The sequence below is a fragment of the Myotis daubentonii genome, chromosome 10 (genome assembly GCF_963259705.1).
Source record: "Myotis daubentonii chromosome 10, mMyoDau2.1, whole genome shotgun sequence".
Lineage (NCBI taxonomy): Eukaryota > Metazoa > Chordata > Mammalia > Chiroptera > Vespertilionidae > Myotis > Myotis daubentonii.
Genome location: NC_081849.1, coordinates 85880958 through 86009916, shown reverse-complemented (window position 1 = coordinate 86009916; position 128959 = coordinate 85880958). Strand labels below are relative to the sequence as shown.

General features: G+C 65.5%; 10 protein-coding genes, 2 non-coding genes and 1 pseudogene across 19 annotated transcripts in view; 4 read left to right on the top strand and 9 right to left on the bottom strand.

Moving 5' to 3' along the window:
• Positions 1-8496: 8496 nt before the first annotated feature.
• Positions 8497-22010, bottom strand: MYO1G (myosin IG). Its single transcript, XM_059655973.1, has 22 exons — positions 21728-22010; positions 20374-20582; positions 20195-20288; positions 19613-19778; positions 18687-18740; positions 18315-18410; positions 18087-18206; positions 17418-17627; positions 17177-17322; positions 16387-16501; positions 16127-16297; positions 15918-15988; positions 15116-15190; positions 14897-15029; positions 14620-14786; positions 14094-14301; positions 12096-12319; positions 11390-11534; positions 9707-9811; positions 9486-9599; positions 8852-9006; positions 8497-8728 (listed from the first exon to the last, which is right to left on the bottom strand). The coding sequence occupies exons 1-22, from the start codon at positions 21820-21822 to the stop codon at positions 8572-8574; spliced, it is 3030 nt and encodes a 1009-aa protein (XP_059511956.1). The 5' UTR covers positions 21823-22010; the 3' UTR covers positions 8497-8571.
• A 1313-nt stretch (positions 22011-23323) lies between these two features.
• LOC132211232 (uncharacterized) lies at positions 23324-29952 on the bottom strand. Of its 4 annotated transcripts, XR_009447443.1 has the most exons (4): positions 28957-29946; positions 28662-28740; positions 24259-24433; positions 23828-24045 (listed from the first exon to the last, which is right to left on the bottom strand). XR_009447443.1 is itself a non-coding variant. In XM_059655982.1 (3 exons), exons 1-3 carry the CDS (start codon positions 29025-29027, stop codon positions 23566-23568), a joined length of 699 nt encoding a protein of 232 aa, XP_059511965.1. In that variant the 5' UTR covers positions 29028-29952; the 3' UTR covers positions 23324-23565. The 4 variants fall into 4 exon arrangements, 2 of the variants coding, with proteins under 2 accessions (XP_059511965.1, XP_059511966.1); XM_059655982.1 differs by lacking the exon at positions 24259-24433 and having other exon boundaries at positions 23324-24045; positions 28662-28809; positions 28957-29952; XM_059655983.1 differs by lacking the exon at positions 24259-24433 and having other exon boundaries at positions 23324-24045; positions 28957-29947.
• LOC132211231 (testis-specific serine/threonine-protein kinase 1-like) lies at positions 25949-27682 on the top strand. Its single transcript, XM_059655981.1, has one exon. It carries the CDS (start codon positions 26274-26276, stop codon positions 27528-27530), a length of 1257 nt encoding a protein of 418 aa, XP_059511964.1. The 5' UTR covers positions 25949-26273; the 3' UTR covers positions 27531-27682.
• LOC132211607 (small nucleolar RNA SNORA9) lies at positions 28410-28541 on the bottom strand. The gene has a single exon (XR_009447513.1). It is a non-coding gene; the product is annotated as a small nucleolar RNA SNORA9 (small nucleolar RNA).
• Positions 29953-30417: 465 nt separating the features above from the next.
• On the top strand, positions 30418-46158 carry CCM2 (CCM2 scaffold protein). The gene is made up of 10 exons (XM_059655964.1): positions 30418-30617; positions 39601-39774; positions 40851-40934; positions 41664-41847; positions 42738-42874; positions 43519-43654; positions 44854-44911; positions 45021-45123; positions 45221-45359; positions 45698-46158. Exons 1-10 carry the CDS (start codon positions 30588-30590, stop codon positions 45976-45978), a joined length of 1326 nt encoding a protein of 441 aa, XP_059511947.1. The 5' UTR covers positions 30418-30587; the 3' UTR covers positions 45979-46158.
• A 982-nt stretch (positions 46159-47140) lies between these two features.
• On the bottom strand, positions 47141-53508 carry NACAD (NAC alpha domain containing). The gene is made up of 8 exons (XM_059655963.1): positions 53004-53508; positions 48630-51803; positions 48410-48516; positions 48263-48334; positions 47909-48055; positions 47531-47683; positions 47330-47452; positions 47141-47251 (listed from the first exon to the last, which is right to left on the bottom strand). The coding sequence occupies exons 1-8, from the start codon at positions 53068-53070 to the stop codon at positions 47237-47239; spliced, it is 3858 nt and encodes a 1285-aa protein (XP_059511946.1). The 5' UTR covers positions 53071-53508; the 3' UTR covers positions 47141-47236.
• Positions 53509-55568: 2060 nt separating this feature from the next.
• TBRG4 (transforming growth factor beta regulator 4) lies at positions 55569-63202 on the bottom strand. 4 transcript variants are annotated; one of them, XM_059655979.1, is made up of 12 exons: positions 61752-62112; positions 61168-61631; positions 59080-59403; positions 58589-58760; positions 58186-58343; positions 57716-57826; positions 57070-57214; positions 56634-56879; positions 56425-56536; positions 56187-56301; positions 55714-55829; positions 55569-55679 (listed from the first exon to the last, which is right to left on the bottom strand). In XM_059655979.1, exons 2-11 carry the CDS (start codon positions 61579-61581, stop codon positions 55728-55730), a joined length of 1899 nt encoding a protein of 632 aa, XP_059511962.1. In that variant the 5' UTR covers positions 61582-61631; positions 61752-62112; the 3' UTR covers positions 55569-55679; positions 55714-55727. The 4 variants fall into 4 exon arrangements, with proteins under 4 accessions (XP_059511962.1, XP_059511960.1, XP_059511961.1 ...); XM_059655977.1 differs by lacking the exon at positions 61752-62112 and adding an exon at positions 63102-63202 and having other exon boundaries at positions 55569-55829; XM_059655978.1 differs by lacking the exon at positions 61752-62112 and adding an exon at positions 63132-63150 and having other exon boundaries at positions 55569-55829.
• On the bottom strand, positions 58421-58554 carry LOC132211599 (small nucleolar RNA SNORA5). Its single transcript, XR_009447507.1, has one exon. It is a non-coding gene; the product is annotated as a small nucleolar RNA SNORA5 (small nucleolar RNA).
• LOC132211600 (small nucleolar RNA SNORA5) lies at positions 58849-58974 on the bottom strand (annotated as a pseudogene).
• Positions 63203-75538: 12336 nt separating the features above from the next.
• On the top strand, positions 75539-108579 carry ADCY1 (adenylate cyclase 1). The gene is made up of 20 exons (XM_059655985.1): positions 75539-76282; positions 80024-80173; positions 82287-82405; positions 83748-83859; positions 89178-89305; positions 90507-90665; positions 91087-91228; positions 92109-92264; positions 94258-94452; positions 95153-95250; positions 96613-96697; positions 97655-97744; positions 97921-98177; positions 98454-98577; positions 102308-102424; positions 103030-103176; positions 103612-103710; positions 104922-105036; positions 105490-105614; positions 107106-108579. The coding sequence occupies exons 1-20, from the start codon at positions 75638-75640 to the stop codon at positions 107436-107438; spliced, it is 3396 nt and encodes a 1131-aa protein (XP_059511968.1). The 5' UTR covers positions 75539-75637; the 3' UTR covers positions 107439-108579.
• A 4599-nt stretch (positions 108580-113178) lies between these two features.
• On the bottom strand, positions 113179-114739 carry CCDC201 (coiled-coil domain containing 201). Its single transcript, XM_059711292.1, has 3 exons — positions 114712-114739; positions 113881-114437; positions 113179-113369 (listed from the first exon to the last, which is right to left on the bottom strand). The coding sequence occupies exons 1-3, from the start codon at positions 114737-114739 to the stop codon at positions 113283-113285; spliced, it is 672 nt and encodes a 223-aa protein (XP_059567275.1). The 3' UTR covers positions 113179-113282.
• Positions 114740-123837: 9098 nt separating this feature from the next.
• IGFBP1 (insulin like growth factor binding protein 1) lies at positions 123838-126528 on the top strand. The gene is made up of 4 exons (XM_059656187.1): positions 123838-124247; positions 124639-124742; positions 125521-125649; positions 125992-126528. Exons 1-4 carry the CDS (start codon positions 123881-123883, stop codon positions 126127-126129), a joined length of 738 nt encoding a protein of 245 aa, XP_059512170.1. The 5' UTR covers positions 123838-123880; the 3' UTR covers positions 126130-126528.
• A 1648-nt stretch (positions 126529-128176) lies between these two features.
• IGFBP3 (insulin like growth factor binding protein 3) overlaps positions 128177-128959 on the bottom strand; it is a 6924-nt gene continuing 6141 nt past the window's right edge. For both annotated transcript variants that reach the window (XM_059655961.1, XM_059655962.1), the window contains exon 5: positions 128177-128959. This exon is cut by the window's right edge and continues 376 nt beyond it. The gene's annotated coding sequence lies outside the window, so the exon portion shown is untranslated.

The window sequence follows — 128959 nt, the reverse complement described above, 5'->3', positions numbered from 1 at the left end:
TTGATTAGCCGCCTCCTGCACACCCGCCACTGGGGATCGAGTCCACAGCACAGGCCTGTGCCCTGACCGAGAATCGAACTGTGACCTCCGCATTCGTAGGCCAACATTCAACCACAGAGCCGTGCTGGTCGGGCAAGTGTGAGTTCTTGTTGGAGATGGCAGGGAACGCTGAATTGAGACCTTAGGGGGCCCGATGCTGCAAATGTGAGGTGCCCCCTCCCACACAGTCCCAATAAACTACGCTACAGAATGAGCTGCTGCTTTGATGCATTTTTGGAATATTAAACATTTTCCCCGGAAGTATATTCCTTCTCGGTGGCCTTAAGCACCTGTTGTGGCCGCCTGATGGCAAATCCAGCATGAATGAGGGCCTCTCAGTGCCGGCACATTAAACCTGAGGAGCTGGATGGGTGCCCGGGGGAGGCGTCCACGCAGCTGTGGACCCAGACAAGCGGAGTGAAGAACAGAGATGCGGGCTTGGGAGCTGCCGGTGGACGGGGTGGGCTTGACGTCAGCTCCCAAGAGCTGCATAGAGAAGCCGGGGACAGGCAAACGAGATCGGGGGAGGGAAAGGCCGAGGGGTCCAAGGTTCGGAGCCGGCATCTTCCCTTCCCACTCGCCCCGGAACGGTGGTGGGAGGACCCAATCCTGAGGAGAGGAGCGGAGACTGCAGCCCAAGGCTCCCATTCTTTTCGTGAGGAGAGGAAGGGAGAGGGAGAGAGAGAGAGACAGAAATATCAATGAGAGGAGAGAATCATGGATCGGCTGCCTTGGGCATCGGCCGTCTCCTCGCAACCCAGGCCTGTGCCCTGACCAGGAACTGAACCCGTGACCTCCTGGTTCATAGGTCGACACTCAACCACTGGGCCTCGCTGGCCGGGCTCCAGTCTCCCTTTCTAACTCCTGTCTCTGACTCTGCCACTGTGCCGGGAATGTGGAAGGCAGATGCCACAGTGCCAACGAGAGGATACCTGGGCCGGAGTGTGGGCTGGAGGCTGCCAGGTGACAGGGTGGAGGGGGACTGTAGGTGGCAGAAGGAAGCAGGAGGCTGCCTCAGGGAAGGGGCCAGACCCTGGGAGGCCAAGGAGAGAGGAGGAGGCAACCAATCCATGTGTCTCTCACATCGACGTTTCTCTCTCTGTCTCTCCCCCTGCCTCCCTTCCACTCTCTCTCAATGGAAAAAAGTATCATCAGGTGAGGATTTGAAAAAATCCTATCTAATAAAACAGAAACATGGTAATTGGCGTACGACCGCTACCCTTCCCATTGGCTAATCAGGGAGATATGCAAATTAACTGACAGCCAAGATGGCGGCCGGCAGCCAGGCAGCTTCAAGCGAACATGAGGCTTGCTTGCCTCAGTGACGGAGGAAACCAACGTTCCCCCCGCCTGCCTTGCCAGCCTCTGAGCTGCACTCTAAGCAACTATGTTACAAAAATAGAAGCTAAACAAAACCCCAGGCTTCAGCCAGCAGGACCGCAACATTGTTTCAAATACAGAAGGGTAAACAAAGGCCAGAAACCTGCTTTCAGCAGTGGAAGTCTCATAGCTGGAGCCGAGCCTCAGAGCTAAAGCTGGCCCAGAATGAAAAAAAAAAGGAAAAAAGGACAGGTTGGGAGCTTCAGTCACCCATCAGCCTGAAAATGGCCCTCAGCCCCTCACCCAGACTGGCCAGGCACCCCAGTGGGGACCCCCACCCTGATCCAGGACACCCTTCAGGGCAAACCAGCCGGCTGCCACCCATGCACCAGGCCTCTATCCTATATAGTAAAAGGGTAATATGCCTCCCAGCACCGGGATCAGCGGAGTAGCGAGGCCTCCTGGCACCGGGATCAGCGTGACAGGGGGCAGCAACTAAACCCCCCTGATCGCCCTGCGGCTCTGTGTGTGACAAGGTGCGGCGCCCCAATCCCCCCCCCCGCCCCCCACGGGCCCTGCTCTGTGTGTGACGGGGTAGAGCCATAACCTCCCCATCAGCCCTGCCCTGAGTGTGACAGTGGCGGCACCCCAACCCCCTGATCCGCCCTGCTCTGTGTGTGACAGGGGTTGGTGCCCCAACTCCCCTATCGGCCCTACTCTGTGAGTGACGGGGGGGGGGAGCTCCCCAACCCCCTGATTGACCCTGCTCTGTGTGTGACAGGGGGCGGCGCCCCAACTCCCCAATCGGCCCTGCTCTGAGCCCGACCAGGGGCTGCACCTAGGGATTGGGCCTGCCCTCTGCCACCCGGGAGCAGGCCTAAGCCAGCAGGTCGTTATCTCCCGAGGGGTCCCAGACTGCGAGAGGGCATAGGCCGGGCTGAGGGACCCCCCCTTCCCCCCGAGTGCACAAATTTTTGTGCACCGGGCCTCTAGTAAAATATAAAAAATAACACCCTGGACCCTTCCAGAGGCCGGAGGCTCTAACCCCACCTGTTTGTCCGCACAGCCAGCATCCCACGTGGCCCAGGAGCCCCCAAAGGTGTCTGTGTCCTCACTCCACCCCGGCCTCGCTGCACCCTCCGCCTGGCTGTGACAGGCCCTGCCCAGGCGTCAGGGGGGAGGTGTGCGAAGCTCGGGCGCGGCCTTGCCCTGGATGGTGTCGCTGGCGGGTCGTGTGGGCTCCAGGTCCTGTAAAGACCCGGTTGAGGGGGAGCAGGCACGTAAAACCCGGACCTACCTTGTCTGTCTCGGGGGATGTGTTTGATGGATGAGCGAGTTGAAACCCCAACCTAACAAACAGAAACAGAACTGCTGAAAAGTGTCAGCTGCATGGTGAACAGGCCTGCGGAGGCCATAACTGGGGTCCCTCCAGCCCTACACGGCAGGGGGGCTGTCCCCAGCCACAGGGGCCGCAGGGGCGAGGTCCGCACCTCCCCCCCAGTTGCCCTCAGCTCGGCAGGCCCAGCTGTGCTCACAAGGCCTCCAGGCAGGCTCCCCTCTCAGCTGCTGGGGGAACAGGTGTGCCCTTTCCACCCGCCCCTGAGGTCACTTGTGGTCTCTCCATGGAGCCGGACAACGGCCATCTGTTCTGACTTCTCATTTCATCGAGAAAATCCCAGAATGCTGTCCTCCCTCCGACACTTCCTGGGGACTCGGCTCTGCCTCCCCACTCCTTCCAGAAGGCGTCTGGCTCAGACCTGTCCCACCTGCTTCCCCGTCTGCTCCTCGCCCAGTTGGACCCAGCCCTCCTGCAGGCTGGAGGCCGCACAGCAAGGCCCTGTGATCAGGGAGGAGGCGGCCGCAGTCATGACCTGGCCTGAGCCACAGCCTCTAAAACCTCCCTGAGGAAGGCAGGAACCAGGAGCGCTTCCAGCAGTCCCCTCGCCACGTGCGCTCTGTCAGTCCTCATCTGAGGGTATTTTCCGTAGATTTTTGGAGAGAGTGGAAGGGAGAGAAGGAGAGAGAGAAACATCCATGTGATGTGAGAGAGACAATACAGGGGTTGCCTCCCACACACGCCCCACCTAGGGCCAGGGATCAAACCTGCAACCGAGGTACATGCCCTTGGCGGGGAATTGAACCCAGGACTCGGTGGTGTGTGGGCTGATGCTCTAACCACGGAGCCAGGCCAACGGCCCCTCAGCCCTGTGTGAAAGCCCTGGTGCCCCCGCGCGGGCTGCAGGGGCCTCCTTGGCGGGGAATGCCATGCCAGCCACGCTCTCTCCCTGCTCCTGATGGCGAGGAGTTCACACAATCGTCTGTGCCTGTGCACCTGCCTCCGTCCCTTCCCGCTGCCACCGCTGGGGTCCGGGTGGCCCCTCAGTGAGCAGCGATGGTCTGAGCTGCAACCGCTTGCGGCGAGCTGTCCCCTCCTCACATGCCCTGGTCTCGGTCACCCTGGGATTCCCTCCTTTTGGCCACTGGCTCTAGCTGGCTGTCCTGCCCGCCTCCCTCTCAGACTCCAAGGGGTGAGACCGGTGCAGCTCCCTCCAGCCCTGGCACCGGCTGTACCCACCGTGGGAGGCTCAGCCGTGCCATCTGCTCCCAAGCCCGCTGGCCATGCATGAATTTACCCACGAATGGAGCCCAACATGGACGGATTTATCATCGGTATTTGTAGAGTAGATATTTTGGGAAACGTTTATGGAAATATTTTTAAATATGTTTTTATTGATTTCAGAGAGCGGAAGGGAGAGGGGGATAGAGAGAAACATCCACGATGAGAATCATGGATCGGTTGCCTCCTGCAGGCCCCACTGGGGATGGAGCCCACAACCTGGGCATGGGCCCTGACGGGGAATCAAACTGTGACCTCCTGGTTCCTAGGTCAACGCTCAACCCCTGAGCCAGGCCGGCCGGGCACGTGCTGTGTTTGCCACATCTGTGTGTCCGAGCACCTGGGTGAGGGGACAGTGGATTGAGCTGGTGGTCAGGGCGGAGGGTGGTCGTGGGGGCTCAACTCCCCGTCTCCCAGGGTCTCGGGGCAGGAAGAGCCCCAGTGTTGGCACCTGAGCCCCGTTTTCCTCAGTTGAGAAATGAGAGTGTGAACCTCGAAGGTGAGCTGTGAAGGTCAAGTGAGGTGTGAGTCAAAGGGCTTTGAAGGCCCTGGCTGGTGTGGCTCAGTGGATAGAGCGTCGGCCTGCAGACTAAAGGGTCCCAGGTTCGATTCTGGTCAAGGGCACATGCCGGGTTGCAGGCTCGACCCCCAGTGAGGGGTGTGCAGCTGATCAATGATTCTCTCTCACCCTTTCCCTTCCTCTCTGAAATAAAAAAAAAGGGGGCTTTGAAGATGTCGGAAATGATGCCCCAGTTTGCTGTGGGCTAGGCCCGCACTTTGGGCGGGAAATTCAGACCCGGCAGCGCCCACCTCAGTCCCTCTCCCTTCAGGGCCTTTGACGGGTCCCTGCTCCCGCCTGGGCCTCTGCTTGGCCACCTGCTAAGGGTGCTGTTCTGGAGGGTCCCCGAGCTTCAGTGGGGAGCCCAGAGGGCCCACCGCCGGCAGGTCCCGGGGTTCCATCCGGACGGGGTGTGCACCGGGCCTCCCCCTGCCATGGCTGTGCTGTAGGGAGGGGTCCAGCCTCGAGCTGAGCAGGTGGAGAAACCGGAAACCGGAGGCCCGCGGCAGCGCCATGCCTGCCCCCTGGTGGCCAGTCCCGGGCCTTGCGTGGCACAGGAAGCTCCAGGCCCATGGAGCCGTGGGGGGGGGCATCTGAGGGTGTGCGAGGGGGGACACCCCAGGTTGATGATGGCATCAGCACCTTCACGGTCAGAAGCCCTGACGGCACATGTAAGATCCGAGGTGTCACTGAGTGTCAATTTCATGTCAAAATAGAAGTCTGCAAACAGGCACCAGGCCTGGCTCCCGGTGGGAAAGGAAGGTATTTGGGGGAAATCGGGGGGAAATGCGCGGTGACAGTGCGAGCGAGGAATGGGGCTCCGACGGAGGGAGCGCGGCCGATGGACAGCGTGGGGGGGGGGGTCCAGGCGGCGGCGTAAGGGCGTCGTTCACTGTGAAATGCTGTCAGCTCTGCTGCCGGCTGGAACATTTTCAGGATAAAGTGCAGGTGACCTCTGAGCTGGTCGCCACGTGGGCACCGTGGGGGGGTGGCCTCTCCCTGGGATCGGGGTTCAGGCCCGGTGTTTGGGGGGTGCTGATGAGCGGGAACAGGGAAGCTGAGTCTGGAGAGGGTGCCCACCGTCCCAAGATGGTGCCCAGGTGTGGACACGGGAGGCCCGGCTTTCACAGGACACGTTCCCGTAAGTGGGGGTCCCACTGCTGCTCTGTGTGCCCTGGGGTCTGGCTGCTCCTTAAGGGAAGTGGGCAGGGCAGAAGGCCTGGGGCCTGACAGGCAGGGGGAGGGCAGAACGGGACCCACCCAGTTTTTTAAAAAAATATGTTTTTATTGACTTCAGAGAGGAAGGGAGAGGGAGAGAGACGTAGAAACATCCATGATGAGAGAGAATCATGGATTGGCTGCCTCCTCCTGCACATCCCACACTGGGGATGGAGCCCACAACCTGCGCCTGTGCCCTGACTGGGAATCGGACCCTGACCTCCTGGTTCATAGGTGCATGCTCAACCACTGAGCCACGCTGGCCAGGCAGAGACCAGCCCGTTTTAATGACAAGCGCAAGTGAAATCCATGGGTCCCCCGTTCTTGGGGCTGGCTCCGCCGAACCCTCAGGGACCGGGCGTCGCGGCACAGCCAGGGCAGGACCAGGGCCTGGCCAGGATTCTGCGGCCTTCGGGGAACCCCAAGATGTAGGCAGCCTCTGGCTTCTGCTCAGCGCCTCACTGAGAGCAGCATGGGCCCTGCCCCGTGCATTAGCTCCAAGGCCACAGCCGGGGTCCTCCCCCAGCACCAGGTAGCGGCTATGGGAGCAGTCGGTTCTATCACGTATTATAGTCTGATTAGTATAATCTAATGTGTTATTGCCGTAAAAGTGCTCATTGAGTTCACTGCAATCATTCATAGTTTAAAAGTTTTATGAGCATCATCCTGGCAGACAACCGTCATTTCAATTAAAAATAAATCACAGTAAAAAATTACTGATTGAGCCGAACCGGTTTGGCGCAGTGGATAGAGCAGCAGCCTGTGGACTCAAGGATCCCAGGTTTGATTCCGGTCAAGGGCATGTATCTTGGTTGCAGGCACGTCCCCACTGGGAGGCGTGCAGGAGGCAACTGAACAATCTCTCTCATCGATGTTTCTAACTCTCTATCCCTCTCCCTTCTTCTCTGTAAAAAGTCAATAAAATATATATTAAAAAAATTACTGATTGAGTCTTGAGAATAGCCAAGAGAACTGTATGATCTTGCTCTAAAATTACATGTGAGGCCAAACCGGTTTGGCTCAGTGGATAGAGCGTCAGCCTGTGGACTGAAGGGTCCTGGGTTCGATTCTGGTCAAGGGCTCGCTGTCCCTCAGTTGCAGGCTTGAGCCGGGGGTGTGTGCAGGAGGCAACTAATCGATGTGTCTCTCTCACATCGATGTTTCTCTGTCTTCCCCTCTCCCTTCTACTCTCTTAAAAGAAAAAAATCAATGGAAAATACCTTCGGGTGAGGATTCACAAAAAAGTATTAAATTTAAATCGCATGTGAGAAATGGTGGGAGCCCGAAGGCTGCCAGGCTGCCCGAGAAGCTGCGTCCGGCCTGGTGCGAGGGTGCCACCTGCTGACCTGGCTCTCCCAGGTCCTAGAGACGGAAGTGGATGGGAGACGAGGCCCGAGGGAGGATGCAGTCGGAGCTGAGCGGTGATGGTTCCCCAGCCTCCCTGGTGGAGGCGTCTGTGCCCAGACTGGTCGTTGACACGTGGGGCCTGGGAAGGCAGGAGGGGGGGCGGAGAATGGCAGGGCGAGGGCTGGGCCCCCATGGCAGCCCCGCGTCCCTGCAGAGGTGCCGGCCGCCCACAGCGTGTGGGAGCAGCAGATGCCAGCTGCACAGTGGCCGAGACGTGGGGGTTGCGATGGTTCTCAGGCACAACACCAGCACCTGCCTGGGAGTGCTCCTTCCCGGCCGGGTGGTCAGGCATCGGCGTGACGCGGGGCGCGGGTGCCTGGATCTGTGCCACTCACCCCCTGGGGGCCCAGCCGACACTGACCTCCCATCCCCCACTCCGTCCCCCACTCTGACCTTGTGAAGCACCCAGCACAGTGGTTCGTAGTGACAGGTGGGAGTGTAAGGGCTGCGGCGTCAGGGGTGGGACTGCCCGACTCGTGGCTGGAGTCCATAACGGGGTCTGTCCCCTTCCCCCCTGCCGCCCCCCTGGGACTGGTTCTCAGACCCCGAGACCCAGGAAGCGCCCCCTTGGCTGCTGCAGCCTCTCTGGAGGTGGGCACCCCGCGTAGGCTCTGGGCCCTGGGCGTGCACCTGCCCCCCCAGCGCTGGGCCCCCCATGTTGCCAGGTGGGGTGTGCAGTGCCCCCTGGCTCCCACCCTGAGCCTGCGTCAGCCAGTGATGCTCACAGCCGCCTGCAGGACCACAAAGGGCGCGGCCGCCTGTGGCCAGAGCAGCTGTGTCCGCGTGGGGTGCTCTGTGGGAGGCGGGGAGCTGCAGCCCCCCAGGCCAGACCTCCAGGCTGGACAGAGACGGCAGCTCTCCCAGGGCAGGGGCGCCGGACACGGACCTGGCAGGAGGCGACCCGAGCGCCCGGGACAGTGACCAGGGGGAGCCTCAGGGGCTGAGCCCTTCAGGGAAGGGTCCCTGCCAGGGGGACAGTCTGGAACCCACAGCGGGGGCGGGGAGCAGCCGGGGGTGGAGAGGACAAGGTTTCCTTTCAGACCCGGGCTTCACCCCCAGCAGACAGTCCCCAGGCCGCCGCCTCCCGTTCAGGGGACCCGCAGAGACGCTGGGGTGGCATTTGCCAGGCAGGAGCGACGTCCACCCACAGACACAAGCCCAGGGCAGGCGTGGCGTCCTTTATTGCCCGGCGTCCACCCACAGACACAAGCCCACGCGGGGCTGGCGTGGCGTCCTTTATTGCCCGGCGTCCACCCACAGACACAAGCCCACGCGGGGCTGGTGTGGCGTCCTTTATTGCCCGGCGTCCACCCACAGACACAAGCCCACGCGGGGCTGGCGTGCTCGGGGGCGGGCGGGGCGGAGGGGCCGTCGTGTTGGGGAGGCCGGCCGGCCCTGCACAGGCGGCGGCTCAGCTGCTTGGCCACAGGAGGGTGAAGGAGCCGCGGCTGCAGCGGAAGTCGGGCTCGGGCTGCTCTGGCCGGGGCTCCACGGACACCAGGCGCCGGGCGCCGCGCTGGCTCAGGGGGATGCAGTCAGACACGCGGACCTCCAGTGGGCGGCCCTCCCTGGAGCGGACGGGAGAGGTCAGGCGCGGACGGGCCGGGGGACAAGTGGGCAGGTGGGGGGACAGGCAGGGTGGCAGGCTCCGAACCCCCCATCGCCCCTCCCCACCTCACCCCCCAGCTCACCCCTGGCAGTGTCCGGCCAGCACGCCCACCAGCTCCCCCACGCGGTTGTCCAGCGGCGGCCTCGAGCGGTGCAGACACACCACCAGGTCGTCCAGACCCTTCAAGTGCAGCACCACCAGCTGGTCCCGCCCGCTGGTCACGCTCAGCCCCGTCACCTGGGGGTCAGGGTCAGGGTCAGGGCCAGAGGGAGCAAGTCCTCCTTCTGACCCCCAGGACCCAGCCTCTGGGGCCCCACCCGCTGCTCCTCCGTGGTCCCCAGGTCCCCTTCCTCCTTGTCGCTCTCGAGTGAGTGCCTGCGGCACTGGTGGGACTGAGGGGCTGGCCTTCCTCCTAAGCAGCCACACACCCCATGGTCTGCACGGGGACCTGGACCCGCCTGGGCCAATCCTTGCCCCGAGGGCCAGTGAGCCACAGGGCTGGGGGGAGGGAGATCGCCCAGCCGCACAGGTGTGGGGAGAGGGCCCACCTGGGGCTGAGTAGGGGTGTGGGGACGGGGCTGTGCCCACAGGAAGCCATGCAGTCTGCTGCTGGTGGGGGGGGCAGCCTGAGCGGAGACTGTTCTAGGAAGTTCCAGGCGCCCCAGGCAGGTGGGAGGGAGGGGCCCATGGACGCTGCCCCGCCCCCACAGGCTCACCAAGTCCAGGGGCACGGCCCGCATCACCCGGTACTGCCGGCCGGGCTCCAGCTTGTACAGGTGCCGGTCGGTGAGCAGCAGGGCGCGGTCCCGCCTCTTGTTGAAGCGGTTCACCTGGGCAGATGCTGGGGTCAGTGCCCCCCGGGCACCCCCGCCCCGCCCTGTGTTCTCCCTGCCTGGGCTGGAGCTGGCCACTTCCCAAGGGTCAGGGCAGCACTCACCTTGCGGACGTGGCTGGAGAAGAGCACCGCCCCGAAGCCGTCCTTGTCCCGAAGCGACTTCAGGCGCTGAGCGAACAGGCTGGAGGCGGCAGGGTTGTCGGCGGCCTGAGCACAGATGGGGGCAGCTTGGGACGGGGTCTGGGACCGTGTCGACTGGCAGCCACTCTGGGTGAGTGGCACAGCCACCCTGACCTGGGGAACCCACGTCGGGGGGGCATGCACCGCCTTTGCTGGGCCACCCGCTACACTGAGGGCCAGCACAGACCTCACAGCCTGAGGGTCAAGACATCAGGTTTCTGCCCTCCACACCGGCCCCCTGCCTGCTCCTCAGGCCAGACCTGGACCGGCAGATGGACGCTAAGAAGGCAGCAGCCAGCGGGGACCAGGCCCCCCATGCCAACACCCCTTGGCCTCTTCTCCTGCAATCCAGGCCAGGGGCCTGCGGGCAGCACCCGCCCACTGAGGGCCAAGGGGAGCTCTGGCCGGGATGCCAACTGAGCTTGGGGGGGCGCTGTGTCTGAGGACAGGGGTTTGGACTGCACCTGAGAATGGGGGGCGGTGTTCTTGAGAAAAAGGGGGTAGGCCTTAGAATGGGGGGGCAAGAATGGGAGCAGGGCCGAGGAGCAGGTGCTCCCTGAAGCCCAGGCCAGTGGTTCTGAGTGAAAACACTTAAACTTCAGGCTGGCGGGCATGGCTCAGTTGACCTATGAACCAGGAGGTCATGGTTCGATTCCCGGTCAGGGCACATGCCCTGGTTTCGAGGTCGATCCCCAGTGTGGGGTGTGAAAGAGGCAGTGGATCAATGATTCTCTCTAATCATTGATGTCTCTATCTCTCTCCCTCCCTCTCCCTTCCTCTCTGAAATCAATAAAAAAAATAAATTTAGGCCCTAACCGGTGTGGCTCAGTGGATAGAGCGTCGCCTGCGGACTGAAGGATCCCAGGTTCGATTCCGGGCAAGGGCATGTACCTTGGTTGCAGGCACATCCCCAGTTGGGGTTGTGCAGGAGGCAGCTGATCGATGTTTCTCTCTCATCTGTTTCTCATCGATGTTTTTAACCCTCTATCCCTCTCCCTTCCTCTCTGTAAAAAAATCAATAAAATATATTAAAAAAAATAAATTTAAAACAAACAAACCAAAAACCTCCACAATGCCCTAGCCCAGTGATGGCGAACCTATGACACGCGTGTCAGAGGCGACACGCGAACTCATTTGTTTGGTTGATTTTTCTTTGTTAAATGGCATTTAAATATATAAAATAAATATCAAAAATATAAATCTTTGTTTTACTATGGTTGCAAATATCAACAAATTTCTATGTGTGACACGGCACCAGAGTTAAGTTAGGGTTTTTCAAAATGCTGACACGCCGAGCTCAGAAGGTTCGCCATCACTGCCCTGGCCAGTTTGGCTCAATGGCTAGAGTCTCAGCCTGTGGAACAAAAGGTCCCAGGTTCTATTCCCGGTTGCGGGTTCGATTCCCGGTTGTGGGCTCCATCCCCAGGAGGGGGTGTGTGGGAAGCAGCCGATCAACGATTCTTTCTCATCATCATTGATGTTTCTCTCTATCTCGTCCTCTCCCTGCCTCTGAAATCAGTAAAAATATGTATTTTTAAACAACAACAACAAAAAAATACTTAAACTTCAGAGGCAGAGGCCCCGCGGGCCCAGCCTGGCACTCACAGAGGACAGGTAGTCTCGCAGCCAGGCCCGCCGGCAGCCCCAGTCCGGCCGCAGCTCCTGCAGGGCCCCCATGGCGGCCACCTTGGCTTTGATCTGGGCCATGTCCGAGGGGGGGATGTTCTTGACCAGCTGCCGTGCCCGCCACCTGCAGGGGACAGGTGCTCAGAGGGGCCGGAGCAGCCCCAGGTTCCCACCCCAGGTCCTGCCTCTCACTCAGCCTGGCCCTGGCCACCAGCCATGTCCCAGCCACCCCTCCTGCTGAGCTGCTGGTCACCCTGTGGCCCTCCTCCCGGAGAACTCCTACTCAGCCTGCAAAGCCCCACGCCCAGCCCCGCCTGCCACCCTCCCCTGCAGGCCTGTGTCCCCTCCGGTGCCCAGCGTGGTGGGACCGCAGGGTCTGCTACCAACTGTGGAGTTCTGGCCGGTTTGGCTCAGTGGATAGAGCAGCGGCCTGCGGACTGAGGGGTCCCTGGTTGATTCAGGTCAAGGGCACAGGCCCGGTTGCGGGCTGGATCCCCAGTAGGGGGCGTGCAGGAGGCAGCCGCTCTCTCCATCCCTCCCCCTCTGCCTTCCTCTCTGAAATCAATAAAGATATATTTCTAAAAGCAAACAAACAAAGAAGTTCCCGCTGTGTCCACCGGCTGCGCGGGGCTCGGAGTCCGGGGTGGGGGGGCACGGGCGGGCGGGAAGGAGCGGGGCGGCCGACCTGCAGAAGAGCGCGCGGCAGGCGTCCTGGAAGGGCTGCAGCACGGCCGGGGGCGGCGGCCAGGCCAGGTCGCGGCCGAAGAGCGGGGGCTGCCGCGCGGCCTGGAACCGCCGGTGCAGCTCCGCCAGGTGAGCGCGCACCTTGTGCCTCCGGTAGCAGCGCATGATGGTGTAGGCGGCGCGCAGGCGGCGGCAGCGCCACCGCGCCAGGGTGCCCCTCCAGGCCTGGGGGACGGGGTCAGGGGGACGGGTCAGGCCCCGCCCCGCTCCCGCAACCCCGCCTCTGCCCACCCACTGCCTGAGAGCTGGTGCGGCTCGCCTGCCCTGGCTCCCGGGAGCGCCCCCACCCGGCCCGCCCCAGCCCCAGCCTCTGCGCAACCCCGGGAAGCTGCTCCCCTGAGCCCCCCTCCCCGCCGCCCCCCCAGCTCCGGGCTCCAAGTGCCCTTCCCACCCAGCAGGTGTCCACCCGGACTACAACCACCCAACCCAGACCACAGGCCTGCGGGCCGGCAGCCCGGTGACCACAGATTAAAACTGACTTAAGCAACGTTGCCTGGGTCGCAGCTTCGGGATCCGAATGGCACAGACGGGAGAGGATGGGGGCTGAGGTGGAGGCGCCTGCCGGCAGCGGGTCAGCGAGAACTCGCTACAGCCCTTGTCTCGGACAACAGTGTGTGTCATGGCCCCGGCCGGTGTGGCTCACTGGCCTTCGCACCAGGTTTGATTCTGGGTCAAGGGCACATACCTGGGTTGCAGGTTCGAGCCTTGTTGCCCCTGTGGGGTGAGTGTGGGAGGCAGCCAATCGATGGATGTGTCTCTCTCAGATCAGTGTTTCTCTCTCCTCCCCTCCCGTCCACTCTCTTAAAAAAAAAATCAGTGGCCGAAACCGGTGTGGCTCAGTGGATAGAGCGTCGGCCTGCGGACTGGAAGGTCCCGGGTTCGATTCCGGTCAAGGGCATGTACCTGGGTTGCGGGCACATCCCCGGTGGGGGATGTGCAGGAGGCGGCTGATCGATGTTTCTCTCTCATCGATGTTTCTGACTCTCTCTCTCCCTTCCTCTCTGTAAAAAATCAATAAAATATATTTTTTAAAAAAATCAATGGCAAAATACCCTCACTCCTTGGGTAAGGATTTAAAACAGCAACAACACACATGCCTGCGCTAGAGCAGCAGCCGGGGAGCGGCCGCGTGCCTGTCACTGGGTGGGATTTGGGGTTCCGAGTGGGACAGGTAACAGGGGCCGTGGGCTGCGTGTGGACTGGGATGGGCCGGCGGGAGGTGCTCAGACAGGAGGAGACATTGCATGGGGTGGAGTTCGGGGTCAGCGTGGCCACGTGCCTGCTGAGGTCGTCAGGGTGGCGCCATGTGTATCAGAAAACGCAGCTCTGCGCACCTGAGTGTGTGTGGGTGCGGAGAGAGAGGGAGACAGGGACGCAGACACGGGGTGGGGCTCTCGACCAGCAACCCCGGTGAGTGGCCACCTGTGTGAATCTTCCAGCTTTTCTGTGGGTTTGAAAAGTGAAAAGCCAAGGGCTGCGGGAGGGGTGGAAAGCCACTGTCCTCTGGAAAAACACCCCAAAAAGGTTCCCAAGAACCTGAATTGCTTCCCAATAACCCTGACGGAGGTGCCGGCGTCTGCGCCAAAGCACATGGAGAGGTGACAGGTGGGGCAGGAGTGTGGGTGGGGCTTTAGTTCATCGGCCACACCCTTTCCTCTAGGTCTGAGGTCTGTCAGAATAAATAGGAGCAAAGAAGGAAGGGAGGGAGGGAGGGACATCTGTGCACCTGGACCTGCGCTGGCAGCTGAGGCGACCTGGGCCCAACCCACACCTTTTGCTTAAGTCAGTTTCAGTCGTGGTCTGGTTTGTCTCCAAAAGTCCTGCTCGTGGGCACGCCCCTCCCCCGCGCGCACATCTCCTCCCTCCCCCGCGCGCACGTCCCCTCCCTCCCCCGCGTGCACGCCCGCCCCCGCCACAGCCCGCGCTCCCGCAGGTGCACCTTCTGCAGCAGCAGCACGATGATGGGCACCAGGCGCGCGCGGCTCTGCTCCAGAGTCACCAGCGTCCGCGGCGAGCGGATGAAGAGCTTGCTGCGCCCGAAGGCCACGTCCCCCTGCAGCCCGTGCTGCTCCAGGAGGGCGCCCACGGCCTCGCGGTCCGAGCCCAGCAGGTGGTTGGGCCACGTGTACTCGCAGGTCATCTTGTACCTGGAACCACGGGGCAGGCGGTGGGTGCCAGGCCCTGGGGTGGGGAAGGGGGGGCAGCCGCCCCCGCGTGCCACTCACACTAGCCCCGCCCACACCCACACTCACGCCCCCTCCAGCCCCCAACAGATCCCACCCGCCCCTACCTGCCCCCGGCCCCACCCCTGCCCCTACCCTCGCCCCACCCCTGCCCCCCACAGACCCTGACCCCGCCCGGCCCCGCCCCACTCCTGTGTCCCCGAGGGTCCCGTGTGCAGGTCTGAGAAGCGGCCGTCGGGACCCGCACGGGCCGGGAAGCAGGCGGGAGGCGGGCGGCGGTACCTGAGCAGGAAGCGCGGGTACGGCTGCCGGGAGGCGAAGCCGGCCCTGCGGACCCGCACGTTCTCCAGGAGCCCCAGGTAGGCGACCTGGTGGCGGCAGTGCGCCTCGTCCAGCCGCGCGGCCGCCTTGTCCTGGTTGGGCTTGATGCAGCGCACGTAGAAGGGCTCCTGGGGGAGGGGGGGCGTCTTAGGGGACCTCCCGCTGCGGGGCTCCGGGCGGGGAGACCCCATCCCTCCCCCACGGGGCACGCAGGGGGCCGGGCCCCTTGGGCTGGCACCTTGGAGGCCAGGTTGTCCACCAGCGCCACCATGGAGTTCTTGAAGAGCGTGCCGGCCGTCAGCGGGCGCTTGGTCACCTCCGTGATGTCCTGCTGCCCGTCCGGCCACATGGCCCGCAGCGTGGGGTCCGAGCTGTGGACACAGGCGCACGTGGAGCGGCGGCGGCAGGTCTCCCCTGCGGGCAGGGCCAGCCCAGCCTGCGGCCGCTGCGCACTCACCTGTTGTACAGCAGCCGCTTGAAGTCCTGGAAGAGGGCGTCTCTGTTCTTGTCGATGAAGCCCAGCACGGAGTACCTGGGGGCCGGGGCGTGAGGGGCTGGGGCCGCCTCCCCCGCCCTGTCCTCTCCCTCCCCGGCCCTGTCCTCTCCCTCCCCCGCCCTGTCCTCTCCCTCCCAGGCCCTGACCTCTCCCTCCCCCGCCCTGTCCTCTCCCTCCCTCGCCCTGTCCTCTCCCTCCCCCGCCCTGTCCTCTCCCTCCCTCGCCCTGTCCTCTCCCTCCCAGGCCCTGACCTCGCAGGCCAGCCTCTCCCTCCCCGGCAGTTTCTCTCCTAAAGAGCGTCCAGAGGTTGTGCCCTGGCTCTGGACCCAAATCTCATAGCCCTGAATCCTGCTCTAGTGCCTACATGCTGTGTGGCCTGGGACAAGTTACTGAACCTCTCTGTGCTCAGAAAAGCGCGTGGGCATCAGCAACTGCATTACAGGCAGGAACTCCCAAGTCACGGTCTGGTTTTTAGTGTGTGTGTGTTTTTAAAATATATTTTTGCCCTGGCTGGTGTGGCTCAGTGGATAGAGTGTTGGCCTGCAGACTGAAGGGCCCCAGGTTTGATTCCCAGTCATGACCAGCTTGCGGGCTCAGTCCCTAGTGGGGGATGTGCAGGAGGCAGCCGATCCATGATTCTCTCTCACTATTGATGTTTCTCTCTCTCTCTCCCTTTCTCTCTAAAATCAATAAAAATACATAAAAATTAAAAAAAAATTGGAGGGGGCAAAAGGGAGGATGGAAGGTGCGATGGGGACCTTACGTGACATCCCCCGCGTAGTGCTTGATCCGGAAGTCCCGACCGAACTCCATGGTCTTGTCCGTGGGGCAGAGCTGTGGGGGGACAGCCAGGGTCAAGGTGTGAAGGGGTCTGCAGGGCAGGGGGGGGGGGGCAGTCTTGCAGGGGAGGCTGGGCCACACCATGGCCCTGCTGTGAGGGCAGCACCGGGACGAGCTGGGTGTGGGGGGCACCTGGCGGCTGGTGTAGTGCGGGTGGTGGCGGTGGTGCGCGTCCAGGCTCTGCAGGAAGATGCGGTCGGTGATGGTGCCCGCGCTGCAGCAGGCCTCGTCCAGCACGGCCAGGACGCCGCGGTGCGGCCGCTCCACCAGGTCCACGATGGCGGCGTTGTTGAAGAACTCCACCTGGGAGAGTGAGGTAGAGCGAGCGGGGGACTCCGGGCCGGGCCCACAGCGCCCCCACCAGGCCACAGGGCGCAGGGGCGGGCACTCACGGTCTGCCAGGCGATGCCCTCGCGCTCGTACTCCTCCTGCTCCTGCTTCAGGATGAGCTGGATGAACAGCTGCTGCAGCTTCTCATTGCAGTAGTTGATGCAGAACTGCTCGAAGCTGGGCCAGGCCGCCAGCGTCATGCTCAGCCCGTGGGCTCCCACCACCTGCCCAGCCCAGCCCCAGCCCAGCCCCAGCCCAGCCCAGCCCCAGCCCCAGCCCAGCCCAGCCCAGCCCAGCCCAGCCCAGCCCCAGCCCAGCCCAGCCCCAGCCCCAGCCCAGCCCCAGCCCAGCCCCAGCCCAGCCCAGCCCCAGCCCAGCCCAGCCCCAGCCCAGCCCAGCCCAGCCCCAGCCCCAGCCCAGCCCAGCCCAGCCCCAGCCCCAGCCCAGCCCCAGCCCAGCCCCAGCCCAGCCCAGCCCAGCCCCACCCCAGCCCTAGCCCCAGCCCCAGCCCAGCCCTGCCCAGCCCCAGCCCAGCCCCAGCCCAGCCCAGCCCAGCCCCAGCAGCGCGCCTGCAGCGAGCTCACAGGGCCCAGCGCCAGGCCCCCATGGCCTCACCTGGGTGCCTCAGGAGATAGTCCCTTCCTTTGCCCCCAGCAAGGGGAAGTGAGCTCAGGATTTTCCCTTCCCGGCACCACTGACCGGGGAGCGGGGGGGCACCGCAGAGGCAGCTTGGCTATGACCTGGGGTCAGGGACCAGCCAGGACGGACACCAGACATCTTACTCCCCAGCCAACCCAGCTCCCCAGGAGAGCGGGGGGCCCTGGCGGTTGGGGTCGGAGCTGGGTCTCCCACCTGTTGACAGGGAACACTTCGAAGCCGTAGATGTCCAACACGCCAATGACCGTGTCCTTGCCGTCCCTCCGGGCGTCCCTGCCCCGGGGCTCCATGACGCTGTTGATCCGGTTCACCACCCACTCAAACAGCCGCTGGTACACTGCCTGGGGAGAGCTGGGCTGCTTCGGGCTGCGTTTGACTTTGCCTCCCCCAGGAAGGCCTCCTGGGTTCCTCCCCAGGCTGCCTGTCCCCAGGGTACCTTGGCGCCGGCGTCCCGAGCGTAGCTGGCCTCGGCCGCGGTGTGGCCCTTCTCGATGACTTCCCTGCCCCCCGAGGCCACGGTGCGGGACAGCAGGCAGCGCAGCACCTGCTCCCGGGGGGTGGCCGTCAGCTCGGCCACGTGGTCCACCAGCACCTCCTCGGCCACAGCCAGGGGCCCCTCCTCCATCTCCACAAACTCGATATTTCCCTGGCGATGGGGAAACCGGGAAGTCGGGCTGCACACCTTTGCCCCGGGCAGGAGCATGGGATGGCGGGGACTCAGCCCGAGATGAGGGCCCAGCAGCCAGAGGCTCCCTGCCAGCCCAGCAGCCGGCTCTGTGCTCCCCCGCCCCCCCCCAGAGAGGACGCAGGCTCAGAACGGCCGCCCCAGCCACACCAGCAGGTCCCCACGTGCTCCGCTTCCTGGAGGGGACGCCCTTGCCTGCTGTGTGGGCTCGGCCACCAGACACGACCAGGCAGCTGGCAGGCTGCATCCTGGGCACACGGGGCCCATGGCTCGGGGTGTCTCGAGGGAGCTCACAGCCCAAGCAGCTGGGAGGGGGGCAGCTCCGTGGCTGCATTGTCAGAGGCCAGTCTTCCCCGCCCCCCGGGGCGGTGCTGCGACAGCACAGCAGGTGGAGGTGCCCAGCCCAGGCAGCAGGCTCACCAGGTGCAGGATGGCGGCCAGGATCCGGCGCACAGACCCCATCTCCTCAGCGCTGAAGCCGATCACCTGCATGGCCTCCATCACCGCCCGGTGCTGGCTCCTCTCCTCGCTCTCCGAGGCCTGGGGGAGAGGGGGCTCAGCACCCGGCGCAGGCTCACCCACTGCATCCTGCCCCCAGGCCCTGCAGGTCCCCGACGGCCAGCACCCGCGCGCTGGGTGCCCACTCACACTGAGCCCCGCGCCCTGGCGGGTGAAGCTGTACAGGGCGGGGTTTCTCTGCAGGTGCAGGTCCTGCAGCTCTGCGTCCTCACAGCCACGCAGCACCTGCGGGACACACCCTGGGGTCAGGCCCTGGGACAGCACAGAGGTCCCTTCAGCCCGGGTGACCCCGCCAGCCAGGGGAGCTCGTGGCGGCGTGGACACGGCCCTGGTGCAGGGAGAGCCCCTTCAGGCTCAGGCGCACAGTGGACGCCTCCAAGGCCCAGGCAGAAGGCACGGCACGGGCAGAGGCAGGCGGCTGTGTCCGGGGCCACCCACCTCAGAGGGCGAGAGGGGGCGGGAAGGGGCTGCCCTGCCTGCCCACCTGCCCGCCTGGCTCACCTGATAGAAGGCGTGGAAGTTCCTCTCACCCACGTGCTGCTTGAGGACCCGAGACTGAGGAGAGAGGGGAAGCTGGGCCCGTGTCTGGGTGGACAGGGACCCCCAGGGGACAGGCCCCAGAGCCCCAAGGCCGTGCAGGGAGCAGAGGGGCTGCCTGGTCACCGAGGGAGCCCCACCCTGGCATCTGGGACATCGAAGAGGGTAAGTCCCTGCCCCAGGGAGGCCTGGGAAACCCCTTTCCTTTCTTTCTTTTTTATTAAGGGCAAGTTTGGCTCCTTAATTCTCTCAAGTCTTATTTTATTTATTTACTAGAGGCCCAGTGCACGAAATTCATACATGGGGGTCCCCTCAGACCAGCCTGCACGCTCTCCAATCCGAGATCCCTTGGGGGATGTTTGACTCCCTCTCACAATCCGGGAGTGCTGGCTTCTAACCGCTCACCTGCCTGCCTGCCCGATCGACCCTAACTGCCACCCCTGCTGGCCTGGTTGCCCTTTACTGCCCCCCCTGCCAGTCTGGTCACACCCAACTGCCCCCCTCTATCGGCCTGGTCACCCCTAACTGCCCCCGCCCCCACGGCCTGGTTGCCCCCAACTGCCCCCCCTGCCGGGCTGGTCACCCCACACAGCCTGCTGTTTGGTCGTCCATCTGGTTGTTTTGGTCGTATGGCCCCTGGCTTTTTATATATTAGGGTTTTAAGCCTCACCCAAGGATATTTTTCCATTGATTTTTAGAGAGCGGAAGAGGGAGGGAAAGACAGAGAGAAACATCAATTGGTTGCCTCCTACACACGCCCTGACCAGGGCCCAGGCCACGGAGGAGCCTGCAACCGAGGTACGTGCCCTTGACTGGAATCGAACCAGGGACCCTTCAGTCCAAGGGCCCATGCTCTACCTACTGAGCCAAACTGGCCAGGGCCAACCCACCTTCTCCAGCAGGTAGCTGTGGATGTGCCCCCCGACGGGGTCGCCCTTGAAGTCGAAGTTGATGTCCATGTACTTGCCGAAGCGGCTGGAGTTGTGGTTGCGGTTGGTGCGGGCGTTCCCGAAGGCCTCCAGCACGCAGGTGGACTTGAGCAGCACGTCCTTGACCCTGAACGGGGCGCAGGGTGGGGCTGCATCGCAGAGACCTCGAGCCGGGGACCTGTTTATCCTACGGTGTCCCGGGCGGAGCCCGCCCGCGCTTCCCCTGCAGGCTGAGGGCCCCGCCGGCCCCGTGCCAGGCCAGGTCACCGCCCGCTGGCCACGGTGCCCGGCGGCATCTTCCCCACCAGCCCCACACCACTCCACGTCACAGGAAGAGCAGGTTCCCCCACAGGAAACCGCTCCTGCCAGGCTGGGGAGCAAGCCCTGCTTTCCAGCTCCCAGCCTCACCAGTTCCTGGCTGGGCCCCCGGGCAGGCCACCTTCTCTCCGGTGGCAGGTGTCCCTGCGCTGGGCCTCACCTCCCCTCGCCCGGGACTCGGGGGGGTCTCCGCTCTCCAGTCCCCGCCCAGCCCGGCCGCCTCACCTCTCCACCTCGGCCCTCTGGCTGGGGTTGGTGACGGCCGCGATGTACTGCATGATGTGTTTGCTGGCCTCTGTCTTCCCCGCCCCGCTCTCCCCTGCGGACAGACGGACGGACAGGCAGAGTGGGCGCCTGCGGCCTGGCCCCCCTCCTCTGGGGTCCTCCCACCACCAGGCGGGTACCTGAGATCACGATGCAGGTGTCCCTGGCCCTGCGCTTCATCGCCCGGTAGGCGGCGTTGGCCACAGCGTATAGGTGGGGCGGCCGCTCGTACAGCTCGCGGCCCTGGTACCTGGCGATGGCCTCGGGCCCGTAGAGGGGCAGCTCCTGGTAGGGGTTGACGGACACCAGCACCTCGCCGATGTAGGTGTAGATGCGGCCCTTCTGGAACCTGGGGGGGCAGGGCTGCTCCTCAGCCCTCAGGCGGGGCCCAGCGCCCAGCTCCCCGGGCCCTGCCCACCCGGGAGAAGGGAGGGCGGTGGCCCTGTCCCCCGGAGCCCACCCCACTGCTCCCCATGGGCCCTGATGGCACCGGAGGAGTGGCCCCCGTTTTAGGAAGGGACTGGTCTTGCCCAGAGCCACCCTGGGCCAGCAGGTAGGAAGGAACCGGGCTGGAGGCAGAGGGAGGGGCCTCTGCTGTTTCCTGTTGGTCTGGGGCCTGGGCGGGGACCCAGTGGCAGAAAGGAGCCCCGCCCAGCCCCACCCAGATGGCAGGGCCTGGGAGGGGTGCAGGCAGGGAGCCCCCAGCACATCCTGACCTTTCAACCCTGCCCTTGGGGAACCGGCCACCAGCGGGGTGCCTGCTCCCCGGGGTGTATGGGAGCTGCCCTTCCCCTGCACCCATCGGGGTTCCTCTTCCTCAGCCGCCTCGCCTCTGACTGCGGGGGTTCCCTGGCTGCACCCTCTCCCGGCACCCAGCACCCTCGCGGACGCTTTCTTTTGTGCCCCAAGTGGCTGAGTGGCCGGGCTTAGCATCTGGGTGGGGACGGGGACGGGGACGGGGACGGGGACCGGGAGGCCGTCCCATGAGCTGGTTCGTGTGAATGAGCTGCCACTGAAAGAGCTCACTCTGTCCCCGACCCCACAACCTGCCAGGGGCCGCCTGCCTTCCGCCCGCCCCGTCACCAGCTGATCCCGCTCCTCCCTGCCCTCTGCTCTCCTCCTTTGGAAACTGGGCCCCAGGTCACGCTCCCAGTTGTGCCCTGCAGCACCCCACACTCCCCCCAAGACTCATTCAGCTCCCCACTCCCTCAGAGCACCCAGGGCTCAGCCGGGCCCCACGCGGGGGATGGGATGCCCACCCATCTGGGAGCTGGTTTGGGTGCTGGGCAGGAAATCATGGCTTGTATGGGAGGCAGGGGCCTCGGGAGTTGGTGCCAGCATTGGCCAGCCACCTGGCCCTGAGGGGTCAGTCCTGCCTGGCTGCCAGGCCCCCCTGCAGTGACCCAGGCCCAGATGGGGGCCTGGGTGGCTGTGTGTCCCTTACCCCCCACCCCCACCCCGGGACCAGGGAGCAGGGAGCCGGCCTGGGCCCACCTGAGCTTCAGGTTCTCCATGAAGTCTTCCATGGTGACCTGGTCCAGAAGCACAAAGTCTGCTTTGCCGCACTCAGCGCCTTCCTCGTCCTCCATCCTGCTGGGAGCACCCAGAGCCCAGGCCAGGTCGCCAACCTTCCCGCGCAGGGCACAGGGCGGAGGGAGCAGGCCCGGCCTCTGCCCACAGTTCTCCCCGCCACCTCCCCGTGTGGTGAAGTAGGAAGTGGGTTCTGGCCCGGGAGGGGCTGCCTCCCTCCCTGAGGGGCTCTGACCCCTGCTTCCTGGGCGGGCCCCTACGTGCGGCAGGCCGGTGGGAGGTTCCTCCTGGCCTCGGAGGAAGCCCACCCCATCTCCACCCGCCCTCACCCAGCAGCCCCTCACCCAACAGCGGCCGCCCAGGCCCCAGTCCCACCCCAGGGAGTCCCCTGCAGCCCAGAGGGAAGATTCCTGTCACCCCACCCCACGTGGCTGTCAGCTCTGACCCGGGCCTGGTGGGTGCAGGGCGGGCACAGGGCCCGTGGTGACAGTGGGAAGACACCGTGCCCTGGCCTTCGGGGCAGGGCCCAGACATAACAGTCCTTGGTGTGGAGACGCCAGGAGGTGAAGGACAGGACCCACTTTGCCTGGGACCTGCCGTAGGGCGAGCGGGGCCGGAGTCACCTGCCCATGTGCCAAGTTCCCACCCCCTCGAGTACCTAAAACAAACACAAATTTAATCAAGTTGAAAAGTGCTTATCCCAGAGCCGGGGAGACCAGGTGAGCTCCCAGCAGAGCCTTCGGCTCCACCTGGGGGTCCCCGTGGGCTGGTGCTCTTGAGGGCCTTTCCAACTCGAAGCCGGGGAGAACCTGGGGAGTTCTGGGCGGGCCTGGGGCAGTTTCATTTCCCAAACCCCGGGTTTGTATTAACACTCAGAAGGGACGACCGCTGTCCCCATGGAACGTCAGGAACAACGAAGCCTCAACTTGGCAGCATTTTCAGGTCAGGGACACACCTTCCAGGCCTCGGCTCTGGACTGAGCCTCACCGAGCCCTCCACCCCCAGCTTCGGGGAGGGAGCCCCACCCACTACCTCATTTCCGAGGGGAGTGACAGAGCACCCAAGGCCTTCCCTTCCTGGGCCAGCGGGTCTGCCTCAGGCTTGTCCTGGGCAGACAGGTGGTGGCCTGACCCTCAGCTTCCCTGCAGGGCAGGTGGAACCAGCAGGAGTGGGGGCAGCAGGGCTCCTCTGGACCATTTTCTTTTTTAAAAAAATATATTTTTGTTGATTTCACAGAGGAAGGAAGAGGAAGAGAGAAAGAAACATCAATGGTGAGAATCACTGATCGGCCGCCTTCTGCATGCCACACACTGGGGATCGAACCCAGGACTCTTCAGTCTGCAGGCTGACACTATCCACTGAGCCAAACCAGCCAGGGCTAATAATTCTTTATTGTTTAAAGTACGACCTATGTCCCCCTTTTCCCCTCATTAGCCTCCCACCCAACCCCCACCACCCTACTGTCTGCGTCCCTGGGGTATGCATATCCGCATGCAAGGTCTTGGGGTGATTACCTCCCACCCACCCACCCTGCCCCGCCTTCCCTCTGAGATTCCGCACTGTCCCACACTCCTGTCCTCTGGACCGCTTCCAAGATGCTTTCCCCTGGAGATGCCAAGCTGGCAGCACAGCCTGGCCCTTTGCACCTGCAGGCCTGGCTGCAGCTGGTCTGAGGCCACCTCTCTCCCTCCTCTGGGCCTCGGTGTGGCTGACCAACCTGACTCGGTGCAGGACCTGCAGGTGCCCTCCCATTCACCCTCACTAGCCAAGTGAAGGTGAAACCAGCTCCGTCAGCCCGGCCCTCACTCCCAACCATGTGGGCTTGGGCCAACCTGTGTGCACAGCAGTGGCTGCAGCCAGCACTTGTCAAATGGAACCGACGCTGCAGGTGCCTTCCCGCCCACACAGAGGCAGGACCCACCCGGGACCTCAGGTCCGTGTCCGAGAACAGTCCCCTCCCACGTGAGGGCAGGGAGCACTTCAACCCGGCCCAGCGCCTCCAAGGAGGCGTCTTCCTCTTTGTGCCGCACTTTGGAAAGCAGAGAAACGGGCTGGACTCGACACTCATTTGGAACCTGTTTATTAAAAGCCCATTTCCCACTCAGATGCCAGCGGGAAGCAGGCGGAGACACAGTGCCAAAACCTGGGGTCAGAGAATGCCAGTCAGAAGCCAGGCCTGGAGCCACCCAAGACCAGCCAAGAACCAGGCACCCGAGTCCCTGCAGAGAGGAGCAGTGAGGGCGGCACCTCCCTGGGCACCCAGCTGCCAGCGTCCACTTCACCTGTAAAAACAAGAAACTGCTGGGAAAACTCAGCAACGAAAGCTCACGGCCAGAGCAGCCTTAAACCGCCCTGGGCTCCCACTCCTGACCTAGAGGTTCCCGGGGAAAGGATGCAGGTCGAATCCAAAACCAAAGGCAATCAAATGCCTGGCAGACTCACTCTAGGGCCCCGACTCCAGCCAGCTGTCCCCCACAGCCTCCTGGGACACTCACCTGACCTCCAGGAGGAGGAGCCAGCCTCACGCCCTCAAGGGAAGACTCTGCTAGTCCAGGGACTTCCGTGCTGAGACACTGGGGAGGGAGGACGGCAAGCCATGCGCTGGGAGGGACGCCGCAGTCCCCAGGCCGAGGCTGACAAGGTGGTCCCGCCAGGTTCACAGGTGCCCTCCTGGGAGGAAGCCCAGAGGCTGAGTGAGAAGCAGCTGGTGAGTCCCAGCGGCACCGGCACCAGCACCAGCACTGCTCACCGCTCACCCCCCCATGGCGAAGCGGGTGAGCTGGGCGCCCTGCCCGCAGGGGCCAGAGTGCTGACCACGGAAGGGCACACTAGCTCTCTGCCCGGGAGGGGCTCCCTGGTCCGCCCGACACTGTTCTGCAAAACCTCGGGACAGCCAGAGCCTCACCCCCAGAACCGAAGGAACAGGAGACTCATGGACAAACCAGTGTCTCCTGGTGGCCACTCTCAGAGGCCAGCGTGTCCAACGTCTTCACTCAGACAGGAGAGGAGTCCCTTGGAAGGAAGGCAGAGTGGGACCCTGCTGGCCACTCTTTCCGTCCTGCCCACCCCTGATTGCACCCAACAGCCCTCACATCAAGGCAAGGACACAGGGCACCCGCTCCCTGTCTGGTGGGCTGAAGGCCTGGTGTCCACTCGCCACCTGCCAGTTCCGGCTGGGTGAGCCCGGAGAAGCGAATTTGAGCAGAAGACGCCGCTGTCTGCCTTGGCCTCCCCACGAGCACCGAGGGGTGGTGCCTGCGCTGTATGGTGCACACTGCCCGCTGGCCGGAGATGGCCAAGGTGAAACCAAAGGCTCAGGGTATGGCCCGAGCAGGTGCTGGACAAAAGGGCTCACAGCAGAGGGCGACTGCCCAAGACTGGCCCCTCCACCGGCACCATCCCCAGCAGCCCAGGAGCTGCACGGCGGGGTGTGCAGGCCCCAGGAGGAACACAGCACCAAGTCCCTGCCAGCGCCCCCCTTGCAGGGACCGTCACAGAAGCACAGCAGGTGAAGAGTCCAGCCAAACCGGCCAGGAGAGGCAGGGCCCTGGCTTTCTAAAGGCAGTGACCGGGCCTGACGTCTGCCCTTCCTGACCCACTGCCACCCGGCTCCGCCCGCTGCAGGGCCCACAGGCCCCCTGTGTGGACACAGCGCGGGCTTCCAAGACTGAAGAACAGATGTTCACCCCCAGCTCCTTGCCTGCGGGGGTCACTGTGGCCTCCGCCTACAGCCCTGCCTTTGTCAAGGTCACCCTCTTCCAGAAACGTCCTTGCCATTCGGGTTTCCTCCGCCCTGCTCCCGCCTTCGTGCTGATGCCCGCAGGAGACCCTCAGATGGCCCCAACCAGAGTGTTCTTGTCTCCTGCTGGGACCCCGACTATCACAGCCACCAGCCCGTCTCCACAAGCAGTCCTGCCTCTGGGCCAGTGGTCGGCAAACTCATTAGTCATCAGAGCCAAGTATCAACAATACAATGATTGAAATTTCTTTTAAGAGCCACGTTTTTTAAACTTAAACTATATAGGTAGGTACATTATTATTAACTTAATTAGGGTCCTCCTAAGGCTTAGGAAGAGCCACACTCAAGGGGCCAAAGAGCCGCATGTGGCTCACGAGCCGCAGTTTGCCCACCACGGCTCTGGGCTGAGGCGTGGACAGACCATGTGTCCCCACAGCCTCCCCCCCCAACCAAGTGTGAGGCCGCTCTCTGCAGGCCGCCTGTCCCCCCGCCCCCACTCCCGTGGGCTCCAGCTCACTGGTCCGCCTTCTGGGTTCCGAGTCCCAGCGGCTCAAGCCGGAGCCTCGCCCCCCCAGGGCACCCTTCCTTTATGACTTCACCCACTGAAGTCACCGGACAATGCTGAACGTTCTACCCCAGAGCTGGGGCCTCCAGGAGGCAGGGACAGCCGCCCGGCCAGCCCAGAGGACTCTCCCGTAGACGGGGACACCGCTGGCCCATGTCTCACGGGGGTGGAGGGCAGCTTCAGAGGCACGGGGTGCTCCTGGCACCATGGATGATGCCGCCGTCCTCAAGCGACGAGGCTACATCCTGGGGATAAATTTGGGAGAGGGCTCCTACGCAAAAGTCAAATCCGCGTACTCCGAGCGCCTCAAGTTCAACGTGGCGGTCAAGATCATCGACCGCAAGAGAGCCCCCACCGACTTCCTGGAGAAGTTCCTTCCCCGGGAAATCGAGATCCTGATCATGCTCAACCACCGCTCCATCGTCAAGACCTACGAGATCTTCGAGACGTCAGAGGGCAAGGTCTACATCATCATGGAGCTCGGGGTCCAGGGCGACCTCCTCGACTTCATCAAAAGCCGGGGAGCCCTGCGCGAAGACGATGCTCGCAAGAAGTTCCACCAGCTCTCCTTGGCCATCAAGTACTGCCACGACCTGGACATCGTCCACCGAGACCTCAAGTGCGAGAACCTGCTCCTCGACAAGGACTTCAACATCAAGCTGTCCGACTTCGGCTTCTCCAAGCGCTGCCTGCGGGACGAGAGCGGCCTGCTGATCCTGAGCAAGACCTTCTGCGGGTCGGCGGCCTACGCGGCCCCCGAGGTCCTGCAGGGCATCCCCTACCAGCCCAAGGTCTACGACATCTGGAGCCTGGGCGTGATCCTCTACATCATGGTCTGCGGCTCCATGCCCTACGACGACTCCAACATCAAGAAGATGCTGCGCATCCAGAAGGAGCACCGCGTCAACTTCCCGCGCTCCAAGCACCTGACGAACGAGTGCAAGGACCTCATCTACCGCATGCTGCAGCCCGACGTCAACCGGCGGCTGCACATCGAGGAGATCCTCAGCCACACCTGGGTGCAGCCCAAGCCCCGGGGCCTCAGCAAGGAGGGGGTGGGCCTCCTGGGCACTGAGCCCCCGCAGGTCCCGGAGCCCTCTCGGACCCCGGAGGCCTCGATGACTACCGAGCACTCGCGGACCCCGGAGGCCTCGATGACTACCCAGCGCTCGCGGACCCCTGAGCCCTCGCAGACTACCAGGCACTCGCGGACCCCTGAGGCCCCGCAGACTCCCGAGGTCTCTCGGACGACCGAGCCCAGCTCTGACAAGAAGTCTATCTCCCACCAGGAGCCCCAGGAGGAGGCACAGCCTGAGGTGATGCCAGAGTCAAAGCCCCAGGAGGAGATGGAGCAAGGGCCGGTCTCCAGGCAGCTGGAGAGCACGAGCCTCATCGCCCCAACAGGGCAGCGGAGCAGGGAGACAGTGGAAGGGCGCTCTCCAAAGCCCCCGCAGACCCAGTGAGCCTCTCACCGGGCCCAGGGGCTGGCAGGGAAGGAGGCGGAGACGCAGCTTTGAGCCTGGGCTCCAGACAGGTGAGACCCAAGAGGCGAAGGCCAACCCCCAGATGAGCCACTATTTTTTTCAATTTCCCCCCTCCCTTTGAACATGCTATTGAAGCAATAAATCACTATATTGGTCCATAAACTGGGTGTAGGGTTCATGAGTTTCAGCCAACATTGCTGCCCGCCTCTCCCACAGCACCCGAGCCCACAGCCATCCATGCACTGCAGAATTTAGCCTGTGGTTCTCCAGGTTTGTCTCCTGGACCCTCAGTCCCTCAGGGTAGGGCCCGCCCCCCTTGCTGCTCCCTACTCCCACTCCCCGCAGCTGACCTGCCTCCACTCCTCCACTCCCCGAGCTTTCTTTTTTCAAAAGCTATTATTTTTTTAGACTATATTTTTATTTATTTCAGAGAGGAAGGGAAAGGGAGAGATAGATAGAAACATCCATCATGAGAATCATTGATCCGCTGCCTCCTGCACTGGGGATAGAGCCTGCAACCCAGGCATGTGCCCTTGGCCGGAATCGAACCTGGGACCCTTCCGTCTGCAGGTCGACGGTCTATCCCTTGAGCCAAACCGGCCAGGGCTCCCTGAGTTTTCTTGTCCGTGTCTGTGAGGCTGTTCAGGCTATGATCAAAAGCCCCAAAACGCCTTCTGCACACACATGACTGTTGTGTGACCTGCACTGCAGTCCGGTGGCACTTGCCCCGCGTCGCTAGTGGGCACCTGGAACGTGGTTGCGGTGAATGGAAACGGAACTTAAAATTGCACTTAAGTTCAACCCTATGTGGCAAGTGGTCACCACGGGACAGTGCAGGTCCAGTGTCCAGGGAGCAGGCGATGTCTGAAACTTCTATAACCTCGCTCCGGACGCAGCAGGGCGAGGCCTCAAACCGTTCCACAGTGTTCTCGCAAGCACGGCAGGAATGCACAGGGCCACCCCAGACCCCAGCACGCTGGAGGCTTGCAGCCGCCGCCCCGCCCCGCCCCGCCCCGCGGTGCCCAGGAGCGGCGGTGGGTTGCCTCCAGGAGTCCCGGAGCGGCAGCCTCATCCATGGATGTCACTCCCCGCCATTCCAGCTCTACCTACCGGACTCGGGGGCATCCGTGCCGTCACGTCACTGCCACACACAGCCTGGCTCCCACGGTCTTCCGCAGGTGGGCCCAGCCTAAGTAGGGGCGGTGACAACGGTCCCTGAACCGGGGCGGGGGTGCAGCACTCGGGCGCCGGAGCACGGCTGCGGGGGGCGTGCTCAGCTCCGGAGGCCTCGAAGCCGGGCTCGCTGCCCCGGGAAGCCGCCCCCAGGGCGTCCCTCCCACCCCCAGGCCCACGTTCCCGGGTGGGCCGGACCCGGTCGGAGGCCCCTGCCGCCCGCGCCCCTCACCCGTCTCCGCACTCGACCTGCCCCGCCTGCGGCCCCCGATGGACTCGGATGAAGACGACAGCCGGGGGCATCCCGCAGAACCGCCGCACCGCACGCACCTGCCATGGCTACCGCCTCTCACGCCGCGCACGCCGATGTTGCGTCATCGCGCAACCGCCGGAAGCGACAGGCGACGTCACGCAGCCCGCGGCCCAGGGGAAGTGACATTTCCGGGTCCAGCCCAGGGCCGGAGCGGGGTGGCTGCGCGAGTCGGTGGTTCCTGTGAGGACGGAGCCGAAGACCGGGGCTCAGTGCGGCCGGGTGCGCCGCGAGCCTGCAGCCCGGGCGGGGGCGGGCGGGGCCCCGGACGGCCTGGAAACGACATTGTGAGGAACGGAGCAGGGGCGCCCGCAAATGAAAGCGGATGTTGGTCCGCCCTGTTCCAAGTAGGACCCCTTTGCCTGCAGAACTCCAGTCTCTGCCCTTTTCAAGGGAACGCACATCCCTAATGGCTCGTCCCACAGTCCAGGAAGTCCCGGGAGGGCAGGGGCCCCGCTGGTCACCCGACTCCAGCCGCACGGCCCCCAGCACCTCCTGCAGGCCGGGGAGTGCCAGGGGCCCAGCGGCACCCCGCAGAGCAGGGACAGTGCGGGGCGAGAGGCAGGACACGCAGCTGGCATGCATCCCTCACGGAGAACCAGGGGGGACAGACTGGCTCGTTGAGGGTCGGTTTACACGGTCTGTGCTGCAGAGCTCGTGCCGACAGAGGCGTGGCTTAGTGGCAAGGTAGCGGCCCACTGCCTGACTCCGCTCGGCCATGTGCTTCCGGGCAAAGCACCGGTTCTGCTGGCTCTTAGCCCCCACGATGTGTGCGGTGCGGTACGGACGTGTGAGTTAGCAACCTCGGGAGCTTCCTGGGTGTGGCTAGAAACTGGCTTCCTTCGCGGAGGGCCGGGGACACAGGAGAGAGGCAGACTCCTCCGCGTTGGAAGGCGACAGATTTAACTAGCCCGGCAACGAATAAAAGGAGCTCAGGCTCACCTTCCGGTTAGCCCCGCCCCTCCTCCTCAGGCCCCGCCCTCCAGCTAGCCCCGCCCCCAGGTCCATCCCTCACTTCCTGTCGCGCCCAGGGAGCCCCGCCCCTCCCTCCCTCGGGCCCCGCCTCCCCCAGGCCCCTCCTTCCCTTCCGGTGAGCCCCGCCCTCCCTGCCGACCCCGTCCTCCCACCCCGTCTGCCCGAGGTCGGCCTCCCCGGGCGCGAGGCAGGCCGGGAAGTTGGCTGCCGTAAAAATGGCGGCGGAATCCAAAAGCTGTAGCTGCTCCCGCGACCCCGAGGGGCAATGGGCGGGCTGGGGGCGGGAAAGGGGCGCGACAGATGCGCTCCCGCGGTCCCGAGCAGGGCGGGCGCCATCCCGCCGCCCGAAAGGGCTGGGGGCGGGGCGTGCGGGGGGCGGGCCCGAGCCCTGGGCCCGGAAGTGCAGGGTGCGGGGTGCGGACGGCCCCTGGCGGCCGCGGGCGGAGACAGCGCAGGGCGGCGGGCGGGCAGCGCCGGAACGCGGCTGCGGCGGCCGCGGGGCCCGGGCGAGCATGTAGCGGTCGCGGGGGCGCGGGGCTCCCTGGGCGGGCCGGGCCGCGGGGACCGCTCGCGGCGACATGGAGGAGGAGGGCAAGAAGGGCAAGAAGGTGCGTCCCCCGAGGGCAGGCGGGGGGCCGGGGGGCCGGGCTGGGGGCCCGGGAGGCTCCCGCGGGCCGCCCTCCGCTCTGCGAGCGCGGGCGCGGGACGGCCGGGGAGGGAGGTCGGGGCCGGGAGGACGGCGTGCGGAGCCCAGCGCACGGGCGGGCGGCGGAGCGGACCGCGGGCGGAGGGCGCCCGGGACAATGCCGGTAGGGGGTCCGCCGCCGGCCGGCGCGGCGGGGGAGGAAGGAGCCACGCCTTTCCGCCCCTTCCGGCCCGCGACTCCCCCAAACCCAGGCTCTGCACATGGCCTGACCCGGGGGTGCGGACCGGGGCTGCGCGGTCCGGGATGGGTCCTCGGAGGCGGGGTCCGGGATGTGCGGAGCCTTTGCCGCTTCATGTCCTCAAGTTGCTGGCGCCGCGCGGAGCCAGATGCCGAGCCCCGCGGGCAGCGCACAGCGTCCCGACCGCGCTTCCCTCCCGCTGCCACCCGGGGCTCGGGCCGCGGCGGGGGCTGAGCTGCCACCCGGGGCTCGGGCCGCGGCGGGGGCTGAGCTGCCACCCGGGGCTCGGGCCGCGGCGTTTCGCAGTCGGTTTTGGACGCGATGGCGCGGAGCCTCCTCGGTTCTGCGGTTTCTAAGGTGTGGCCCTGAGGACGGGCCGGAGTTGATCCAGAAGCGCATCCTCCCGGAGCCCGAACAGCGCGCAGCGTAGGCTGCCGTTCCGGGGAAGTGGGTGTCGGTGAGATGTGTCTTTTCCGAACGAACACAGGCTTTATAACCTGCTTCGGAGTCTCACCTGCCACGTTGGCCTAGGTTCTCAACCTGTGGGTCGCGACCCCTTTGGAGGCCGAACGACCCTTTCACAGGGGTCGCCTAGGACCATCGGAAAACACATCTATAATCACATATTGTTTTTGTGATTCATCACTATGCTTTAATTATGTTCCATTTGTAACAATGCAATTGGGGGTCACCGCAACATGAGGAACTGTATTACAGGGTCGCGGCATCAGGAAGGTTGAGAACCACTGATAGGAAGTGGGGCGTGTGTGCACTTCCATATAGAAGTTAAAAGCAGCCCTTGGTCAGCCCTATGGTCTTAGGTCAGAGCCCGCTGTGCCCCCCGTCCATCACCTGCCTGACAAGGTGCCCCGCTTTGCAAAGGTGCATCTGAAGGGAAGTGTGGGCGGGTGGTGCTGCCTCTCACCTGTGTCAGCGGGAGTGCGGGAGCAGCTCCCTACAAAGCCGTTTCAGTCCGGACGCCCAGGCCGGTGGCCCAGCCCGGAGCGGTCCTGCGGAGAGGCTGCCCACCGCAGACGGGGAGAGCTGGGGACAGAAGCTGGTAGAAGGCCCTGGGGGATTCAGGCCGCGCCTTCCGGCCCCAGAGCGCCAGGTACCGCCAGGTACGGGGGCCTGCACGGAGGTGGCCGCCCCAGGCCTCAGGCCAGACTCGCCCTCCTTGCTCAGGAGAGTCGCGGGTTCGCACCCACCCAGGAAGGATGGGTCTGGCTGAGTTTCTTCTAGAATCTTCTACCAGCTTTGGTAGAAATGTTACGCCCTTTAGCAATATTGAGGGAAACAGACATTCCTGAGCTTTTGGGATAGAAGTGAAAAGCCAGTAAAACTCAAGAATTTGGGAGTTGTGGCCAGGGGAGAGATTCAGGCAGGAGAGGTTCCTGGTGGATTTCCTTGTGGCAGGCATTCATTGTCTCGGTAGAGGACATAGTTGCCTGAGCGCGGAGAGCGCTTTCTCTGTTTCCTGCGCCTCGCAGCTCATTTTCCCGCAGGCGGCCACCCAGCACACGTCACCTGTTGCTCCGTGCCGGTCGCGGTAGCCGGTCGCCGGTCGTGGTCGCCAGCCGGCGGAACCTTCCCGCTCTGCCCCCCCAGGCGATGCCGTTTTCATCGTGGTAAACTAAACCACATACACAGGTTCAAGCTGAAACAGCAGAAGTAATGACAATAACTTCATGAAAGTAGAGTTGGACATTTTTAAAAAAATACATTTTTATTGATTTCAGAAGGGAGAGGGAGAGATAGAAGCACCAATGATGAGAGAGAATAATCGTCTGGCTGCCTCCTGCACGCCCCCTACTGGGGATCAAGCCCACAATGCAGGTATGTGCCCTGACCGGGAATCGAACCCGGGACCTCTTGGTCCAGGGGATGATACTCAATCCACCGAGCCACCACAGCCAGGCCCGTTGGACATTTAAATTCCCTTCCCAAGGTAGCTTCCTCAAAAATGCAGCTTTGCCCTGGCCAGTTTGGCTCAGTGGATAGAGCATTGGTCTGTGGGCTGAAGGGTCCCGGGTTCGATTCCGGTCCGAGGACACATGCCCGGGTTGCGGTCTCGATCCCCAGTAGGGGGTGTGCAGGAGGCAGCTAACTGATGATTCTCTCTCATCCTTGATGTTTCTAACTCTCCCTTTCCCTTCCTCTCTGAGATCAATAAAAATATATATTTTTTAAAATGCAGCTTTAACTCTTGAACAGTGTGGGTGGTAGGCTCATTTGGGTCTCGGACACTTGTCTTGGTGCTTGTCAAGCAGTTATTCAGGCTCATGCTAACGTGGTCTAATTCCCCAGGACAGGAAGCTGCCAGAGAACCCGTAGAACCCAGTGGATCCCACGTAAAGTGGCCCCAGGTACAGCCCTGTCCCTTCTCAGGCTCCCCTGGCACATAGGAGGAGGGTAGCTGGAACCCCTGCCATGTCCCATGGAAGACGCTGGGTGGTGGGGATGCAGGAGGGGCCTGCTCACGGGGTGGGGGTGAGCGTGGGGACAGAAGTCTGCTGGGGCCACGCCTGCGTGCAGTGTCCGCAGGGACTGGTGCCTTGTAGACCACACGTCCTGATTTGTGGCTCAGAGGACACACCTGCCTCCTTCCCAAGTGAACCCCAGTTTTGTGCGTTTGACACTGTTCTGTCAGGATGTGACTCCTTTTGGTAAGAAACGTAGGTGTGCACTTGGGCTGGGTTCGGTACGTTTTTACAAAAGCCTTTGACTCAGTCGAGGATCGCAGCGGGCGGGTGCCGCTGCGTGGAAGCCACGCCGGCTGCTGCCGCTTGAGCTGCTGCTGGTCGCAGCCGCCCTGCCCGTGGCCAGGATTTCAGTCTGAACAAGGTACGCATCCCTGCGTCCATCTAGTGGATGGTGAGGGGCCTGGGACGCAGGGCTGGGTCCCGGGTGGTGACAGGGCTCACTGCTAGTCGTGTTGTGTTTAGTATTTGTGTTCCGTCCTGCTCTGATCGGAGGGGCATCCACGCTGAGATGTCACAGGCGGATTCTGTGATTTGTGAGGTGAGTGTTACTCAAGCTGGAGGGGGAGGGAGACAGCTGGATGCTCGGCCGGCCGTGGGGGTTCGTTACTTACTGTTCGGTCTCCGTTGGTGAATTTCTGAGAATTTCCATATAAAAAGTGGGAAGAAGATCCCCTGGTTATGGCCCCAGGTCACCAGCTCCGGGACCTGCCAGCTCACCTGAGTTTTGGAAGCTTGGCCTAGACCAGCGCCTGTTACTTGTGTGACTCCAGCCCTGGCCAGCGGATCCGTGGTTAGAGACCAGCCTGTGCACCCCCGGGTGGTCGGTTCTGTTTCTGGTCCGGGGCTTGAACCTGGGTTGTAGGTTCGATTCCTGGCCCTGGTTAGGGTGTGCGGGAGACAGCCAATCAGTGTCTCTCTCACATCATTGTTTCTCTCACTTTCTCTCCCTCTCCCTCCCGGCCACTCTCTCTAAAAATCAGTGGAAAAATACCCTGGGGTGAGGATTAACCCTTTGAGTGCCAACCAACATCCTAGGAACTATGCTAAAATTGCCAAGGCATTTTTGCTGATTTTACAGCAGTTTAGGAAAAAAATTATGAATCGCAAGTAAATGAAGTTACATATTCAAAAACTTAAGGAAACCTTTACTACATTGGTTTTCTGCACTTAGGTGCCATCTGTCTGAACTCCTAGCATCTAATATGACACTGCAGGAGGAGCTCGATCGCACTCCCCGGCACTCCAGGGGTTAACCAAAAAAATAAACAAACTTCAGTGACTCCAGCTCCCAGGCAGTTGGATGGTGTGAGCTGTCAACTCCCCTCCACAGGTGAGCACGTGTGTGAACATGTGCATGTGAATGAACGTGTAGGGAGCTGGTGCCTGGTTGCTCTGGGCTGCGTCTGGGTCGGCCGCTCAGCACGAGGCCCCCTGCATTGATCTCGGGGCGCTGATGCGCTTGGTGCCGTGGGGAGAGGGCTGAGGGCCGGGCATTTTGTTTGGAAAGTGAGATGCTCACACGCAGCGTCGGAAAGGCCAGTGCTCGTGTGTCAGACACACGGGGCCGCCGTGACCCAGAGCCGCTGGCACGATGAGCTTGTCACCGGCACTGACTGCGCCCTCGGTACACGTGCCACGGACGCGAGCTCAGGCCCGCAGACCCGCAGCCGAACTCAGGGCAGGCGGGGCCGTGGGAACGGGCTTTGATAAGAGCGAGGAAGGAGCCTCTGTTACGAAGACAGCGAGCCCACCTGAGAGAGAACGTGGGTTGCCCCCCGGCCGCCTCACCATCGTCAGCGCATGCCCGCTTGGCTCACCCGTGTCCTCCGCCAGCCCTGCTCCCAGGCTGAGCTGGACGTGGCCCCCAATTCCGGGGCTGAAGCCTGGCCCCGCAGCTCAGCACGGGTCTGTTTGGAGGTGGCCTTAAGGAGGTAATGAAGGGTCAATGAGGTCGGCGGGTGGCGCCCACCCCACAGGGCCTGCGTCCTTATCTGAAGGAGACTTGGACAAGGGGCCAGGGGCGTGCGCGCAGGCGCCCGAGGACGGGAGCAGACCCATCTCCGCGCCCTGGAGGGAAGGGGTATCGGCTGCAGGTGCCCCATCTCTGGTCCCCTATCCCGCTGGGCTAGGGCGGCCGGTGATTTTGAAGCAAGTCCAGGACATGCCGATGATGGGACCGGAGGCTGGAGCGGTGGCCCTGGGCTGGGACAGGTCTCCATCGACCCAGACAGGCCCGGGTGACGGAACGCGGTGGGACCACCTGCCCCCAAGGGCTGTCCTGAGCTCAGTCTAGCTCGATCCAGTGCCTCCTGGTGGGGCAGCGCTGTTCCTCATGTGCACCAGGCGTCCTGAGTCCAGTGAGAGGGTCGGAGACTGGACCTGTCATTCGGGTAGAAATTCAAGGATTGTTCTCTACTGGGAGCAGTGGCCACACGTGACAGTTTCCCAGTTCCCACACGTGACAGTTTCCCGGGACCCACACGTGACAGTTTCCCCAGGACCACACGTGACAGTTTCCCGGGACTCACACGTGACAGTTTCCCCAGGACTACACGTGACAGTTCCCCAAGACCACACGTGACAGTTTTCCTGGGACTCACACATGACAGTTTCCCGGGACCCACACGTGACAGTTTCCCCGGGACTCACACGTGACAGTTTTCCCGGGACTCACACGTGACAGTTTCCCGGGACCCACACGTGACAGTTTCCCCAGAACCACACATGACAGTTTCCCCGGGACTCACACGTGACAGTTTCCCGGGACTCACACATGACAGTTTTCCCAGCACTCACACGTGACAGTTTCCCGGCACTCACACGTTACAGTTTCCCCAGGACCACACATGACAGTTTCCCGGCACTCACATGTGACAGTTTCCCGGGACTCACACGTTACAGTTTCCCGGGACCCACACGTGACAGTTTCCGGGGACTCACACGTTACAGTTTCCCCAGGACCACACGTGACAGTTCCCCAGGACCACACGTGACAGTTTCCGGGGACTCACACGTGACAGTTTTCCCGGGACCCACACGTGACAGTTTCCCGGACTCACGGTAGTTTCTGGGCCGAGCATTGGTCTGTGGGATAATCGGATTAGGCCCTGATCGCAGGCAGGCAGTCGGCGCGTGCGGTGAAAAGAATCCTTGCCAAGTGGAGGGTGGATTTGGCTTTTGTCTGAGGCTTAGGGTGGTGAACTGCGGTGGCTGGCAGCCCAGGAGGAGGGAAGGCCGAGTCCGAACTGCGAGGAAGGTCGGGCGACCCGGGTGGGCCTCTCGGTGGCGGTGCGGTTCTCCTGTGTTGTCACTGTGAGAGGAAAGAGAAACGGCCAGTCTGGCTCCATTACTCCTACCGTTTAGGATTCCATGCTCGCCGTTCCCAGACACTTCCCGTGCCTCCTGTGTCATGGCCTTTGACTCCGTAGCTGGGTGTGGTCCCGGATATGCGTTTACACGCGAGGTAGGGTTACCAATTGCACGCCTCGCACAGGCTGCGGTCACCTGCCAGGAAGTGCGTCGGCCTGGCTGTGTCTGACGGCCACCACCCCAGCTGGTATGTCACTCGAAAGAGCTGGCACATTCCTGTTTGAGGTGCACACAGCAGCCCAGGCCCACCTGCCGCTGTGCCCTCGATGTCAGACCCACCTCAGGTTTCGCTCCAGACCCTGCCCCTGACGGCGTCTCCAGCCCCCTGCTTGGACGGGGAGTATGCAGCCAGTCCCCCTCACCCCCATTTTGTGATGAAAAGTCTCGAATACACCAAAGTTGAAACAATTTTACAGCAAATACCCATACGCCCACCACCTCGACCTGCCATCAGCGTTGGCTGCGCCTGTTCTATCCTGTGTCTGCCTGTCTTCTGACCCCTCTGCCCGTCCCTCAGTCACCTGGTGCCTTTCGAAGCACATGCCACACCCAGTTCACTGTGGTCTGCCTGCGTGTGCGATGTAAATGCGTCCGTCCCAGCAGGGAGCCCGGCGGTGCCTTGGCCATGGTGTCCAGTGCGCTGGGCTGTGGGCAGTCGCGAGCGCCATGCAGACAGCACGGCCTTCAGGGTCCCAACGCGCCTGGGCGAGGCCTGGCCCGGCCAGCAGTGTGGGACTGCAGTGCCCTCGCTTCTGTGTCCGTCTCGGAGTTAATTTATAATGTGACCCCAATAAAAATCAGGCTTTTTCTGGAACCAGACCACTTAACGCTCATTTGTGTTACAAACAGGGAAGAACCCCAGGAAACCTGAGAAAACAGTCAGGAGGGTGCCCCCCAGCCGGGCGCCTGGTGCCGATCCCGCAGGAACGGGAGGGGCTCTGCTCCCCATGAGGCCGAGGGCGGGGGGGCCGCTGCCGTGGGGTCTGTGCGCCCCAGTGGGCAGCTGGGTGCGGGTGCAGCAGGGTGAGCCGCAGTCGGTCAGAGACGCGAGTGAAAACCGACTGGCCATCTGTGGACAAACATGGGCGGGCCTTCAGCGACCTGGGGGACGGGAAGCTTTCCTCCCCGTTCCCCCAAAACCCTGAGGCGGGAGGGTGGTGACCAGGGGTCTATAAGGTCAACACGCGTGAAAGAAAAGTCAAGGGAACTATTTGCCAGCTATGAAGCAGAAGGTAGCTCTCCCGTGGGCAGCGTTTTCAAAGATAGAAACAGGCCGGTGGCCAGAGACAGACAGGCAGGCGGGGACCGGCGGGTCCCAGGAGAAGACGGGTCAGGGGCCCCCAAACGTGTGACGAGGCAGTGCACGCGCACTTGTGCTGAGGGTTGGGGATTGGCCCCGGTGCCGGGTGCTGCCTCCTGTCGTTATTTTGAGCTGGAAGCAGACGGAAGTTGTGGTTCCGTCCTTCCGGCCGTCACCGGTGTCGGGGGAGGGTCACCATGTGGCCGGAACAGCCCAGTCGGCCGAGGGAGCAGGGGAGCACAGTGCCTGTCCACAGAGGGGGGGCCCGCTCCCCTGCAGGAGTTTCCCCACGGACGCCCCAGGGCGGGGCCATGGAGGGGGAGGTGGGTGCTGGTGGAGGGGGTCCCCCGGGGCCCGGCTCGGGAAGGCGGTGGAGGTTCCGGGACTGAGAACCGGTCTCCGGGCCGACGGCGGTGAGGCGAGGAGCTGTGTGTGCTCACTGGGCTCGTGCATCTGAGCCCAGGAATGAGGGCTCAGGTGTCAGCTGCTGGGCCTGGGCTTTCGGTCAGCGAGGACCCAGATCTGAGGTGGAAAATGACTTCGGAGAGAGGTCAGAGAAAGCGCATCCACAGCCTGGGCCCGCCCGGAGCTCTGTCCCTGCCGCCCGCGTGGGGGGCGGAGACGCCAGCGCGGTGCCTGGGGGGGCATGGTGGCACGGTGGGCACGGTGGGGACGCACCTGCAGGTCTGAGGGCGGCCTTCCTTTGGTCCCCGGCCCCATCAGGGTGTCCTGCTCCTTCCGGGGCTAAGTGGGTCCTTTTGTCTTTTGGGGTCAAAGTTACAAGAGCACTTTGGTGATGAGGAGCCTGAGCGCCCAGTAAAAATGCTTGTTGAGTGAAGATGAGTAATTGCACGGCTACAAACACTTTGTTCCATTAAAAAGAGATTTTCAGTTCTTTTTAAAAATATGTTTTAGCCCTAACCGGTTTGCCTCAGTGGCTAGAAGGTCAGCCTGCGACTGCAAGCTTCCGCGTTTGGTTCTGGTCAAAGGTACGAACCTTGATTGCAGGCTTGGTCCCCAGTGTGGGGCGCGCGGGAGGCAGCTGATCGATGATTCTCTCTCATCGATGTTTCTAACTCTCCATCCCTCTCCCTTCCTCTCTGTAAAACCAATAATATATATATATATATTTTAAAAAATGTTTTATTGAATTTTCAGAGAGGAAGGGAGAGGAGAGAGAGATAGAAACATCGCTGACGAGAGAGAATCATTAATAGGCTGCCTCCCGCACGCCCCACACTGGGATGGAGCCCGCAACCTGGGTCGACGTTCAACCACTGAGCCACCCGGCACAATGAGAGTTTTAATAAATGTTGGACCTGCCTGCCTCTCAGGCCCTGGAGGGGAGTGAGCCCAGGGTTGGGAGACGCCGCGCCTGTGTTGTCCGGGGGAGTCTCCTCTTTCCGCCCTCTTCTGGCCGCTGGGAATCGGCCCTTGACCTTCCAAGTGCCTGAGAGCAGGTGAAGGCCGGCCCACCCCGCGTGGTCCCAGCGCGGCCACTTCTCGCAGAGCCTGTGCCAGCGATGGCTCCAGCCGCTGCCGTCTCTGCCCGCAGCCTGGCCTCGTGTCGCCATTCAAGCGGGTCTTCCTCAAAGGAGAAAAGAGCCGAGACAAGAAGGCCCACGAGAAGGTGACGGAGCGGCGGCCCCTGCACACGGTGGTGCTGTCGCTGCCCGAGCGCGTGGAGCCCGACCGGCTGCTGAGCGACTACATCGAGAAGGAGGTGAAGGTCAGTGCCCCCCCCCCCCACCCCTGCCCGTCCGGGAGCTGGGGCCCAGCGCCAGGCTCTCCCCGTGGTGGTGAGCGCCGCTTCTCGGCTTGTCAAGGGTTAGGGCTGCCTGCCTGGTGGGCACAGCCCAGACGCAGGTCTCGGGGTGTCAAAGCCTGTGCCCGGGGCACTGGATGGACCCCCCAACTCGGTGGGAGCACGTGAGCAACAGCGCAGCTCAGGAGGTGGGAGAAGGAGGGCGACGCCGTGGTCAGGGAGCCGGGGCCAGAGCTCAGAACACGCCGTTGCCATCGCTTAAAGCGAACACTGGGGTGCCTCACTCGGGTAGCCAAGCCAGGCCGGTTCCTGTGCCGACATGGGCGCCGTGCTGTGGGCACCCACGGGTGGGAGCGGGTGACAGGCGGGCTCAGGGCGGACACGCAGCTGGACACGCCAGGTCCCAACAGGACCCTGTGCAGGTGCAGAGGCGCTCGTTCTGGTTCGGGGGGGGCCCAGTTTGTACAAGGAGGAACGGGAGGCTGGGCTGCTGCTCCCAGAGCCTCAGGGGTGACGTGCCGGCGCCTCTCCCTGGGAGCTTGTCCCCATGCGCAGTCTAAACGCTCGCGAAGGCGCTCTTCCATGTGTTGTTGTTGCCTTGCGCCCGGCTCCCCCGCGTTGGTCTCAGCCTCGGCCAGGCCGGTGCTCAGTGCTTGGTCAGCTCCCTCCTGCGGGGAGGGGGGGAGGGGGGGGCGGGGACGGCCTGTGGGGGCCTGTGACCTCTGTGCCCTGCTCTCTGGTGGCCCCAGAACCTAGAAGACGTGTTGATTGTCAGGTTGTCGGGTTTTCTTGTGAGGGAGGACAGGGACCTCTGAGCTCTTGGCCTGATGAACAGGGGCGGCGTCCGGGTCCCCTGTTGGGACAGCGACCTGCGTGTGCGAGTGGGAGATGGGGACGCCGGACACGCCGGGTCACACTCAGACCCCACCCCCACGCGGGAGACAGCCAGTGGCCGCCCGCGGGGACCGGCTTTGTGGCCGCGTGAAGCCGGCCGGTGCCGCCGGCTGACCCTCTCTCACGGCCTCTCCCGTCTCGCTCAGTACTTAGGTCAGTTAACGTCCATCCCCGGGTACCTGAACCCGTCCAGTCGGACTGAGATCCTGCACTTCATAGACAACGCCAAGGTGACCCTCCTTCCACCCCGCCCCACCCTCGCCCTGCGTCACCTCCTAACCCTGACCTCCGACCCTCGGCCTGCGTCACCTGCTAACCCTGAACTCTGACCCTCGGCCTGTGTCACCTGCTAACCCTGACCTCCGACCCTCGGCCTGTGTCACCTGCTAACCCTGAACTCTGACCCTCGGCCTGTGTCACCTGCTAACCCTGACCTCCGACCCTCGGCCTGTGTCACCTGCTAACCCTGAACTCTGACCCTCGGCCTGTGTCACCTGCTAACCCTGACCTCCGACCCTCGGCCTGCGTCACCTGCTAACCCTGAACTCTGACCCTCGGCCTGTGTCACCTGCTAACCCTGACCTCCGACCCTCGGCCTGCGTCACCTCCTAACCCTGACCTCCGACCCTCGGCCTGTGTCACCTGCTAACCCTGACCTCCGACCCTCGGCCTGTGTCACCTGCTAACCCTGACCTCTGCCCCTTACGCTCTGGCAGCAGCTCCTGGTCCTCTGAGCTGGGCCTTCACGGTCAGACCCGGTGCCACCACATTCGGTTCCTCCGTCTGAACATGCATTTGTCCCCAGACGTGCTCCTCGAGGTGCTGGCTGTCCACAATTAGCGTTTCCCAAACACCCTGACGCGCCCCGCGGCCAACTGGGAGCCCCAGGGGCAGTGGGCGGGGCTCAGGCCTCTGCGACCTCTGCGACCTCTGCGACCTGACGCCCGTGTCCCCTCCAGAGAGCCCACCAGCTGCCCGGACACCTGACGCAGGAGCACGACGCGGTCATCAGCCTGTCGGCCTACAACGTCAAGCTGGCCTGGCGGGACGGCGAGGACACCATCCTCCGGGTGCCCATCCATGACATCGCCGCCGTGTCCTACGTGCGGGACGACGCCTCGCACTTGGTGGTCCTGAAGACAGGTGGGGGCCTGGGCGCGAGGGGGGGGGGCCTGGGCGCGGGGGGGGGGGGGCCTGGTCTCCAATGAGGAGCGAGTCTGCCTGGACGCTCTGGAGACAGACGGCTCCTGCAGGCCGGTCAGCGGCTGCTGCCACTGGGCCCGAGAACCCGAGAGGCGGCCCTCTGCCTGTCTCTGTGTCGGCTTCGGCCCGAGGAGGGCGGGACCCAGGAGGTCCCGAGGGGCAGGGGTGGGGTCTGGCCACTGGCTCTGAGCTGGTGCTCTGCCCAGGGCCGCCCCCTCCGGGACACGGGTGTCCTGTGGCACCCAGGCCTGGCAGGGCCCCACGTGGGGACTCGGACCTTCTGCAGCCTCTCCTGGCAGTGGGGCCCCCTCTCCGGCCCCCTGGGCCAGCACCCATCGAGCACAGCCTCTGCCCCGAGGTGTGTGGGGTCCCAGGTCGGCGCTGCCCGCAGATGCGAGACACCCCAGCTGGTAGGACCCAGCGGGGGACCCGTGTGAACCAGTGGGCTTCAGGGACATGGGCAGGGCTCCTGGTCTGGGCCCCAACCTGGACTCGGTCCCCGACATGCCCTGGCCCCACCCTGGGCCCTGGGTCTGCGCTTCCCCCGTCAGGACCGTATGTTAGGGGGGCCCTGCCAGGACCCCCTGTGATCAGAGAGGCTGAGACAGCAGTTCAGTGTCCGCTCAGCCATTTGTGCCGTCATTGCGAGGGCACTGGGCGGTCACGTGGGGGGCCTCAGTGGGCATGGCAGGGGGCTGCTCGCCTGTCCTTGCCTTTGCTGAGAGAAGGTGGGGGAGGCGCGTGGCATGTCCCCTGAGCCAAGCCAGGCCGCCCAGCGCCTGCTGTGGAGGCCCCGCCTGCCCTCACCTGCCCCGGTGTTGACTTCTCAGCCCAGGACCCGGGCATCTCCCCCAGCCAGAGTCTGTGTGCGGAAAGTTCCAGAGGCCTCGCCACAGGCTCCCTGTCCGAGAGTGGAGTGGGGCCTGTGGAGGCCTGCTGCCTGGTGATCCTGGCCACGGAGAGCAAGGTGAGCCCGGCACTGGGACCCGGCCACCCTCACACCTGACCCAGGCCCCACCCTCACCCCTGACCCAGGCCCCGCCCCTCACCCCTGACCCAGGCCCCGCCCCTCACCCCTGACCCAGGCCCCGCCCCTCACACCTGACCCAGGCCTCCCCCCCAGCTGGCCCCACCCACCCTGGCTCAGGCCCCAGGTCACACTGAGTGGTGCCTCCTGGGTTGTGCTGGGTGGTTCTCTTCCCCAGCGTCACCCCTCCCTCCCCTGTACCCCAAGCTGTGCCCTGAGGGAGGATGCCTGGGAGCGGCCAGTTAGGGTTTGGGGCCCCATCAGCCTCTGCAGGGCTGCCAGCCCCGGGGAACCCTTGGCACTCATCTGTCCCGTTTCCGCTCCGTGAGACCGAGGGGACCCAGCGGCAGTCGCCTCACAGGCCCCCTGGAGGCCCCCTGGAGGCCCCGCGTCCCGGTCCTGCTGCAGCTGCAGGCGGGTGAGGCCTGGTGTTGGGAGTGCTGCCCCCCAGCCCCACCCCAGGCCGGGACCGGTGGGGGGCTGGCAGGGCCGGGGGAAAAGCTGCAGGAGCTGCTGGCCACCTGGGCGCAGAGGCGGGCCGGGTCTCCGGAAGCCGCCCAGGAGGTGCCGTTCTGCCCCCGCAGGTGGCGGCGGAGGAGCTGTGCTCGCTGCTGGGGCAGGTCTTCCAGATCGTGTACACCGAGTCCACCATCGACTTCCTGGACAGAGCCATCTTCGACGGGGCCTCCACCCCCACGCACCACCTGTCCCTGCACAGCGGTGAGCGCAGGCGGGCGCAGGGCTCTGCCGCGACGGGCACGCCGCCCCGGGTCCTCGGGCTGGAGCCAGTGCCTTGGTTTCCAGACGCCCCTGCAGGCGCCCGAACCCGCCCTCCCCGGGCCAGCCAGTGGCTCCGGCATCACTTGGGGCTGGGGTTCTTTTCTGGGACCGCAGGTGGCTCGGGTCACCTCACCTGAGTCAGACCACGCGGGGGGCTGCCAGCACGAGGGCTGCGAGCGGCTGTGGGCGCCTCCCTCCCAGGACAGAGGCTGCTGGGGTGGTGGTGGCGGTGGGGGGCAGTGAAGGAGCCCCAAAGCTTAGACCAGGACAGCATTCAGGTGACCCCAACCCACACGCACACGCACACGCACACGCACACGCACAGCCAGACTCGGGCCCCACCCACAGGGCCCACTGAGTGCCGGTCAGGACCTTCACGTGCACAGCCAAACCCTCTGCGCTTGGAATCGTTTATTGGGGGCCCGGGGTTCTGCGAGTGAGAGGCCAGCAGCCCAGGTGCCTCTGTGCGGAGCCGTGTGCCGGGGCTCCGAGTTGACAGGTCACCCAACCCGGCGGCTCCGGCTCCGGCTCAGGGTGGCCTCGCCGCCTGGGTGAGAGCCCAGTGGTCTCCCTGCCCGTCTGGGCGCTGCCAGCCCGTCTGCGGCCCAGGGACAGGCTGGTCCTGCCTTCAGAGCTCTGGGCTCCCTCTGCCTTCATGGCTTGGACCAGGGATCTCCTCCACGGCGCCCCCCCATCGCAGGGCCCCCCCAGACAGTGCGCACCCAGACAGGCCGCGAGGTCAGAGCTCAGCCAGCTCTTCCCGGTCCCACGTCATCTCCACGGTCCAGGCCGCGGACCGTTCCTCTGCCCACCACCTGCCTTTGCTCCCACAGCCCCTGGCACCTGCCTCTGCCTCAGCTCTCGGTCCCTGCACGTCACAATGTCTCAGGGTCCCTTGTGTTACGGACCTTAGGCCACTGTCGGCTGTGGTGCTTGCTGGGCACGGGGCAGTCGTGAGCCCTCGGACGCTGCTGGTGGGAGCCTCTGCCGCCCCCACCTCACGAGGCCCCCAGGGGAGTCCCCAGCCCCATGCTCTGCCCGAGGCCGGCCGTGCCCGCGCTGTTCCCCCGGTCCTGGGAGAGCTGGGCCCTGGGTGGCTGCCCTCCCGCAACCCGGCCTCTGCTCTGCATCCCACACAGATGACTCTTCCACCAAAGTGGACCTGAAGGAGCCGTACGAGGCGGACGCCGGCAGCTTGTGAGTCCCGCCCCGCACTGCCCTTCCCACAGCAGTCCCCCCCCCCCCCCCCGCCCCTGCCCTGGCCCAGCGTCCGGGGCCCTGCGGTTCAGGGGCCGTGTTCCTGCAGCTCCTTCCCCGAGTGTGTGCCCACCGCGCCCCACGCCAAGACGGCCAGCGAGAGCGAGCTGAGCGCCACGGCCGCCGAGCTGCTGCAGGACTACATGCTCACAGTAGGTGTCCGCCGGCCAGCCCGCGGGGGGGTGGGGGGGGGTTCCAGGGCGGGGTGGCTCTGGGCCGGCCCCCCCACCCACCACCCGCTCCCCGCAGCTGCGCACCAAGCTGTCCTCGCAGGAGATCCAGCAGTTTGCGGCGCTGCTGCACGAGTACCGCGACGGGGCCTCCGTGCACGAGTTCTGCATCAACCTGCGGCGGCTCTACGGGGACAGCCGCAAGTTCCTGCTGCTGGGTGAGCCGCGGGGGGGGGGGGGGGGGGGGGGTGCGCACGGGCAGGTCGGGTGAGCAGGAGTTCGCGGGGCGCAGAGTGAAAGCGCCATTGCAGCCGAGGGATGGGCCCTGGGCCTGCAGTGTCTCCCGTGGACCCTCGAGAACAGGCTGGCTGGCAGGGACCGTGGAGCTCCGGTCCCAGGCTCTGCCCCAGCGAGGCTGTCCCGTCTTGTCCATGAGCGAGGGGTGGCGCGGTGGGAGCCCTGCTGGGCAGGGGGGTGCCTTGCTCGGCCCCTCCTGTCCCTCCTCCACCTGGGGCTTCCCTGTGGGACGGCAGGGTCAGCTGCGGTGTGTCCGCAGGTCTGCGGCCCTTCATCCCCGAGAAGGACAGCCAGCACTTCGAGAACTTCCTGGAGACCATCGGGGTGAAGGACGGCCGCGGCATCATCACCGACAGCTTTGGGCGGTACCGGCGGGCCGTCAGCTCCGCCTCTACCTCCACCTCCAACGGGAACAGGGTGGCTGGCAGCTCCGACGACCAGTCCGTGCCCTCGGAGGGGGACGAGTGGGACCGCATGATCTCGGACATCAGCAATGACATCGAGGCGCTGGGCTGCAGCCTGGACCCTGACTCGGCCTAACGCCCGGCCGCAGCCGCCTCCCCGCCCAGGGCCGGCCTGGGTGCGGGCCTCTACTGTGAAGGAGACGGGCAGAGGCTCCTGGGCACCCGCCCGCGGAGCCTGGACAGCGGTGGTTTTGCACATGACGTTCCTATCGAAACTCAGAGACCTTAAAGAAATTGCTGCAATGTGAATACTTTATCTCTGCTGCCAGCGTGTTTCTGAGCCTGTGGGGGCCGGTGTCCTCCGGCCCTTACGCCTGCCCCCTTCCCGCCCAGGCTGGGTATAGCGGTCTGCGCCCCGCGCTGCCCTGGGCTGCCACTGCCCGCGGGAGCTGGGCTGCTCCCGAGCCAGCCTGGGGAGGACCCGATGGGGCTCTTGCTTCCTGGACATGGGGCCGGGAACAGGGGTCCCGGGCGCCTGTGATGTGAATGTCAGGCCCTCGCCGCAGGGACGTGGGCACCAGGCGCCCAGGGGCACGGCCTCTCGCTCAGGACCCCAAGGTCCACAGCAAACGTGTCCCCCTTATCCCTCCATCCCGGCCCCCGGGCTTCAGCCTCCCATCCGTGACCCCAGGGCAGCCTGGAGACTGCACAGAGGTGTGGGGACGCCCCGGCCACCCCCTCCCAGGTGCCTCTGCTCCACAAACCCCGATGGTGCGAGCAGGGAGCCCGCAGGCTGCAGCCCCACCCTGCGCCGTGAACCCTGCGCTTTATGGAGCCAGGAGCCTCTTCTCTGCTCAGAGTCCCCCCACCCTCTCATCCTGGCACTGGTGCACCCTGTGCTGGGATGGGAACCCCACTCAGGGTCCCTGTGTTCTGTCTGAAGGGGAGGGTGTGGCGAGGACGGTGACCCTGGGAGCTAGGCCACCAGAAGCCAGGGCCGCCTTCCTGCAGCGTCTCCTTCCTGAAGCTCCTGTGGGAACCCCCTGTGGGAACTTCCTGTAGGAACCCCCTGTGGGAACCCCCCTGTGGGAACTTACTGTAGGAACCCCCTGTGGGAACCGCCCGAGGCTTGGTGTTCTTATGGAACCCCAGCCCCCTGGCCCACACCTTGCCCACAGCCAAGTGACCAGACTGCCTATAATCTTGGGGACCGTTGGGCACCCCAGAACAGAGGGATGGAGGCCGCACCCCACGGGGGAGGACATGGGGCAGGACCACCGTCCTGGGTGTGGGCTCCGGGAGGTCCTGCCTCACCCGCTTGGCTGAGGGCCGCGGGGCAGGGGTGGAAGTTGGTTGAGCAGCAGCACTGGGGTGGGGGGCCGGCTGGCCAGTGGCTACATGGTCAGCTCCTGCAGGAAATGGGGGGAGAGGGTCAGGCCAGGGGGCCCAGCAGAGCCAGGTGGGGCGTCTGAAGGGCCAGCCCTCACCATGATGGCGTTGACGATGTCGCTCTGGTTGTCCCTCAGCGCCCGCACGGCCTTGGCCCTGGACACGTTGGCCTGCGCCATCACCAGCTCAATGTCCCGCAGCTCCAGGCCCGCCTCGTCCACCTGGGGGGCACAGGAGGCGCTGGGCTGCCCCTGCCCAGCCAGAGCCACCCTCCCACCCCCACCTGCTCCCGTCCTCACCTCCTCCTCCTCCTCGCCCTCCTCCTCCTCCTCCTCATACTCCGGCTGCACCCGGGGCCCAGGCGCCGACTCAGGGACTAGGGTGGAGGGCTCCGCGGGCACCTTGAACTTCTCGGCGGCAGCTCTGTGCACTTGCTGGGACAGGTCCTCGATCTGCAGCCGCAGCAGAGCGGCCGTCAGCGCCACGCCTGGGCTCCCCGCCCCGCCCCCCTGCTGGCCTTGGCCCCGCCCCCTGCTGGCCTTGGCTCCGCCCCCTCTGCCCACGCTGCTGGCCTTGGCCCCGCCCCCTCTGCCCGCCCTGCTGGCCTTGGCCCCGCTCCCTCTGCCCACGCTGCTGGCCTTGGCCCCGCCCCTGCCCCCTCTGCCCACGCTGCTGGCCTTGGCCTCCCCGAAGACCACGTAGGTGTCGGAGGCCGGGCTCTTGAACACGTCGGGCTTGGCGATGACGAAGAGGATGTTCTTGGACTTGTGGATGGTGATGCGGGTGACGCCCGGCACCTGCCTCAGGCCCAGCTTGGACATGGCCTGGGGGCGGTGGCAGGCTCAGGCCGGGTCGGGAGAGCCGTTTGCTGGACGCAGCCTGACAGGGCCCGGCTGTTTCAAGAAGGAACCCCAACGCCCACCCCCATGGGATTCACCACCCCAGGGTGGGAGGTGGTGGGAGGGGCCCCAGTCCCGGGTGGGGGTTGTCTGACCACCCCCCCACCCCCAGGGGAGCAGCCCCCAGCCCACCTTCCGGGCTTTCTTCTCGCTGCGGCTCTGCTTGGCTTTGGCTGCAGTCTCCTCGGTGCCACTGGCTGCGGCCTGGGGAAGGGCGGTCTGAGCACCCAGGGTGGGGGTGGAGCCCCCGCCCCCCGAATGCACCCCCTCAGCTGGCACCTGGGCTGGGCCCCGAGGGGCCTGGGGTCTCGAGAGGTCCTGCTCCTCTGGCTCCCCCGACGACTCCCCGTGGCTGTCCGAGCAGCTGCCAGGGGCCGGAGGCGGCTCTGGGGACGGGGGAGGGGTGAGGCGGCCCTTCCTCTCGCCTGCCCCCCGCCCCCCCACCTCTGCCCCTGGTGGGCAGCGCCCCCGCCCGGCCTCACCTTCCTCCAGGCCTCACCTTCCTCCAGGCTGTCCTGCTCGTCCTGCTGCTGGGTGGCTGGGGGCCCTTGAGGGCTGGCGGGGCCCCGGGGCCCGGAGCCAGGAGGCACTTGGCAGGGGAGTGGGGGCCGCAAGGCTGGGTCTTTGGCATGGAGGCCCCCCGTGGGGGTCACCTTGGGGCCGAGGAGGGAGGGGTGGGGCGGGAGGCCAATGCGCTGCCTGGACTCCCGGGGGTGGGTCCTGGTTCCTGAGGAGGTAGCGGCCCGTGGGGCTCCTGCCTGGGGCGACGGGAGGTCCTCCCCGTCCCCCGAGCTCTCCCGCGGACCCTGGCAGGGGCAGGGGACAGGGGCCGCTGCGGGGGGCAGGGCTGCCCCAGCGAGGATCCTGGGCACGGAGGGCTCACGCCTTGGTTGCCCGTCCTGGGGCTGCAGTGGGGAGGGGCCGGGGATTCCGGGGGCCGCCTGGGCCTGCTCATCACCCCCCACACCTCGCACCCGCTCCCGCCTGGAGGAGGGTGGTGAAGACACGGGGGTGGGCTCCTCGGGGCAGCTGCTCCCCGCCCTGGGCACAGCCCTGGGTGGAGACTCAGAAGCCACAGCCGACAGAAGCCTGGGCCCCGGGGGGCCCCCTCTGCCCTCTGCTGGGCTCTGGGGCTGCACCCGCCCTCCCTCGGGGCAGCCGCTCCCAGGAGCCTTCCCAGCGCCCTGGGGTGCTGACTCAAACCCTCTGTCCCCCTGGTTTCCTGTCCCGGGGGCCTCAGCTCCCACACCAGCAGGCAGGTGGGCCCCCCTGTTGGGCGCCAGCAGGCCTTTGGCGCTTTCCTCTCCACTGGAGGCTGGCTCAGGGGGGCCCGGGGTCCCCGAGGCATCCTCTGGAGGGTCCGGGGTCTCTGCAGCATCCTCTGGAGGGTCCGGGGTCTCTGAGGCATCCTCTGGAGGGTCCGGGGTCTCCGAGGCATCCTCACGGGGGTCCGGGGTCTCCGAGGCATCCTCACGGGGGTCCGGGGTCTCCGAGGCATCCTCACGGGGGTCCGGGGTCTCCGAGGCATCCTCACGGGGGTCCGGGGTCTCCGAGGCATCCTCTGGGGGGCCCGGGGTCCCCGAGGCATCCTCACGGGGGTCCGGGGTCTCCGAGGCATCCTCTGGGGGGTCCGGGGTCTCCGAGGCATCCTCTGGGGGGTCCGGGGTCTCCGAGGCATCCTCACGGGGGTCCGGGGTCTCCGAGGCATCCTCTGGAGGGTCCGGGGTCCCCGAGGCATCCTCACGGGGGTCCGGGGTCTCCGAGGCATCCTCTGGGGGGTGCGGGGTCTCGGAGGCAGGCTCAGGGGGGCCCAAGGCTTCCTTGGAGAGGCCTGGGGTTCCCAGTACCTCTGTGGGGGTGTATGGGTGGTCTTGGATGGTCGCAGTGGGCTCCAGGATCTCCGGGGTGAAAGTGGGGGGGTCTGGGATCTTTGCGGTGTCAGGAGCCTCTGAGGTGAGTTCAGGTCTGTCTCGGGCCTCCATGGCGGGCTCAGGGGTGTCTGGGGTTTCCAAGGCAGGCTTGGGGGGGCCTGCATCTCCACGTGAGGCCCAGGATGTCCCCGCATCTGCAGCGAGCTCCCGGCCACCCTGGCGGGTCTGGTTCAGGTCCAGAGGCTCCAGGTCTCCAGTGCAGCCCATGCCCTTCCCCTCAGCTGCCCCCTGGGCCGCGGAGGCCATGGGCTGGGTCCTGGGGGCCCCGCCTGCGTCTGCCCTCGGGGCCTGCAGAGCGACTGGGCTGGGTGCCCTGCCCGCCCCCTGCATGGTCTGGGGCTCAGTCCTGGGCTCAGGGGCCGGGGTGGTGCAGGCCCGCTCCTGCCAGGACCCAGGTGTGGCCCTGGGCACGGGCCCTGCTCCAGCGATGAGGCCTGCTCCTTGCCACCCAGCCTGAGCGGTCACTTCTGTGGCCCCTGAGGCTTCCAGCGGGGCGTGGCGGGCCAGGGCCACCGGGGGCACGGGGCCTGGAGCGGGGCCGGCCCCGGGGACTAACGTGCTCACGTCTCCCTCGGAGACCACGGGGCCGACCTGCAGGGCGGCGGCGGGCTGTGCGTGGGGCTCCCCGCTGTACAGTCTCTCGTCATCTGCTCCAGGGTAGGAGGCCGAGTCCGGGTCCGAGGAGGCGGCAGAGGTGTCGTCCCAGAAGGCGAAGGCCTCGTCCACGCCCTCGGTGACTGACAGGTCGGACAGTGACCGCAGGGAGGAGGCGAAGGTGCTGTCGTCCCTGTCGTCGCTGGCCCCGTCCCCGTCGGCGGCTGGAGCCTCTGGCTCCTGCTCCTGCCGCTCCTCGGGGGACAGGGGCGTCACCTCCACCGCCTCCACCTGGAAGAGCAGGCTGCCCCGGAACGGCAGGAGGGCGGCCGGGATCATTGGGTCCTGGGCCAGGACATCCAGGTCGAAGAAGTGGCCCTCCTGGTCCCAGGAGGAGCTGCTGTCCGTGGAGAGGCTGGACTCAGGGGACGAGGACCCCGGGGACCCTGTGGGGGGCCAGTCCTGCTCCAGCGTCTCAGAACCGGGCGGGGAGAAGCCGCGGCCCGAGGGCACCCCTAGCCCTTCCTCGGGAGCCAGGCTCAGGGAGCAGGAAGGGGAAGGGGACGAGGCCCAGCTTTCTGTGTCCGCGGTGACGTAGGAGCCTGAGGGTGAGGTGGGCGGTGAGTCCCCCACGGGCCTGGCCTCAGCCTGGGCGTCCCTGCAGGGCCCGGAGCTGGGGAGCAAGGCAGGGGTCTCACTGGGAGTGGAAGGAGGTGTGAAATAGGAATCGGGGTCTGGGGCAGGAAAAGGCACAGGAGGGTCACCCCGAGAACACGACGCGGGGGAGTGCAGGCTGGCAGGCCCCCCCTCCGGGTCCCTGAGCTGTGGCGGGGCGGCCCAGGGTAGTGGGAGTGCCTGGCACGTCTCCTCCCCCATCACAATCCGGGGCTCCAGGGTGGCTAGGAGAGGCCGCTCGGCAGGCTGCACCTCGGGGGGCCTTGGGCTGGGGCCCCCCTCCATGGGGACCGCCCAGGCTGAGAGCGCCCGGCCAGGCCCCACATCCCCGCTGGCTCCCTCAGGCGGGGGCCGGGCACCCGGCTTGCTGAGCAGGAAGGTGAGGTCCAGGGGGCTGGGCCCAGGGGTCAGGGCACACTGCTCAGGCTGGTCCCCTCTGGGAGTGGTGGCTGCGGCCGTGTCACAGGACCCGTCTGTGGAGAGAGAAGGGCGTGAGGAGGGCTGGCACCCGCGCCCCCAGGAAGGGGTACCGCCTGGAGGGGACGGGGAGCAGTCATCGCTATGTCGGGGAGCATTTCCGAGGTCTGACCACAGCAACCAGCTTGGGGTCCGTGTGTGGGCGCAGCTGTGGCACAGACGGGCACCCCGCTTTTCTGCAAGGTGCTTGGCAGCAATGCCGCGGCTCCCTGCCTGTGACCCTCTGCCCGCCCCTCCCGTGACCTCCGGGGTCAGAGGGCCCTGGAACATTCCACCCGGGTAGGGTCCCTATGCCTCAGCTTTCTGTCTGCAGAGGGAAGTGTCCACCAGACCTGAGGCGAAGCTCTGAGGTGACCCTGCCCAGTGCCCATCTGCCTGCAGCAGGCCTGGCCCTGGGGCCACACTGCTGGGCGCCGGGGGGCCAGGGGGTTCTGAAAAGGGGTCCTTTGGGTCCACTGGGGTGTGAGCAACACCCGGCACCTGAGGTGGGTGTGGCGGGCAGGGCAGGCGCCGGAGGCTGGGCCCGGCATGGTACCCTGACCCACCCACATCAGCCCGAGGCCCCAGGGCAGCGGGAGGGAGGAGCTGGGCCAAGGCTGCAGTGTGGGGAGGCCTACAGGTCGAGGTTGGAGTGACTGGTTCAAGGTCACCAGGCTCTGGGTCTGGGGATACCAGCCCTGTTCCCTTTTCTGGACTCAGAAGGAGGCCAAGCCCCCGGACCGGCACAGCCCCATCCCCAGGCGCTCTGCCCGCAGCAAGGTGCCCTTGGCCCTGAGTCGCACATGGCTGACCTCCAGCAGGCGCCGGCCCCATCAGGTCTTCCTGGCCGCCCAGGACGAGGCCTGCCTGCGGCAAACTGCCCCGGCCCTGACCCCCAGGACCCCCCCCCCCCACCGCGGTGCCCTCTGGCCTCCCTCCGGGACCAGTGCGGCCCAGTGGCCTGCAGGCAAGTGGGGGACAAGTGTCCCCAGACTCAGGGGGACCGCCGCCTCCGTCCAGATCCGACCCGCCCAGGCAGCTCCGCGCAGACAATGGAACGCCGGGGCCGGGACTCCCGGTCAGCACCGCCCCCCCCCCTTTCCCGCAGTCCCGGGGCGGCGGGCGGGCGGGGTCAGCATTCAGGGGTCGCAAGGACACGGGGCGGGGGCAGGGATAGACCGAGGGCGGGGACGCACGCGGGAAGCGCGCAGCCTCACCTGTGCGGACCCCCGGGCCGCCCGCCTCGGGCAGCAGCAGCTCGGCGCGGGCCGCCTCCCCGGGCATGGCCTGGCCGCGCGCCCGTCCCTCCGTCCCGGTGCCTCCGTGCGTCCGTCCGGTGGAGCCTGGGAGGCCACCGCCCCTCGCCCGGGATGGGGTGGGGGTCAATGGGTGACGTCACGCCGCCCCGCCCGCCGGTGCCCAAATGAGCGTGCGCGCCGCCAGGCACTGCGAGCGCGGGTCCTCCCGCCCGGGGGCGCCCTCCCGGAGCGGACCGTCTCCGCAGAGCTGCCTCCCTCCCTCTCACGGCCAGGGGCTCGCGGCGGCGGGAGGCGGGGCCCCGGGCGGCATCACACTTCGGCCGGGTCGGGGAGAGGTGGGGTCGCCAGATCTCAGGGTGCGGGCCGAGGCAGCTGCAAGTGTCGGGGGACTGGGTGCTTTGGGGAGGCTGCGCGGCCCCACCTGTCCGGGTCGGGTCGGAGCGAGCGCCTCCATCCTAGAGGTGAGCGGGGCCCGCAGCTCCGCAGTGATTGGCTGGTCCCTGGTCGGTCCCCATGGCAACCGCCTCCGGCTCCGAGAAACCAGGGCGGGACAGTCAGTGCCCCGCCCGCCCTTCCTCTCCCTCCCTCCCTGGTGGCCGCCCGGTTCCCGGCAGCGCCCGCCCCACCCAGGACTCGGGCCTTCGCTCCCGATGGTCTGACCGCCGTGCCAGGCTCAGGGAGACCGTCATTGTCCCCCAGACCGGGCGGGGGCGGGAGCACCCACTGTCAGCAGCTGTGCTGGCGGGTGGCGTGTCCTCCATCCTGCCCACGGCTCCACCCCGAGCCCGCGGGGCCAGGGGGTTCACGCCCAACCTCCGCCGTGCGCCCCGGGTGCACACCACCCCCCACCGGGGCGCCCCCCCCCCCCCCCCCCCCCGTCGCTGGGAACCGTCCGTCTGGGACTCCTGCTCCTCTTCCTCCTCCCGCCCCTCCCAGGGGCGCTAAGTCGCCCCTCCGAGTCCCCTGCCCTCGCCTCCCTGCTCCATGGGCCGGGATTGTCTGGATGAGATGGCTGGGGCTCCCCTCACCCCCCCCGACCCCCCCCCCCATGGTAAATGCCGGAAACAAGACCACTTCAGGGAAGCCCCAGTGAGGGACCCCAGGGCAGCCCCGACAGGAGGGCCCAGCCGACCACCAGGACCAGGCAGGCACTTTCTGCCCCCGAGGAACGCAGTCCTGCCACCTCTGGGAGGACCCCGACAAGGGGAGCCCACTTCGCCCCACTGGCTACAGGGCGGTGAAGGCACTGGCAAGGGGCACCCACCACCAGGCACCTCCCAACCCCCACCTTGGGACACAGCAGAGACGGGTGGCATGAGGCCAACAGTGATGCAAAGCCACAGGACCTGCGTGCGCAGCCCAATAGGATGGCTGTCGCTAGAATAAACCTCAAATCCAATCGCCTGTCCAGGACACAATAAAAATCACCCACCGTACCAGGAAAATCACAGCTAGAAAAGGAACCAACCAGCCTGGCCAGCGTGGTTACGTGGCTGAGCACTGACCCATGACCAGGTCACATGGACCCCCAGCAGGGGGTGTTGCAATCACCGAGTCACAAAAAGGAACCAGGTAGAGAATGGATCGGAACCCAGGAACCTGTGGGCTGAGAGCAGGGCTGGTGGGCCCTGGGGTGGTGGGCAGCTCACACTTCCTTAGCAGGACTCCCAGACCCGAGCAGGCTCTGCACCCCGGGTGCTTGTCCCTGCTGGTCCTTCACCTTGGGGTGCCCCATCTTGCCTGGTCTTGGAATCACCAGCTTCAGAACGCCTTCTCTCTGCCCCCCGCCTGGCTGTGCAAATGACTGTCCTATGCAGTGGCGCCTGGGGGCTCCCCCTTTACGGCAGCCTGTGAGCAGAGGTTTAACGAGGAGGGTGGGCAACAGCTGGGACAGGCACGGGGCATGAGGGCCCTTCGGCACCATGCCCGCTGTTTCCGGCTGTACTGGTGGAGGCCAGTGCCCAGCGTGCTCCCTGGTGAGGGAGCAGAGGGGGGAGCCATGTCCTCCCGGCACCAGGCAGCACTTGGCATTGAGTCCGGGTGAGACGAGAGAGGTCTCCTGCATCAACGCCCCCAAATATCGGGCTCTCGTGACCCTGCCAGCACAGGACCACCTGACCATGGGTGCGAGGGCACCTCCAGGACAACTGTTCACACCCCAATTAGAACCCCAAGCCAGGCACTGAGCACCCACTGGTCTCACAACTTGAGGACTCAGGCTGAGCTGGCTGACCACAGGCCCTGCCATGGGAAGCCACATGTGAACGTCCACGAGGAAGGTCTGTGGGTGGCAGAACAGCCAGGCAGCTGGGTGACGGGCTGCCTGTGGGAAGCCAGCCCCCTCTGCCCAGCTCCGTGCCTCTCGAACAAGTGGTTCTGCTGATGGGGGAGGAGGGAAGGCACAGGGCAGAGGCCTCGGGGCCACCCCTGCCCACAGCAGACGGGGGGGGGGGGTGGGGGGGGGATGGCGAGAGCATGGTGGACGGCGTGGGGTCACGGCAAAGCGCAGGAGGCCTCCTGGTGTTGAAAACCAAAGTTAAAGATTTATTTCCCACGAGAGGGCAGGGGCACGCAGCGCTGCTGGCCCAGGCCCTGCACGTCTGTCCTCATTGCCGCCTGCAGCCCCGGGCCCACGTCCTGGCCCCCGGGAGCCCGGCCCCGGGCACAGTCCATGCAGGCAGGTCACTTGGCCAACTCCTCTGCCACCGACTTGCGCATCTTGTCCTTGAGGTAGGCGGCCTTCTGCCACTCGGACCGGAGCTCCAGCCACTCATAGTAGGGGACCTGGGGGCGGCACCACGTGAGCAGCACAGCTCCAGCCTCCACCCTGCAGGCCCGGGCCGTGGGACCAGTGCCGGCCTCAACCACTCGGGCTAAAAGCGGCTCCCAAATGTTTCAGTTGTTTTAACAAAGAGCTGGCAGCATCGCCTGTGGCGCTCACAGGCTACCTCTTGGAAGGAGCAGGAGGGACGGAAGTCTCCCAGGCGAGAGCGGGCTCGGTGCTGCTCACCTGGTTTGAACCTGGGCATCCTGCCCCCCCCCTCAACCCCCCCAACAGGCCCTGGCTGTGCAGGTGGGAGCAGGACCTGAAGCCCCGCTGACATGCCCCCTTCGGTCACCACCTGCCCGACAGGTACTCACGTCCACCACCAGGAAGCCGGCAGCCAACACGTGGCGTCGGGCGAGCACAAAGCGGCCCAGCAGGTCTTTGCTGCGGCTGGCGAAGTTGGAGAACTCCCAGCGCAGGAAGGCCAGCCTGGGGGAGGGAGAGGAGCCACTGGGCTGCCCGTGTCTGTCCTCGGAGGGCTGGGCAGCGCCGGGCAGAGCAGGCCAGGGCAACACCAAGAGGAACCGGGGAGGACCTAGGCGCATGGCCTACCTCTTGGCCGTAGGTGGCGGCAGCTGGCCACCCGAGGGCGGGGACAGATGAGGGGCCACGAAGTCCCTCAGGGGCAGGAACTGGCCTTCGGCATCCAGCAGCACCTCTGCGTCTGGGGAGGGGCAGCAGACGGAATGGTCGGCTGTCCCCACGTGGAGGGCAGGGCGGGGCGGGCAGGCCCTAGCTGGGTGGACGGGCGGGAGGCTCACCGAGAACCCAGCCGTACTGCGTGGCCACGGAGAAGCGGCCCCGGTCAGCTCCCCCCAGCAGCCCCTTCAGGGTCTCCTGCAGCTCCTTCTGCAGGGGCGTCACCTTCCTTTCAGGGGCCGGGGGCCCGGGGTCCAAGGCCGAGGCCGGCAGCAGGGGGCCCGCGTACTCGGGGTGCTCCAGCCGGGCCGTGGCGTTGATGTGCAGCAGCTTCTGGAAGGTGCTCTGGCCCCTGGGGGACCTGTCACCTACGGGAAGAGGTGCAGTGGGGGGGGAAGGAGGACCCGATGGGTCACGCGCAGGCAGACGGCAAAGCACAGACGCTGGGGAGCCTGGCCCCTCGTCTCCCTGCTCCTGGCCTGGCACTGGGCCTAGAGGCTCCCACCGCACCTGGCCGAGCGCACACAGGCTGGGCAGCACACGGGCCCCCGCCCTCACCTAGGAACTGGGTGTGCAGCTCGGGGCGCAGCACGGCCTGCAGCTCCGACGCCCGGGCCTGCTGCAGCACGCACAGGGCCCACAGCACGTCCACCTGCAGGGCCGGGTCCAGGTCGGCCAGCTGACTCCCCAGCTTCTCATGTACCTGGGGGACAGGGAGGGGTGCAGGGGAGGCTCTGCTCAGTATGCGCAGATGTTCTGGGTGCGAGGCCGCCACTGGGAAAGGTGCCAGGAACCATCCAAATCCCCTGGGACCAATCGGGTCAGAAGGACATTCAACTGGGCTTTCCCACTGGCCCCTCCATGGGCAGAAGGCGAGGCACAAACCACCTCTCCAGGAACGTCCGAGTGGCCCCAGGACGGGAGGCATTTCCGGCCCCGAGAGGGACTGAGGGCTCGAGTGGACGCAGCCGGGGTGGTGCCCTTACAGAGACCCTGCCAGTGGGTCGGAGCCTCGGGGGCGTTAAGGCGGAGACAGGAAGTGAGCCCGCCCAAGGGCGCCTCCTGGGCCTGCAGCTGCCCTGGCCCACGGTCGAGTGCTGCCCCCAGACAACCCGGGAGGTCTGGCTCCAGCTGGCTCGCTCTGCCCCCTGCCCCTGCACGGCCTCCCTCCTTCCCGCCTGCAGGGAGGGCCGGGAGACCGTACCAGGCTGAAGAACGCTTCCTCTTGCTCCGGACGGAAGTTCAGGCGGGCGAAGGCCAGCAGCACGTTGCAGAGGTCGGACAGGGTGACGGTCTGGGCCCGGCTGAGGACGTGCTGGGCACAGGGAGGCAGGGGGGCAGGATGAAGTGTCCACACCCTCTCTGCCTGGCAGCAGCCCCAGAACCCGCCCAGCACGGCTGTGCCGACCAGGTGCCCATGCACCTCAGCACAGGCACCGTCTTCCTCACACGAGCTCCCTGTGGCAGCTGAGGGGGGTCTCAGCTTCGCCACCCGCACAGATTGCCAGTTCGGTGCCCACTGCAGCCGCCATGACTGCAGCACGGGGAGAAATCGTTCTCTCCCCGCTACGGCGTCCCTCCAATGCAGAGCAGGAACCCCATGTTTGCACTGGGGCGTTTCTAGCCCCTGGACCTCCTGACAAACCCCAGGACTCAGGTGTGCACCCTGCTCACCTGGGCAAAGGCCTCGAACAGGGGCAGGTTGAGCCACTTGAGGAAGGCGAAGGACTTGGCGCAGCGGGCCACCTCGCCGGACGTGAGGCCGGGCACGTGGGGCAGCAGGTCGGCGGCCAGGCGCTGGAACACCTGGGTCTGGTGGAAGCCGAGTTTGCCTTCGGGACAGAGCAGACCCTGGGGTTCACCTGGAGGCCCACCCAGCACCCCAGCCCGGCCCTCAGGTCTAGGAGCTTGGTGTCTGTAGCCAAATTTATCCCTGAGGCCCAGCAGAGGGGCCCAGGGCCCATGGGCCACATTGTCTCTATGGCAGCCTTCCGGGCCGGTGCCTGCCACGGGGGGACAGGCACCGAATCTGACACGGCTGCAGCCAGGGCGCCCCCAGCTCTGCGCACGGGCTCACCGTAGGCATAGGCCAGGTCCAGGAGGACGCCTTTGCTCAGGGGGAAGGGCTTCTGGACCAGGTGGTAGGAGATGGCCCGCAGCAAGGGCAGAGACCGCCGGTTCTGAGCCGCCAGCGCCACCAGCACCCTCTGCAGCTCTTCCGGGCCGAACTGCTCCACCAGGTCCAGGCACTGTCAACCACAGCCCAGGGTCAGCTCGGCGCCCCTGCCGGGGTCCCATGCAGCGCAGCCCCTGCGAGACAGCAACTGGGCCTGAGCTTACTACCCACAGCCCCCTGCAGGGCCCAGGGCAGGGGACCCAGGGCCACTGAACGGCGGCCCTTGTTGTGGCAGCCATGTGGCCAGCCCGGCTATGGGGGACGGGGCTGAACTGACTTGGCTGTCGGCTGGGAGCTGAGCCTCGGGGCTGGCCTGGGCCACGGGGGGGGGGCGGGGGAGGGACCCAGCAGGCCCGCCCACCCTGCCTCTCCCTTGCCCTCAGCCCCAGTACCTTGTCCTCCAGGTGGTTCATCAGCGGCTCCGAGAGGGACCCCGCCTTTGTCAGGAGGGCCACCAGCGTGCGGCCGTCCTCAACCTCCACCCAGCGCCGCTCCAGGTTCAGCAGCAGCTCGGCCAGCAGCTCCCGGGAGCCCCGCTCCTGCATGTAGGCGGCGCTGGACTCGGCTAGGAAGGCCAGGTGCTTGAACTTGAGCCTGCGCAAGCGCCAGCGCACCTCCTGCTCCACCGACAGCAGCTCCTTGGAAGTGGTGGGGAGCGCCAGCGTGTAGAGGCTCCGGAGCAGCTTCACGAGAGTCCCGTGCCAGACGGTGGTGATCTGGGGGACACAGGCAGGGTCACGCCGGCACCCAGGCAGGCACCGGTGTCTGCCCTGGCCAGGCCGGCTGTCCAGCCCATCACCTGCAGCAAGAACTCTGAGAGGTAAGACCCTGGAGTGTCCTCACACCTGACCTGTGCTCAGCCCTGCCCGCCAGGCCGCCCGCTTCTGCTGCCCACCTGCAGGCCCGTCCAGGCCGAGGCCAGAGGGAGGCCTGTGGGGCCACCTAGGGCCCAGACGGGCCAGTTTTGTCAGCAAACTCGCTCCTTTGCTGAAGACAATGACGATCTTTAGCTGTTAGTTTTCTTCAAAGCAGCCGGCCCTCGTTCGAAGCCGCACAGGGAGGCCCTTTGCCCTTAGACATGTCGGCACCACAGAGCCCTGCCACCCCCACTCCCAGGCTTTAGGAGGCGGCAGCTGCCGCCCCCACCAGCTCTTACAAAACCCGGCAGGGACCAGCACCTGCAGGCCTCACCCCCTGTGTCACACGCCACTCCCCTGTCTCTGAGGGAACCGGTGGTCTGGCATCAGCCCTGCCCCCTGCACCCCGCACCCCCACCTCCCAGGTCTCCGTGCGAGCTCTGAAGGAGTGATCCCGCTGGGCCCTGCAGTGTCTCCAGGGCCCAGAGAAACATGAAGCCACCCGAGGGGCCTTGGCCCAGACGCACCCTCGCGGGAGGTGGCGTGGCCCAGACCCACCCCCGTGGGAGGTGGCGTGGCCCAGACCCACCCCCACGGGAGGTGGCGAGTCTGTGCTCTGACTACGGGTGGCACAAGACTCCGGTCCCAGCCTCTGTCTTCATACGGGGACCGTGCGGCCGAGAGGGACCAAAGCCACTCACACGGAGTGAGAAGCAAACGCTGCTGTGACAGGTGGGGAGGGAACAGAGTTTAACCTCAGTGTCACAAGGCCCAGCGCCTGCGTCTTTCTGACGGTTCCTGGACGGCAAGAAGGATTTTAAAAAAGCCTGGTCACCCTTCGCATGGTCAGTACTTGGCTCCCAGTTTGTTACAGTTTAAACTTCATCACGTTTAGTTTCCTCAGATTTGCTTCAATCGTGTCTCTATTCAATAACAACTAGAATTACAGCCTTAAGACAGGAGGGCCCCTAGTTAGCCATTTGTACGCCGTAAGTGTCTGTAGACGCAAGCGGGGGAACTTTTTAAGTTAAATTCAAAATACTGTGGCAGTTAACTGGTTAAGGTCACTTTACTTTTTTTTCAAACCCTCACCTGAGAATATTTTTTCCATTGATTTTCAGAGAGTGGAAAGGAGAGAAGAGGAGGAGGAGGAGAGGGAGGGATAGAGAAAGAGAGAGAGACATCGATGTGAGAGGGACTTTGACTGGCTGCCACCTGCTCAAGCCCTGCATGGGCCTGGGATGGCACTGGCAACCTCCTGGTGCAGGGCAAGTTGCCCAACAACCGAGCCACCCCAGCCAGGACAATCAAGGCGATTTTTATGAGCTATATTCTCCCCTATCTCCACCCTCATCCTTCGGGAATCGGACCGGCTGAACACCCACACCTCCTCAAGCTTTGAGAGTGAGCCGCCATCAGCCAGACCCCGGGGAGGGGGCGCGCCAATGAGCAGAGCACAACCAGAAGCAGCAGAAGCAGAAGCAGAAGCAGAAGCAGAAGCAGGCTGGCACCCTCCACCTAACAGGGCCGCCGGGAGGGTTACCAGAGAGAAGGTGTGAAAGTGACAGACGGGCTGTGGCCTCAGTGCCCCTGCTGTTTCCACCTGAACAGCCTGCGACCCACCTGACTGTTGACAAGCTGGAGGAGCTGCTGAAAGCGGGCGTCCTGCACGAGCAAGGCTTTGTCCTCTGGCTTCTCGGACAGCAGGCGAGAGAGCCTGATGACCACGAGGGCCGCCTGGTCCTGCTGCAGGCCGTGGCCGCCACCCAGCAGCTCCAGGAGCTCCTCCGGCCCCGTGGCCTTCCTGATGAGCTCGTCCACCTCCTGGCGCTCCGGGCAGGGGCCGATCGCCTGCTCCTTCTCCAGGCGCTGTGACGAGGAAGCTGGGAAGTGGGAACTGGGTGAGGTAGCTGAGGAAGTCAGAGGCTTAGGGGCCACCCTGGCCAGGCTCAGGCGGCCAGCCGGAGGCCCAGCAGGGGCTAGGTGGGCGGCCTCTCTCAGGAGGCAGGCACATCGCTTCACCAGGCGAGCTGCCATGACGGCCGGGCGGCAGGGAGGCGGCACTCCTAGCAAGTCATTCCAAGGCCCTGAGGGAAAGAGAGCAGGGGTTGGTGCGCAGACAGGAGGCCGTGACAGGGAGATGGAGGCGCAGGCACGGCTCCACGCTCAGCCCGCACCTCCTGGCCCCCCCATGCCCAGGACAGCACCTCCTGGAGCAAAGACCTCAGAGGTTAACCGAACGCCACAGCAGGGCGCACGCAGGCGGCTGGGGGCGTTTCAGCCCTGATGGTGCTTCGTCAGATCAGGCGCCCCTCACTCGCTCAGGAACCAGAAGGGCTGGCGATTTGTTTTCAAATGTTAAGTGTCTTCAGGATTAAGAATGAGGAGAGACGACGAGGTAAGATGTTTTCTATCACTTTCTCCTGAGCCTTCCTGGGCACAGAATCCACATCCCACAGCGTCCGTGGGTCATTTTTATACTTTTAGACACAGAGCGAGCTTCCCCAAGTCTGCACCGACCTACTCCAAACACGGACACAGCCGGCCGGCGTGGCTCCGGCGTGGCTCCCTGGCTGAGCATCGACCTATGAACCCGGAGCTCACGGCTCCGGCTCCATTCCCGCAGGGCACATGCTCTGGGCTGCAGGCCGGATCCCAGGAGGGCGCCAGGAGGCAGCCCGTCAGTGACCCGCTCTCATCACTGACGTCTCCCCCTCCCCCTTTGAAAGCAATAATAATGATAATAATAATAATAAGTTAAACTCCTAAACCAATCGCAACGGGCACTCCACAGGCTTAGAACTCCCTCCCAGCAACACGCCCCTCGCCCTGAGCAGGCCCTGCGCCCTCCTTGCACTGGGCCCCTGGCCCCCCTCCCGCCGCAGGGCCCAGACCACAGTTCCCTCCTCCGAGAAGCCGCTGCAAATCCCAACGACGGCGCTGACCGCCCGAGTGGCCCGGGCAGGCAGGTGCCGGAGGCGGCAACCCGCAGCCTGGGCCTCCCCGGAACCCGGATGTGGCCGCTATATTCTGCTTTTACTGGTGGGTTCCTGCAGCGTCGACCCAGGAGGTCAGGGCTCGACTCCCGTCGGGGCACAGGCCCGGCTGGCGGGCTCCGTCCCCCGTGCGGGGCGCGCAGGGGGCGGCCGATCCGCGATCCCCTCTCCCCCTTCCTCTGAAATCAATAAAAACAGTAACAATAAACAAAAAGCTCGGCCTGACTGAGAGAGAGGCCCCGGGAGAGGGGATCCCGGCCCAAGGTCGACGGCGCGAGCACCGAGCCGGCAGCGGGAAGCACCGCACGCTCCCCCAAGGCGACCCCGCGAGCCGGGGAGGAAACGAGGTCCGGAAGGGGCCCAGGCAGCTCGGGGAGACCCCACGGCCAGGACGGGGCTCGCGGGCCGCCACGCGGGGCCGGTTGCGAACCAGGACCGGCCGGGCTGCCCCCGCCCCCGAGGCCCTGCCGCGCCGGCCCGCGCACCCGTCCTGGCTCCCCGCCGACGCTCCGGCCCCGGAACCCGCGCGCTGCGGCCCCTCCCCTCCGCCCGGAGACCTACGCCGCGGCCACGGCCGACACCGCCGCTGACCTCCCTGTCCCGTACGGAGCGCCGCCGGAAGCGAGACTCGCGGACGTCTCCCGACAGGAAGTCACGGCGGCGGCCCATTTCCGGTCGGGTGCCATCTTTGTTGAGGGCACACGGCCGGAAGTCACGGCGGCGGCCCATTTGCCATCTTTGTTGCGGGCGGAGACTCGGCGCCGTGAAGTGGGGCGCGGGGTCGGGGTGCAGTTTAGGAACTGGGAGGAGGAGAATGAGAGCCCAGAAGCGAAGGCTGGGAGGCTGTGCGCCCCGCAGCGGGCCCCGGGCCCCGCGGGGTGTGCAGGCGGCCGGCCCCGGCCTCTGTCCCCGCAGCGGGGGTGGGCCTGCCGGGGTGGGGCCGCGGACCCACGCAGACCCCGCCCCACGTGGCCGCCCCAGCCGCGGCCGTCCTGCCGAAACGTGGGCACAACTCGCCTGCGTCTTGCCTTTAAAAAACGAAAAGGAAGGATTCTGGGACTTTGTGCGCCGTTTCCGATTTGTAAGGATTGAGGTTTCACTATAAGAGGACGCGCGGGGCCAGCCGCGCAGGCGGTACCTGGGGCCTGGGTGTGGACTCGCTCGTGCCCCGTCCCGCCACGTTCCCTCCCCCGTGGGGTTAGTGACTGTGCCTGAGGCCCACCGAGCCCCTCACCTCCCGTCTCCGTCTGTCCAGATGCGCCGACAGAGAAGCCAGTCCGTCTGCCGGGCCTGAGCCCCCGCGGGCACCTCCGCGCCCCCGTCCCTGGTGCCGCCGCTCTCTGTGCAGGTGTGCGCGCGCGCAGGGGTGTGCGCAGGTGTGTGCGTGCAAGTGTGTGCGCAGGTGTGTGGGTGCCTGTGTGTGCGTGTGCGCAGGTGTGTGCAGGTGTGTGCGTGCAGGTGTGCGCGCGTGTGGGTGCCTGTGTGTGCGCAGGTGTGTGTGCGCAAGTGTGTATGCAGGTGTGTGCGCGTGTGTGTGTGGGTGAGCAAGTGTGTGGGAGCCCGTCGGGGGCTGGGATGGCGCCCTATAAGGACATGTCCGTTTGGAAAGATGGAAAGTTCTGGGGATGGGGTGCTGACGTGAATGTGCTGAATACCACTGAACTGTACTCTAAACAGGTTCAGGGGGTGCCTTTTAAATAATGTGCATTTTGTGATCGTTGTAATAATAATAATGGGACATTGCGAGCTGAGTCCTGGGCCCCTCCAGGGAGCTGGGAGGATTCCTCTGTTGCCCCCTCTTTGGAGTCAGGCCCCGTCCCAGGGGATGGAGATACAACGGTTACCGGCAGGGGGCGCCACAGGCCCGCACACCTGCCTGTCGCCCCGCCTCTGCCTCCTGTGGTCTGGGCGTCACAGGAGAGGAGCTGCTGGTGGGTTAGGAATCCTGGGCTCAGAGCCTCCCTTACAGAGGAGGCCACTGTGGTGTCAAGAAAATGTTCTTTTTTTAAAAATGATGATTTTTTTATTTTATTAAAATATATTTTATTGATTTTTTACAGAGAGGAAGGGAGAGAGATAGTTAGAAACATCGATGAGGGAGAGACATCCATCAGCCACCTCCTGCACACTCCCTATTGGGGATGTGCCTGCAACCCAGGTACATGCCCTTGACCGGAATCGAACCTGGGACCTTTCAGTCTGCAGGCCAATGCTCTATCCACTGAGCCAAACCAGTTTCGGCAAGAAAATGTTCTTTTAAAACCATTTCTAAGTAAGAAAAATTGCCAAACAGACACCATGGTAGGAGTCCGGAGGGGAGGCCCTGGGTCACTGACTCGGGGATCTGACCCAGAGAACTGAGCCAGGGGCGTGCGGGGGGTGGGGGGGGCTGCACCTCAGGACCGAGCAGTTCAATCCCCCGTGTGGGGCGTGCAGGCGGCAGCCGATCCATGATTCTCTCTCATCATTGATGTCTCTCTCTCCCTCTCCCTTCCTCTGAGATCAATTATATGCGTAACCTCCAGGGTGACAGGTATTTTTCTGTGGACGTTCCCAACGTGTCTTCGCGGCTTCACACCGCGTGGGGCTCCTCTCACCGTGCCCTCCTGCCCAGGAGTCTCCGTCCTCCAGCCACTTTGAAGGGGTCTCCTTGATCCGCAGTTGGGGCAGTAGGTGTGCCCTGACTTGATGGGGTCCTGGCCGCTGGGGTTCCTGGAGCCGCTTTAACCTGAGATTCAACTTCTGGAGCGATGGTCTCAGGGCGGCTGGCCTGAGGGTCGCGGAGAACATGTCGTAGGGTGACTGGGTGGTGAGAGGATGTGTGGGTGGGCCTGGCCGAGAGCAGGGCCCCGGAGGTGGCAGCCTCAGTCCCAGAGTCCACCTCCTCTCAGCCTTCACCTGACCCCCGGCCCCTGCTCCCAGCCTTCAGTCCGCAGGGCAGCGTTCAGCTGGCTCTCCACCCACGGGGCCAGGAAACCCCAGAAGCTGGTCCCAGCTGCGGCTGCGGGAGGACAGGGCAGAGGCCCCGCTGGGCTCTCAGGGCGTGTCTGCCGGAGGGACTGTGCCCAGGTGCTCGCTGGCACTCCACGCACGTTAGTGGCCCCATCAGGTGGACTCAGCTCCGTGGGCCTCGCGCCCATCCATGGAGTTGCCGCCACTGGTACCGCGAACATGGAGCGTTTGGGGGTGGTGGGTGGGGAGATGAACAAGGAATTCTAGTCCCTTCCGGGAGCCAGGAGCCCGAGCCTCGGTGACAACGCGGATCCGTGTGGGACCCACTCGAGGTTTTAGTTTCTGCACCTGGTGCAACAGCAGATTCACAGGACGAACACGTGTTGCAAGTCACAGCTTTTCTAGGCTCCCAGCTTTCCGTGAAGGGAGACAGTTTTGGGGGTTTTGCATTTGGTGGCAGCGCCGGCCGGCCCTCGTGGACGCTGCTGTGCTGCGGAAAGGGTGTCTCGGTGTCAGGCCTGCGGCGCGGCCCTGGGATTCCCTAACGGGAGTGACCTGCTGGGCACTTGCTTGAACATGTGTCTTTAAAGTTCACTCCAGCGCAAAGTACGCGGAGGGGACATAGACGAAAAGACCTGAATTTGAACCAAAGTTCTGCCAGAGGAAATAAGATGGCGAGGCCTTGGCCTGGGCAGGGGGGTCCCACCCCACTCAGCCCTGAAAATAAAGCAAAAGGCTTTTTGCACACCCCAGAGGACGAGCGGTTCCCTGATTGCTGGGGTGTTTTTTGTTTTCTTTTTTAAAATATTTTTTATTGATTTTTTGCAGAGAAGAAGGAAGAGGGACAGAGAGTTAGAAACATCGATGAGAGAGAAACATCGATCAGCTGCCTCCTGCACACCCCCTACTGGGGATGTGCCCGCAACCCAGGTACATGCCCTTGACCGGAATCGAACCTGGGACCCTTGAGTCCGCAGGCCGACGCTCTATCCGCTGAGCCACACCGGTGCGGCTGCTGGGGTGTTTTATGCTCCTGTTTTGTAAGTGCATTTTTATCTGTCATGAGTAGCCCTGCGATGAAAAGCCGCCTGTGTCCCAGGAGGCCAGCTCAGAGGCTTTGATGCAGCTCGCACGGTTTTGATACCAAGTTGCTCTCATAAATATTGTATCCGTTCTTCCCTTGGAGAGTGTGTCAGAGGCCTCCTCACCCGCTGCGTGAGCGTGAGCGTGGGATTAGCCACACTTGTAGTCGTGGCCAACTCAATAGGTGAAAAAAAATCATCTCATTATCATCATTGGTAACGTTTTGGGTGCTAGTGGAGGCCAAACAGATGGTGGCAATTATCTTTTTTAAATAAATTGATTTCAGAGAGGAAGGGAGAGGGAGGGAGAAACGTCAATGGTGACACAGATGGGCTGCCTCCTGCACGCCCCCTGCTGGGGGTCCAGCCGGCAACCCTGGCATGTGCCCTGACCGGGAATCGAACGCGGGACCCCTTGGTTCATAGGTCAAAGCTCAACCCGAGCCACCCTGGCTGGGCGGTGGCGATTACCTCTGGAAGTCGACCATTTGGAATGTCCCCGTTGCAGAGTATTTCATGTTATAATTTGGAACCGGAGGTTTATAATGAAGTTGGAGGAGATATTGAAGCCGGTACCCAACTTCAGGCAGAGGACAGCTCTCTGAACAGGGCACCTGGCGTCTGCTGACAGCGATGACGGTCCAGGCAGGCGCGGCCGCAGGAAGGCCGCCGGCTAATTCCCGGTGACATTGCTGCCAGCAGCTGGGCTTGCCGGTTGCTACACGTTGATACGTTTGTTTGTCCTGTGGTTTTGAGTGACTTTCGCCACAATCTCTCAGCAGAATGAAGCTGCCACGTTCTTGCAATTAATTAACCATCACATTTAATTTCACACTCCGAAGGTTTGGAATAGCTCCTGTTTGCAAAAGAATGAAACAGAATGTTTAAAGAACCAGCGTGTAGTATTGTCAATTAAGTCTGGGCTAACCGTTAATAAACACAACACGGTGTGGGAAGCCATCTGCTGGCTCGGGCGCCGAGGGGGCCCCCGCCTGGTCTGGGCGCGGGGACTGGACGCGGGGACTGGACGCGCCTGACCTCCAGGAGGCGGCTGGCGGGAGTGGCCACTCGCCTCAGAGCAAAGCTCCTCCTGGGCTGTGTTTGAGCGAAGCCAGCGCACATCGAGGACAGGACGATGACAGAGAACCCGCTTCCTTTAAGAAACTGCTTTTACTGATTTCAGAGAGGAAGGGGGAGGGAGAGAGACACGTCACTGATGGGAGAGAATCATTGATCAGCTGCCTCCTGCACGCCTTCCACTGGGGATCGAGCTCACAACCCGGGCATGTGCCCTTGACGGGAATTGAACCCTCGGGGTGGGCAGCGCAGGTGGGGGACAGCGTGCAGTAGGCGCACCTGGGGGCCCAGAACGGGGTGGACGTGCCCGGTGAGGGCACGAGAGGTGAGGCCTGCAGGTCGCAGACCCCAGCCGCATGGCGGACTCTGTCTAAAGAGAGAAGCGCCTCTGGATTGGCCCCCCCTCCCCCCACGTGCAGGGTGGCCGCCGCTCTCCTCCGTGGGGGCTCGGGCTGCCGGCTTGGGGTGGCACCAGGACACCCGTGGAGGCGAATGAAGCTGGTTGCCCCCCCCCCCCCCGTGCCCGCAGCCTCCCGTCTCTGGCTCGGGGGACACCCCACTCTGCCTGCAGCCAGGGCCCAGAATAGCTGCGCTCCAGATGGCTGCATGCTTGGCCGGGGTCCCTCCGTCTTCCTCTCCACACCTCCCGCCCCAGCTCAGAGACGCAGCCTGCACAGCCCCGAGGCCGGTGCCTCCCCGGCCCTCCGTCCACCCCCGCCTCCGTCCACCCGCTCTGCGGCCAGGGGCCTCCTGCCTGCTCCTGACCGGCCCCTCTCAGCCCCCTGATTTCACTGCGCTTTGCTGCTAACTGGCCCGCTTCCATTTTGGTCCCATGTGTGGCTGTGCCAGCAGGGGGCGTGGTCACCTGAGGAGGGGAGGTGGCCACATGACAAGGGGGTGGGGCCACGTGATCAACAGGAAGTGTGCACCAAACGGGGTGGGGCCACGTGATGGCTGGAAATGGCCACGTGGCCGAGGTGGGGGTGGGGGCGGGGAGGTGCGCACGTGGCCTGGGTGTGGGGGGGGAGGGCTGGCACCCTGGTTTCAGGTTCTGCCCCAGAACGGGGAGAGCCCCCCCCCTTCCTGTGGGTTAGGTGGTCTCAGTCATCAGAGCAGCAGCCCAGGAAACAGCCCTCCTGCCCCTCCTTTTGGGGCTTTGACCAGGTTCTGGGAACAGCGGAGCCCTGAGCCCCGGCAGGGGATCCCCCAGACCTCACTGCAGGGCTCCCAGGGTGCTCCCTCCCTTTATTTTGTAAATATAGACCTTCCGCTGTTCCCAGCGCCCCATTCTATGGCAATGCACCTGCTGCTGCTCTGCAGCCCTGTGCGTCCTCCATGGTCCCCTTAATTTCCAAAATGTCCTAAACCTGTCCTAGCTTACCCCTAAAATTCCTGTTTCAGTGGGAGGCTCAGGGCCTCCCGCCGCCTTGCCGAGCCCCGGCTGCAGGATGATTCAGGGTCCTCCCAGCCCCACCCTCCCCTCCCAGGCCTCCCCCTCATGAGTCCAGCCTGGGCCTCCCCTTCCTGGAGCACCTGGTTGACAGGAGCCAGCAACTGGGTGGTCGTCCCCATATTCCAGATGCCAAAACTGAGGCTCAGAGAGGGGAGCAGAGGTTCCTACCCCCAGCCCACCTCCCCCTCCATTCAGCCCACCTCTCAGGCGGCTCCCCCAGCTGCTGCCTGGTTGCCATGGTGTCAGAGGAGGAGGAAGAGGAGGAGGAAGAGGAGGAGGAGGAGATTCCTGAGAATCAATCCCCAAACACACACCAGCTGGCCCTCCCTCATCCCTCTCTCCAGCTTCAAAGCCGCCTTTGGTGCAGGCAGACAGAGCAAAGGAGGTCCAGGAGGCAGAGGGTCCAGGTAGTGGGTTCTGGGACCCCAACCTCACCCAGCAGGTCTCCTGGGCCCGGCTCCACGCCCCCCTACAGTTCCCGCCCAGGCGGGCTGTTTCCTGCCTCCCCCTTCGCACATGCAGTTCCCTCCACAGTGAATGCTCTTCCTCGTCCTTCAGGGCCCAGCTGGGCTGTAACTCCACTGGGAACCTCCCCTGAGCCCCTCGGGGCTCCCCCTGCGTCCTCGCCAGCCCCGGTCACAGCCGTTTTCTGGGTGACGCTCTCCTGGGCAGTGAGGTCTTGGGGTGCGAGCTCGGCCTTTGTGCCCCAGCCCCTGGCACAGACAGGTGCTCAGTGAACCCGGAAGGAAGGGAAGGAGGGAGGGAGGAAGAGAGGGAGCAGAGAAACACCTCTCATGGGATTGGGGAGGGTCTGGACCGGGGGCACCTGGCACGGGGCTGGGCTCGGAGCAAGGCCCACTCACTCCCTGCGCCGCCTCCACCTGAGCCTGGGCTCCAGCACCTTCCGCCTCCTCCGATCGGACCGGCTCAGGGGCCGTGTCCACACCCGCAGGCCTGTGTCTGCTGCCCATTAGGATGCGAGGTCATGACACCAGGAGGCAGACGGGCACTTGGCTTCATGAGGAGCTGGTGTGTTAGGGAGAAAGGCCTCCTTTCTCCGCAATCCTGAAATCCCGGACCGTGCGAGTTTGCGAGGGCCTGAGGGCTGACTTGAGCAGAGGTTTTCCAAGGGTTTTCCACTGAATACTTGGTGCAAACAAAGCCGGACCTGAGGCCATGATGTAAAACAGATGGCAGCTACGCTGGTGCACCGGCCCGGCGGGCGCGTAGGGCCAGCTCGCAGGCGGTCAGGTTGGCTGAAGGCGAGGTGAGGGCTCAGCGCGGCCAAACAGGGCTCCTCCTGGGGACTCCCTGGGGCTGTGCTGGGAAAGGGGGGGCTCAGAGGCAGGAGGAGGGGCTGCTTGCAGAGCAGGAATGGCGGGACCCCCTCCAGGTTGGGGCGCGCGTGCTGGGCGGGCGGGGTACGAGGGTCCTGGCAGGAGCCGCTGCCGTGGGCTGAGCACACGCCACAGAGGAGCTATTTCGGGCAGATCCCCTGCGTTGGGGACAGATGGGATGCGGGGCGAGAAGGGAGGCAGGCGGGTGGGAGGCGGTGCTGCCAGGGAGGCGGTGCCTGACCACCCAGGGGATGGGGTGGGCGGTGCCCCTGCCTCACATTCTGCAGGCCATGGGCCACCTGACCCGAGCTGTTTTCGTCAGAGCAGCCCGGCTCTGGACTGGACTGGACGGGGCCCGGTCTTGTCAGACCACAGGCCTCACGGGACCCTTCCCGCACCCGCCTGCCCGCCCGCACCTGCCCAGCCGGCACCCGCCCGTGTCCCAGGCTGGGCCCCTCCCAGGTGCGCCTCCCGCGCACCCTCCCCGGGCAGGTGTGCAGCCTGTGGTCAGGGCTGGGTTTCCTTCTGAGCCCGCAGGCCGGCCGCCCAGCGCCTATATTTAACCAGTTTAATGAGATTCTATCCAGTAATTCCTGAAACTGGTAATCTCTAATTGGGTCAAACGCTCTACCACGGCCAGGGCTCTATTTTTAGCTCAATCCTCAGCTGCAGCTCCTGCTCCCGGCAGCTGTCAGCGGGGCTCCCGGTGCCGCGCGCCAGACCTTGTTTCCAGCTCACCTGGTGCGAGCGGGGGCGCCCCCCCCCCGTCCCCGCCCCCCGGGTGGTCGGCACAAATCCATTTGGTGCCGGTTAGCTTAGGGCCCCAGTGTCGCCATAAGTAAGAGGCTGTGGCCAGCCTCGGGGAGCTGTCTTTGTCCGCAGGGAAAGGGGGTGCTAAGCGTGTCTTTTATGAACATCCCTGGGGGTTCACAGAGAACCCCGCCCTGGCCTCACCAGCCCAGGGACCCCGCTGCCCAGGCCAGGCCTGTCTGTGCTTTGCCTGCTCACGGCCTCTCAGTGGCAGAGCGCCCCCTCCCCCCAACCCCCGCCCCACCCGACAGCACCCACATGGCCTCCTCCCGGGACCCTCTGCACCCTCAGCCACGACTGGCATCCCTGCCTCCTGCGGCCACTTGTCCCCCCAGACGACACAGCAGCCTCCCCAGGCCTCCGCGCTAGTGGCTGATGGAGCCAGTGGCTGATGGAGCCTGTGGCTGATGGAGCCTGTGGCTGATGGAGCCAGTGGCTGATGGAGCCTGTGGCTGATGGAGCCTGTGGCTGATGGAGCCTGTGGCTGATGGAGCCTGTGGCTGATGGAGCCTGTGGCTGATGGAGCCTGTGGCTGGGTGATTCCAGGGCCGAGAAACGCGTTGAGAAAGCGAACTTGACCGAATGCGGTTCCCTGTTGAATATCATCCACCCCTTTCCTGCCTCCACAGACCCAGTCAGTGCGGGGACCTGGAGTGGGAACTCCCGTCGGAGGCAGGTCCCGGCTGATGAGGAGGGACTGGGGAGCTGCCCCCCAGAGTGGCGTCCGGGCCGCGGGGTCTCCAGGCGCCCGACGGCCACAGCAGCTCCGCCAGCTTCAGTGCCGCCACCCTGTGCACCGGGTGTGCCCTGACCCTCCTCCCGCGAGACCCTGTGAGCCAGTCCTCAGGGGAGACGAGGCACCGAGAGGCCGAGTCACCTGCCCAGAGTCCCCGGCGGGGACACGAGACTCAGGTCTCCACCCAGCCACGACCCGTGTCCCCTGCGTGGCCTGCCCACCATCCAGGACGCTCACTTGCTGTCGGAAGGCCCAGGCCCTCAGTTGTGACACAAGGACACACACGAGGTTGGCAATGATGGGGAGTCCCAGGGCCGCCGGGGGCTCAGGCCGAGCTGTTCACGGACTCGGGGTGCCGAGAGCAAAGTGCACGCGTGGTCTTGGCAGGCGACCGGAGGCCGCCTCCCGCCCCGCAGGACCTGATGGGACGGTGACGGTCCGCGGTCTGCTCAGCGCTGAGGGGAGGCGGCCTGTGGGGCCCTTTGCTGTGGGTCGGTGGTTCACCGTCCGTCACACCAAAGTCCAGGACGGAGCAGGCACCGGGGGCCCAGGACACGGGGCTCATGCCACAGACCCTCTGTCCCTGCGGAGGCTGACGTCCGAGACCAGGTGTGGGCGGGGCCGCGCCCTCTGACGGCCCGGGAGGGCCTGTGCCGGCCGTGGCAGCGTCGCTCCGGTCTCCACCGCCTTCAGGGTGTCCTGTCCCCCGAGGCCCCTTCGTGAGGACACATCACGCTGGACGGGGACCCCCTGCTCCAGTGCGACCCCATCTTACCCGCCGTGGCCACCACCTTGGAAAAGCAAGGTCACGTCCTGAGGTCCCGGGGTGAGGGCCTCAGCGTATGAATTTGGGGGACACCGTTCGGCCGATGGTGAGCGCCTGCCCCGCCTCTGGGGTAACCTCCCCGTCGTCCTGGCTGCCAACCGCCCTTTGGGGGCTTCTCCGTCCAGCCTGGCGAACGGGGAGAGGAACGTGTCACAGGGCGGGTCCCCCCCCATGGGGACAGACAGCTCCCCCCGCCTCGATGGGGACAGATGGCCATCCAGGTGAGCCACGGGGTCGGGGTCAGGGCTGACCTCATCCCGGGCTCTGGTCATCCTGCCTGTGACATGGCATGACCCCCCCACCCCCCCGCTCAGGCCTCTGCTTCTCTCTCCACAAAAGGAGGGGGTCGACCTCTGTCCGAGGCCATGGGAGCAAACAGGACGACACATGGTGACCGTGCCCCCACAGGCCGGTGCTGCGTGAGGACAGCGTGCGTGGCCCGGGGCACAAGCCCCAGCGAAACCATCACAGGATCTTTGGAAAGCAGGTGCCCACCTGCCTGTGAAGGTTGGGGGGGGGGGGTGTAGGGATCTGTGACCTTTCCCCCAGTCACTTCATGGCGGCCTTCTGGGCATGTCGTCCGATACAGCTTTTAGTTTATTATTTTAAACACATTTTTTAAAAAATATATTTTATTGAATTTTTACAGAGAGGAAGGGAGAGAGATAGTCAGAAACATCGATGAGAGAGAAACATCGATCAGCCGCCTCCTGCACATCCCCCACTGGGGATGTGCCCGCAACCCAGGTATATGCCCTTGACCGGAACCGAACCTGGGACCCTTCAGTCCGCAGGCCGACGCTCTATCCACTGAGCCAAACCGGTTTCGGCATTTATTTTATTATTTTATTTGTATTGATTTCAGAGAGGAAGGGAGAGGGAGAGAAACACCATTGATGAGAGAATCAATGACTGGCTGCCTCCTGCACACCCCCTACTGGGGACCGAACAGGCATGTGCCCTGACTGGGAATTGAACCCTGACCTCCTGGTTCATAGGTCGATGCTCAACCCCTGAGCCCCGCCGGCCGGGCTGATCCAGTGTGGCCATCGCTCAGCGTTAGGACATACAACACACCCACCGTGGAGCCAGAGCACCTGCGGGAATGGTACCTAACACCCCACAGACCTTGCTACCATCAGGGGACAGGAAGGGGATGTGATGGAAGGTGGTGCTTTGCCACAAAGCGGGGTGGGGCCCCTGGTCCACCCTACCCTCCAGGGACACCAGGTCCAAGAGGGGATGGAGCCCTGACCGGAGGGAGTGGTGGGTGGAGGATTAGGGACCCAGGGTGGGAAGGGGGCGGGGCCGGGGACCCCACCCACTTGCTGCTGGGAGCTGCTGGGACAGGGAGTGGATAGGAGTCCTGGCCTGGGTAGAGGCTGAGGTGCCATCTCTACGATGGTCAGAGCTGACCGTGGCCATTTTTGTTGTTGGTAATCCTCATTAGAGGACATTTTCCCACTGATCTTTAGAGAGAGTGGAAGGGAGGGGGGGAGACAGAGAGAAGCATCAGTGAGAGAGACACATCGATTGGTTGCCTTCCGCATGCGCCCCGACCAGGACCAGGGATTAAGCCCGCAACCGAGGTACGTGCCCTTGGCCGGAATCGAACCCGGGACCCTTCAGTCCGCAGACCGCCGCTCTACCCACTGTGCCACACAGGCCAGGGCTCTGTGACCGCTTTGGAGCTTCTACAAACAGGGCAACGTCCTGCGCTCACCTAATCCTGAGCCGGGACCCTTGAGCCTCTCCTGAAATTCCCGCCCTCAGGTCCACAGCCCAGGGGGTCCCTGGGCGCCCCAATGCGGCCCGGGAGGGGGCGGGGAAGGATCCCGGTGGGCGGCCCCCTGGTCTCTGGTTCCAGGGGCCCCGTTCCCGGTCCCTCTACCAGAGGCGCCAGGGCAGGGCCTGCGCCGAGACCCGCCTCTGCGCCCTCCCGGGGCAGCCCCTACCCTGGGGTCCTCTTGCTCGCGGGGCAGAGGCACCCACCAAGGGCGGCAGGAGAACCAGCAGCTCGGCCTGAGCCCTGCCCTCCAGGGCTGAGTGTGAGCGCGGCCACCGGGCGCCCCGCATTGGTCTCCCCTCCACTGGGGTTCCAGCTCCCCCTCGGGGCGAACTGCAGCGCCCCTCACTGTCCTGTCCCCCCCCCCCCCCACCTCCAGCCTCACACCGGCTTCCGAACCCCTGGCTCCAGGGCCCTCCCCTGGCTCACACCCGACCCGGCCGGCCGCGCTCCTGGAGACCTCAGCACCCCTCCCCCCGTCCCCCATCCCGCCCCCCCAAACCCCCCCATCGCCCGCCGCCACCCTCCTCCCGCCGGGTCCTGGGCGTCGCTTCTGGGGCTCGCAGGACCCTGGGCGCGGGCGCGGGCAGCACCTCGTCATACGGGAAACGCGCCCGGCGGATCCACCCGTGGGAACGGCGCGGGGTTCCAGCACGTTTAACGCCCAAGGGACGCTGCAGGGCACCCACCGCGCGAGCGGGGAAACGGAGGCTCCGCGCCGCAAAGCCGGGGCCGAAGGTCACGCGACCCGCCCGGCGGCGAGGGCGCGGGGGGCGAGGAGGGGACGCGCGGGGGCCGTGCGCGCCCGGCCGGCGGCTCGGGACGGGCTGTCGCGTCGGCACCGCGGCGGCGGGAGGACCCGGCGGGGGCGTGGGGCGCCAGTGCGCAGGCGCGGCGGCGGGAGGGGACGCGCTCGGGGCGCGCGCGCGCGGGCAGCCGGCGCCCCACCTCGGCCCGCCCGCCGGCGCCTCGCCGCCCGCCCGTCCGCCCGCCCGGTGCCCCGGCCGGCGAGGGGCGCGCCCGCTGCATGGCGCTGAGATGGCGGGGGCGCCGCGCGGCCCAGGCGGCCCAGGCGGAGGCGGCGGCGGCGGCGGCGGCGGAGGCGCGGGCGAGCCGGGGGGCGCCGATCAGACGGCCGGACCCCGCGGCCGGCGCGGGCTGCGGGCGTGCGGCGAGGAGTTCGCGTGCCCCGAGCTGGAGGCGCTGTTCCGCGGCTACGCGCTGCGGCTGGAGCAGGCGGCCGCGCTCAAGGCGCTGGCGGTGCTGAGCCTGCTGGCGGGCGCGCTGGCGCTGGGCGAGCTGCTGGGCGCGCGGGGCGCGGCGCGGGGCCTGGCCGGGGGCTCGCACCCCGTGCACTTCGTGCTCTTCCTGGCGCTGCTCGTGGCCACCAACGTGCGCGCGCTGCCGGCGCCGCGGCTGCAGCAGGTCGGGCGCCTGGCGCTGCTCCTCAGCCTCACCTTCGCGCTGCTCGGCTGCCCCTTCGCGCCCGGCGTCGCCGGGGTCCCCGCCGGGGCGGCCGCGGACCAGGGCGTGTGGCCGCTGCTCCTGGTCACCTTCGTGGCCTACGCGCTGCTGCCCGTGGGCGGCCCGCTGGCCGTCGGCTTCGGGCTCGCGGTGGCCGCCTCGCACCTGCTGGTCACGGCCACCTTGGTGCCCGCGCGGCGCCCGCGCCTCTGGAGGACGGTAAGCGCCGCGCCCCTCGGGGCCGGGACCCGCCCGCTCGGGAGGGCCGGGCGCTGGGAGCCGGGCGCGCGTCTCTCCCGTGGGCCGGTGGGGACACGGAGGCCCCGGCGGGGGGCGCGTTCAAGGTCACTAGGGAGTCGGGGACCAGGGGGGCCGGCACCCTGGGGCTGAGCTCCTTTCCGAGTCCAGCGCGCCGCCGGGTGTGGAGCTGGAGACGGGAAGCCGCGCGGATAGCCGGGACCGCCCCAAGGTCAGGCGGCGGTGGGCGGCCCCGCGGGGCTGGAGCCGGGTCCGACGCCCTCGAGGCGCGCATCCCCGCGGGAGGGACGCGAGTGGGTGCGGAGAGGGGTCTGGGCGGCAGGGTTCCTCCTGGGCTGTGCGCGCGGCCCCGGGCTCCGCGCTTGTGTGCACCCCGGGTCGCAGAGTCCCCTTCCAGCCCTGAGGCCGGGGGTGGGGGGTGGGGGGGGTACCCTCTCGGGTCCTGAAGGGCTGGGGTTGCCGAGGTCGCGCACTGGCTGCCTTTGGCTCGAGGGTGTGGAAACCGGAGGGGTGGGGGAGGGGAGGGGGTGAGGAGGGACAGGTGGTCGGACCAGACAACCGGTGGGGGATGGGAGCCAGTCAGCTGGGGGGGGGGTGACAGAGAGGCGCCCCCAGACCCCATGCCCTGGGCACACGTGGTCACAGGACCCTAGGACCCAGTGGAGGGACACGATTCTGGACCTGAGTTCTGTGCCCAGAAAGGGGGCGGGGCTGGGAGGGCGGGAGGATGGCGACCTGGAGGGGGTGGGGGGAGAGGAGCAGAAGTGGGGGTGAGACAGAGAGCAGGGGAAGGGCCAGGGCTGCTACCGGGTGGGTAGGGGGTGTTGGACCCCTGAGGGTGAGAGAGAGAGAGCCCGCGAGCCGAGGAGGAGGCTGGGAGACAGGTGTGTAGGCTGTGTCTGCCTGTGGGCAGGTTGGCGAGGTGCTGGGAGCCATGGTGTGTGAGTGCAGGCACCAGGGCCGGGGAGACCCTCCTGGTTCCAACCTGCACCTGGTTCCCAGGTGGAGCGTCAGCTCGGAGACATTCCTTGGGTCCAAGGTCACAGTGAAGACGGCCGGGGCCCCATAGGGATGACCAGGCCGCAGGGGGATGCTCAGGGCACCTGGGTGTTCAGGTTCAAGTGGGCACTGGTTTTAGAGGACTTGCCCCTGGGGGCTGACCCCCGGGGCAGGTCCTGGGCTCCTTCTCCAGGTGAGCAGCTCCGTGACTGGGCAGCCAGGTGCTGGGCCCGGTTGGGCCTCAGTTTACCTGGGGAATCATCACGGCCGGAGTAGAGGGGAGGTGGGTATGGAGTGTGACTGGGTAGGGTCCCGGGTGCCCTGTCCCCTGTTCTAGTCATCCCCCCATGACCTGCCTCCCCTAGCCCTCTGGCCGCACCCCCGTCTGCCCCTCAGCCCCTCTGTCCTCCCTGACCTCCGCGGGCGCCTGCTTTCCCCGCCCATGCTCCTGGCCAGCTGAGGCCTTGCTCTCTGGAAAAGCCGTGTCTGCCTGGCCTGTGTACAGACCTTGGCTCCTGAACCCCTGGGTTGGGTGACCTGGGCCCCTGGCCCCCCACCTGATGGTGCCCGTCCTGAGGAGATGACCGCCGAGCGCTCCATTGCAGGGGCCCTCGGAGACTGGGAGCTGATGGTGCTGGCCTCGTGGGAGGGGGTGCGGTGCTGCTTCTCCCAGGGGGATGGGTGTCCCGTGTGTCCCACGTTCTGCATGTTCCAGACATTGCATGCGGCTGGGAGCCAGGGTGATGGTGTCTCAGGGGAAGGCTGCCTGCAGGGAGTGCGCCCCTCTGCCTGTGGGCACGGTAACAGCTCAGTGCCGTTTAAATATTGACTGCAGAAACGCACTGTTTTATACTTGCTGGCCGCCCGGCTGCCACTAGGGCCTTTGCAAACAGACCGGCATGAGCACCTGCCCCAATGCAGCACATGGTCTGTCACAGGACCGACCCGCCTGGTCACTCGGACCCGGCCCAGGCCCAGGCACAGCCGCCCCACCTGGCGGGCGGCACCAGATCCAGGCACCAGAGAAGCTCACCCGCACCGGCTCCCAGCTCCGAGACGGCACCCGGGAGGAGGGGCTAGGCTGTCCAAGGCCACAGTGAGGAGGACAGGGCCGCCTGGAGACCGTCAGGCCACCGGGGCTGTTCAGGGCCAGGGTGGGCCCTGTCCTTGGAGGACTGTCCACTCCCGTGTGCCCAGGGCCGGGGAGCTGTTCCGCTCTCCGCTGGCGGCGTGGTCTCCAGGGGGAGTGTCCCCTCGCGTCTGCCTGAGGTGCCGTGTGTGCACCCAGCGGGCAGGTGCGTGTGAGACTGACTTGGCTCCGTCCAGCTGGTCGATGACCTAACCCCCGAGATAACAGGCCTTTCAGAGGGAGAGGCGGCAGCCGTCCCTCAGGGACGAACAGGGACTCGGGAAGCCCAGGTCCGATGGCCGGGCGCCGGGCGTTTATGGGAAAGGGAAGGGGAACCTTCGCATCCACAGGAGGAAGGCGTGGCTGCGGGTGCGGATCCCCTAGCCGTGACGCTGAGTCTAAACCAGCGGTTCTCAACCTGTGGGTCGCGACCCCTTTGGGGGTCGAACGACCCTTTCACAGGGGTCGCCTAAGCCCATCGGAAAACACATCTATAATTACATATTGTCTTTGTGATGAATCACTATGCTTTAATGATGTTCAATGTGTAACAGTGAAATTGGGGGTCACCACCACATGAGGAGCCGTATTACAGGGTCGCGGCGTCAGGAAGGTTGAGAGCCGCTGGTCTAAACCGTGTTTCTAGTTTTCAGTCTGTAGGCATCCCACCCCCGTTATCCTTGCTCACAGCCTGTTAGGACATCCACGTGGAGGAATAAGACTGCAGCTCTGGCTCCATTTAATTTTGTTGTTTTGTTTGTTTGTTTATTTAAAAAAACATTTTTATTGACATCAGAGAGGGAGGGAGAGGGAGAGAGAGAGAGAGGAATGCCAATGCTGAGAGAGAATCATGGATCGGCCGCCTCCTGCACGCCCCCTCCTGGGGATCGAGCCCGAAACCTGAACCGGGAATCGAACCGTGACCTCCTGGTTCACGGGTCGATGCTCAGCCCCTGAGCCACCCGGTTGGGCTGCGGCTCCATTTTCAAGGGGCTCTGTCCATATGGTTCACACACACTCTTGTCCTTGGGGATGCCATCTGAGTGCTGGGGCTTATAGATTCGCGTCCCAGGGTTTGTCGCGAACGCAGGCGGGAGTCACTGCGAATGCAGCAGGTCTGTCTGTCCATGCCCTGGGGGTCATGTGCCTGAGGCTGCCCCAGTCACCTGAGGCTGCAGGCTGCCACGGCCGCTCCCACCCACCTGCATCCCTGCCCAGGTGGACCTGCCTCCCCTCTGCTGTCCTGCAGTCACCCCGTCAGGTGTCCTGCCCTCCCAGGAGCCTGTGACCGTGGCCTGTGGCCTGCGGGTCATGGTGCTGGTGCTGGTTTTGTCCTGTAATCGCGAGCGAGGCAGCCCTTCTGGTCAGACCAGGAGCAGTGGCCCTGGAACCTTCTGGAAAAGCCCGAGTTTATCGGACACAGGAGCCGTCCGTGTCTGCAGGGACGGGACAGGGTTCAGAACGGCTCCCAGGACCCGTGGGGGCTGTGGCCCCCTCCCGAGCTGCCTGTGGAGGGGGTTGGGGAGCGCCCCCCAAGTGGGGCCCCTGCCCACGCTCTGTCCTCTCCCCTCCAGCTCGCAGCCAACGCCCTGCTCTTCCTGGGCGTGAACATGTACGGGGTGTGCGTGAGGGTCCTGGCGGAGCGCGCCCAGCGCAGGGCCTTCCTGCAGGCGCGCACCTGCATCGAGGACCGGCTGCGGCTGGAGGACGAGAACGAGAAGCAGGTGGGTGGCGGTCCCTGTGCGGTGCTCTCTCCGGTGGGTCAGCACAGGGAGCCCTGTCCTGGGCTCCTGGGCACCCGCAGGCTCAGGTTAGGCTCCGGGTCGCCCAGCAGGCCCAGAGCAGCCCGGAGGTGGCCGAGCAGCTCATCCGTCCAGCCCCGCCCCGTGTCGGGGTGGCCCCGGCCACATGGGTGTCACGGTCTCTGCTTTCATGTTTCAACTCATGAACAGAGCAGTTCAGCTCAGGAGCCCCTGTGGAGCCTCCTGCAGCCCTGACCCAGGGAAGTGTACCCCAGTTCTGGGAGATGGGCGGGTGCGGGGCCAGCTCTGGGGTGATCGCTGTGGGTAGGGGTGCCCACGGTGCCGGCAGCAGGAGATGCCGGGCGGGCCCGGATGGGCTCTTTTCTCTCCTGCACTGGCCGGGCCTCCAGGGCCGTGTGGACGGGGTGTGGTGGGCTCGGCGCCGGCCCGAGTGCACTGCTGGGGGGGCGGGGGCTCTCTCGGGACGCTCCTCACCCGGACGAGGAGGGTCCCCCCCGCCTCCCGATTCCCCGAGACTTTTCATCACGAGTGGGTGTTGAATTTTGCCATTTCCCCCTAGATCGTTGCCTGTGATTTTTGTCGTTGCCCGTATGGCATCGGGTGATGTCTCAGGGTTGAACTGCATTGTGTCCCTGGCGGACGCCCCGAGCCAGGCTCTGAGGTGTTGGCTGAAATGCTGGGAACGGGCAGAGGTGTCCCATCGTGTTCTTGAGGGCCCCTGGGCCGCGCTTTCCTCGTCCTGTCTTGCCTGGTGCCGGTGTGAGGGCCTGGGTGGCTCCCTCAGCCTCCGTGGCAGGTCGGAGGGTTAGTGCTCGTCCTTTGTCAGGTGCTTGGTCACCGGCCAGTGAAACCACTGGCTCTGGGGGCTTCTTCCTGTGAGTTTAAAAAAAAAAAAAAATATATATATATATATATATATTTTTTTTTTTATTGATTTTTTTTACAGAGAGGAAGGGAGAGAGATAGAGAGTCAGAAACATCGATGAGAGAGAAACATCGATCAGCTGCCTCTTGAACATCCCCCACTGGGGATGTGCCCGCAACCCAGTTACATGCCCTTGACCGGAATCGAACCCGGGACCTTTCAGTCCGCAGGCCGACGCTCTATCCACTGAGCCAAACCGGTTTCAGCATGTGAGTTTTTAAATGGAGAAACCAACCTCTTTCATGGACACAGAGCTATTCGAGTCTGTCGGTCACAGCACTGACTACATCCCGGGAAGTTGTAATTTCTGCTTTTCGGGGACCCGGGTGTTTCTCCCCAACTGTCAGACTTGTGTGTGGAGAGCGGGTCCCAGTCCCTTGGGTCAGGAGTGATATCTTTCATTGGTTTTGCTGGAGGTTGGTGAGTTGTTTCATTGAGGGGCTGCTGGAGGGGCAGTGAGATGGGGTTCTCTACCCCCCCCCCCCGCCTCCCCAACTCCACGTGGGATCTAAACTCTGATCCTTGGTTTTCTCCCCAAACCTGAGAGAGGAGCCCCAGACCGTGAGCCTGGAGGTCAGGGCCAGCAGCAGGAGGTCGGGGAGGACCCTGGGCGGGGAGGGCATGGCTGGGTGAGGAGGGTGAGGCCCAGGAGGGGGGCGGAGCCCCGAGAAGCCCGATGTGCCTCCTGCCCTGGGGGTCGGGGGAGTGGAGACCAGGGGAAACCAGAAGAGGGACCAGGAGGAAACGCCCTGCTGCCTCCAAAGCCCTCACCTCGCGAGGACAGGGCCCCGTCTGCCCGGGGCAGAGCCTCCCAGGACAGCTCCGTGAGGAGTAGGGCTGGGGGCGGGTTCCTTCCCGTGACCGCTTCCTGGAGAAGCCGAGTGCACGGGGGGGGGGGGCACAGGGGGCTGTGGGGAGACACGAGTGGCTGGGTGTTCCGGTGGTACCTGCCCAGGATTCTGGGATTGAGGTACCTGTGCAGTGACCGGCCAGGCCTGCGCACCACCCACCAGGCTCCGGGGCCAGGCCGGGGCTGCAGGACGGGTCCACGTGCTGCTGGCTCGGGAGGAGGGCTGAGCCCTCTCCGGGGCAGGTGCCTGGAGGATGCACAGGGAGGGCCCACGCAGCACCACCGTCTCTCCGGTCCAGGAGCGGCTGCTCATGAGCCTCCTGCCCCGGAACGTTGCCATGGAGATGAAGGAGGACTTCCTGAAGCCCCCGGAGAGGATTTTCCACAAGATTTACATCCAGCGGCATGACAACGTGAGGTAGTGCGCTGGCCCGTGGCCGAGAGCCTGGGAGCTGAGGTGGGGGTGATGGAGGAGGTGAAGATGATGGAGGAGGTGGAGGTGATGGAGGAGGAGATGGAGGAGGTGGAGGGGATGGAGGAGATGGAAGTGATGGAGGAGGAGATGGAGGAGGTGGTGGAGGAGGAGATGGAAGTGATGGAGGAGGAGATGGAGGAGGTGATGGAGGAGGTGATGGAGGAGGAGATGGAGGAGGTGGTGGAGGAGGTGGTGGAGGTGATGGAGGAGCTGATGGAGGAGGTGATGGAGGAGGAGATGGAGGAGCTGATGGAGGAGGTGATGGAGGAGGAGATGGAAGTGATGGAGGAGGAGATGGAGGAGGTGATGGAGGAGGTGATGGAGGAGGTGGTGGAGGTGATGGAGGAGCTGATGGAGGAGGTGATGGAGGAGGAGATGGAAGTGATGGAGGAGGAGATGGAGGAGGTGATGGAGGAGGTGATGGAGGAGGTGGTGGAGGTGATGGAGGAGCTGATGGAGGAGGTGATGGAGGAGGAGATGGAAGTGATGGAGGAGGAGATGGAGGAGGTGATGGAGGAGGTGGAGGAGGTGATGGAGGAGGTGATGGAGGAGGTGGAGGGGATGGAGGAGGTGATAGAGGAGGTGATGGAGGAGGTGGAGGGGATGGAGGAAGTGGAGGGGATGGAAGAGGTGGAGGGGATGGAGGAGGAGATGGAAGTGATGGAGGAGGAGATGGAGGAGGTGATGGAGGAGGTGGAGGGGATGGAGGAGGAGATGGAGGAGGAGATGGAGGAGGTGGAGGTGATGGAGGAGATGGAGGTGATGGAGGAGGAGATGGACAAGGGGATGGAGGAGGTGGAGGTGATGGAGGAGGTGATGGAGGAGGATAGTTGTCCCCCTAGAGAGGGTCCCCTGAAGACCAGGAGTGAGAGGCCACGGTGTGGGCCAGGGTTCGAGCCCAGGCAGGAGGAGCTTCCCCTCTGGGCACTCGGTTCATCATCACACCCCTGAGATCTGCCAGCATCGCACCTCGACTTTGTGAGGAAATGGAGGCTCAGAAAGTGAGGCGAGTGTGCGGAGGTCCCCGGCAGGGCCCGGCGGGGCTGAGGCTGGACCAGGGCCAGGGGCCTCTGAGCGGCTGCAGTGTCTCCTGCCTCTGTGACACCAGAGTCCGTGGTCCTTCCGACCTCAGTCTTCTCTCCTGTGAAATGGGAGGAGGAAGCCGTGGCTTCCAGTCTGGGTTGAGGAAGAAGCAGGAAGGTGTGCTTCACGGCGACTGTGAAGGGCAGCTGTGTGCGGCAGCCTGGTCTGAGGCGGGCGGTGACGGGCGGCCCCTGTCTTGCAGCATCCTCTTCGCGGACATCGTGGGCTTCACGGGGCTGGCGTCGCAGTGCACGGCCCAGGAGCTGGTCAAGCTGCTCAACGAGCTCTTTGGCAAGTTCGACGAGCTGGCTACGGTAAGTGCTGCCACGGGAAGTGCTGCCACGGTAAGTGCGGCCACGGTAAGTGCTGCCACTGAAGTGCGGCCACGGGAAGCGCGGCCACGGGAAGCGCGGCCACGGGAAGTGCTGCCACGGGAAGCGCAGCCATGGGAAGTGCAGGAACCGGTCTGGGGTCCGAGAGGGGCTGTGGCCCGGACGGATGGGCAGAGGTTGGCTCACCCACTCGGTTCCCGGGACCACCTGTGGGTTTGCACGTGAGGGAGGCGGGCACTGCCCAGCCCGCGCAGTGGGGTTGGGAGACTCCCTGCCTGTGGGCGCCTCCCAGAGGGTCCTCCCCGGGTGGGGCCTGGGCGGGGGCCTGGGCCGGGCCGAGCCGGCTCCTGTCTTGGTCTGATCTTCGGGGAGGGTGTCTGTCTCCACCACGCGTGACGTCAGCGCGGCCGGGTCGTGGGTGCTTTCCACCAAGTTGAGGACGTTTCCTTTTATTCTCATTTTGCGAGTTTCTGTCAGGAACGGATGCTGGCTTTTGTCCAGCGTGTGGTTGCGTCTGTTGCGTCGGTCACGCGGTGTTTCCCTCCTAGTTCCTGTTGACGACTCGCAGACGCAGGCGGATGTTAGGACGACCTTGTCCCCGGACAGGGACGCGGGCGGCGGTGGGCCGTTTGATCTGTTGTTGGCTTGATTTGCTCAGGTTTTGTTGCGAGTTTTTCCGTCTGCGATCCTGAAGGATGTCACTCCGGCTCCCTTGACCCGTGTGGGGTCAGGGTCCTGCGTGCTCGCCCCCAGGGCCTGGGCGTCCTCCGGCCGGCTTCCCGGGAGTCTGTGCAGAACGGGGGTCGTCTCCTGCCTGAGCCTGTGGCCGCGTTTCGTGGTGGAGCCGTCGGGCAAGGAGCTTCATCTGGGGAGCGTTCAGCTACAAACCCAGTTTCCCAGACAGGCCCCGGGCCCTGCGCTGCTGCCCTGAGGAGTGTGGTGGTCCTTTTATTTCCGAGGAATCCGTCCGTTTAACCGAAGTTGTCAGCATCATTCAAGTTGCTCGCAGTGTTTCTCGTCACCCCAAGGTCTGTAGACTCTGGGGCGACCTCTCTCGTTCCTGATTTCGGTAATTGGTGTTTTCCGTTTTTCTTTCTTGATCGTTCTGCCTGGAGGTTTGCCAGCTTTAGTTATTTATTTCATTTTATTTTTGAAGGTATATTTTATTGATTTTTACAGAAAGGAAAGGAGAGGGATAGAGAGTTAGAAACATTGATGAGAGAGAAACACCGATCAGCTGCCTCCTGCACATCTCCCACTGGGGATGTCCCCACAACCAAGGTACATGCCCCTGACCGGAATCGAACCCGGGACCCTTCAGTCCGCAGGCCGATGCTCTATCCACTGAGCCACACCGGTCAGGGCTTTATTGATTTTTTTAAAAAAGAACTTGCTTTTGGTGCCACTGATGCAGCGGTTCTCAACCTGTGGGTCGCGACCCCTTCGGCGGCCGAACGACCCTTTCCCAGGGGTCGCCTAAGGCCATCCTGCATATCAGACATTTACGTGACGATTCATAACGGCAGCCACATGACAGTTATGAAGTAGCAACGACAATAATGTTATGGTTGGGTCACAACATGAGGAGCTGTATTTAAAGGGCCAGAAGGTTGAGAACCGCTGCATTGATGTCTCTGATCTTCTATTTTAATAAATTCCTGTCCGATTTGTGTTATTTTGTTTCTTTTGCTTATTTTGGATTTAAATTGCTCTTCTTGTAGTTTCTTTAAAAAATTTTTGATTTCAGAGAGGAAGGGAGAGGGAGATAGAAACATCAATGATGAGGGAATCACGGATCGGCTGCCTCCTGCCCGCCCCCCACTGGGGATGGAGTCCGCACCCCAGGCCTGTGCCCTGACCGGGAATCGAACCCGGGCCCTCAGTCCACGGAGCCACACCAGCCAGGGCTCTCCTTGCAGTTTCTTAAGGTGGAAACCGAGGCCACGCGTTTGAGGCCGTTTTCTCTTCTGACATAAACGTCCGGCTGCGAACTTCCGCGCACGGACGGACGGACGGACGGTGTGGGCAGCGGCCGGGGCTCTAATGCGTTTTTCGTTGTTATTTAGCTCGGATGTTTATGCTCCTCCCGCTCCTGCAGGGACCTGCAGACCGTCCTTTTGTTTCTGTTTCGCTTTGGGCAGTTTCTGGGGCGGAGCCTGGGTCCCCCTCTTCTCTCCTGCCGCCCCTGCCCCCTCCCGTCCTGTGGCCCCCTCACCCCCGGCTCTGGCTGAGGTGACTGCACGGGAGCCCAGACCGGAGCGCCCATCGCCTTCCTCCGGCTCTTCCCTCTGCTCCTCTGGCCCCGGGGGAGTGGCCCGGGTTGAATCCGTCTTCACGACCATTTTACAAACGCGTTTTACGGCGGGTGAATCCTGCTGAGGAGGGAGGGGTTGGCCCGGCTGTGCCGTCGCCCTCGTGCCCGCGTGCAGGGCGTGGGGCGTCCTGCGTGGCTGGGAAGGCACGCTCAGCTGGGGGGCGGACGCCACTCCTCGCGGCCACGGCGGCGGCACAGACACGGGCTGTTTGCCTTGGGCTCCAGAGCGGCGGGCGGCTTATTTGTCCCTTCTCCGCGCTGGCGGCTGCCACGTGCCGGGTTCCTGGCCTTTCCCCCACTTACCGGCTCCATCTCCCACCCGCGTTTGCTCTGTGCCCACGTACGTATGGGCGCTGGTCACGCCCCTTGGATTCGGGGGCAACGCCTGTCTGGGCTCAGTCTTGCTCCCCCGCCTGTGGGGGGAAGGGCCGGCTGGATGCCCGTTTTCTCAGTGGGAAAGGGAATGAACTGGGCGGAGCAGGTGCCTCTACGGAGGGTTCCCGGGGGCTGGGGGCGGCGAGGGGAGCTCTCCGTGTGCGGGCCACCTGCCTGGTCCCGGCCCTGGACTAGCTCCTCGGGGTGCCGGGCGATGGGAGCCTGTGTCCCTGGCTCTGGTCGCCACCCCACCCTTCAGAGGCTGTTCCCAGGGAGACCCTGTCCTCTGATGCATGTTCTCAGCCTCAGTGTGGCTGTTCCCGCACGTGAGAGAGGACACGTGGGACCTCAGACCCTGCAGGTGACGCACACACGTCACTGGGCAGTTGGGAGGCCGGACAGGAGGGGCGCCTTTCCTAGCAGGTCACTAACATAATGCAACATTGTATCAGCCCCAGGTGTGTTTAGGCACTTACATGCAACATTGTATCCATTCCCGTGTATAGCTTCCTGTTACTCACATGCCTTAGGAAGTGATGGCCCCGGTAGGTCTAGTGCCCACCTGGCTCCGTGCAGTTATTACCGTATTATCGACTCTGTTCTGCATGCTCTACAGTGACCCTGGGTTTCTGTAATTTTTCCTCCTCAGCAGGAAATAGATCATTTACTGGAAAGCGGGTAGATGCTTGGAAGTCCCGGTGCCTGTCATTTGCGTGGGGGTCACCCCACCCCGGCCCCCAGGAAAACGCTCCTCAGCAGTGGGACCCAAATGGGCCCCTTCCGGTCCCCTCCGCACCTGCCCACCCTCAGGTGCCCCAGATCCTGGAGCGACCTCCTTCCCAGCATCCCGTCCTCCTGTCCGCCTGGGGTGGGGGCGCCTTTGGGCTCTAGACCCCGTGAGTCTTCCCGATGGCGTAGAACCCCCTCTCCCTCCTGGGCCTGGGGTGGGTGGGGGCTCAGGGCCTGTTGGGGGCTCTGCCTCCTGGCCCCATGGCTGCCTGCTCAGGGGCCCACAGACCACACCTGGGAGCCAGGGCAGGAGACCCTCCGGCCTGTCCTCTGCTGCCTCACTGGTGCCCCCTCCCTTCCAGGCCCCTCCCACGGCCTTGTCCCTTCTGTCTCTGCTTTGGCCGGAAACCGGGTTCAGGCATCAGATGCTCCCGCGGGAACCCCAGTATTTTCAGGGAGCGAACACGTCAGAATCCACGAACAGCACGCTCCTGGGTCTCTGGAGCTTGCTCACAGATGCCAGGGCGCTTGAGATGAATAAAACCAGATGATGCATTTAAAAATATATCTTACTGATTTCAGAGAGGAAGGGAGAGGGAGGGAGAGAGAGAAATTTCAGTGATGAGAGAGAATCATGGACCGGCTGCCTCCTGCACGCCCCACACTGGGGATCGAGCCCGCAACCCCGGCCTGTGCCCCGACCGGGAATCGAACCTGGTTCATGGTCGACTTTCAACCACTGAGCTTCGCCCGCCGGGCCCAGACGATGCGTTTTACCTCCCAACCCGCTCTGGACTGTGGGGCCTGCCGTGGGGCGGGCTGGGAGGGACTCGCTCTGCGTCTCCAGCCGGGGGCACAGGCGGCTGTGATTGTGCTGCTGTTAAAGGGCCACCCCCACCCCAGAGGCCGGGGCCTCGCCCGCCCGGGACGCTCGCATGGCCAGCTGCAGGCCGCCTGCCAGAGGATCTTATTGTCGTTGGCTCGTTAGCGGGAGCACAGAGCGCAGTTAGGTGGAAACTGTGGGTGTTCGGAGCTGGGTCGGAGCCCTGGGCTCGAGGAGACAGGTGGGGGGCTGACAGGCGGGGGCTGACACAAACAGGGGGTGACAGGTGGGGGCTGACAGGCGGGGGCTGACAGGCGGGGGGCTGACACAAGCGGGGGGCTGACACCGGACGGCAGACACTGGAGAAAAGTGGAAGCAGCCAGGCCTCTCGCCAGTCATTTGTTGTGAGAAATGTCCTGTTACCTCAGAGGTGTCACTTCTGTTAACGTGCGACGGGCTTGCTGTTGTCTCGGGTGAGTGGATGCACCGAGAAGATTTCCCATGTGGCTCCTGGGGTGACCCCCAGCTGCGACCCCCCAGGAACGCGCTCAGGTGGTGACGCCCAGGTGTGGGGGCGGGGTCAGGACTCTGGCCCAGCAGGTGAATCAGATCTGTGGGCCCAGACGTGGGGCCCAGGCTGCAGGGACTGGCAGATGCGTGCGGCCCGCCCTTCCGGGTGAGGGGGGACCTGGCATGTTTCAGAGGGCGTCACAAGAGGGGCGTGTGCCAGCCCCACGGGGGTGGGAGCTGGGCTGGGAGGAGCTGGTGCCCAGGCTGGGCAGGGTCTGTGGGGTGGGCCTGGTGCGCGGAGGGACTGGCAGATGGACCCCTGCCTGGAGGAGGCCTGAGGGCAGGTGTGGGGAGGCGCGGGTGCTCCAGGGCCACCCTGATCACAGCCAGGGGGGCCGCCCGCCCTCCCGAGGCTGCGCTGCCCGAGGGGAGTCCCTGGGGGGAGGGGGGGCCCTGGCGTGCGTCCCACCCTGTGGTCTGGCCTCCAGCACCTCGTGGGTGGAAGGGGCGGGGCCGCCCGGCCGTCCCTGACGCGCCCTCTGCCTGCAGGAGAACCACTGCCGGCGCATCAAGATCCTGGGGGACTGCTACTACTGCGTGTCCGGCCTCACCCAGCCCAAGGCCGACCACGCCCACTGCTGCGTGGAGATGGGCCTGGACATGATCGACACCATCACGTGAGTGCCCGCGGCCGCGGGCCCGTGCGTCCCGGTGGTCACCTGTGCCGGGGCTGCCGAGACCCGGCCGAGGCGAGGGGTGCGAGAGAGCCCCCCTGCTGTGGGGGCTGCGTGACCCCTCCTTTGGACTCTGTGAGGGACCCCCAGGGCCCGTGTGCACCCCTCAGGCAGCAAGTCATCTCGCCGGCGTAGCTGGATGAGAGTCAGGGGGCCGACTGGGGAGTTCCCTTCCTGGGGCGGGGCCTGGGGGCAGGGGTGCCCTGTGGGGGGCGTCCCTGGGGCACCGGGGCCTGGCCTGCCGCTTCTGGGGCAGCCGTGCCTGGTCCTGGCTGTGTTGTTCCAGGTGCCGACTGGGGCCCAGTTTGCTTCTCTCTTTCCCTGGGGAAGGAGCTGGGCTTGGAGCCGGGGTTAGAGTCCCTCCTGGAGCCGGGAGCCCGTGGCTGAGGCCCTGCTTCTCCCGAGGGTTCTGGGCCACCCTGGGGTCCCGCCCTTCCCTCCGTTTCTGTCCTGCAGGCCTGACGTCTGTGGATGATGAGATGATTCGGGGGGGGCTGTCCTTGCTCAGGCCAGGGTGACGCGGTCCCCCCCTCTGTGCGTGGTCTCCCCCCTCCCAGGGCCTCAGGGCTTCACGCCGTCCCGTGTCCCTCAGCCAGGCTGGAGGTGGGCTGGTCGTCACCGCTGGGAGGGGGAGAGGCGCCTGGGCCGGGGTCTGATCGTGGTGTCCGCACGTTTTGTTGTGTTTTTACGCTGGCGGACAGGGTCACTACCTGCACCCGTAAAGCCTGTAGTTGGGCGGCTTGGGGAGCGCCGGGGCCCCTGCAGGCCGTTCTGCAGCCCCCTCTCCCGAGGCTGAGAGTTCGGGGTCAAACCCGGACGGTTCAGAGTCCCAGGCCGGCCCCCGGTGGCCGCGCTGTGGCCCTCACGTGGCCGGAGGCCCCCCGTCCGGCTCCCGGGACACAGAGCGGCATCGTTTCCCTCCTGGGCGGCCTGGTGGGCGGGGGCGGTGCCCTGTGATGGCCGGTGGCTGGGACTGGGGGGGCTCCTGGGCACAGCGGGGGGCTGGGCTCCCCAGGCCAGGGGGCCTCACGCTCCTGCCCGTCCGGGCACCGAGCTCGGCCGTCGGGGACGCCGGGCCCGGACCCTGGGGCCGGGAGGGAGGGAGCGGACGGCTCCGCGGCCCGACGCCCGTGTCCGTGCGCAGGTCCGTGGCCGAGGCCACCGACGTGAACCTGAACATGCGCGTGGGGCTGCACACGGGCCGCGTGCTCTGCGGCGTCCTGGGCCTGCGCAAGTGGCAGTACGACGTGTGGTCCAACGACGTGACCCTGGCCAACGTCATGGAGACCGCGGGCCTCCCGGGGTGCGTGCGGGCGAGGGGGCTGCTGCAGCGATGGGGGCGGGGAGGGTCCCCGCAGCCGCCAGCGACGTGCGTCTCAGAAAGTGGGCGGGGCTCCGAGCGGAGCGCCAAGGAGGAGGCTCGGGCGGCGGCGCTGTCCCCGGTGCTGATTCTGGTGCCGTTCGCTTCCCTCCTTCCCGGAGGGGCTGGGCTCGGAGCGGGTTCAGATCCCCTCCCACCGGGACGGGACGCCTCCCGGGCCCTCGCTGCACGAGCTCTGCTCCCAGGACAGACCCAGGCCCAGGCTGACCCCGGGAGGTCGCCCCGAGCGCCGGGCGGGGGTCCCTGTCCTCGCGGCGGGGCTGCAGGGCCGGCCGTGTCCGGGGGCTGAGCGCGGGCCGCTCGGACCCGGAGCCGGGACTCTGAGCCGCGGCTCGCCCTGCAGGAAGGTGCACATCACCGAGGCCACGCTGGCCTGTCTGAACGGCGACTACGAGGTGGAGCCCGGCCACGGGCACGAGAGGAACAGCTTCCTGAGAGCCCACAACATTGAGACATTCTTCATCGTGCCCTCGCACCGGCGCAAGGTGGGCCCCGCGCCCCTCCTCCCGCTGCCTCTGCGCCCCAGGCACCCTGGGGCGGGCGTCCCCCGCATCCTGTCGGGGGCTGGCCTTGGCGTGTGCGTGTGCGTGTGCGAGTGTGCGTGAGTGTGTGAGTGCGTGTGTGTGCATGTGCGAGTGTGTGTGCGCGCGTGTGTGTGAGTGTGTGTGCGTGTGTGTGTGAGTGTGTGTGCGTGTGTGCGTGTGTGTGTTGGGGGGAGGCACTCTGATCATCTCTGAGCCCTGGGTCCGTGGTGCCTCCTCCCGGGCCTTCACTGCCTCTTGTGCAAAACAGGTTAGAGACACCCTGCAGGGGTCAGGGATGGGGGCACACAGCAGGACGGTGGCCAGCTTATGTGGGCGCTCGAGGCGATGTGGACAGGGTGCAGGGTGACCAGATCATGTCCAGGGCTCAGGTGAGGGGTGCTGGGCTGAAGAGGGAGGCCTGTGAGGAGCTCTGAGAGGGTGTGTGGGCCCTAGTGCCCTGCTTGATGCCTCCCCCATCAGCTGCCCCCCATCAGCTGCCCCCCATCAGCTGCCCCCCATCAGCTGCCCCCATCAGCTGCCCCCCATCAGCTGCCCCCCATCAGCTGCCCCCCATCAGCTGCCCCCATCAGCTGCCCCCGATCAGCTGCCCCCCATCAGCTGCCCCCATCAGCTGCCCTCCTTCAGCGACCCCGGCACCGTGTTCAGAGGCAGGGGGTGCGTCGGGAGCGTGTGTGGGCCCATCGCCGGCTGGTGCCTGCTGGTCCCCACGTGTCCCCGAGGCCCCGTGCGCAGCAGACCTGGCCAGACGCCCGTCCTGCCACAGCCACGCAGGGCGAGAGTCGGGCGGCCGCTCACGCCGTCCCCGCCGCTGTCCGCACAGATCTTCCCGGGGCTGATCCTCTCGGACATCAAGCCGGCGAAGAGGATGAAGTTCAAGACGGTGTGCTACCTGCTGGTGCAGCTCATGCAGTGCCGCAAGATGTTCAAGGCCGAGATCCCCTTCTCCAACGTCATGACCTGCGAGGACGACGACAAGGTAGGGCCCCCCCCACCCCCCGGGAGCTCGGACGCGCTGGCTCGGTCTTGGCCGACGTGCTTTCCTGCAGGAATGTTTGTTTAGCCGGCACTTCTCTCTGCAGCCCGGCATTCCGCCCATTTATCGGTAAATTCACGCGTGAGAGCCCCGTCGCTGTCTGACTGCCTCAGACACGCACATGTCAGGTGTCTCGCTCCGTCCAGAGTCTCAGGCCTCCTGTTCCCTCCCTCGGGCCTCTGCCCAGTCACCCCATCCCTGGGGGGTGGGGGTGAGGGGCGTCTCTGGCTGTGCCCTCCTACGTGTGTGGGTCCGGCTCTTCTGGTCCCTGCTGGCCTCGGGGGCAGGGTCCTGGGGGGGGAGCCTGGAGCTCAGTGGGGCGTCCTGTGTCCACTCTAACGGCACGTGCCTCACGTCTGTGACTCTGGCCCGAGACCCCAGCGCCTCCGGGAACCCCAGTCCTCTGGGCAGGGGGGCTGTGTCCTGGCCCCACCACACCGAGAGCAGCCTGCGTGTCCCCCCACCTCCCCCGTCCTCGCCCGCAGCCCCGGGAGCACCTGGCCCCTCTGTCGGGGTGACCGGTCTGCCTGCTCACCAGGGACCCGCCTCCTGCCGCCCGAGACTGTGTCCTCCTCTCACGCCGCCTCCGCCTCTCGGTTCCGTGCCTTTAAGAGGCATCGATCCCCAGAGGTTCGCAGGCTCCTCAGAGAGTGAAGGTCCGGGCTCTCACGGGGCCGCCGGTGGCCTCGGGTCTGGTGTGGGTTTGGCCGGGAGCCCGTGTCCGTGGGAACTGGATCTGGAGGCTCCCTACGTGCCCTGCGGTCGGGGGCCAGGAGGGCGGCTCGGCGTGTGGTTTTGAGTCCCGTCGAGAGCTCCTCCGGCCGGTACCCGTGGGAGACTGTGGGCGTCGTCTTCTTTAGCCCGTTAGCGGCGGGGGGGGGGGGGGGGGGGGAGGGGGGTGTGTGGGGGGGGTCGCGTCAACGCTGACATGTCCCAGCGGCTCCGCTCCTTGGACACGGTGGGCCGTGTGCTTCCGGTGACAGCTCGCCGAGTTCTGGGCTCGTGTTGTGAAGGATTCTTTTCGCATCTGTCTGAGGGGAGAGGGCCGGCAGCTGTCCGTGTTTGCGGCTCGTCTGGTTGATGCGGACGTTATAACGTGAATCGGGGCACGCCCTCCTCGCCTGTTTCCTGGAAGAGGCTGTAGGGTCGGGGTTCGTGCTCCTTCCGGCGTTCGGCCGGACTCTCCTCGGAGCCGCCGGGCTGGGCATTGCGTTTGGGGGATTGGAAACGACGACTTCGATTTCTGAGTAATTCCAGGCCCGCGGTCGGCAAACTGCGGCTCGCGAGCCACAGGCGGCTCTTTGGCCCCTTGAGTGTGGCTCTTCCGGAAAATGCCGACATCTGCGCATGGGCCACGAAGTTTCAGTCGCACTGTACGTGCGCCCACACGTGGTATTTTGTGGAAGAGCCACACTCAAGGGGCCGAAGAGCCGCAGCTGGCCGACTGCTGTTCCAGGCGGTTCGGATGCTCCTGGTGGAGACGGTGGAGTTTGTGCCCCAAGGGGGAGCGCAGGCTGCGGTGTCGGTGGATGAGCACCTCGCTCAGGTCGCTCCGATTCCCTCTCACGGTCGGGGGTCTCAGAGGACAGTTCCCTCCTGGATTTGTCGGTGTCTTTCTCTCTGTCACACTCGCTGGAGATCCGTCAATTTTATTGATATTTTCGAAGAACCAGCGTGCGTCGTTGCCCTGTCCTGGGCACTGTCCCCGGTGGCACTCGGGGTCCTGCCGCCCTCCTCCCGGCCGCCCCACAGTCGCCGTGTGACCCCGTCACCGATGCCAGGACCCCCCGGGGGCATCTCTGCCGGCAGGTGGCGGAGCCGCGACCCCCCTCTGGTCCCCACTCGCCCAGACGCGGGGCCCGGGGGCAGGTGGGCGTGAGGCGCCTCCATCTGTGGGCGGGCGTTTGACGACGGCCTTGCTCCCCGCCGCCCGCAGCGCAGGGCCTTGCGAACGGCCTCGGAGAAGGGCAGGAACCGGCTGTCCTTCTCGACCAACGCCGCCTACACCGCGCCCGGCACCCGCGTCAACAGGTACATCGGCCGCCTCCTGGAGGCCCGGCAGGCGGAGCTGGAGATGGCGGACCTGCACCTGCTCACCCTCAAGTACAAGCAGGCGGAGCGCGAGCGGAAGGTGGGTGCGGGGCGCGGGGCGGCCGGAGTCGGGGCCCTGGGACGCGGCCACGTGCACCCCCCCCCTTCTTTTAAATCCTCACCCCAGGATGCTTTCCCCATCGACTTAAGAAAATATATTTTCCTATTCGTTTCAGAGAGGAAGGGAGAGGGGGAGAGAGAGAGCAAGAGAGAGAGAGAGAGAGACATCAGAGATCAGAGAGAATCATGGATCAGCTGCCTCCTTCACGCCCCCTACGGGGATGGAGCCCGCAATCCGGGGCTGTGCTCTGACCAGGAATCGAACTCTGACCTCCTGGTTCCTAGGTCGATGCTCAACTACTGAGCCACACAGGCCTGGCGCCATTGATTTTTCTTTTTAGAGAGAGTGGAAGCTAGGGTGGGAGGGCAGGGGGGAGAGAGAGAGAGAGAGAGAGAGAGAGAGAGGGGGGGGGGGAGAGGGAGAGAGAGAGACAACGATCTGAGAGAGATACAGCAGTTGGTTGCCTCCTGCATGTGCCCCGAATGGGGCCGGGGATCGAATGTGCAGCCCAGGCATCTGCCCTTGATGGGAATCGAACCCGAGACCCTTGGTGCTCCGGCCGATGCTCTGACCACTGGCCCACGCTGGCCAGGGCAGTGCTGCTGTGGCCGCTGCTGTGGCCGGGTGTCCCGGTGGCTCCCGCGGTCGGGGCAGCAGCCTGACGGGGCTCTGTCCGCAGTACCAGCAGCTCCCGGACGAGTCCTTCACCAGCGCCGTGGTGCTCGCCCTGGTCCTGGCCGCCCTGTTCGGCCTCGTCTACCTTCTCATCATCCCCCAGTGAGTGCGGCTCCGGGTGGGCATGGGGGGCGAGGGCCGGGGTTCCTTTCTCTTTAAGCTCATCCTGCCCCACGCTGGGGATGCACACGCCACACACACGCCCTCGGCCCACGGCCAGGCTTGGCCGGCTCCACGGCCGGCCGGCTGCTCAGGCTCAGGGCCGACGCTGCACGGCCGGCTGCTCACACTCAGGGCCGACGCTGCACGGCTGGGCGGCTGCTCACACTCAGGGCTGACGCTGCACGGCTGGCTGCTCACACTCAGGGGCCGACGCTCCACGGCCGGCCGGCTGCTCACGCTCAGGGCCGACGCTGCACGGCCGGGCGCTGCTCACACTCAGGGCCGACGCTCCATGGCCGGTGGGCTGCTCATGCTCAGGGCTGACGCTGCACGGCCGGCTGCTCACACTCAGGGCCGACGCTCCACGGCCGGCCGGCTGCTCACACTCAGGGCTGACGCTGCACGGCCAGGCGGCTGCTCACGCTCAGGGCTGACGCTGCACGGCCAGGCGGCTGCTCACGCTCAGGGCTGACGCTGCACGGCCAGGCGGCTGCTCACGCTCAGGGCTGACGCTGCACGGCCGGGCGGCTGCTCACGCTCAGGGCCGACGCTGCACGGCTGGGCGGCTGCTCACACTCAGGGCTGACGCTGCACGGCTGGCTGCTCACACTCAGGGGCCGACGCTCCACGGCCGGCCGGCTGCTCACGCTCAGGGCCGACGCTCCACGGCCGGCCGGCTGTTCACGCTCAGGGCCGACGCTCCACGGCCGGCCGGCTGTTCACGCTCAGGGCTGACGCTGCACGGCCGGGCGGCTGCTCACACTCGGGGCCGACGCTGCGTTTGTAACGGGGACGCCAGGGGCCTCAGTCCCCGCCCCGCCGTTGCCTCAGCTTCGGAGGAGAAACCAGAAACGCCGAAGGGACAGTGGCCCCGGGAAGGGTGTTAATAACCTGTGTCACGTGACCCAGCGAGGGGGACCCAGGAAACCTCCCCGTTTCCCTCACACACAGCGTCTCCTAGTGAAACGTCCGCGTGGAGCCCTCTGAGTTTCCGGGGAGCACCCGCCGCTGGGCGCACCTGGAGGCCCCACCTGGGGCTCAGGCGGGTCCCAGACGGAGCCCAGCAGCCCAGTCCGCACAGCGCCCCTCCCCCTTCCTCTGCGCACTCAGGGTTGGGAGGCTCTGGGGGAGGGTGGGGGGTCCTAGGGCCCCTGCCCTGGACGGGAGCCAGAGATGCTGCTGCTTCCGGGGGCGGAGGGGCTGGAGGGCACCTCTGGGGCACCCGCCGGGCCAGCCCGAGTGACCAGGCGCCTCTGGGGCACCCGCCGACCCAGCCCGAGTGACCAGGCGCCTCTGTCCTAGGAGCGTGGCCATCCTGCTCCTGCTGGTGTTTTGCATCTGCTTCCTGGTGGCCTGTGTCCTGTACCTGCATATCACCCGGGTCCAGGTATGTGCCCTGTCCCCGTGCCTCACCTGGTCCAGGTGTGTGTGTGCATGTGCCCTGTCCCCGTGCCTCACCTGGTCCAGGTGTGTGTGTGCATGTGCCCTGTCCCCGTGCCTCACCTGGTCCAGGTGTGTGTGTGCATGTGCCCTGTCCCCGTGCCTCACCTGGTCCAGGTGTGTGTGTGCATGTGCCCTGTCCCCGTGCCTCACCTGGTCCAGGTGTGTGTGTGCATGTGCCCTGTCCCCGTGCCTCACCTGGTCCAGGTGTGTGTGCATGTGCCCTGTCCCCGTGCCTCACCTGGTCCAGGTGTGTGTGTGCATGTGCCCTGTCCCCGTGCCTCACCTGGTCCAGGTGTGTGTGTGCATGTGCCCTGTCCCCGTGCCTCACCTGGTCCAGGTGTGTGTGTGCATGTGCCCTGTCCCCGTGCCTCACCTGGTCCAGGTGTGTGTGTGCGTACCTGGACAGGTAAGAACTCTGACTTTTTAAAAAACTGACCTTTATCCATGACATTGTTGAATATTGAAAAACGAATGAGAATAGATTTAAGGTAAAATGTTTAACGTAGTAAGAATTATACAGAACCCGCCTGAAGAAAACGGTAAGAATTACTTAAGCACAAAGCCCCGTAAACGGAAATTCTCACCGTCGATGAGCCAGGACCGAACGTTATGAAAACGTGAGGCCAGGCTGTTCTCTGGTTCAGTGCGGGGAGGGAGCTGCTCTTTGTAATGGAAAGACACCAGGTTTCCGGCAGATCCTTCCCCTGGGAGATTAAATATAAGGAAACACAAGAGGCGTGTGTGTGTGTGTGTGTGTGTGTGTGTGTGTGTGTGTGTGATGAGGAGTGGGCGGGGCCCAGCCGGCGACCCCTGCGGAGGCCACGGCCCTGTCCACGTGGGGAGGTGCTCCCGGACGGGCCCCTGGAGCGGGAGACGCTGGTGACCACGGCCCCTCGTGCAGTGCCTCCCGGGCTGCCTGACCATCCGGATCCGCACCGCCCTGTGCACCTTCATCGTCGTCCTCATCTACGCAGTGGCCCAAGGCTGTGTGGTGAGGGCCGGCGCTGCAGGGCGGGCGCAGGGAGGGGAGGGCCTGTGGGGAGCCCCGGGGGCCAGACGGGAGGGGAGGGAGAGGGGAGGGAGCCGTGGAGGGGGCGGAGCTGGGGCTGAGGGGCAGCTCCGTGTGGGGAGTGAGCCCCCCCCTTCGTGCCCTCCGTGCCCCTCCAGGTGGGCTGCCTGCCCTGGGCCTGGAGCTCCGGTCCCAACGGGTCCCTGGTGGTGCTGCCGCCCGGCGGCCTGGACGCCGTGCTGCCCGCCCCGCCCTGCGAGTCCGCGCCCCAGGCCCTGCTCTGCGGCCTGGTGGGCACCCTCCCGCTCGCCCTCTTCCTGCGGGTCTCCTCCTTGCCCAAAGTGGTCCTGCTGTGCGTGCTCAGCGCGTCCTACATCCTGGTCCTGGAGCTCAGCGGCTACACCAGGGCCGTGGGGTAGGTGCGCCTCTCCCGCGGGACAGGCGGGCGGCGCGAGGTCCGCGCTCACGGCGCGGGTGCTGCTTGCTGGTCGGTGCTTCTCCACCCGCCCCCGCCCCCAGGTCTGGGAAGGCCTTGGTCCCGGGACCCGCGGGTCGGCCCGGGTCAGCTCCGGGGATACGTGCTCAGCCTGGGGGTGCCCGTGGGCGTTGGGTCTGAGGGCGCTCTGTGGACACGGCTCGTGTTCGATGCCAGAGTCTGGCACTGACGGGGTTTCCTCCTCCTCGCACCCAGGGGCACCACGTCTGGGCGCAGCTTCGAGCCCGTCCTGGCCGTCCTGCTGTTCTCCTGCACGCTGGCCCTGCACGCCCGGCAGGTGGACGTCAAGCTGCGGCTGGACTACCTCTGGGCCTCGCAGGCAAGATGGGCCCTTCCTGCTCCCCGGGGGGCGGGGGGGCGGAGCCCCTTGGGAGCGGGCGTCAGGTGGGCGGTCCTGGCTGGACGCTGGCCGGCCGTGAGGGTGAGGGTGGACACAGTCCAGGGTGGGGCGTGGGGCCGGGGCCCGAGCCCGAGGGGAGGCAGCACAGCAGGGCTAGAGGGACGGCTCCACGAGCCCTGGGGTCAGAGTTTAGTGGTGGCTGGTGAGTAGTGAGCTCCCCGTCCCCTAAGGCATTCCAGCCACCGCTGGTCTCCTTTCTGTCCCTGAGGGTTAGCCCATTCGTTTGTTCTCCAACCTGCACGCTGAGTTCTGGCTGTTCTCAGCAAACCCACCCGTGTGAGGCCTGACCCTGAGCCAGGCCTGTGGGGAGACTGTGGACTGGAAGGCCTTGGCCCAGCCCTGAGCTCATGCCACACCGGGAAGCCGGGCTCTAGGCAGGCGGGCCTGTGGGGCAGGGATGCCCGGGTGGGCGTTGGGACAGCACAGGGCCCGTTCCCACTGCCGACGGGGAGCCGGGCAGATCCCAGAACTCGGGACAGGGCGGCCACTGACGGAATTCACAGCCTCGGCCACAGGACGGGCAGCCCCGGTGACCGTGCCGGGAGGGACTCGGCTGGCTCCCCCGGCTCCCCCCCTCCCGCTGGCTGTGCCAACAGGAAATGGGTGGCGAGGGGGCCTGTTGGTGGGTCCTGGGGTGGGAGCAGGCGCCAGCACACACCTGGCCCTGCGCAGACCTGGCCGCGGCAGTTGAAAGCCCGCAGGTGAGGGAGCGGCCTTGGTGGGCGTGCTGCCCGCGTGGTCCGCTCTCCATGGGGCCCAGCTGCTGGCCCCCGAGACGCATCACTCCGCCCCCAGCCCCTCTGGGTCCTTGAGCTGAAGAGCTGCCCAGAGCGAGAAGAGCCGATGGGGTGAGGCAGGGTGACCCGCCCACCGGGCATGTGGGCCCCACCCGGGCTCCGGCTTGTGCCCAGGCCTGCGGAGCAGGACCGGGCCCTGGCGAGGGATCTCCAGCCGGGGACCCCCAGGGGGACCCCCAGGCAGGTGCTGTCTGTCGTCTGGGCTGGCAAGGGCTTTTCCTGGGGTTGGTGCCCCTTTCAGTGCCAGTAAACACCCGTCTTGGGTCCCCCAATGATGAGGCCCTCGCCCCCGAGAGGCGAGCCCCCAGGGGTTCCGTGCGCAGACCCGGGGGCGCCGTGCTGCAGGGACACGTGGAGAAGCGCCCGCACTGCCCGTGACCCAGCCGAGCGAGGACGCAGCCGGATGGAGTGTTGTCCTCGGACAGTTACTGTCGCGCGGCCGTCAGAGCCTCCAGCCTCTGCCCGGCTAACATTCACGGAGCCCGGCTTCCCTCTCCGCCGCCGCCTCCCGAGGGGGCGCTCTCGCTCGGCGGCTTCCTCTCGGACTCAGTAGAGAATCCTGGGGCAGCGCTGGTTCCGATGAAAATAAAACGGCCGACGGCTCTCCCTGGGCGTGTGCCGAGCCCCTCTGGCCACACCCGGGGTCGGGCGGTGCCTTCTCAAGCCGCCGCCTCACGTCAGCAACGCGGCCGGGCAGCGGGACGTCACCACGGCCGCAGCTCACCTTCTCGCCAGGAGTTTCCCCTCCTCCGAGCCCACCCGCGCGCCTGCGTGGCCGCCCTGGAGCACCGAGGAGGAGGACCAGGTGGCGGGACACAGGCCTGCGCTGCCTGACAGTGGACCTGACGCCGGGACGACTGTGAGTCACAGCAGGTGGGAGCGCCCACAGCGTGGAGACGCCGGGCAGACGGGCGCGTCCCAGCCCGAGCGGACAGGGGACAGCGAGAGACTCCGTCGCGCTCCTCGGAACAGCGCACGACTTTCAAAATCGATTTTATAGGGAGAGGAAGGGAGAGGGAGAGAAACATCCATGATGAGGGAGAATCATGGATCGGCGGCCTCCTGCACGCCCCCCACGGGATGGAGCTGCAACCCCAGCACGTGCCCCGACCGGAATCGAACCCTGACCTGGTTCACAGGTTGACGGTCAGCCACCGAGCCGCGCCGGCCGGGCTCACGGGGCCCGATTTAAACGGGTGAACCGTGTCTGTAGAGTTTTCCGTGCAGTTTCCGGACGGCGTGGACTGTGTGGCGCCGGAACCCCGGCGGAGGAACGGCGGGGGCCGGGGGGGGGGGGGGGGCGACTGGGCGGCTCCTGCTCCTCGGCCACGAAGACGGACACTCACCACGTCGGCGGCAACGTCGGCACCTGCGGCCGCATTAAAGCGAGACGAGGGGGGACGACAGCAGGTCCGACCGCTGGGAATCCGATGAGCCGTGAACGGGTAGAAACAACTGGAACTCGGAACCAAAGCGGCTCCTCAGAAAGCGCGGAAGCGAGATGGAAAGCAAGCGAGAGCCGCTCTGGCCGCAGCGTTTTCATGGAAATATCGTCAGTGTTGAGGGTTGTGTTCGGAGAGCAAGTCTCTGTGCCATCAATCGACACACGAAACGTCATTTAAAGACCTTCCTCTCCACCCTCCCTCCAGCACCTCCGTGTGTCAGTGCGCACGTGCGGACGGGGCCGGCTGTGCCGTCTCAGGAGGGCTCCCCGCCTGGCTCGCTCCGCGTGGAGGCCCCCCCTCCCCCCGGGCGCAGAGCCCTGGGCTGAGCGGGGTCTTGGCTTCCGGGCTCCTCTCCTCGCCTGCGGCCTGTCCACCTGCTTTGAGGAGCGGGAGGAGGCCCCTGGTGGCTCCTGGGACCTCGCGCGGCTGTTTTCCCAGAAAACCCCCGGCCTCGCGGTGCCCGGTGCCCCCGTGGGAATCGCTCCGTGAACCGTGGCCGCGTGCCGCCGACCAGCTGGACGGCTCTGACGCCGCCACGGAGGGGACGCTCCGGCTCACGGGGCAGCACGTGCCCTCCGACCCCTCGACACGCAGGACCGGCCTTTAGAAACGGGCATTTCACTCCCCGTGGACGGAGAGGAGGCTGGAGCCCACCCCTGGCTGCTGTCCGTGGCCAGTGGTGCCTGGAGCCCTCCCGTGGCCGAGGGTGGGCCCCGGAGCTCAGGGCCACCCGCTGGGGCTCGGCAGCCCCCGTCAGACCTCTCTGGTCCCTCAGCCGTGTGGGCGCTGGGTCCGCCGTCTGGTCCCACAGCCTCTGCCGTCTCCGTGGCCCGCGTGGAGGCGGCGGGATTCCCGAGGAAGCGGGTCCGAGCGCGAGCGAGGCGGCGGCACCGCAGGCCGGGGTCCGTGTGGCCTGAGGGGCTTGTGCTGTGGACGGGGCTCTGCGGACGCCGGGCCCACCGCTGCCCGGGACCGGGCGGAGCCTCCACGCTCTGTCCTGACGGGTCGGCAGGTCCGGGCGGCTCCCCCAGAAGCCGTGGGTCCAGCCCCGCCGCCCGGGGACGGGCCTGGGGGGCCTCGGCGCTCGGGGCGCCCGGGGTGACGGGACAGAGCGTGTTCGGGTCCTCAGTGAAGGGGCAGCGCAGGCGGCTCACGGGTCTCGTTAAGGGCGAGGCGGGCGGTGTTCGCGTGGATGGGACTGTGGGGGCCGCCGCCATGGGGAGAGGGGGCTCAGCACAGACAGGCTGAGGGGTTCAGCTCCGGGCAGGTGGCCGGGCAGAGGGAACCTCGAAAGGGGAGGCTGCAGGGGGGCTGGGAGCTCCTGTGGGGGACACAGCAGGTCTGACGCCAGGGGCGGGGGGCCCGGCGGGAGGAGGTGGGCGCGGGCGCTGAGGCCTGACCCCGCAGGCGGAGGAGGAGCGGGACGACATGGAGCGGGTGAAGCTGGACAACAGGAGGATCCTCTTCAACCTGCTGCCGGCGCACGTGGCGCAGCACTTCCTGCTCTCCAACCCCCGCAACATGGTGAGCCGCCGCCCCGAGCCCCGAGCCCTGAGCCCCAAGGCCGAGGGGCCGCTGGTGGGGGCCGGGCCCAGCCGAGGTCCCACCCAGTGGCCCTCCCACTCCCTGTCCTCTCACAGTCTCACCGAGGTCGGGGTCCCCTCTGCCGGCCCCAAGGGAGGTCGGGGTCCCCTCTGCCGGCCCCGAGGGCAGGGAGGGTGTGGCCATCAGGAGGCTCCTAGGGGGGACGAGGCGCCTGGAAGTGCCCCCCTTTGGTTCTGGGAGAGAGCACGGTGCCCGTGTCCCGGGAGGAGGGACGGGGCCTCCGTGGCCGGTGTGGGCGCCGTGGGCTGGTCACGACTTCCTGTGGCCGTGGGAGCCGCACGCTGGGCTGACAGAGGCCGAGCCCGGAGCGAAGGGCTGGCCAGCCGTCATCCGCACAAGCCCCAGGTCAGCCTGGCCGCGCGGCCGCAGGGCTCCCCGGCTCCTGCCGTCCTGCTGCCCCCCCGCCCCCAGGAGCCAGCAGGCTCTGCACTGGCTGTGAGCTGACCAATGGGGGGACCCGGCCCCCTCAAGCCCCTTCCACAGCAGGGCCCCGGCCGCCCGCTGACCCGACCTCCGACCCCCAGGACCTGTACTACCAGTCCTACGCCCAGGTGAGCGTCATGTTCGCGTCCATCCCCAACTTCAACGACTTCTACATCGAGCTGGACGGCAACAACATGGGGGTGGAGTGCCTGCGGCTGCTCAACGAGATCATCGCCGACTTCGACGAGGTGAGGGCGGCTGGCCGGGCAGGCGAGAGGAGTGTCCTCCCGGCGGGTGTCTCTCGAGGGCCCGGGTGGAGGCACAGGGTCTGTCTCTGTGGGTCCAGATGGGACGGGGGGAGGCCGCTGGCGGGCAGGGGGCGGTGAGGCCGGTGCTGCGTCCGCCCGTCTGGTCAGCGCCGGGCGCGGGCTGGGCCGCACCTGCGGGTGGGGCAGCGGCCGCCTCCGGCCAGCATCCTGGTCCCTCCCGCGGCCCCGCCCGCCCGGAGGCTGTGAGCCGAGGCACATTCTCCGGCCCCGGCTCCTCCTTCTAAGGCCTCTGTGGCCCTCGGGCGGCTCTCGGCTCGGCCGACCGTGGTGCTCCCCGACGTGCTCGCGGCTCAGCGCTCAGCGGCGGCTTGTCTGCCGTGTAAGGTGACGTGTGAGTTCTGTGTTTCCCACAAGCTCCTGGACAAGGACTTCTACCAGGACCTGGAGAAGATCAAGACCATCGGCAGCACCTACATGGCCGCGGGGGGGCTGGCGCCCACGGCCGGGGCCAAGGTGGGTGGCCCGGGGAGCCCCGCCCCGCTGCCCTGGGGCCCTCGGCTCCTCGCCCCGTGGACCTTGTCCGTGGGCCTCGTCTGCCCTCCGCCCAGGATCAGGGTCAGCGACCGGCTCTCTCCAGACACGGCCTCCTGCGGGGAGTCGGGCCTGGGCCCGTCCCGAGCGTCCGGCCCAGGGCAGAGCAGAGAGTCAAGTCCACAGGTTGCCCCCTCCTTCTCCCCCATAAAGGGCAGGAAGAGAGGAAGAACAGAATGCAGCGAGTGGAAAGCAGACGTGGATCTGGCAGACGCGGGTCCACCTGCACCAGGAACCCACATTTGTTTACGTTATTGTTAATCCTCCCGGGGGTGTTTCCCGCTGATCGTTAGCGGGTGCGGGAGGGGAGGGCGACACAGGAGGAGAACGTGGGTGTGAGAGAAGCACCGACTGGTTGCCTCCCGATCGCACGCCCCGACCAGGGCCAGGGATGGAGCCTGCACCCGAGGGGCGTGCCCCTGACCGGAATCGAACCCAGGACCCTTCTGTCCGTGGGCCGAGGCTCTGTCCACTGAGCCCGACCGGCCAGGGCCCAGCGATCCCTCTAATGGGAACGGTAAACACACCAAGTAGAAGACGGACGGACAGACGGACGGAGTGGCTTATAAAAGAGACCCAACTAGGTTTTCCACAAGAAACACACTTTAAAAAAGTGTCAGGGCACACACACGGAGATACATTAGAAATGGAAGGAGGTGGAAAGATACACCGTGGTGGCGGGAATAAAAAAATGCAAGCAGCTGCCTCAGTTTCAGACAAGCAGACGTCAAAAGCCACCAGACAGAGAGAAAGTCATTGGGTAGCGATGAGGGCGTCACTCACAGAGACCCACCCCCGAGGAAAGCGGGGGACGCGCCAGGCGGACGCCTGTTACGGTTGGTGGTCAGCGCCCTCAGACCCCCGGGCTGATCTCGGCGCCTCCGTCTCAGGCCCCTACCTGTGCGGTGGGGTGCTGAGCACCCCCAGGGGCTGCAGGTGCCGAAAATCCCTGAAGAAGATGAGCCATTCCCGGGCCACGGAACGGCCCTGGCGGAGGGCTGCCTGGTGGATGTGGGTCCCCGATCCCACTGGGGCTACAGGCTGGTCCCCGCCCCCAGCAGCTGGCCGGCGGGTGCCCCTGCCCCTCCGCCCTGGTTTCCCCCGAGCGTGACGCCCGTGTCCGCCACGTGCAGGCTAAGAGGTGTGTCTCCGCCCACCTGGGCGCGCTGGCCGACTTCGCCCTGGAGATGTTCCACGTGCTGGACGAGATCAACTACCAGTCCTACAACGACTTCGTGCTCCGCGTGGGTAGGTGGCCCTGGCCCGCCCCGCCCCAGCGCTGGCGGGGGCCTCCCCGGGCGGCCGGGCCTCGAGCGAAGGGGCCCCCACCCCCCATCAGGGCGTCCTGAGGCTGTGAACAGCCGCGGGGTCTCGTCCAGGAGCCCTGTTCCTTTTTTTAAAAAAAAATATTTTTATTGATTCCAGGGAGGAAGGGAAAGGGAGAGAGCCTCAGTCCACAGGCTGAGGCTCCATCCACTGGGCCACACCAGCTGGGCCAGGAGCCCTGTTCTTTCTGGGAAGGGAGCCCGGGGGGCACAGGGTCCCACAGCCCCCCGTGGCAGGACCCCGAAGGGGCGCACCCGTGAGGTGTGGGCCCGGCTTTAGGAAGGGGCGCTGGGCCAGGAGACCCGGGAACCTGCCATCCAGAAGGGGGCGCCGTTCCGGGAAGCGTCCCCGGAGCCCCATGGTTGTGCCTTCCAGGCATCAACGTGGGGCCGGTGGTGGCCGGCGTGATCGGGGCGCGCCGCCCGCAGTACGACATCTGGGGGAATACCGTCAACGTGGCCAGTCGGATGGACAGCACGGGCGTCCCGGGCAGGATCCAGGTCAGTCCCGGCCCCGGCCCCGAGCTGCCGGCCAGGAGGCCAGGAGCAGGGCCGGCCAGCAGCCAGGGCTCCCTGACCAGGGGCCCCGGGAATTTCAGGAATAAGGGTGTCACCTTCCTGTAGGTGGTGTGGGTGCTGGTTCTCCTGTCCTCACGCAGGCCGGCCGCCCGGGGCCCAGCTCCCAGCACAGGGGCCGCCCGGGGCCCAGCTCCCAGCACGCGGGCCACCCGGGGCCCTGCTCCCAGCACACGGGCCGGCCTCCCGGGGCCCAGCTCCCAGCACACGGGCCGGCCGCCCGGGGCCCTGCTCCCAGCACACGGGCCGCCCGGGGCCCAGCTCCCAGCACAGGGGCCGCCCGGGGCCCAGCTCCCAGCACGCGGGCCACCCGGGGCCCTGCTCCCAGCACAGGGGCCGCCCGGGGCCCTGCTCCCAGCACACGGGCCGGCCGCCCTGGGCCCTGCTCCCAGCACACGGGCCGGCCGCCCGGGGCCCAGCTCCCAGCACACGGGCCGGCCGCCCTGGGCCCTGCTCCCAGCACACGGGCCGCCCGGGGCCCAGCTCCCAGCACACGGGCCGGCCGCCCGGGGCCCAGCTCCCAGCACAGGGGCCGCCCGGGGCCCAGCTCCCAGCACACGGGCCGCCCGGGGCCCTGCTCCCAGCACAGGGGCCGCCCGGGGCCCAGCTCCCAGCACGCGGGCCACCCGGGGCCCTGCTCCCAGCACACGGGCCGGCCGCCCGGGGCCCAGCTCCCAGCACACAGGCCGGCCGCGTTGCTGTGTGTCTCAGGAGCCACAACAGGACATGGTGGGCAGACAGGGCCCTATGGAGAGGCACTTACTGTCCAGCGAGGGGTTGGCGTGCAGGCTGGGCTGGCGGGACCCACGTGCCCAGGGACGCGGGAGCCTGGCTCTGGGTGGATCGCAGATGCGGGGGGGGGGGGGGGGGGGGTGAGCTGGGCGGGGAGGGGGGGAGAGGGCGGACCCTCCGGCGTGAGGAAGGAGACAGCAGACAATCCCGTCTTCTGTGCTTTACAGAACTTTATGATAAAGAGCTTCCTTGTTTTTTTACCATTTTTCTAATTTTGTGACCGGAGTTCTTTTGGCTGAAATGCCGGCTGGGAGCCTGAGGTTCAGGGCACTCGAGTCATGTCCTGTTTCCTTGGGGGTCGGCCCAGCTCCCTCGGCACCGGTGACCCCACACCTGGATGTTGATTTGCCCTCGAGCACTGAGGGTTCTGAGGTGACGGGTGACGGGGCAGCCTGGTGTGGCTCCCGCTGGGCTCTGCCCTCCCCCCTCCCACTGAGCTGGTTCCTGCCCGTCCCGACCCAGAGACGACCCGGTCATGCTCTGTCCCAGGCTCCCCCCCTGGTGCCTGGTCCACGTGGGCCCCTCCAGCGCCTGCTCTCCCTCCGTCCTCCCCGGGAGGGGCCAGCGTGGCCGTGGGGGGAGCAGAGGCCTGGAGCCGCCTGAGGTCACCACCCCTCCCTGCAGGTGACGGAGGAGGTGCAGCGGCTGCTGCGGCCTGGCGGCTACCACTTCCTGTGCCGGGGCAAGGTCAGCGTCAAGGGCAAGGGCGAGATGCTCACCTACTTCCTGGAAGGCAGGACCGACGGAAACTCGCAAGCCAGGCCCCCGAACTCGGAGCGGAAACTGTGTCCCTACAGGAGAGCCGGCCACCAGACCGGCCTGGCCGCGGGCCGCCCCCCGGCCTCCCTGGCCGGCCTCCCCGTGGGAGCCGGGCTGGGGGCGCCGCAGGGCTTGGGGCTGGGCCCCCGGCCCCCAGGCCCACACCTGCCCCCGGGAGCGGCCGGGAAGGAGGCTTAGCTGGGGCGCCGGGCAGAAGGCTCAGGGCCTCGGGCACTCGGTCACTCCGGCAGGAGCAGCCCGGCCGGCAGAGCAGGGCTGGGTCGTCGGCTGGGCTGGGAAGGGGCGCCGTCCAGGCCGGACCCAAAGCAGCTGGGCAGTGACTGGGGGCGGACCCCGCCCGCACGGACTGAGGCCGCCTGGCGGCTGTGACCTGGGCCGGTCGGCCGGCAAGGTGAGCGGTCAGACCTTCGGGACCCGCCAGGTCGCCGAGTGGTCACGAGCCAGCCTGCAGGAGCCGGGGTGGCCCCGAGGGCGGGTGGGGCCTTGGATGGACGGTTTGAGGAGAACTGAGGGGCCCGGGCCTGCAGCCACGTCTCTGCGTGTGACACGCGTCCCTCTGTGCGGGCCCCCTGCCGCCTGAAGCCGGGGCGCCCTCGCTCTCTGGGCCTCTGGGCCGTGGGTCGGTGGGTCCGACTTTCCGAGTGGCGGCGGACGCGGCGCCAGGCTGTGCTCGCCGTGAAGACCCGCGACGCCCATAGCCGCGAGCAGCTTCCCGGACAGAAGGCGTTTCTCCGGCAGAACCAGCCCCGGACGCGTGTTTCAGTTTACGATCCTGGATCCAGGGGTCTCTGCTGCAGAAGGCGGGACGGTGACGGCAGGTGGGCGCGGGGATGCGGGCCAGGCCGGCCTCCGCAGTGAGCGTGGTGGGCCTCCCTCCTGGGGTCCCGCTGTGTCGGCCAGAGCAGATGGGGGCAGGTTGTGGCCCCGCCGTGGACAGGCTGCCGCACACACGGGCGCTTTGCAGGGGGTCATGGGGTGCATACGCTACCTGGGGCTCGCGTGGCCTCGTGTCCCCTCAGAGGCGGAGGAGGGTGCAGGCCATCCCGGGATGAACGGCTGTAGCCCAGGGAGGTGAGGGCACCCCAGCTGCCACCTCCACGAAGCGTTCGTCACCCCACAGCCACAGGGGCCGAGTTCGGCACCTGCCCCAGTGAGTGGGGGCGGGTGGGCCAGGTGGCAGCCCAGCTGGACACACACACCAGATGCCCCGTGAGACCCACCCGTCACCTGGCCGGGGGCACCTGGTCCACAGAACCACGTGCAAAGCCGGGAAACGCTCTGAGCGCACCTCAGCGGCCAGGCCCCGGCGGGGGACGGCCCTTCCTCCGTTGTGCTCACACGTTGTGTTGCCTTATGTGTCTTTAACCGTGGACAGTGTTCACGCACAGAGGCTGGGCCTTCGGGGGGTGCTCAGCTCCCAACAGTGCGCCGGGTGCCGGGCCGCCGTCACCCCCAAAGCACAGGGGAGCCCGAGGCGCCGTGTTTCCGGCACTCGCACCCCTGCCTGGCGACCCTCCGCCCTGTGGCATGACCCCCCGTGTCCCACGTGACCCCGTGTGCCCTGCATGGCCCTCGCATGCCCTGCCGACCTCAGTGGGGCAGCACGCAGCCCGAACTTCCAGATGCTCCCACAGACCCCGGCCCGGCGCCCCCTCTGCCCCCCGGACCCTGCACGGCCCTGCGTGTCCTCCAGGCCCCAGGCCCCAGGCCCCAGGCCCCGAAGCAATAACTAACGAACGCAGAGACGCCTGGGGCCCTGCGCCCACTGCCGACCGGCTCAGGCCCCGCTGGGTTTGCCCGGATTGTGGGCCTGTGGGGCCGACACCCAGCCCCCCGCCTCCTGCACACCCCACTTGGGCAGCCCCTCGGTGGCGGCTTCTGGCACCGGGCGGCGAGCAGGGGCCAGCGTGCCGTCGGGTGGCCTCTGGGCTGCCCTCCGGCTGCGTGGGCTCTGGGCCTGCTCGGTCCCGCCGGCCGCACTCACCACGTTTGTGTCCCCGAGAGGAGCACTGTGCATCCGTGGTCCCCACAGCCTCCCGCACGCCCTGCTGTTACCGCCGCCCCCCAAGGACCGGGGGTGGGGGGAGCCCCAGGGGCTCCAACCGGACGAGGTTTTCCCTCTGAATGTCAGGGACTGAGAGGCACAACCCAGACAGCCCCTCACGGCGCTGCGAGCTCACCGCCCACATTGGGGTCCCTCGCGCCCACACTGGGGCCCCCCCGCCTGCACTGGTGTCATCTCACCTGGACCTGTGTCCCCTTGGCTGAGCCCATCTCCTTTAGCGACTGACCCCTCAGGACAGAAACGGGTCAGCGGGAGGTCCCTGCCGGGTCTCGTCCTGCCCTGCGCCCCTGCACGGCCTGTCGTCCCCCCAGAACACTGTCCTTCAGCACAGGGCCAGGCCCCTCGGACAACAGACCCAGAACGGGGCCCCCAGGCGCCCCCACACCACACACACCTCTCCAGTGAACTGGACCCCACCCAGCTCCCAACTCCTGTCAGAGCCACCCGGTGTCCTTGTCACCTGCTGGCGGGTGTAGGTCAGAGGACAGACTCCTGGGACGATGACGGGGTGCGGAGCTGGGCACCCCGAGGGCAGGCGTCCGCCTCCCGACCCCGAGTCCCGGCCTGGCAGCTCAGATCCAGTGCTTCCATCTCCACAGCAGGCCCTTCCTGGAGTTGGTGTTTGAACGAGGGGTGACCTAGTCCCCCCGCCCCCCGGAGACCTGTCCAGCCTTGGGCTTCATGCCGCGTGCGGGGGGCGCACAGGGCACCTGGCCCGCGGCAGCCGGAACTCGTCTCTCGCCTCCCACCAGCACCCCCCACGCAGCCCCAGCACGAAGCACACTTCTCAGGGGCCGTCCCCGACCGTCCGGGAGCCCGAGGGCGCCCCGCGGCCTCCCCCAGCGGGCGCCTCGCTCCCTGCGCCCTCCTGCAGCGGGGAGCGGTGCTGCCTTCGTCCCCGTGAGAACCGTGACACCCAAGCCATTCGCACGCGGTCGCATGCGTGAGCCCCCGTGAGTGTGAGTTTAGTTTGCGTTTGAAGCACCCAGCATGCACAGCAAGGGGCCGCCCGCCTCGGGCCACCTGCCGGCTGGCCGCAGCGTCCCCGACAGGGCGGGCCGGGGCCTGAGCCAGGGCCCTGCGCCCACCCGCCCGCCCGCCCAGCACACGGATCGCACACCACCTCGCACACGCGAAGATGCGGAATGTAACCTCTTAGCGTAGACCCCACGCGCTGAGGGAAAGCCGTGCCCACCGCGGGCCCTTCCTCCGGGGCCTGGCTGGGGAGCCTGTGCCCGCCTGTCCCCCGCCGGGCTGTCCCCCTCCGGGCTGTCCCCCGCAGGACGCCGAGGTGGGGAGCACGCGGGCACGGACGGGGACGTCGCCGTCTCCCGGCAGATTTGTATGATCAACACGGGTCTATTTTTATGCCAACTGCACACTGTAGCGGCCAGTCTTTTCCAAGATCGTTACCTTGAGACAAGTCGTTGAACACTTTGTCCTATTTTTATTTGAAAAAACAAGTGAATGGGCTGACATGTTAAATGTGAATGTACGTTTCTTAATTGCAACTTTTCTACCGAGTGTTTGCACTACACTTTCTGGAATCTTAACAAAAGTAAAGGAAGACCTTGCTTGACTAAACCTGTGCCATTTTCATGGGAACCGAGCGCATGTTCTCAGGGCCCGCCCGCCCGCATCGCTGACCTGCAGGGCGGACCCTGATTTCCTAACGCCCCCCCCCCCCCATGACAACGACCACGTGTGGAGCCAGGACGAGACGCTGTGGCCTTAAGGACGTGTGTGGACGCCCAGGAGCGTGGCTGGATGGCCAGGGCTGGGGCCGTCACGTGGGGGTGAGGAGCTAGACCAGGTGTTGAGGGAGGGTCCTCCATCGGCAGGCCTGGCTGGATTGTCGGCTGGAACTGGACTTGGCGGGCCCAGGAGAAGAGGAGCCTGACCGCGGTGAGTGGTGAGGTGGGGTTCGTCCCGGCCACAGTGACCGGGACACAGCGAATGCCCGTCCCACCCCTGAATTGGGAGCAAGAGAGACGGGGTGGGTGCGGGGCTCACAGTGTCCTGGAGCTGGCAGGCTGGGGTGAGGCGGAGTGGACGGCTGGGGCCAGACCCTGGGACCACGGGAACGTGGTCGAGGCACCAGCGTGTGCCTGGAAACGCGGCAGAGACAGGTCACGTGACTGCATCGCGCAGACGGTGGTACGGTTTATTTTTAACTAGAGGCCTGTTCCACGAAGAGGTTCGGGCAATAGGCCTTCCTTTCCCCTGGCTGCCGGCACCGGTTTGCCTCTGGCCGTGCTCTGGCCGGAGCCAGCCCCGGGGACGTCAGGCCTCGCTGCTCCACCACTTGGAGCGTACGTATGCAAATTAACTGCCAGCTTTGTGGGCCGTTAATTTGCATACCGTGCTGATAAGCCAATGGGAGGCGTAGCGAAGGTACAGTCAATTACCATGTTTGTCTATTATTAGATAGGATAGCAAGGATGGAAAGACACCAAAATATTTAAAAAGTATTTTTTAAAATTAATTTCAGAGAAAGGGAGAGGGTGAGAGAAACATCATTGATGAGAATCATGGGTCGGCTGCCTCCTGCACGCCCCCTACTGGGGGTTGAGCCTGCAACCCGGGCCTGTGCCCCGACCGGGAATGGAACCGGGACCTCCTGGTTTAAAGGTCACTGCTCACCCGCTGAGCCACGCCGGCCCGGCCCCGAAGCAGTCATGTCCAGCTTATGCAATAACAGGCCGTTTCCTGCTTCTTTCCACTTTTATTTGAAAAATTAATGTATCATTTTTAAATTCATCTTTAATCTTCACCTAAGAAGTGAGGACATTTTCCCACTGGTTTTTAGAGAGAGTGGGAGGGGAGAGCAAGAGAGAAACACATCAGTGGGCTGTCTCCCACTCACACCCCGACCAGGGCTGGGATTCAACCTGCAACTGAGGTCTGTGCTCTTGACCAGCGATCAAACCCAGGACCCTTTGTCTGCAGGTGGGTGCTCTAACCATGGAGCCACTGGCCAGGGTGAATAAACGTATCTATTTTATAATCTGATAATTGTTATAACAAAGGGAAAAGTGAACAAGTTGAAAAGTCAGCTTATACAGGAGGAACTCGCTCAGAAAATGTGCATTTAAACACACTGCCCAGGAAAGGCATGCTCACCACACACACACACACACACACACACACACACACGGCATCGCAGTGCTGGTGGAAATGCATGCTCACCCCCCCCCCCACACACACGGGACGTCGTGGTGTCGGTGGAAGTGACCCTCCCTTCTGTGGGGGCCTCCAAGGGGCTGTGGCGCCTCCAGGGAGACCAGGGTTGCCGCCCGCCTCCCAGAAACCCTTGCCTGCCGGGCACCTGCGTGGCCTGCTGTCTTCACCCGGCCTCAGTCTGTCTGGGGTGCCCTGTTACAGGGTGCCTCATGTTGGGGTTCCCAGTATCGGGGTGACCTGTTACAGGGTGCCTCATGTTGGGGTTCCATGTTGGGGTGCACCATGTTGGGGTTTCTGTGTCAGGGTGCCTCGTGTTTCGGGGTGCCTCATGTTGGGGTTTGAGGCCGGGTTTCTGTCTGACCGAAGCTTGGGGACCGTCTCTCCTCCCTACGCGTGAGGGTCAGCAGTGCCCCCCCCCGTCCTGGGACTGTGCTGGGCGGGAGGCAGGTTACCCTCTGTGCGCCCCGACCCGTGCGCCCGCAGGTCCCAGAGGCCGCAGGTGGAGCGGCTCCGGCTTTTCCTGGAGCGACACCCTGAGCTCCTGCTCTTCACCTGCAACACGTCACCGAGTCCCCCCAAGTCACCCGGCTGCCCCCCCCCGCCTCCCGCCCCCTCGTCTCAGGTGGCACCTCCAGGACCACACCTGGGTCTGAGTGACAAGACCTTTATCAACAGCCCCCCTTGTGGCACAATGTGGGGGGCATCAAGTGCTGAGGAGGCGTGGGGTGCAGGGACGGACGGTCGGGAGGACGGGGACGGAGGTCGGCGGGCGGTCACTCGTCCTGCACTGTGAGGTCGTGCTGCACGGCCTCCTCGATGCTCTGCAGCTGGCGGGCCTCCCACTGCCTCACGCGCTCCGTCTGCGGGGAGCGGGCTCTGAGGGCGTCCGCTGGACGAGCTGGTGGGACAAGACCCCCCTACAGCCCCCTCCCCCCGTCGGTGGGTGGGCACTGCCCGGCCCCCCCGCCCCACTGTCTGTCACTCAAGCTCTGGAGGGCGGCTGAGGGCACAGAGGGGCCAGAGCAGCCCCTCAGGCACCTCGGGACCAGCAAGGGGGACCCCGAGGGGCTGGGAGAGCCCAGAGCAGCCGGGCCTGGCCCTCCCACCCACTGACGAGGATACAAGGACCCTTGGTGGGCCGGGGCCGGGGGTGGGGGCGGGGGGCAGAGCGGGGGAGTCTGGGGAGCGAGGAGATGCTGGGCTCATGTTTTACCGACACAACCCAGGCCCCCCTGGAGGCAGTCACCCGGCCTCAGCCTGGGACCTCCCCACGCCAGGCCCAGCTGTGCCCTTCCTCCACCCCCACAGGCCGCCTCCCGGGGACCCCGAGCTCCCGGGGACGGGGACGGGGACGGGCTGGGGTGGGCCTACCACAGCCGCCAGCTTCCTCAGGTCCCGGCGCCTCCGCCCTGTGGTGTCGGAGATCCCGGGCAGCCCCTGGCCTCTTCTCCAGCTCCCCGGGGGCTCTCCCGGCTTCGCCTTTCGCTGGGGCTGTGGCCGCCGCGGGCGGGGGACCTCGGTGGGCACGGGTGGCTCCCCCTCTGGCGCCTGGGGGCTGGGCTCGGGCCCCGGCTGCTCACTGGACTCCTCGGAGGCCCAGATGGTAGAAAGCCGCTGCCTCCGGAGGACGGGGGGCGGCGGGTCCCGGGAGGCACGGCCAGGCCGCGGGGACCCGTCTCCAGGGCCCCTTCCCGGGCGGTAGGGCCTGGGGCCCCGCGGGCTCCGGCTCCGGCCAGGGAAGCCCTCCGCGGGGGTGCTGTGCTTCGGGAAGGCCCCCGCGGCTCTCCACGCGGAAGGCGGGTCCTCGTCCTCAGAGGAGCTCCACTCAAACACCTGTGCGAACAGAGCAGCCGTGTGGCTTCCTGGGGGCAGGGAGCTGAGCCCCAGGGACAGGACTGGGAGGCGGACTGTCCTGCCCGGCCGGGTGGCTCAGGGGCTGAGCATCAACCTGTGACCCAGGAGGTCAGGGTTCCATCCCCGGTCGGGGCACAGGCCCGGGTTGCGGCCCCATCCCCAGTGTGGGGCGTGCAGGAGGCGGCCGATCCATGATTCTCTCTCAGCACTGACATGTCTCCCTCTCCCTTCCTCTCTGACATCAATAAAAAATATTAAAAAAGAAAACAGACTGTCCTGAATTAAGAATAATTTTTGGGGGGGGAGAGAAGTACAAAACGTCATCAATGAAATCAGCTTGACATTTACACTCAGCATCTAGCAAATCCGCCGGCATGCCCTGCAGGTGTGCGTGTTCAGTGGCGGCAGGCGGGTGGGCCTGGGCCCTCTCCCAGCATGGAGGCCGCAGGTCCCCCTGCCTCAGGGTCACCCCCGGGGGCCACACGTCCACTCTCTCTCTCTCTCTCTCTCGCGGGAGCGGCACCCGCGGGTGACCGGACACGCGAGGCGTCTCAGAGCGTGTGCACACGCTGGTAACGAGGAGGCAGTGTTTACGGAGACTCACTTCCCTTTCAGGGTGGAAGCCGGTGGCGAAGCGTGGACACATGTTCTGGGACACCCTGTGTCCTCCCACAGGACAGCACTGTGACGTGCCGAGAGCTCAGAGATGAAACAGTTCAGTGTTTTCCCCCAAAACAGCCTCAGGACCCCAGGCCGGCCGGGTGACCTCTGCCCGGGAAGCACCAGCAGGGAGTGCTGCTCCTCCTCTCCTCCTCCTCCTCCGGCCGGTCATTTGGAAAAACCCAGAAGAAGGGTCGGTTCTCACACCTCCCCTGACACACGTCGGCCGGGGGTTGCAACGGCACTATTTAAAAAGTCATAAATTACTCAGAAAGAAAGAATGTAAAAACCTTACATCACCTCGTTTTCCAAGAAAATTCCAAACGGATATAAGATGGAAATGTACAAAACAAAGGCATAAAAGTTCTGGAAGGAACTATGGGTGGCTCCTCTGTAAATGTGTCAGAAGCCGGCAAGATACAAAGCTAAAGGAAACAGAATTTAACAAATCCTGTGCCCCAGCCGGTGTGGCTCAGGGGGTAGATCGTTGGCCGGGAGACCTGAGGGTCCCGGGTTCGAGTCGGGTCGAGGGCATGTACGTCCTTGCAGGCTCCTCCCCGCCCGGGCCTGGTGGGCGGGCGCAGGAGGCAACCAGTCCGTGTCTCTCTCCATCGCTGTCTCTCTCTGTCCCTTTCTCTTCCACTCTCTCTAAAAATCAATGGAGAATTACCCCCGGGTGAGGATTAACAAAGCAATAAAGATAAATAAAATCCCAGGAAAACTAGGAACCTGAGAAATTCTAGAAGCATCTAAGAAAATCCGATGTTTCCTACTGCGGGTCACACCCACTCACCAACGAGAAGGACAGGAGGGGCCCCTGGGGCCTGGGGAGGGGCTCCCGGTGTGGGTGGTGGGTGGTGGGGTCCCTGGGGGGGGGCGAAGCGCAGGGTCAGAGGTCGGGCCTGCACGTCACCTGCACCTGCCTCTCCCCTGGAACCTGGGACGCCCTCCCCGGTCTCGGTCTCCCGGGGCCCAGACTCGGGACAGTGACCAGCCCGACGGGGAGGGGCCGGGGGACGGGGCGGCCCAGGAAGGGGGGCAGGGGTCTCAGGGCGGAAGGGGAGGGGGACCCAGAGTCCCTGGTGCAGGTCAGGGCGATCCAGAGCGAGAGGGACCGGCCTCCCCCGCCCGCCCCTCCCGCCCCCCTGCCCCTGCCCCTCCCGCCCCTCCCGTCCCCCGCCCCTCCCGCCCCCCTGCACCCCGGCCCCCCTGCACCCCGGCCCCCCTGCACCCCGGCCCCTCCTGTCCCCCGCCCCCTGCCCCTCCCGTCTACCTGCCCCCTGCCCCCTGCCCCGCTGCCCACCTGCGCCCCGGGCTCCATCCCGCTCCCGCCGCCTGGCCCGCGGTGGGGCTGCTCACCTGGACGCGGTTTTCACCTGTCGCCCCGAGCCGCGCAGGCGCAGGAGGCGCGGCCCGCGAGCCCGAGGGGCTGCACCTGCGGGCGCCTCTTTCCCGACTTCCGGGCCGGCGGACCAGGGGCGACTCGGTCTCCAAGGCAACGGGGCGGGGGGGGGGCTCAGGCCGCGTCCGAGGGCCCGGCGCCGCCCCCCACGCGACCCCCTCTCTGGTGACCCCGAAGCCTGAAGCCTGGGCGGGGCTGCGGCTGTGGGTTCTCGCCCGCCCGCCCTGCTGTTGCCCCATTTCCGGGAGGGGAAGACTGAGCCCGGGGGCTGCTCACAGGGCGCCCGGCCTGCCGGCCCCGCTGGTCCTGGGGAAGCCCCCGAACCGCCGCCCCCCGCCCCCCGCCCCCCGGGTCCCTAAGCTCAGGAGCTCCCGGTCCGGCCCGAGGCTGCGAGGCGGGGCCTCCACAGGGTCCTGTCCAGGCGGCACTGCCCACCGCAGCCCACCCGCCGGTGCCCGGCCAGCAGCCGCCTCCCCGCTGGGCAGGGCCCCCCGACTCCAGCCCCGCACCCCCTGTCTCTGTGGGGGGGCGGGGAGCGTTACCTTTAGGAGCCCCGAGTGCAGGGCAGAGCCGGAAACGCCGGCCGAGTCCATAAACTAGGGCTGGTCCACGGGCGGAAGACTGCGGCCAGTGGTCTGCGTGTGCACCTGTGCGCACCCATGTAAGCACCGCAGGCAGGTGCACACGCAGACAAGGCGTCCGTGACGTGTTACACGGGAAAGGCTGTACAACCGACAGCGAGTGTGGGGCCATTTCAGAAATTACAGCACACACACGCCACACACATGCCACACACACGCCACACACGCGCTACACACATGGCACACACATGCCACGCACGGCATGCACACGGCACACACATGGCGCGCGCACACCACACATGACACACACATGACACACACATGCCATATACAGAATGCACACTCATGCTATACACGGCACACACGTGATACACACATGGCACACACATGGCACACACACACCACACGGCACACATGCACACATGCACACACCCACCGCAGACACGCACACATCCAGAAAGAGACCAGAAGGAAATGGCAGCGGGGTGCTATCTCCACGGCGGGACGATGGGCACGTGGTAACATCACTACATCCATTTCACTTCAGCCGGCCGGTGGCTCAGTGGTTGAGTGTTGACCTAGGAACCAGGAGATCAGCAGGAGGCCAGGGTTCGAGTCCCCATCAGGGCTCAGGCCCGGGTTGCGGGCTCCATCCCCAGTGGGGGGCATGCAGGAGGCAGCCGATCCATGATTCTCTCTCATCATTGATGTTTCTATCTCTTCCTCTCTGACATCAATAAAAAAAATCCATTTTACTTTTTCTGAAAAGAACGCGTAGTTAGTAAAGAATAAAAAAAAAAATAGAGCTCACAGGTGCGGCCCATCCTGTCCCAGATGGGGAAGCCGCGGGCCTCAGGCGTCCACCGTCCCAGAGCCTGCCAGGTGGGGGCGGCTGGAGGCTGGCCCGTGTCCTGTTTTCTCCCTGCGCTCGGCCACCCCGGTGCCCCGACCTCCTGACCCCCGGGTGCCCTGACCTCCTGGCACACAGGCACCCTGGTTTGAGGACAGTGAGGGCTTTTGTTTGTGTTTGAACGGAAACATTGTGAAATCTACGGTGTGTCCAGCGGCACATTGTCGGTCACAGTGTCACCTGCCCCAGGCCTCCCCAGCGCCCCCGGCAGCCCCTGGGGAGCAGGTGGGGGCCCGGGCACGGCCTGCAGGGGCTCCCGGCCCAGCCGGTGGAGGAGCCAGCCCCACACACTCATGAACATTCACGGAAGAAATTACGCTTCTCTCAGTCTTCCAGGAGACAGAAGCGGAGGGGGTAATTCCTGAGTCCTTCTACGAGGCCAGCATTGCCCTGACACCAAAACCAAACGACAAAAATGAACAACCACAGACCCAGTCTCATGAACATAGATGCAGACGCCTGCAATAAAATAGGAGCACGTCAGGCCGGCCAGGGTGGCTCAGTGGTTGAGGGCCCACCGAGGAACCCCGAGGTCACAGTTTGATCCCAGTCGGGCCGAGTTGTGCCGTGGACTCGATCCCCAGTAGCGGGCGTGCAGAAGGCAGCCGATCCACGATTCTCTCTCATCATTGATCTCTCTCTCTCTCCCTCTTCTTCCTCTCTGAAATCAATAAAAACATATAGAAAAAAATATATATACTCACCTGTGTCTGCTTATAACAAATCAAATCTAACAAGATATGAAAAAATTATATGTCATGACCAAGTGTCCAAGGCTCAAGAATCAATCAATGTGATCATGTCAACTGGCTAAGGAGACATCACAGATATCCCCAGAGATGCAGAAAGAGCATTAAAGACCAGCACCCATTCATGATCAAACTCTCCATGCCTGCTTGCTGGCTGCACCCCGTGGATGCACACTGTGATGCGAGCGAGACACCCCCACAAGGGACTAGAGACTGTAATGTAGAGGCTGCCCCCCTAATGTAGGAGACTGTCCTCCCTAATGTAGAGGCTGCCCCCCTAATGTAGGAGACTGCCCCCCTAATGAAGGAGGCTGCCCCCCTAATGTAGGAGACTGCCCCCCTAATGTAGGAGGCTGCCCCCCTAATGAAGGAGGCTGCCCCCCTAATGAAGGAGGCTGCCCCCCTAATGAAGGAGGCTGCCCCCCTAATGTAGAGGCTGCCCCCCTAATGTAGGAGACTGCCCCCTAATGAAGGAGGCTGCCCCCCTAATGTAGGAGGCTGCCCCCCTAATGAAGGAGGCTGCCCCCTAATGAAGGAGGCTGCCCCCCTAATGAAGGAGGCTGCCCCCCTAATGTAGGAGGCTGCCCCCCTAATGAAGGAGGCTGCCCCCTAATGAAGGAGGCTGCCCCCCTAATGAAGGAGGCTGCCCCCCTAATGTAGGAGGCTGCCCCCCTAATGTAGGAGGCTGCCCCCCTTTCTGTGCCAGGTCCCTGCCCTTTGCCAGGTCAGAGAAGCAGGCTGTGCTCATGGGGGGAGGGTGCACCACAGCACCTGCCAGTCGTGGGGGGCGGTCCCGTGGGGGGACTTGGCCGGGGACCCTGATGTTTGGAGGGGCTGGCGGGCGGTGGGCACAGTAAGGCCCTGGGCGTGATGATGTGACAAGAGCCGGGGCCTTTGCACGTGGGCTCGGGGGGGACGGAGGGGCTGCGTTCTGCGTGGGGAGCGGTGGCCTTGCCTCCACTGACATCATCCCCCGTCAGTCCCGGGAGCAAAACATATTTTTGTTTTCCTTCCTCGAGGGTTCAAAACACCGTCCGGAGGGTCCTGTCCAGGCCTCTCCCGCGAGGCGCCTGTGGCCTTGGCCCCGCATTGTTTTTCTGAGCGGATTGCCCAACGCCCAGCACCGGCTGGGCTGTGAGTCAGCCGGGCGGGAGGCCGAGTGGGGAACGGGGTGAGGACAGGCCCTGCGGGTCTCATCGCCGGAGCCCCCAGCCCGCCCAGCCTCTGCGGAGCTCGCACACTCGGGCTGACTGTGCGACCCATTTCACAGGCGGTGACACTGAGGCCCCGGGGGGTTACAGAATGGGCCAGGGTGCCGAGCCAGGTGCTGGCGGGCAGTCTGGGGGGGCCATGGTGCGGCTGGGGGGGGTGCCGCTCCAGGCCCTGCCCCTCGGGGCTCCCAGCATCCTGGGGCTCAGCTCCTTGGCCTCCCTGGGAGACCCCCTCCCCACAGGTGCTGCCACCCAGGCGGGTGTGATGGGAAGGGTGCTGACATGATTGCCAAACACTGAGCGTGTCCCACGCGGGGGGCGCCCCCTGGGGTAGCACAGGGGCTACCTGGGCGCCCTGCTCAGCGGGCGCTGACTCCGCGGGGAGGGGGGCGGGTTTGGGGGCATCTGCCAGCTCGCAGCTCCAGTGGGAGCAGTTGCTATACCCGAGTCCACATGGGGCCGCGTCGGAAACTTCCCCTGTGGACCCCAACTACCACTCAGCCCCGCCCTCCCCCACCCCGGGCGCCCCGACTGCCCTGAGCCGAAGGCACTTTGACCCCCACCTCAGATGCCTGCGGGCTGGGCTCCCTCCCAAGGCCTGGGCAGCTGGGCACCAGTCCATAGGGTGACCCCAGCCCCCCAAACCGCCTTCCCTGCTCCCGCACCTGTGACCAGGGCAGCCGCTCTCGGGGTCCAGTGGTGGGTCACGTGGGCCTGGTGCTGGGCAGGGGCAGCCTCAGGCCCCCAGCCTGGCGGGGAGACAGGCCCAGGGGGTGCAGGCAGCTCTCCCCTGGTGCTCACCTGCTGGCAGCCCCGGGCACAGAGGGAGCGCCTCAGCCCACCCGGGAGCCCGGGGAGCTTCTCAGAGGAGAGGACACCATGGGCCCAGAGGGAGAGGGCGGGGGGGGGGGGGGCGCTCCGGGGCCCCGGGGCGGGAGGCCTGGCACAGCCTCAGGAAGGCCTGCGGGGACGGGCTGTGCAGGAGGCTCCGTCCTGGGCCTTCCCTGTCTCCCTGCAGCTGTGCCCGGCCTCCCACCGGCCTCTGCGAGTCCTGGCCGCTCGGGGACCATCCACCGCCTCTCGCAGCTGGCTGTGCTCTCCTTCCTCACGGCGTTTGTCACGTCACCTTCCCGTGGAAAGTCTGGGTTCGCTGTTTTTCTGCCCCTAGATCCTCCCCAGAGAGAGAACCTCTGGTCATTCCCTAAACACAGCACCCTCTTCCCAGTCTCCTGCCTTCCCCATGGCTGTCTGCCCCCGCGGCACCCCGGGCACTGCTGTCTGCCCTCCACTGTACCCCCTGCACTGCTGTCTGCCCCCACTGTACCCCCTGCACTGCTGTCTGCCCCCCGCGGCACCCCGGGCACTGCTGTCTGCCCCCACTGCACCCCCTGCACTGCTGTCTGCCCCCACTGCACCCCCTGCACTGCTGTCTGCCCCCACTGCACCCCCTGCACTGCTGTCTGCCCCCCACTGCACCCCCTGCACTGCTGTCTGCCCCCCGCGGCACCCCAGGCACTGCTGTCTGCCCCCACTGCACCCCCTGCACTGCTGTCTGCTCCCACTGCACCCCCTGCACTGCTGTCTGCCCCCACTGCACCCCCTGCACTGCTGTCTGCCCCCCGCGGCACCCCAGGCACTGCTGTCTGCCCCCACTGCACCCCCTGCACTGCTGTCTGCTCCCACTGCACCCCCTGCACTGCTGTCTGCCCCCACTGCACCCCCTGCACTGCTGTCTGCCCCCACTGCACCCCCTGCACTGCTGTCTGCTCCCACTGCACCCCCTGCACTGCTGTCTGCTCCCACTGCACCCCCTGCACTGCTGTCTGCCCCCACTGCACCCCCTGCACTGCTGTCTGCCCCCCACTGCACCCCCTGCACTGCTGTCTGCCCCCCGCAGCACCCCAGGCACTGCTGTCTGCCCCCCACTGCACCCCAGGCCCTTCCTTCCATGGCCTTGTTTTGCTTGTTGCGGGGAGAGGCTACGCCTGGGGGCACCCACAGCCTGGAGCTCCACAGCTGAGAGGACTCAGCACATTAATTTTAAGTGTGTTGTTCTTGTCAGTGTGAGCACCTGCGTGCACAGAACGAGGATCTCAGGGTGACCTGAGCCAGGAGGCCCAGGACGCACGAGGGGACACGGCCTCTCCCTCCGTCTCCGGACTGCCCCCCCTCCCCCCGGAGGCACTGACACTGGTTTCTTACCCGTTCTTCTCAAGGGTTTCAATCCAGCCAGAGGGACAGGGACGGGGCTACTCATAGGGGTACTGAACACAAACAAGGGCAATCCTGTACCGTCTCGTTAAAAAAATATATTTTTATTGATTTCAGAGAGGGAGGGAGAGGGAGAGAGAGAGAAACATCAATGATGAGAGAGAATCATGGATCAGCCGCCTCCTGCACGCCCCTGACTAGGGATGGAGCCCACAACCGGGGCCGGTGCCCTGACCGGGAATCGAACCAGTGACCTCCTGGTTCCTAGGTGGACGCTCACCACTGAGCCACGCCGGCTGGGCATGTACCTTCCCGTTTTTACTTGGAAATTGTACTTGACTCGCGTGTTTACTCATCTCAGTACATACAGGGCTGCCTGGTTTTGGGGACCGGGCTCCCCAGAAAACCTGCAGCTCCTGGGGACAGGGGGGCCGCCTCACGGTCTTTGAAGGGACTGGGACATTTGTCTTGCAACCCAGGAGAAGATCCAAGAAAGGAATTTTAACTAAAGAGAAGCCCTTAGCCGGAACCGGTGTGGCTCAGTGGGTAGAGCGTCGGACTGCGGACTGGAAGGTCCCGGGTTCGATTCCGGTCAGGGGCATGTACCTGGGTTGCGGGCACATCCCCAGTGGGAGATGTGCAGGAGGCAGCTGGTCGATGTTTCTCTCTCATCGATGTTTCTAACTCTCTATCTCTCTCCCTTCCTCTCTGTAAAAAATCAATAAAATATATTTAAAAAAAAAAAAAGAGAGAAGCCCTTGGTATTTGGTCTGAGTCAGAAAGTCCCAGGGGGCCCGGAGTATGGGTGCTCCGGCCTCTGGGTGTCCCGGGGTCTGGGTGCCTGGGGTCTGGGTGCTTAGGGTCTGGGTGCCTGGGGGTTGGGTGCTGGGGTCTGGGTGCCCCTGCAGCCTCGAACTCTGTCCGGCCCCAGCCCTCTCCTCTCTGGAGGTGCAGTTGCCCACCTCACCCAGGGAAGGACGCTCCTGCCCCCCCCCGCCCTCCTGGGAAAGGCAGGGAGACGAGTTCCAGGTGGAGCCTCCTTCCTGCAGAACCAGCCGGCCAGCCGGAGCCTTAGTCCTAAGCGGCTGCCCCTGTTCTCCCCAACCTCGGTTTCCCCATTTGAAAACGGCGGGGGCTGCGGGTGGAGGCCTGGCCAGTGTGGCTCAGTGGTTGAGCATGGACCTAGGAGTCAGGAGGTCAGGGTTCCGGGTTGTGGGCTCGATCCCCAGTGTGGGTCGCGCAGGAGGCGGCGGATCCATGATTCTCATCATTGATGTGTCTCCCTCTCCCTTTCTCTCTGAAATCAATAAAAATATATTGAAAGAAAAGCAAAGAAAAGAAAGGAAAGGGCAGGGGCTTCCCGTGGCCCAGCCGGGCTCCTTGGAACAGAACGGGCCGCCCCGGCCACGCGCTCCCGTGAAGAGCGGCGTGGGCTCCGGCGGGAACTCACAACAACCGGACAAACAGCCGAGACCCGCGCTGACGCTCCCGCCCACGCCTGGCGCGGGGCCTGGAGCGCAGAGCAAAACAAACTTATTTTGAACCCGGTCCCCCCGCCCCCCCGCGCGCGGCCCCGCCGATCATTAACCTCCGGCAGGTGCGCGCCGAGCCCTTCATAAGGCGCCGGCTCCCGGCGAGCATCACCGCGCAGCGTCCGCCTGGCCCCGAGCACCCGCCGCTGCAGCCAGTGCCCGCCCCGCCGCCGCCCGCCGCCACCCGCCGCTGCAGCCAGTGCCCGCCCCGCTGCCCGCCGCTGCAGCCAGTGCCCGCCCCGCCAACGCCCGCCGCCCGCGATGGCCATGCCCGCGGCCCCCGCCGCCGCCGCGCCGCTCCTGCTCCTGCTGGCCGCCCTGCTCGGCGAGGCGGCCGCCGAGGAGCCCCACCTGTGGCAGTGCGCGCCCTGCTCCGCCGAGAAGCTGGCGGCCTGCCCGCCGGTGCCCGCGTCCTGCCGGGAGCAAGCCCGGCCCTACGGCTGCGGCTGCTGCACCATGTGCTCCCGGCGCCAGGGCGAGGCCTGCGGCATGACCTCTGCGCGCTGCGAGAGCGGCCTCACCTGCCAGCCGCGCCCTGGCGAGACCCGGCCGCTGCTGGCGCTGTCCCGGGGCCGGGGCATCTGCATGCCCGAGACCGTGGTCACCGAGCCCAGCGCCGAGGCCGCAGGTACCGCCTCCCTCCAGCGAGTTCTCCCGGGGGGCGGGGGCGGAGGAGCGAGCCTGGGCGCACGGGGCGGCCTCTAGCCTGTAGCCAGGGGGGCGCCGCCCCGCCCACACCCGGAGTTTGGGGCCCAGCCTGGCAGGAGCCCCAGGGCAGGGAGGGGAGACGGAGAGAGCGCAGAAGGCCCTGCCCGCGGATCCGTGGACACCCCGTGGTGAGGGTCGACCCTGGACGTGGGCAGCCAGTGCCCTGGGTGGGAGGGGCAGTCGCATGTGACCCTCTCCTACCTCCGCGGGGTGACTGAAACGCTCCCGTGGGCCGGGGAGCTGAGGGCAGGTCGGGGTGGAGCCGTGACTCCCCTCCTGGGAGGGCTCACGGCCGGTCGCTCCACCTGCAGAAGCCGAGGAGGCGAACCCGGAGGGCCTGCCCTCGGTGTGGAGCGCGCTCAGCAGCTACGAGAGCATCCGGGCGCTCGGGATCTCCGACATCAAGAACTGGAAGGTGAGGCGGGCGGGGCGGGGCCGGCGGGCACCGGGTGCAGGCGTCGCCCTGTGCCGAGCTGGACGGAGGCGCTCCCCGCGGCCCAGCCGGCATCGCGCAGCGGAGCTCGGCCGAGCCTTTAGGGGGGCGCTCGGCAGCCTCTGCTCCGCTGAGGGTAGAAGGACAGGCCGCCCCCCTGTGCCCCTGAGCTCAGAGCAGGAGTGCGCGCAGGACGGAGCCGCCCTCCCCCATCACACCTGCACCCTTTAAGCGCTGCAGTGACATTTGCATGACATGAAATCGAGGCCTTTCTGCACCGAAAGCCAAAGTGCGGAGCATCAACTCCGCGCAATGTTCTGTGACCGTCCCCCCGGGCCTCCACCTGCAAGACCTGACCCCCACCCAGGCCGCCCCTCCCTCTCCCTCCCCGTCTGGGGTGCCCTGCTTAATTCTGCCACCTGAGGGCGACAAAGGACCGGAGGTGCTGGCCTCGGTGTCAATGGCTAGAAGTCTCCGTGGCTACAGTCTCCATTCAGAGGCTGCGCTCGCCTCCCCGCTGGGCAGGAGCCACACTTGGGTGGGGGTGGGGGTGGGGGGTGGGCGTGCGGAGGAGGGGAGGGAGTCGGGAGACCTCTCAGCTCCCGTGGGTGTTTAGGGGTGTTCAGGGTGGGAGGACACGGGCCTCAACCTTCCTGGTAACCACCCAAGACAGCCATGCGACCCCCTGGGGACAGGCCTGTCCACACAGCCCCCTGTCCTGCCCAGGGGCAGGGAGTCACTTCTCCTCCCCCTGTCGCAGGACCCCTGCCAGCGAGAACTCTACGACGTGCTGGCCAAGCTGGCCCAGGAGCGGACCAAGATGGGCGACGGCCTCTACAAGTTCTACCTGCCCAACTGCCACAGGAACGGGCTGTACCACTCCAAGCAGGTGCGCCCTGGGGAGGCGGGTCCCCATCCCCGGAGCCAGCTTTCCCCTGCCTGCGCCCTGCCCCAAACATGCCCCCCACAGCCCCAATCTTTGCCTGGTGACACCCGTCCCTCACCTGCCCCAGCCGGTGGGGCCGCGGAGCAGACAGCTGGGCGCACTCCACGCCGGGCGCACCCGCACCACGCTGCACGCGTGTGGAATCCGCGACGCACTGCACACCTGAGCTGGAGGGCGCGGGATGTGCCCTCGGCCGGTCCCGACAGGGGTGGTGCCCGGGGTCTGAGCCCTCAGCCTTGGGCTCTCCGTGGGGTGCGGCTCTGACCTGGCCCCCCTGTTTTACAGTGCATGGTGTCCCTGCATGGAGAGACAGGGACCTGCTGGTGCGTGTACCCCTGGAACGGACAGAGGATCGCGGGGTCCAAGGAGGTCATCGGGGACCCCAACTGCGATCAGTATTTCCCGAAAGCAGACGCAGCCTGACCGGCTCCTTCAGTGAAACGTTTAAGCACACGGTGTGTTCATGCTCCGACACACTAGCTCCATGGGAGGGATGGAGGGGCGCTGTATACTCCACACGCTATTGCTTCTGAAGCTGTAGTCTATTTATTCACCGAGTTTATTTTTCTACACAAGAACCTGCTCTAGTAACTTATATACCGCGGCCGAGCGGGGACCAACCCCCCGGGAACCAACCCTCCGGGAAATGCAGTCACTCGGGAGCCTTTCTCCCCGGGACATGCAGGGGCGCTCCGGGCGCCAGGGGTGCGTGTGCGGGAGCTGAGGGGGAGGCGAGGTCTGGAGACGGTCGCGAGGCGGCCAGTGGCTGCAGGAAGCCGGTAGTGGGATGCATTGTCACTCAGGCTCGCACGATGTAAACAAATAAACAGCCTACTCAGCACCTGCTCCTGCGTGGACCTCTGTGCCCCCCCCCCCCCCCGCGCCGCCCGTCCCCCTGCCGGAGTGGCTGTGGCACTGAGGTTGCCTGGCCAACAGCCCCCCAGTGTCCATCACCCCTGGGCTGGGCCGCCCTCACTTCTCCACTCGCGGTTCCTTCCGCTTGTAAATAGGCCGGGGTTTCTCGCAGAGACGCCCCGCCCCGCGGCTGCTCCCCACCCTCCTCCCGCCCCTCGGCCTCTGCCCCTGCGGCTGCGGCCCCCTGGCACAGCTGAGCCCGGAGCACAAGGCCTCCTGCTCCCCGATCCCTTCCTCCTCGAAGGGTTACCCGTTTGCTTTTCCTGACTCTGCCCCACCCTTAGCTGTGCCCGAGGTCTGAGCCCCCGGCGTGTGTGGGGTGCAGGCCACCGCTCTCACAGCCCCCAGCCGTTCCCGGGGCCCCCTCCCCTCAGACCCCACGGCTGCCAGCCCCCCTCGGCCAGGTCCCCAGGAGCGACCTGTGACTCCGTGTTCACTGTCCTGACAGACACCCGCTCACCCAGATCCTGGCACCCGACCCCCCACAGGGAATGGGTCGCCTTCCTGAGGGACAAGGCGGCGTCCAGGCACCAGGGACCGATGGCACGTGAAGAAATAGACATGCCAGGGGCACCAGGGCTCCCCCAGGCGTGTGTGCACCTGTGTCTGTGCGCGTGTCCATGTGCACGCATGTGTGCGCAGGCGTGTTGTGGACACATGAGCGTTGCCTCTGCTCGTCCCCGAGGCTTCCCATGTTACTAACATCACATTCAGCCCGGACGTCCGAGCGCTGCTCTGGGCAGGAGTCCGGCCGCTGGGCGCGAAGGCCTCTCTCCGGGCAGCTGCCGCCAGAGGAGCGAGTCTGAGGACATGCCCGTTGCCGGCACAAGCGTCCACCTGCTGGTCGAGGCCCGGAAGGCGGTGCCTGGCACCTGCGTGGCCGGGACCCAGTGAGGGAGCAGCACCCACGCTCCCGGCCGCAGTGTGGGGGGCAGGGCGGGGTGGGTGGGGGCAGGAGAGCCAGGTGGCAGGCCACGCGCTCACCATGTGAGGAGGGCCCTAGGCGGCAGTGAACCGGGGTGTGCAACGCGTGCCCAGGAAGGCGGACCTGGGGGCCCACAGCTCCTGCCCCGGGAATCTGACCCTGGTGGGCCAGGTCCCGCCCCCGCAGTGCGCCCCCTGCTGGTCAGCCCCTCACGTCGGGCTCAGAACTTTGTAGGCCCCCCCACCCCCACCCCCACCCCCAGGCTCGCACCCAACATGGATGAGGACGGACTTAGGTGCTTTATTAAGGACCACACTCAGGATTCCTGGAAACCAGCGTGTCCTGCGACGCCCACAGTCACAGGGTCAGAGCCCCTCCCAGCGTGTCCGGGTCTCCCTCCTCCTGCCTGTCCCTTCCCAGCCCAGCAGGCAGGGAGGGACCGGGCCACGTGTCCCCTGCGCCGGTCTGAGCGGGGACAGGGGACGGGGACAAAACCTAGGGCAGCGAGGGCCTGGGGGCACCTGCTGACCTGCCCGGCCGGGACCCAGGCCAAGACCCCCCGGAACTCCCTGGGAAACTCCGACTAGGACGCCCGACCCTCCAAACTCGGTGGCCGCTGACACCGGCAAACGTTTTTTCATGGTAAAAACTTTATTAACCCGTTATAAATACATGGTGAGACAGATTTCTCAAAAAGACTTTTTTTTTTTTTTTTTCTGAAAACTTGATTAAAAAAATAAAGGAAAGCGAATAGGTAGGCAGTGTCTGGGGAACCTCTGGTCCGGCCGAGGGCGGCGTGTGGCCACAGGGCCTCCTCCGGGGCAGCGCGCGGCCGTGGCTGTGGCCGTGGCCGACGGGGCATCTAAGACTATGCGCACAGGTCCCATTACATTTGGACCACGATGCAGGCAACGGTGACGGTTCCCGAAGGCATTTCTCTGTGAATACGTGAGTCAGAAGGAGGGCGCGACTCTGGGATCCCCAAGGCCTCTCTGGTTAGATACAGGGCTACTCACATGTGTTACAGTGTGACAAAGAGGACACATGGCGAGGGATGAACAGAACCTCCTTTGCCTCTGAGGACGTAGCCTCAAAAACTACCTTGGTCTTGGAGCTGTGAGTGGAGAACACCCTTTTCTGCCGCCATCCGAGCATCGTGCCGCTGTTGGGGGGGCCTCGAAGACAAAGGTGTGGCCTTGTCCCCCCCTCACCCCCCCGTCCCCGCCCTGTGGGGCCACAGCAAAGGCCGTGTCCCCGGGAGCCTGCCTGAGCCACCCACTTCTCCAGATGCCCAGGGTCTGAGCACCTTCTTGGTCATAAAAAAAAAAAAAAAGCAAGACTCCACCTCATGGTCTCCACTCGTCCCCAAGCAGGACGGGTCACCTGAGGGCAGGCGCTCGCTACTGGGTGGAG

What these genes read in the sequence shown, in the direction of transcription:
- MYO1G (XM_059655973.1), bottom strand. Translation starts at nt 21,822, where the DNA reads ATGGAGGACGAGGAAGGCGCTGAGTGCGGCAAAGCAGACTTTGTGCTT. An exon ending in AGGGCATCGCCTGGCAGACC is followed by an intron (nt 16,298 to 16,386) that starts GTGAGTGCCCGC and finishes TCACTCTCCCAG; the next exon opens with GTGGAGTTCTTCAACAACGC. An exon ending in TGCCGCGCGCTCTTCTGCAG is followed by an intron (nt 11,535 to 12,095) that starts GTCGGCCGCCCC and finishes TGTCCCCTGCAG; the next exon opens with GTGGCGGGCACGGCAGCTGG.
- LOC132211231 (XM_059655981.1), top strand. Translation starts at nt 26,274, where the DNA reads ATGGATGATGCCGCCGTCCTCAAGCGACGAGGCTACATCCTGGGGATA.
- LOC132211232 (XM_059655982.1), bottom strand. Translation starts at nt 29,027, where the DNA reads ATGCCCCCGGCTGTCGTCTTCATCCGAGTCCATCGGGGGCCGCAGGCG. An exon ending in CAGGTCGAGTGCGGAGACGG is followed by an intron (nt 28,810 to 28,956) that starts GTGAGGGGCGCG and finishes CGCCCCCCGCAG; the next exon opens with CCGTGCTCCGGCGCCCGAGT. An exon ending in CACGGATGCCCCCGAGTCCG is followed by an intron (nt 24,046 to 28,661) that starts GTAGGTAGAGCT and finishes TTGTTTTTACAG; the next exon opens with GTGAAGTGGACGCTGGCAGC.
- CCM2 (XM_059655964.1), top strand. Translation starts at nt 30,588, where the DNA reads ATGGAGGAGGAGGGCAAGAAGGGCAAGAAG. An exon ending in AGGGCAAGAAGGGCAAGAAG is followed by an intron (nt 30,618 to 39,600) that starts GTGCGTCCCCCG and finishes CTCTGCCCGCAG; the next exon opens with CCTGGCCTCGTGTCGCCATT. An exon ending in CTTGGTGGTCCTGAAGACAG is followed by an intron (nt 41,848 to 42,737) that starts GTGGGGGCCTGG and finishes TTGACTTCTCAG; the next exon opens with CCCAGGACCCGGGCATCTCC.
- NACAD (XM_059655963.1), bottom strand. Translation starts at nt 53,070, where the DNA reads ATGCCCGGGGAGGCGGCCCGCGCCGAGCTGCTGCTGCCCGAGGCGGGC. An exon ending in GCAGGACAGCCTGGAGGAAG is followed by an intron (nt 48,517 to 48,629) that starts GTGAGGCCTGGA and finishes CCCCGTCCCCAG; the next exon opens with AGCCGCCTCCGGCCCCTGGC. An exon ending in CCCCTCGGGGCCCAGCCCAG is followed by an intron (nt 48,335 to 48,409) that starts GTGCCAGCTGAG and finishes GCCCTTCCCCAG; the next exon opens with GCCGCAGCCAGTGGCACCGA.
- TBRG4 (XM_059655977.1), bottom strand. Translation starts at nt 61,581, where the DNA reads ATGGCAGCTCGCCTGGTGAAGCGATGTGCCTGCCTCCTGAGAGAGGCC. An exon ending in AGGAAGCGTTCTTCAGCCTG is followed by an intron (nt 57,215 to 57,715) that starts GTACGGTCTCCC and finishes CCTGTCCCCCAG; the next exon opens with GTACATGAGAAGCTGGGGAG. An exon ending in CCGCCACCTACGGCCAAGAG is followed by an intron (nt 56,302 to 56,424) that starts GTAGGCCATGCG and finishes TCCCTCCCCCAG; the next exon opens with GCTGGCCTTCCTGCGCTGGG.
- ADCY1 (XM_059655985.1), top strand. Translation starts at nt 75,638, where the DNA reads ATGGCGGGGGCGCCGCGCGGCCCAGGCGGCCCAGGCGGAGGCGGCGGC. An exon ending in GCCCGCGCCTCTGGAGGACG is followed by an intron (nt 76,283 to 80,023) that starts GTAAGCGCCGCG and finishes TCTCCCCTCCAG; the next exon opens with CTCGCAGCCAACGCCCTGCT. An exon ending in GAGACCGCGGGCCTCCCGGG is followed by an intron (nt 90,666 to 91,086) that starts GTGCGTGCGGGC and finishes CTCGCCCTGCAG; the next exon opens with GAAGGTGCACATCACCGAGG.
- CCDC201 (XM_059711292.1), bottom strand. Translation starts at nt 114,739, where the DNA reads ATGCCGGCGGATTTGCTAGATGCTGAGT. An exon ending in GGATTTGCTAGATGCTGAGT is followed by an intron (nt 114,438 to 114,711) that starts GTAAATGTCAAG and finishes TCAGCCCCTGAG; the next exon opens with CCACCCGGCCGGGCAGGACA. An exon ending in TGAGGAAGCTGGCGGCTGTG is followed by an intron (nt 113,370 to 113,880) that starts GTAGGCCCACCC and finishes CGCTCCCCGCAG; the next exon opens with ACGGAGCGCGTGAGGCAGTG.
- IGFBP1 (XM_059656187.1), top strand. Translation starts at nt 123,881, where the DNA reads ATGGCCATGCCCGCGGCCCCCGCCGCCGCCGCGCCGCTCCTGCTCCTG. An exon ending in GCCCAGCGCCGAGGCCGCAG is followed by an intron (nt 124,248 to 124,638) that starts GTACCGCCTCCC and finishes CTCCACCTGCAG; the next exon opens with AAGCCGAGGAGGCGAACCCG. An exon ending in CCGACATCAAGAACTGGAAG is followed by an intron (nt 124,743 to 125,520) that starts GTGAGGCGGGCG and finishes CCCCTGTCGCAG; the next exon opens with GACCCCTGCCAGCGAGAACT.